Below are 131,041 nucleotides of genomic sequence, written 5' to 3'. Positions count from 1 at the left end.
GGCTGCAGGAAGTCCCTGCCAGTGCCCCTGGGCACGGCCTCCCGAACCAGCATCTCCTGGAGCTGCGTGGGGTGGGGGTGCTGTGAGTCACCCTGTTTGCTAGAAGGAATTTGCTTCTGTTTCACCCCTGGGAACTTACTAATTTAATAAATTAAATCTCAATAAATTCTGCTTTCCTTCCTCATTCTGGCTCGGCTCAGCCCCGACGGAATAGGTTGGGGATTTCCAGAGGGGTAATCCCATGGATGTTGAAACTTGCCACATGCACTCAGCGCTGCCCAGTGCCTGGATTTCCTGCAGGCTCTGAGACCTCACAGGTGACCTGAGTGGGAGGGCTCCAGCGCTTTCTGCAAGCTGCCTGCAGCCACGATAGCTCCTTTCATTTTCATTTTTTTCAGTGCTGCGAACTGTGCAGCTCCACCCGTGGCTCCAGCAGCCTGTACGGTGCAGGGCTCCAGGTCTCTGCAGCATCCACCTCCACAAAGAGCCACGGCTGCCCAGGCTGGAGCACAAGAGCCCATTAACCACAGGCACCACCCGTTCTCGTGGCTGGCAACCGCTCCGGCGAGTGCGGTAAGAGGAGCGACAGCCCCCGTGGCTGTCGGAGGGGTGGCGTAGGGCTGGCATTGATTGGGGAGCGAGGTGGCCAGCCAGGCTGTGTCTTGCCAAGCCCATCTGGACACCTGGGGGATGTCCCAAGGTGGCCTGGGCAGCACACGGGGGAGCCCCTCCAGAACCGGCTGCGTCTCAGCAGCGTGCGGAGGAACAGACGGGTCCGTCGCGTTCGTCAGGGTGCTCAGTGGGTGCTGGGTGCTGGGTGTGCGTGTGTGTCGCCCTTCTCCACTCCCCACAGCGCCACTGTAGGTGCTGAGGACAACAGTTGCTGCTGACCCTGCCCTCTCTGCTGCAGATGCCTCAGGAATCGGGGCAGCGGAGCCACCCCGCCACCGTGCTCATCCCCGAGCCCCGGGGAGGGCGAGCGCAGCGCGCCACGTACCTGCTCCTGGCTCTGTGCGCCGCAGCGCTGTACCTCGCCGGGGAGCCCCTCGTGCCCACCGCCCGCAGCCTCACCTCCCACTTTGTGGCCCTGCAGATCGGGGTGCTGCTCAAGGGCATCTGCTACCTGGCCGAGGAGATCTTCCACCTCCAGTCCAGGTGAGCCAGCGCAGAGGAAGCTGTCTCCAGGGGCCACCCTGGGGACAAGGGCACAGCAGCCTCCGCGTGTCGCGGGGGGATCTGCTCCTTGTCTCTACCCCAACACGTGCCCTCTGTGGCAATGCTCTGCTGTGCCCCTGGCGGTGCACACTGGTCTCCATCAGCCTCCTGTCTCTCTCAGCTCTTCCTCCTCCTCCTCCTCTCTCCCTCTCCTGCCTGCCCAGCTCCCCCATATGTCTACAGACCTCCCTCTCTCCTCTCTGTGGTAGCTCCTTAGCGTGCTCTTTCCCTGGGGAACAGATCTCAGCCTCCAGCCTTTCCCCACCACCCAGTGCCGGAGGGCACAGGGCTGTTGGAGGTAGTCTCCCCTTGCTGTGCAGGGCAACATTGCATCTGCTCCCCTCCGACACCCACAGGTGCTGCAAGAGACCCAAGCCCTCTCCTGGCTGGAGGCACCCGGGGTGCGCTGAGCAGGGTCCCACAAGGCTCCCTGGCTCCATACTGCTCTAGAAGGTCCAGTGGCACTGGCAGGGAGGTGGGAGCATCCCCTGGGCAGTGGCCCGTGGGCTGCCGATGGCAGGCGGGTGGCCACCAGACTGGCTCCTGTCTCCCTCTCTCACCCAGGCACCACGGCAGCTTCTGGAGGGCCCTGAGTGCCTGCTTACCCCTGCGCTGGCACGGGCTCATGCTGCTCATCTCTGGCTCAGCCTACGTGGCTCTTCTCGATGGAGATCGGCAGCTGCTCAGCCTCCACCTCGGCCTGGCCAGCTTGTGCCAGCTCCTCACCTTCGCTCTGGGACTCCACGTAAGGCACCAACACCTCCAGCCTGGCCAGGCTTCCCAGGAAGCACTTCAGCCCTGAGCAGTCGTGGGGGGCACGTGGCCCCTGCGTGTACAGCCCACCCGCGTGCAGCCCCGCGGCAGGAGAAACGCTCTCGTTAGCTCAGATCACAAAGAGCTGATCTCCTCGGCCCCATACTGCCACGCATGCTGGCAGGAGGGCCAGGCTGCCTTTTAATGAGCCCAGCCACCACGGGCACTGGTAGCAGCCCTGCTGCAGCCAGAGCCCAGCTGACACAAAAAACAGGGGTATTTTTAAATCTGTCAGTCAAGCTGCTGCTTGAAGGGAAAGAGTAGCCCATGTGGTCTGCAAAGGTTTCGTTATCAGGCATGCTCTGGGTGGCAGAGCCAAGCCCCCGGTACCTCTGCAGCATTGGGAGGGCTCTGCTTTACCCCAGCAGAGCTGGAAGGGGAACAGGGTCACGCAGACTTCAGAAAGGTGCTTTGGGGAGGGCAGCATCAGGGGCCTGTGGGGTTTCAACACCCATTTCCACCTAAATGAACACACAGAGCTAGCAGAGGCCACTGGTGGCCCTGGAAATCCCACCATCAGGTGCTGGGATGCCTCCTCCCACATGCTGGAAGCACTGGGCAAATGCACAAGTTGCACTGGGACACGCAATCCCAACGGAAGGCGCAGCCAGAAAGGTGTCCGGCTCGCCCCAGCATCAGCTTCCTCACCTGCAGGGGCTGTGCAAGCCATTGCGGGCTCTTGGCCCCGCTGCGCAGGGTGGCTGTGGAAGGGGGCAGCAGGGCTTCTCACTCTCCAGATCTCTTTGGAGAGGGCGGCCGCTCACCGATCCCCGTTGAGAGATGCCTGTTGCAGAAGAGCCCAGGAAGCTGCTTTCCTCACTGCTGCTCTGTCTTCCCTTCCCTCTGCAGAAGCCCTCAGCAGTGGAAATGTCCGAGATGTCTGAGAGGTCCAAGCAGAACGTCGCACATGGGCTTGCCTGGTCTTATTATGTTGGGTACCTAAAAATAGTCCTGCCGCGTACGTAGCTGTTTCCTTGCATTCTCATGCCTACAGATAGAAATAGCTCCTAATAGCAACCCTCCTGCTTTCACAGTGCTAGCAGGGAAATGGGGAGAAAGCTGGAAAGCAGCTGTTCTCACACCCGGCACCTCTGCCCGATGCTCTCTTACACCAGGGGTGAAAAAGTCAATGGAGGAATTCAGCAGAGCCAACCCCAACACGATGGCATGCAAGGAGACCTGGAAGCTCCACATCTTGATCCCTCTGAGCTGTGACATCTGTGATGACCTGGAGAAAGCTGACAGCAATATCCAGTACCTGATGGACCTCACTGAAACCACCCTGACCCGAGCTGGCATCAAAAAAAGAGTCTACAAACACAGCCTCTACACGATCAGGGATGAAGACAAGGTATACTGAGTGCAGCGTCGGGACAGCAGTCGGTATGCACCAACCCAGAGGTCTTCCTGGCCTCAGATCCCAGCCCAGAAGTGGCCATAACAGCAGGACAGTGTCCCCTCTCCTGTTAGATACTCCCAGCTCTCAGAAGGCTTTTGTGAGATGGAGAGGTCCTGTCCGTGCTCGACATCTGCACCCCTTCCTCATGGCTGCCTCCTCCCAGGCTCAGCCCCTGCAGGGATGCTGGGCTCACTTAACCCCTCCTGGAGTGGATTTAAGTCCAGAAAACAGCAGTAAACTGAGCAGAAAAAAGCAGACATGGGGTTCAGAGCATCACTTCCCATGGGATGAACAAATATTTCCTCTTGTTGTGAAGAGGTGCTTGAAAACGTCTGTGTGAGTCATGACATAATTCGACTCTCTCCCTTTCCCCCAGTCACCTCTTTTCCGGGCTGACGAGCCCTAAATCCCCCCATCTCACATCGCATTCATCTCCTTCCACATCTCCGGGCAGATGGGCCTCTGCCCCTGCACCCTCGGAGGAGGGAACGCACTGGTCCTGCTGCCATGGCCATGGATGGAGGCGTCGGCAAAGCGATGCTTCTCACCTGGGTCTCCCTGATTTCCCCTTTGATGCTGGCTGAGCACTGAGCTGATACTTCCAAAACCCTGCCTGCAGGGAATCCAGAGCCTCTTTCCTGGCTCTGCTCCTGGGGAAGCACAGTCAGCGTCGGGTTTTTCCTGCTACGATGCACGCGCCGATGCTGCGTTTCATCTGCCAGTCTCCTGCTGAGTCACTGGGCACCAAGTGAGCTCCAGCAGCTCTGCAGCCAGGACCTGTCCTGCCCTGCTGTGTGTTGTCGGTAAAACCTGTCCCCCAGCTTGCTGCCCAGTCACTGGTGAATGTGTGCGTGGCAGCGATGCCAGCTCCCATCCTTGGCACCTGCTCCAGGTCACCGTGGTGACTGCCCTCCAAGGCTGGGCTACTCTGCGTTTACCCAGGGATCCCATCCCTCTTCCTTCTAATACACTTTATTAAACTTTCCAGTTAACCCAGTATAAAACTTACTGGTAACCCTGCGCCTCCTTGGAATTTTTATGGCCTTAACAGTTTTCTCCTCATTTGTTTGATCAGCCTCCTTCTCGCTGTGCATGCACCTTGCCAGCATTTATCCTCTTCTCCGTCCTCCTGCTCTCCATTAGGATGCTCAGATTTCCTCTTCTTGAGCAGAAGGGCCACCAAGAAAGTGGGATCAGACATGGGCAAGGGGCCTCTCCACGGAGGACCAAGATCCACGGGGAAAGTCACTCCCCAGGCTGCAGCTTGGGAGTGCTGCCAAAGCCAGTGGCTGCACCCTGATGCCCTGTGGGTGGGAGGCATCTCCCTGAGCCTGCACAGCCGTACCTGCCTCCCTGCCAGGCCAGTTGCTCTTTCCCTGCTCCACACATGGCAAGGAGGACACTGGGGCCAGAACCAGTGTCCCTACCCCTATCCCACAGCACCAGTGCAGGGCAGGCCACGTAGGCACCAAGGGGTCTCAAGGGCTCTGCCCAGCACCAGGGTCCCCTGCCAGGCGCTTGGTCCTCCTATCCCCGTGTCTTTTTCTTCCGTCCCTGCAGCTCTGGCACTGCGCAGTGGAGTACGCCGCCCCGCTGCAGACCCTCTACGCCATGTCCCAGGATGAGTGTGCTGCCTTCAGCCGGGAGGAGCGCCTGGAGCAGGCCAAGCTTTTCTACAGGACATTGGAAGAGATCCTGAAAGGCTCCAAGGAGTGCGCGGGTACCTACCGGCTCATCGCGTACGAGGGTGAGTGAGGAGGGGAAGAGGGCAGGGGTGCCCAGCACGGTGGCTGTGCTCCCCCAGCCCCTGGAGTGACCTCGGATCAGGGCAAACAAGTAGGCAGGACCCATGTAGCGCTTTGCTGAGACCCCCCCTCACATGGGCGGGGGTCCCTGCCGCAGTGGGAGGAAGGTGCTGCTTCCCGACACAGACGGACTTCTCGCTGGGGGTCTCAGAGGAGTGGGGCGGACGCTGGCAGAGCTGGTCCTTGTCGCAGCCCCCAGAGGCACCTGAGACAATGAAATAGCACAGCGGGCTTCCGGGGGAAGGAGCAGCTCCCTACACTGCTCGTGTTCCTGGGAGAAACGGCTGGGGCTGCCGAGCCCTCGCCGGCACCGGGGTGGGTGTTGGTGTCCTCCTGACGGGATGAGAAAGAGCCAGGCCATCCCTTCTGCCTTTTAATTCCCCTTCTCCTCGCCTCTGCTGGAGCAGCAGGGCTTGAAACAGCTTGCTGCTTCTTGCTGAAAAGAATCTCTTTGTTTTTCAGAGGAAATTCCGCGCTCTCCCTGACGGGGAGAACCGTTTCTGCCTGGAGAGGTAGTTCCCATCACAACAAGCACTACTGGGAAACCAGCACGTGGTGCCTGCATTTTACTCTCTCTCCTGCATTTTGTGTTTTAATTTTCTTTCTTCTGGCACGCTGAAAGGAGGAAGTAAGAACCGTATTTTGATTTCTCAGGAAGCTCGGCATATTTTGGGGAATCTCCCAGGGACTCTGCTCTGCTCGCTGCCCAGATCCCTGCCCAGGGCCGGACGAGCAAAGGTGGGTTTTGTCTTTCTTCTGTTCCAGAGCCAGGCGAAGCAGAGACCCACTTCTTGTCCAGAGAGCTCCTCTGGCACCTCCGGCAGCAGCGTCACGAGGAGTACGCCGTGTGCGAGGGGAACCAGTTGCACAACCCATCCACGACCCTCAGCTCGACGGAGCTCAACCTCCAGATAAGCGAGCCCGACCTGCCGCAGCCGCTGCGGAGCGACGGCTTCTAAAGCACCGGGGCCGCCCAGCCCCGCGCGGTGGCATCGGGGCTCCGGTCCCCCTTCCCCCAAGCCCCTTCCCCTTGCAGCAAGTGCCACCCACGGCGGCGATCCCCAACCTCCTGCAGGAACTGCTCACCAAAAACCTCCTGGGCGTTCATGTTTACTGGAAGCAGCTGACTCGAACCACAGTCCTGTGACACGCTTCCCATTTTTTGTGTTATGTGTATCTCATACATCAATCCGTGGGTGGTTTGGGATTTTTATCTGCTTTGATTAGTACCATATAAAACATTTCCCTCCGGAGTAAGTCGCGTTATCCTGAATCTTGGGCACGAGGTGCAGTCTGCCCTTGGACATCCTGTGGTGTTGGATGGGGCTTTGGAAATGCCAGGCAGCGTGGCCTGGCTAATCTGATGGCTTCTGCAGGCACAAGGAGTACGCGCCGGACTTCCAGGGTGCCCTCCAGCCTGACGGACCCACTGTGCAGTCACACACAGTCTCGCTTCCCACCCGCTCGGGATGTGGAGGTCCAAGAGGCGGTCAGGCCTGGGGAACTCAGTAGTCCCACAGTGCAAGAAACCTCCCTGCCTTTGCTCCACCCAGTAATTTCACACACAGAGCCATCTGCGGTGCCTGCTGATGCCCTTCGTGCCCACGTTCCTCCCAAGCGCTCTGCAGAAGTGTTTCTCCAGCCCCCAAGGACATGCCAGACCTCCTGGAGCTCCAGGAAAGGGGCAGGGTACAGTCCTGGGACATCTTGCGTGGGGTTTTTGGTGCAAGACTTCCCATGTTGGGCTGCTCATCCCTCTGTGCCTGGGGGTGGGGTAGCCTCAAGAAGCCCAGCAAGCCAGGCCCTCCCTGCCCGCTCAGGCTCCACGTGATCAGGTAGAAGCCGGGCAGAGGATGTGCAGCGGCTCTGCTCAGCACGACTCTGAGACAGGCGATTTCTTGGCTCTGCCCATCTACGTGCTCCACCAGGATCTGCCTGGAGAGGACGCCTAGGCTGAAAAAGGGGCTGTACCCGTGCCAGCCCCAATGCCTGGGCACCCCGCATGAGGCCACACTTGCTGGAGAAACCCAGCTTGCAAGAGATGGAGCCTGCTCCTGAGGGACTGCAAGGACCAAGCAAGCCGATGAGAAATACAGTCCCCATGGTGGGCTACTGCCAGGAGCCTTCCCAGCCAGGACAACAGCAAAATCCAAAGGAGCCCTGCATGACCTGGGCCAGACATTGGGCAGAGGAGCCAGCCACTCCCTCAGGAAACCAAGCCGGAGTGATGTGGCATGGCCAGACCTGTGTGCCATGGGGCAGCATGGTGGCTCCAGGGCTTGTTGCTTACCGGATTGCCAGAGACCATGGCAAAGCTTTGGCAAGGCCACGGAGCAGGAGCCAATGCTGTGCACTCATTGCTCCATTCCTCAGTTTCCCCTTTTGCCAAGAGCGGAAGGAGGATCTAGCCTGCCTTGAGAGGGAAGAGGGGCAGGAGGCAGCTCGGTTGGCTTGTTACCCTCTGATGTCACAGCATCCCTACGTGGATGTGATCCCTTTGGTCCCTCCCAGCTCCCAAGACTTTGGCAAAAGGATGAAGTCCCTTGAGAGCTCCCATCCACACTCAACCTGAACTTCCAGCACCAGGGCCCAGACACGGCTGTGACCGTCCTCTGGGTCAGCCATGGAGACCCCGAGGGGACTGTGGAGCCCAGGGGTCCAGAGGAGGTCACCTGGCCACATGGCTGAGGATGACAACAAAAGTACTGTGCCGGATTCCCTCCTGGCTCTACTCACGGCTTCCTGGGTGGCTTTGCCTGGAGCAAGACACACAAAACCATCCTAGAGGATGGTACTGCCTCTCTTTGTGGGTACTGGTGAGCCTCCGGCTAAGCCAGCTTCCCTGCCACTATTTTTCCAATGTGGGTGGGGTCCCTCAAGCCTTGTCTGGACCTGTGGGCCAACGGTCTAGTGCCAGGTATGCGATCTCTCTAGGAGCAGGTTCAGGCTCCTTGCCGGAGCTGTGGCTGCCCAGATGAGCCATGTCCTTGCCATATGGGTCCTGCCAGCAGCAACCAGCAAGCTGCTCCTTCCAGGAGCCCAGCTTCCACTGGTTTGAGCGTGCACAGCCCGCACAAGGGCTGTGATGCACCCCAAGGACAACAAAACCAGCCAAGAGGACAGAGCCAACTACAGTTGCGGGGACCACGGCAGGGTGCTGGGTTTCTCTGTCAGTCCCAGGTGGTGGCCAAGGTGAAAGAAGGGTGGGAAGACAAGCCCCCCAGCCAGACCCCCAGCCTGGGAGGCAGAGGTGCTTGGGGAGCAATCCTGAGACAGCATAAACAGATGGACCATGGTCCATCTGTTATGTCACCATTTCTTCATGTACCTTGTACAACCACTTTGGTGCTGGCGTGGGGATTCAACAAGGCCCCGGGACCTGCTCAGGCTCCCAGGCAACAGGCAGCCCAAGGCCAGCGAGTGCCCGGACGTCCTTCGCCTCATGCCGTGCCGGCGTGGCAAGGCTCCAGGGATGCCTGTGAGCCCTGTAGGATGGCATTTGCCGACCCTTGCAGGCTGGTACCACTCTCCTGGCTTGTGCTGAAACCTTCAGCCCCCAGTGTGACCCTAAGTAAAGCGGGATCAGCTACAGCTTATTCCTGGCATGTAAAGCCACCCATGAAACAGCTCCAGTTCCTTCCCCAGCTTTCCTTCCGAGAATAAACCTGCTCCTACCCGGCAGCTGCCTCTCAGCAAAGCAGCCCAGGTGAGCATCAGGGCTCCATCGTTCACACACATGGCAGAACACAGCAGGAGACGACTCTTCCCAGCTCCAACCCAGCAAGCTCACAGAGAAGATTTGGCTGCACATTGGTCCCGCTCAGACTGGGAACTGGAACCCATTTCAGGATTCAGCAAAGCCTTAATCTGCAGCCTAATCTCCACGTCGTGCATCTGTGCAAAAGACAAAAACGACAGACGAAAGGGCTGCAAGGGAGGGTGTGTGACAGCAAAGGCCACTGCGGAGAGCCAGCTCCTATTGGCCTGCTGGTGTGCAGAGGCGTCCTGGATCTTTGCCGAGGTCTCCAGGATGCGCCAAGCGCCGGGTGCTGCACTGGCCGGAGTGGGAGAGGGGAGAGCTGTGTCGCTGCTGGGCAGGGGACCTCCTGCTTGTGGTAGGAGACTCGTACCCCTGGGTGCAGGGAGCAGAGTGCTGCACCTGAGAGGTCTGGCCCCGGGGCGTGGGCAGGTGGGCATGTCCTGATCACCCACCTCCTGCCTTGGAGCAGCGTTCCCGAGGGCGCGGAGCAAGCACTGTGGGCACCCGCTGAGATTGAAGGTAAATCCATGACATCAGGGCTGAGCTCAGCAACACGGGAATGGCCAGAAGCAGCTGCATGAGCAGCAAAACCAGTGCCACCCCAGTCCCCGAGGGTTCGCACCTTTAAATCCGCTGGGGACCCTCGTGGGGCACGAACACCATCTCCTTCCTGATGCCCCGCTCCCTTCCCATACGGGCACTTCTTATCCTGCCCATCACCACCTTCAGTCAGGTTGGGCTGAGGATGGCTGATAAGCTCAGCCCACGTTATCAAGGGACGGGTAGAAAGACAGGCACAAGCCCAGAGGAAACCTGACAGTGCACCCTTGTTCCAGCAGAAACCGTGCTGCCAGCCAAAGGCTCCGCTCCCGCCACAGCTCCAGGGCAAAGCCAGGGCCAAGCGGACAGCAAGGGGAGAGCTTTCGCTAGCAGAATGAACGGCAGGCAGAGGCAGGCAAACCTCAGAAGAAGTGGAAGCTTGCTGCCCAGGCTGGCAAACAGAGGATAACCAGTTTCCCCTTGAGCTCCCTGACAGCACAAATCAGCTCGGTTTTTGCACCAACTGCAGCATTCCACACCAGACCTGACTCAGGAATCCCCGGCTTCTGGGTGGCTGAAGGTGCTGCAGGGCATCAGCAGCACAGACGCAGCCTGGCCCACTGCTGGCACCCACCAGCGGGGCAGTGATGCCCCCATCGCAGCCACATGCCCTCATCACCACCGCGCCCGCCACCATGATGTCCCTGGTCATCACACAGTGCTCGGGCACAGCCTTGCTTTGGCAATGCCCCACGCTCCAGTGCCATGGCTGACAGCGGGAGGCAGAGGTGCACGAGGGGCACCAGCACTACCCTGATCTGGAGTCAAATGTGCAGGGACTGCCAGGGCCCCCAGGGGTGATGAGTGGGTTTAGGGGGCATCTTCAAGCTGAGGCCCCCAAGCACAAGCTGTGGGGGACAGGAGCATGGCCCCAAGCCTAACCATCATGGAGAGGTGCTGGACACAGGGCTACGAGCCCCAGCGATTGCTTATCCCTGGAGCAAGCACGGAGCCACGGAGGTGACTCAGGGATGGGCTCGGTGCAGCAGTGAGAGGTGGCTGGCACTGCTCTTGCCCTACGTTTTCTTCTCACCACTGTTTCTCCCCTTGGTGAGGATGTGCGGGACGAGGAGCTGAGTGTTCCATCCAGCTCTGCAGTGGGGCTGCTGGGTCCCAGGCATCCAGGCCTCGAAGAACTGTGCAGACCAAGCCAGTCACAGCCCACCAGCAGCAGGGTGCTCTTGCCAAACATTTTGGCCCAACACCCAGACTGCTCCATAGCCTGAGCAGCTCCTTCTTTCGATCTTCGCTGGATCAAAAACTGGCTGGACGGCCGGGCCCAGAGAGTGGTTGTGAATGGAGTTAAATCCAGCTGGCGGCCGGTCACCAGTGGTGTTCCACGGGGCTCAGTGCTGGGGCCTGTTCTCTTTAACATCTTTATCAATGATCTGGATGAGGGGATCGAGTGCACCCTCAGCAGGTTTGCAGATGACACTAAATTGGGAGGTAGTGTTGATCTGCCTGAGGGTCGGGAGGCTCTACAGAGGGACCTGGACAGACTGGATCGATGGGCCGAGGCCAACTGTATGAAATTCAACCAGACCAAGTGCCGGGTCTTGCACTTGGGCCACAACAACCCCCTGCAGCGTTCCAGGCTTGGGGAAGTGTGGCTGGAAAGCTGCACAGCAGAGAAGGACCTGGGGGTGCTGGTCGACAGCCGATGGAACATGAGCCAGCAGTGTGCCCAAGCAGCCAAGAAAGCCAACGGAATCCTGGCATGGATCAGAGACAGTGTGGCCAGCAGGAGCAGGGAAGTGATTGTCCCCCAGTACTCAGCACTGGTGAGGCCACACCTGGACTACTGTGTCCAGTTTGGGGCCCCTCACTTCAAGAAGGACATTGAGGTGCTGGAGCGGGTTCAGAGAAGAGCAACAAAACTAGTGAAGGGTTTGGAGAACTTGTCCTGTGAGGAGTGGCTGAGGGAGCTGGAACTGGTCAGTCTGGAGAAGAGGAGGCTCAGGGGGGACCTTATCGCTCTCTACAATCACCTGAAAGGAAGTTGTAGGGAGATGGGGGTCGGTCTCTTCTCTCACATTATGAATGACAGGACAAGAGGGAATGGCCTCAAGTTGCGCCACGGGAAATTTAGGTTGGATATCAGGAAAAATTTCTTTACAGAGAGGGTTGTGAAGTATTGGAACAGGCTGCCCAGGGAGGTGGTGGAGTCCCCATCCCTGGAGGTGTTTAAAAACTGTGTGGATTTGGTGTTGAGGAACATGGTTTAGGGACCCTGACAGTGCAGGGTGAACGGTTGGACTCGATGATCTTGAAGGTCTCTTCCAACCTGAAGATTCTGTGATTCTGTGATTCTCTGGCCTCAGGATGAAGGAGAGGCATTAGGGAGCAGCAGACCACAAGCTCAGGCGTAGCCATAGGGAGCAGCAATGCCACCACACCTCAGCAAGGTGAGCCGAGCAGGCCCAAGGTCCACCATCATCCGGTAACAACAAGGCAGGTCCGAGGTCAAGCAGGGAGGGTCCAGGTGAGCAATGCCCAGAGCCAGGCAAAGCAGGGCTGCACCCTCCCTCCAGCCAGGGCTGGGGCCAGGGCTGAGCTTGGGTGCAGTAAGGACGGGGCTTCTCACAGCTCCTCCTCACATCTTGGCTGTTTTCCCATCAGGTTTTCCGAGTGCCATTTGGATAAGCCCAGCTCCTGCTCATTTACAACCATGAAGTTGGCCACGTCAGCATCCTTTCTGAGGCACACTTTGGTCTTTTTTCCTTGTGGGTGACCAGAAATCGCTATTAACTGCCTGTAGTGACCCATCCATATCCGTCCTGCTCCACACAGCACAGAGGAGATTTATTTTTCAACCTCAGGGAGGCTGATCCGTGAGGTGCCTCAAAGACCCATTGCAGAATTGGTACCATCATCTTCAGTTTTCCTGCAAGAGACGCACGTGCCCATTACAAGAGCGTCTTTACTCCCGCTCTTGTACTGGGATGAAAAGCCATCGGTGCAGACTGGCCTGCCACTTGCATGAATGCAGCAACTGGGACAGAGGGATGGGGAGGATGTTGGCAGTGCATTCCCAAATTCCTGCCTTTTGGTATGGAAATGGTGAATTTAGGATTTGGTTTTATGGAGGTTGCATTCCCCTTACTGCCTAAAATCTCTCTGGACTCTGAATAGTTTATTCTCTGGAGGGATGTGTGTATTAAAGATCCCTGAACTGGAAGTCCAAGGAATTTTAAGGATGACTCCAGCTACATGGACCGATACTTAAAGAAGGGGCTGGAGTTGAAAGCTGCCTTGCTCTCACTAGGTTCAGGATGAGAACTGGTTTTGGCTCAGGAGTCAGTTCCAACCAACATGGCCATGGTGGAGGGCAGAAGCCAGCAGGAGCTCTGGGCAGTCATCAGCAGCCTGGCTTCAGGCACATGAGCATCCTTTGGGAGGGCAGGCACATTGCCCAGGAGGCTGCAGTCTGCTGAAAGCAGGGCAGCACCTCTAAGGAGCTGCCTTTCCCAGATGTCTTTTCAGATATTTTTTTAACTCTTACCTCTTTTACACATAAATCCCAGCTGATGCTGACATAGAATCATAGAACGGTTTGGGTTGGAAGGGACTTCAAAGATGATCTCGTTCCAACCCCCCTGCCATGGGCAGGGACACCCTCCACTACACCAGGTTGCCCAAAGCCTCATCCAACCTGGCCTTGAACACTTCCAGGGATGGGGCAGCCACAGCTTCTCTGGGAAACCTGTGCCAGTGCCTCACCACCCTCAGAGAGAAGAATTTCTTCCTTAGATCCAATCTAAATCTCCCCTCTTTCAGTTTAAAGCCATTGCCCCTTGTCCTATCACTACACGCCCTTGTACAAAGTCCCTCTCCAGCTTTCCTGTAGCCCCTTTAGGTACTGGAAGGCTGCAATAAGATCACCCCGGAGCCTTCTCTTCTCCAGGCTGAACAATCTCAACTCTCTCAGCCTGTCTCCATAGCAGAGGTGCTCCAGCCCTCGGATCATCTTCGTGGCCTCCTCTGGACTTGCTCCAGCAGCTCCATGTCCTTCTTGTGTTGGGGACTCCAGAGCTGAACACAGCATTCCAGGTGGGGTCTCCCAAGAGCAGAGCAGAGGGGCAGAATCTCCTCCCTCGACCTGCTGGCCACGCTGCTTTGGATGCAGCCCAGGACACGGTTGGCTTTCTGGGCTGCCAGCGCACGGTGCCAGCTCATGGTGAGCTTCTCATCCACCAGCACTCCCAAGTCCTTCTCCGGGCTGCTCTCAATCCATTTTCCACCCAGCCTGTACTTGTGCTTGGGATTGCCCCGACCCATGTGCAGGACCTTGCACTTGGCCTTGTTGAACTTCGTGAGGTTCTCACAGGCCCACCTCTCCAGCCTGTCCAGGTCCCTCTGGATGACATCCCTTCCCTCCAGTGTGTCCACAACACCACACAGTTGGTGTTGTCAGCAAACTTGCTGAGGGTGCACTCGATCCCACTGTCCATGCGGCCAACATGTTAAATAACACTGGCCCAGTTTAAGGCTAGAAAGGAGAGTTCCTCTGCTTCTGTTTTACTGCTGGGTTTTGGGGTTGAGAGGTCAGTGTCTGTACAACCCTCAGGAGCCCATCTCTGTAAATGACAGTAGCAGCAGGCACCATCATTCAGCCCAGTGCTAAATAATTTCAAGAACAACTATGGGCAATTAAAAGTTGCCCGGTGTCACCCAGCTTCCTGGCTCTCTGCTTCTTTAAATGGCACAAAAACGTGCCGGAGCATCAGCAGAGAAATTTCCCTGCTGTTTTTTCTCCACTGCTTTGGAGAATCAGGAATGGTCTCACCTTTCTGTTGGCAAATGTCTGCTTGGTGCAGGAGAATGCGGCTCCCCGCCACCACTGTGAGCCACTGATCTCCAGGAAGAGGCACCAGTCTGTCATTGCTGCTTGGTCTCACCATCCTGGCCACCCATCTGGGCTCTGGTTTGTATAAAAAAGAGTGAACTGTTGTTTTTATTGCGGTTATCCATCGGTTTAAACCGTCCAGTTTCCACCCTGAACGTGTCATCACTGAACATACCAATAAACGGGAGTCGTCTGCCTCCTTTCACCAGTCCCCTCAAACAGGAGGTGGTGCAGAACTGCAGGTCCACCTACACTACGCAGGACCTGCATTTAGAGGAAGAAACCGTTGTTCATGTGGCAGAAGCTCATGGGAAACAGTATGAGAGATTGGATATAAGAAAAGATAGATTGGATATAAGAAAGAAATTCTTCCCTCTGAGGATGATGAGGCACTGGCACAGGTTGCCCAGAGAAGTTGTGGCTGCCCCATCCCTGGAAGTGTTCAAGGCCAGGATGGATGAGGCTTTGAGCAACCTGGTGTAGTGGAGGGTGTCCCTGCCCATGGCAAGGGGTTGGAACTGGATGATCTTTGAGGTCCCTTCCAACCCAAACTATTCTATGATTCTATGAGAGCACTGTCACACATGGCTACAAGAGCAATGGCATCAAATCCGCTGTGCCTCCATGATCCCCAGCTCTGGGAAGCTCTCAGTGAGAGACACAATGGTTTGGGAGCAGGAAACATCAGCTCTTCAAGGAAATCTCAATCATTTTCTTGCTGGTTTATGATGGATGTTGGCATCTCAGGCTTCTGCTTCTGCTCCGGTGCTGAACGGCAAGAAAACTTTAAAAAGATACCTTGTGGTGCTCATCAACAACAAAATGTGGCCCTTACTGCAAAGTGGTTCCTTCAGTCTGACGACTCTTCCTGGCTGGCTTCAGCAGTGGCTTTTTTTAAGTCCTCTTGAACATTCGAGACCATCTAAGGAACTGGAAGGTGCACAAGTCCATGGGACGTGATGAGGTGCATCCATGAGTTCTGAAGGAACTGGCGGATGAAGTTTCTAAGCCACTATCCATCATATTTGAGAAGTCGTGGCAGTTGGGTGAAGTTCCCAATGACTGGAAAAGGGGAAACACAGCCCCCATCTTTAAAAAGGGAAAAAAGGAAGACCCGGGGAGCTACAGGCCAGTCAGTCTCACCTCTGCGCCCAGCAGGTTCATGGAGCAGATCCTCCTGGAAACTATGCTGGGCACATGGAAGAAAAGGAGGTGATTGGTGACAGCCAGCATGGCTTCACTATGGGCAAATCCTGCCTGACACATTTGGTGGCCTTCTATGATGGGGTTACAGCATTGGTGGATAAGGGAAGAGCAACCGACATCATGTACCTGACTTGTCCAAAGCATTTGATGCTGCCCCACACAACATCCTTGTCTCTAAACTGGAAAGACATGGTTTTGATGGATGGACCACTCGGTGGGTAAGGAATTGGCTAGATGGTCACAGGTCACACTCAAAAAGTTGCAATCAATGGCTCGATGTCGAGACCAGTGACAAGTGGTGTTCCTCAGGGGTCAGTACTGGGGCCGGTGCTATTTAACATCTTTGTTGGCGACATGGACAGTGGGATCAAGTGCACCCTCAGCACATTTGCAGATGACACCAAGTTGTGTGGTGTTGTGGACACACCGGAGGAAGGGATGCCATCTAGAGGGACCTTGAAAGGCTGGAGAGATGGGCCTGTGAGAACCTCATGAACTTCAACAAGGCCAAGTGCAAGGTCCTGCACATGGGTCGGCGCAATCCCAAGCACAAGTACAGGCTGGGTGAAGAATGGATTGAGAGCAGCCCAGAGGAAAAGGACTTGGGAGTGCTGGTTGATGAGAAGCTCACCATGAGCCGGCACTTTGCACTGGCAGCCCAGAAAGCCAACCATGTCCTGGGCTGCACCCAGAGCAGCGTGGGCAGCAGGCCGAGGGAGGGGACTCTGCCCCTCTGCTCTGCTCTCCTGAGACCCCACCTGGAATACTGTGTTCAGCTCTGGAGCCCCCAACACAAGAAGGACATGGAGCTGCTGGAGCAAGTCCAGAGGAGGCCACCAAGATGACCCGAGGGCTGGAGCACCTCTGCTCTGGAGACAGGCTGAGAGAGTTGGGGCTGTTCAGCCTGGAAAGAGAAGGCTCCAGGGAGACCTTCCAGCATCTTCCAGTACCTAAAGGGGCTACAGGAAAGCTGGAGAGGAACTTTTTACAAGGGCGTGTAGTGATAGGACATGGGGCAATGGCTTTAAACTGAAAGAGGGGAGATTTAGATTAGGTCTAAGGAAGAAATTCTTCCCTCCGAGGGTGGTGAGGCTCTAGAACAGGTTGCCCAGAGAAGTTATTCATGCCTCATCCCTGAAAGGACCTTTCATGAGGAAACAGCTGCAGGAGGTGAGCCCCAGTGACCGTTCGATAGTGCTATGCTGCCCTCAAGTGTTGCTTTTTAGCAACCTCCAAATTTCCAAAGCCAGCCTGCACCAAGTTGCACTTTTCCAGCTTTGCGGTTGTGCTCCAAGAAAGGCTCTGGCAATCGCACTGATATTTTTTTCACCTTTCATGCAGCAAAAATACTGCTTGACACGTGGGCTCGTCTGAAGCTGCTGCGGAAGGCGGCAGGTTCAGCGAGTTCAGCCCTGTCCGTGGTCACCGTTGGCAGCCTGCAAGGCAAAGCCAGGGAAACAGCAGCTCCGCGCTGCGGCTGTCGGCTGCGGCGGGACTCTCGCATCTCTCGGACTTAAAATCATCGAGTCACAGAACGGTTTGGGTTGGAAGGGACCTCAAAGATCATCCAGTTCCAACCCCGCTGCCATGGGCAGGGACACCCTCCACTACACCAGGTTGCCCAAAGCCTCATCCAACCTGGCCTTGAACACTGCCAGGGATGGGGCAGCCACAGCTTCTCTGGGCAACCTATGCCAGTGCCTCATCATCCTCAGAGGGAAGAATTTCTTCCTTAGATCCAACTAAATCTCCCCTCTTTCAGTTTAAAGCCATTGCCCCGTGTCCTGTCACTACACGCCCTTGTCAAAAGCCCCTCTCCAGCTTTCCTGTAGCCCCTTTAGGTACTGGAAGGCTGCGATAAGATCACCCCGGAGCCTTCTCTTCTCCAGGCTGAACAGCCCCAACTCTCTCAGCCTGTCTCCATAGCAGAGGTGCTCCAGCCCTCACATCATCTCTGTGGCCTCCTCTGGACTTGCTCCAGCAGCTCCATGTCCGTCTTGTGTTGGGACGACTATTAATTAACCACCTCTGCTTCACGCTGCACCTGCTACTGATTCCACAATCTCTTTCATTCCCTCTTCCCAGTGGCTCAGTGGGAGCAGTACAACGTATATGGGGGATGCACATCAATTGAGAGCCAGGAGCCTTCGCAGGGCTGTCTCCGTGCTCCTGCACCCTGCCTGTTTTAGCACCCAGCTCTGCCTCCAAATTCACAGCTTTAAACCCTTGAGCCTTTAAACCTTGGTGTAGCATCCGTGGGGGGTAACACATACGTAAAACCAAACATCCCGATTTTTAATCAAATTGTTAGCCAAGGATCTGAAACGGGCAATTCTCACAATTTCTCCATCTTCCCTGTAGTTGTGCAGTGCCCGTTTCCCAAGCCAAAAGTGCTGCAGCCTGTGTTTTGCTGGCACCTTCGGTCCCCAGCGCAACTACGAGACACTGAGGCTTCACAGAAAGGTGAACAAAGAAACAGAAAAAAAATTAAAGCCCCAAGTAGGGAAAAAAGGGTTATTTCTGGGTGCCAGTTTAGGGTCACGAGTGGCTCAAGGTCCTTTCTTGTGCCCAGCTCTTTACCAAGCCAAGCCTCTTACTAGCAAAGAAAGCAATGCCAGCCCTAGCCTTTGATGGCCACTTCAAGGTGTGTTTCAGGGAGCCATTTTCCTCTTTCCTCATCAATTTTGTTCTGGCCTCTGGTGCTGAGGTCTGCAGTAAGAGCAGGAGCCAGCCAGCGCAGTCGGCCTCCTGCTCCCGTCACAGCTGGCCACCTCCCTGGACCTGGCTGGTGTGGCACGAAGCCCTTCAGGGCAGGAGTGACCTGGGTAACCACAGCAGATAGGGATGTGGAGAGGATGCGCGGAGTCACCGTCTATCCCCAGCAAAACAGCACTGGCATCTGAGCTGCTTCGACCATGGAGTGAAGAGCCCGCAGTGTTGTCTGCACAAGCACATCCTGCTCATGAACGGGAGACAACGAGGCATGAATTACACTGGGACAGGTTTTGTCTCTTTTTCCTGCTCCTGGTGCTGCCCTGGGCTGGACACAGCCTCCTGAGGCCAGACACCGTTCTCTCTGCCCTGAAATCAGCAGCAGGAGAGAGCCAAGGGGACTGCCTCCACCCCTCACTATCAGGAAAAGGATGGCTGTCTTGGTACTATGGCCTAGGGCCAGGAAGGGGACAGGAGGGATCTTGAGCCACAGGATGAGGGACCATGCTTGGGATCAAACACATCCTGCCACTCGGGCCTGACGCCAGCCAGAGGGCCAGTCACTGGAGCCTCCAGTGCAGCTGTGCCAGGCCCACACCAGAGCCCCAGGGCGAGGACTTGCGACGAGAGCAGGAGTAGAGATGGGACAGGACACAGACTCAAGCCCTCAACAGTTTGGTGCCGATCCCAGCACTGGAAGCTGCTTGCTACCTTTCTGTGCTCTCCACCTCTCCAGGCTGGAGCTGCACTAGCACACATCCACCCCCATACACAACTTTTCACTAACACACTGCAGACAGCGATCCCCACATGCCAGGGCTCAGCTCCCCTCCACGTGCCAGGGACAGCACACCCTCAGCCGAGGGCTGCCCTGTCTCCTGCGTGGGCTGCGGGGACAGCATGCGCCTCCTGGACTGCCCCATCGGTGAACCTCCTCCTCACCTGCTCTGGTGGTACATAGGTTGCACACACACCAACACCTCTGGGCTACCTTTGAGGGGTTACCTTTAGTGGCCCTTGGCTTTCCTCTGCTGGCCTGGAGTGCCTGGTGGCACCGCAGCACACACAGACGGAGGGGTCCCCAGCTCTGCAGCCTCCCACTGCTCTTCCTCTGAGAGGGACACGGAAGGGATGCTCAAGTGGTGTAAATTCCCTTTTACCCGTGAGGCGATCAAGTCAGAGTTGGTATTTATTAGAAGACCTTTAAGAAGGTCCATTAGAAGACCATTAAGCATTTGCTATTACGATACTCAAGCTGGTACTAACCACAGACAACCAATCCCACAATACAGTCACTGACCCACCACGGTCACTCAAACCCGCTCGGACAGCAACAGCTGGAAGCTGACTCTCTGCTCCCCGGAGTGGAGCGTTGCACGGATACACCGGAGGCCACCAGGAAGGTGCTCATCATGTCCCTCAGAGGGGCACTTCTTTCGTCAGATGCTTGTGTAAAATCCTGTTGCGTGCAACAGCCCCATCCCAAATTACACAACCCCCAGCTGATGCTTCCCTGTGCCAGAAGCCTTATGGTGTCCTACACTCATCAGTTCCTGTGGATGCAAAACCTGCAGCCTCTCAGCTGTTCTCCCTTCAGCCACAGCTCTGTAAAACTTGTCACCTCAGCCAACTTCTGAGCTACGCTGAGAAGCCATGGCATGACAGTCGGAGGCATGAAGCACAAGCCCAGAGGAGGACTGGGGTTTCTATCATCAGGGACCCCACTTAGCTGCCTCTTCAGTTCAGGCAGTGGGAGCAAAAAGAAAGGCAGTGACCTAAAGGCTGGGCCCCACCTGCTCCTGCCCCTCTGTCACTTTCTGTGCAGCAGATGTGATGTTCCCCCAGTGACCTCCACCTGCCAGAACCATCCCTGCAGGCTGGCTGGAGAATGCTGCTTCCGCACCATGCTGCAGCTTGCCCTTCGCCAGCAGGCCAGAAACCCAAGGCAGCAACATCCTGTCATCGCCTCCCTCTTCCTTGCACCCCTACCAGGCCCTCCTGCTCATCTGCTGCTCCCTCCCCAGGCCTGAACGCACACTGTCAGGATGTATCCAGCTTGCCAGGCTGTGACTGGGACCCCAGGGCAGAGGTGTGCCAGGGTGGGGAAAGAGGGCAGACAGGGGAAACAGAGGGGCAGCCATAGACAGGGCCACTCAACATTGAAGCCAACCCAGCACCGCAGCAGCACCTTCTGAGACAGCGAACGGGGGGGCTCATGAGCACCAAGCTGCACCGAACGCTCTGCCACGGCCTGGCAAGCCACTGGGGCTTCTCTCTGCCAGCTTGCCAGGCCAGGCCAAGGAATGCTCCCTGTGCTGCCCAGGGCAGGTGCTGGTCAGACCTTCAGATCTTCGCGCCAGGAACAGCCACGCGAAGGGATCCCTCTGACAGCATGGACACACGGGTCCACAGCCCATTCTGAAGGCCGCCACGCCCCAGCTGCCCCAGGACGGCCATCACACACACCAGCATCATCCCCGAAGGTCAGGTGCGAAAGTGACCCTGACTTTTTCAACTTCTGCGTGAGCCATAGACCTGGAACGAGAATCGGTGCATCATTTTATCCTGTTTGCTAATTACCCACCAAGGAGACTAAAGCCATGTGCCTACAGTAAGGGCAGCACTGTAACCCGATGTAAGACTTTGCTTCCCCTTAGATTGCTAATCCACATGGAGAAAAATCTACGCATCTCACTGGATTATCCATGTCACGGCAGCTGAGGGCAGAGCAGGGCCGCAGCCCCCAGCCCCGCTCGGGGCCCTCCCCTCCCGCAAGCACAGCTCCCCTCAGGGCCCCCTTCCCCCGCACCGGCCCCCGCTCCCCGGTGCCCAGGGACCCGCGGGCGGCACGCAGCGCTCCGCTCCCCCGGCCCTCAGGCGGAACGGCCGCCCCCGCCGCCACGGCACCGCCTCCGGCCCCGTCACAAGATGGCGCCGGGCGGGCCGGCGGCGGGGAGGCGCGTCCGCTGTCACGTGGCTCCCCGCCGCCCAATCAGCGGCGGGCTGCGCCGGCGCGGCGCTAAGATGGCGGACGGGAAGGTGAGTGCGGCGGGTGGGAGTGCGGGGCTGGTGCTCTGCGTCCCCCCGGCGCTGCCGGGCGTCAGCCTGCGTGTTTCCCGCAGGACCCGCCGCCCAAGCTGAAGGACCTCGCCTTCCTGAAAGAGCAGCTGGAGAGCCTGCAGCGCAGGGTGGAGGGCGAGGTGCGCGCCGGCGGCGGGCAGGTGAGGCCACCCGGGTGAAATTCCTGAGGTGGGATTCCTGAAAACCCCCCCGAGGCACAGCGCGCCGAGCCCGGTAGCCTCACTCTTGGCTCTTCTCCCCAGGACGGCTCCCTGCTGGCCTCTCCCTTCCTCAAGGGCTTCCTGGCGGGCTACCTGGTAGCCAAACTGCGCTTCTCGGCCGTCCTGGGATTCGTGGCTGGGACCTGCACCGGGATATACGCTGCTCAGAACTACGCCGTCCCCGACGTGGAAAAGACAGTGCGGGACTATTTCGATTCGGTGAAAAAAGGGCGGGAGTAGCAAGGAGCCCATGGGCAGCGGGGGCTGCGGGAGCGCCGCTTCGTAGTCAGCAGGTGCGCAGGATTCCCAGGGCTTTCAGAGGCACATCCCGCACGCCCTGCTTTCCCGCTGGAACAGGTTCTTTCCCGCCGGAACAGGCACCGCATCATTGCGAGACGTCAGCGGGTCCGGTTATGGGGTATTTATTAGGGCATCGTGGCAGCAGCGCTCGCTCCGCTGACCCACAGTACTCGGAAGCACCGGTGGCTGGCGGTGTGCCGGCTGCCCGCTCCCCTCACCTCTCTCTCCACACCCCTGCGGACCGACAGGTTGGCTGGGACGTGCCATCGCACTCGCCACCCGTGTGTCCTTCCACGCTTTGCCCTAGGAACACGCTTTGCCTGGCTTCCTGGGCATGCTTGTAGTTCTCTTCCTAACGAAAGACACGGTTCTCTTCCGCTGCGTCAGAAATGTAGCAGGTAACGTTATGTCAGGCTCATTAAATTCGTGGCATTTGGTCTCTCCTTCACTGCTCTAGGGCGTGAGTCTGTCCGGCCTCTCTGCGCTGGTAGCAGCTCGCCCTTGCTGGCTACTGCCTGAAAACGGTGATGTTTGGTAACGCTGCTGGCTCTGCAAACCGGGCGCTCCGGAGGGGGCTGTGGGGACTGATGTTGGTCGTGTCTGTAGCCATTTATGGCTCCCATGCTCCCCTCCTGACCCTGTGCAAGGTGGATGGGACGATCCCCTTCAGCTCCGCGTCCGTCGTCGTTCTTGTCGAGCTGACAAAACTGATATTCTCCCTCCTGGTCCTGCTGACCTGGGACTGGGATCTGCTGGGAGTCACCGTGTCGTGGCGCCACGTTGCCCCGTTCGCCCTCTCCGCCTTGCTCTACGCTGCCAACAACAACCTGGTGGTTCACATGCAGCTCTTCATGGACCCCAGCACCTACCAGGTCTTGAGTAACTTAAAGATTGTCAGCACCGCGCTCCTCTACAGCCTCTTCCTTCGCCAAAGGCTCGGCACGCGCAGATGGCTGGCGCTCTTCCTGCTGGTGGCTGCCGGGGTGAGCTATAGCTGTGGTGGCCTGCAGGACCCTGGCAGCGCCTCCGAGATGCAGCTGCACATCACGCCGGTGGGCTTGTTGCTGATCTCAGTGTACTGCCTGATATCAGGCTTGTCTGCTGTCTACACGGAAGCCATCCTGAAAACGCAGGCACTGCCTCTCAGCCTTCAGAACTTCTTCCTTTACTTCTTCGGGGTCCTGCTCAACTCGATCGGCTACTTCTGGAGCAGCGCAGAGGGCAGCTTCTTGGAGGGCTTTTCCTCCTGGGTTCTGGTGATAGTGGTCAGCCAGGCCTTGAACGGCTTGATCATGTCCGTGGTCATGAAGCACAGCAGTAACATCACCAGGCTCTTCGTGATCTCCTGCTCTATCCTGGTCAACGCCCTCCTGTCTGTCACCCTCTTCAACTTGCAGCTCACCCTCCTCTTCTTCATTGCCGCCTCGTGCATCGGCCTCGCTGTTCACTTGTACTATGGGGTCACGTAGCTGCTGCCTTCCTGCTCCGCATGCGCCGGCGCAGTTTCCAGTTGTTCCTCAGAGGTGTTGAGTGCTTGTGCTGCTGTTAGAAATGCAGCGGTGCTCTGGCCATCTGGTGTTTGTGGGAAGTCCTTCCTGGGGGATACTTGCAAGACTAGCAAGGGGCCCCCAGAGGAGGAGGGAGTGCTTTGTCCCTGCTTCCAGGGGGAAACAGGACCCTGCTCCAACCCAGCTGGGCTCTGTGCCACAGGGTCCCTGCGCCATCAGGTGGGCTCAGCCTCGAGAGCGGGTCCTGAACATCTCGTTCACGTGGCGTATCGCATTCTCAAGCTGCTTCCCCCATCTTCCCCGCACCAAGAAGTTCACGTTTCTTGTGTCCGTAAGCGCTCCCGCAGTGGTTGGCTCCGCTGTGCCGCGGGCTCTGGGCGCAGGCGGCCCTGCTGCGTGATGGCTGCCAGGCCAGCGTTGGCCTGACGCTATATCAGTTCCCGTGGGTGGTGCTTCCCTGTGGCAGAGGGGCCACGTCCATCTGAGGTGCCCAGCTGATCCCCAGCCCTTGGCTTCGGGGGAGTCTTGGTGTGGTGGGAGGTGACCCCTGCTGGCCTGTGCCTCCTCTGAGCCCCTAGTGAGGTGGCAAGAGGGTTTCTCCCTCTGGATCTGTAGAGGTACCAGCCATCTACACAGGGCTGGGTGCTGCTGCCTGGAGAGCCTCATGCCATGGCCGGGGTGTTTCTCCCACCTCTCTGTGTTTTTTTCCAGCCCCTGGCTGTCGGGCTGCTCTCCTTGGGCCCTATTTCCCCACCTCAGTCACGGTGTCACTGCTCTGTGCAGAGCAGACGAGGAACAGAGGACGGGGGCACTGCTTTGCCCACTCCCCAAAAGGGAGACCGCGAATTTGTACCAGTGCTGTGGCTAGTGAGCTCCTGGCAGGCAGAAGTCACCGGTAGCTCTGGCCAGGGTTATTAAAATTGCGGTTCAACAGCACGTGTGTGTTTGTCCTCCCTGCAGGAAGGCATCTGTTTCACTTCCCCAGGATTTGGGGAACAGGGGGATATCTGAGCTTGACCACACTCATCGGAGAAGGGGCACCAGCTTTATTCCACGTGGCAGCAGCCCAGGGGCCACCAGCTCTCCCGCTGTGCCTTCCCTGCCCCTGTTGCAGGGCTGTGCCTGAGGCCCGTGCTCCCGCAGGCAGGTGCCCAGTGGCAGAGCAGGGTTTTCCCCGTGGGGGCAGAGGGGTGAAGCACTCCCCTCCTGCCAGCAAGCACCTTCCCTGGGGCCAGGTTACTGCAAGGAGCAGCTCTCAGCAGCCAGAGCGGGCAGGATGGGAGGCCTCTCCCCGCGTGGCTGTTTTACCCCTGGCATCAGGGCTGGTGGCTCATTCCAGAGAGGAGGGCTTGAGGTGGCAGGGGCTTGCAGGGACCCCACCACCGTGGCACGCAGGTTCAGGTGTCTGTGTGGCGGCATCGGCCGAGCTCGACCGTCCGACCCCCCGCAGCTGCCGGTTGTGCACGGCGAGCTCCGCGTAATCCCGGAGCACCTCCTGGTGCCGGTGGTCCGGGGCCTCCCTCTGCTCCTCTGCTGGGTGCTGCTGGTCCCGAAGCACCTGTGGGGACACCTGGGGCTGCCTGGCATGGCCCTGGCAGCCTGGAGGTGTGTCCCCAGCCCTCCCTGCCTCCCTGCAGCGGGTGCTGCCCGCGGACCTGCCTCTCCTGCCGCTGGCTCTGCAGCAAGGCGTCCGGGTCCCCGTCGGCTGCCTGCCATTCCCTCCGCGCTGCCGCCAGGCTCCGGCCCGGCACAGCCACTTCCCCTTGCCAGTGCATTGCATCCCACTGCGGGGCACAAGGACAGGGCAGCTCTGGGGTGTCTCTGCTCCCTGGGGCTGCCCTGCGAGAGCATTGCCAGGGAAGGAGATGAGCCTGGAGCCCACGGTGATGGGCTCTCTTCCTGTGCCCACCTCCCTGCTCGCTTCCTGGCTTGGCACTTCCTTGTCCCCAAGCTCTCGCTGGAGGAGCAGGCAGTGCTGAGCCCGCAGCCGCTGCCTCTGCGCCTTGGCCAGGGTGTGCTGGACCTCCAGTGACAGGCATGGCTGGCACCGGCTCCCTGCCTGGCAGAGAGCAGAGCAGGCTCAGCACCGGGGGGGCCCAGGGCTGCTGGTGTGAAGGGCTGCAGGCCCTGGGTGCTGCCCCTGCCCCGGAGCAACCAGCAGGGACCCAGTGGGGTCACACTCACTGTGTCACCCCCAGTCAATGGCCACGGCTGTGGTGCTTCACTCGGCGAGGGCTCCTCCAGTGAGCCCTGCCCTGTGCCCTCCAGGGCTTGGCTGCCCCTTCCCTGGCAGCTCTCGCTGGCACCTGGTCCTGGGTGGGGAGAGGGAAGGAGAGTGGGCATGACGTGGAGGGGCTGAAGAAGGTGGTTTAAATGAAGGACTGGGACCTCTTCCAGCCCCTGAGCAAAGCTGTTTCCCACCATGTAAAGCGATGCTCCGTGCCCACATACCAGTACCCCCGGCCTGGGGCGTGTGCCTGTCCTCATTCTCCGGACCTGGCAGCTCCAGGCTGGCCCTAGTCGGGGGCGTTTGGGACCCAGGCTGCTGGCCTGGTGCTGTATTCCCTGTGGAAACCCCGTCCTGGGGGAGCAGGAGGAGATGTTATGGGTATCCAGCTGGGATACAGGGCTTCTCCTGAGTCTGGGTTGTCCCTGGATGAGGCGGCCATGGCCTGATTTGTGCCCACCTTGGCGTTGGGCTGATGCATCTGGCTTGTCCTGAGCACCTCAGCTGCTGCCTGCTTCTTCTCCTACCTTTGGCTCTTCAGCACCTGGAAAAAGGGGCTGAGGGTCCTTGCTGGGGTGCTGGAGACCTCAAGACATGGTATAGCTCCAGGGATGCATCCCACCCCCACTGTCTCACCCCCCAGGCAGGCATCTCCAAGCCCCTGCCCTGTGCCAGACAAGGGTCTTGACACCAGGACGGAGCCCAGACCTCCTCTGACCAGGGGAATCGGTGCCATCCTGGTCCCGACTGGTGGCGAGGGTTGTTTCCCCACCTGCAGCTCCCTCAGGGCTCTCCGCAGCCGGACCACGGCTGTCTTCTGCTCGGGGAGGCTGGCTGCAGCCAGTAGCTCCGTCCGCAGCCCTCGGATCTCCTTCCGACGCGCCGTGACCTCTTGTGCAGGGTTCCAGACGGTGGCTGAGATCATCTTGGCCAGCCCCTTCACCCGCTCAGCCAGCGCCAGGGCCCTTGGGATCTCTTCTCCGGAGGTGTCTGGGAGAGCAACGAGCCCTGGGCAGAGGCCACGGGAGTCCACCAGCACAGGGACATCCCAGTGACTGGCACAGTATCCAGGGATGAGTGGAGCTGGTGTCCAGCTTCCAGTGACTGGCAGGTGTCCCTGGGCAGCAGCCAGGGACTGAGCGCCAGGCACGGGCAGGGTAGGGGGAACCTCAGGGAAGGGGCACTCCAAAGTGGTGTCCCAGTCCCGGGGGCTACCTGGCAGCGTCACACACAGCAGCAGGAACGTCAGGCTGTTCCCCTCCAGCAGCCGCTCGACAATCCAGGGCTGGCAGCTGGCATCAGCTGTGGGGTGGCCGGTGGCTCGTGCCCTGCGTGTGGGGCAATAGACACCCTGGGAGAGGGATGGGGCTGGAAGCCACATGCCCAGGTGGGCTGAGCCCCGACCCACAGGAGCCCGGGGATGGGTTAGCCATGCTGGGAGCAAGCCCACGTCCCTGAGGGGTGGTGGCTCCCAGACACAGGCTCCTGCTGGGGTGTCCAGGTCCCTCTTGCATCACCTCCAGGTACGGAATCCCGCCCCGACCCCACAGCAGGCACCACGGGGGTGCCAGAGCGGGGACCTGGCTCAGCCCCAGCACAGAGCCACAGCTCTGGTACGTACGGCTCGGGGCAGGAGCTGGTGGCCCCAGGGGATACCAGGATCCTGAGGGCTGAGTGCCAGCACCTGCCACCCTCCAGTTCCCGCTCCACGGTGAGAATGAAGAGGCTGCTGGCACTAGGGAGAGGCCGGCAGGTGAGCGGGCTGCAGCGGTGCCCGGAGCCAGCCCCAGCACCCCGCGGCCCAATCCTTGCCAGCCCTGCAGGATGCTGGCCGAATCCCTCACCCCTGCGTGGCCGTGCGCCCATCTGCCGGGGGCTGCAGCGTTGGGACGGCACCCAGCCCCGAGGCGTAGGCACTGATGGCAGCTTGGGCATCGGGCACAGCAATTTCCGTTGCCGCCTCCACCATCCTGGAAGCAGAGGGAGACAAGAGAGAGCAAGGATGGTCACATCCATCTACCTCCTGCATGCCTGGGCTCTCTGAGGGATACGCCTGGCCATCCTCTGCCTGGGTACCATGCTCTTTGCCCAGCCCCTCACTCGATGTTGGGGTACCAGCCCCCCAGGAGTACCTGTCCGACCATGGGGCATCAGGTACCTACAGGCCCAGGGGTGCAACATCCATCATTTGCAGGGCTCGGCCGTCAGGACGGAGCAGGTCCCAGGCTTTGTCGTGGGCACCGACCTGGGGAATGGGGCTGCGTTAGGCAGGGGGCAGAAAGAGGGGGCTGCTGGCATCCTGCACTCACTGGGACCCCAGGTTGCTTGTGGCCATGCACAGGTACGGGCTGAGAAGGGGCAGCTCTCAGGGTCACTTCCAGCTTTGCCAGCCCTGGGGCCGGGGAGAGGCAGAGCCCTGCTAACGTCTGAGCCCTGTGCGGAGCTTGGCAGATCGTTGGCAGCATCCTGGAGCCAAAGGGCAGGGCCCAGCCTGGCAGCAGGAGCTGCCATCACCCTGGTGCCAGTGCTGGCCAGTGGCAGAGGAGGAACAGGAGCCCCACCCCAGGGCATCCTGGCAGCCCTCCTGCCCTACCTGGACCAGGCTGACAGCGTGCAGGCTCTGTGCATCGCCTCCCAAGGCCTCCAGTTCTTGGAAGACGGTGTTGATCATCTGGGGACAAGCTGGTCAAGCTGGGAGCCGTTGGTTATTGGCACCCATGGCTGGATCTCATACCCGTACCAGCAGGACTGGAGTCAGCTGGACAGCCCAGGAGCCCAGTACCACGCAGTTGCGCTGTCACCTCTCCGTGTCCGTAACCTGTGCCCTCACCTGCCAGATGATGCTCTGGAAGGGTAGCTGGGTCCCAGGGCCATGGGGGTCCCACAGCAGCAGGGACATGCTGTAGCCAAGGGGAACCAGGGCCAGCTGGGGTCTTGCCAACTCCAGGACCTTCTCCTGGTAGGAGACATGTAGCCAGCAGAGCAGGGATGGCATGGCACAGCCAGCGTGGCACGGCACAGACAGCAGGGTGCAGATGTCCGGCACAGAGGGCATTGGCATGGATCAGACAGCACATCATGGATGGTACGGTGTAGCACAGCACAGGTAGCCCATGGATGGTATGGTGTAGATGCACAGCATGCATGGCATGGCATGGCATGGCACAGAGGTGCACAGCGTGCCAGAGACAGCACAGCACGGACAGTGAGGCACAAACAGCACGGCACAGCACCCAAGAGAAAACCGGGAAGGGGTGAGAAACACCAGCAGAGCCATACGCAGGACCAAGCCCCGGGTCCCCTGCCCTGCCTGTGACATCTGAGGAGCTGACAGCGGTGCCCAGTGCCCCGGGACCACAGCTGGGTGCCCCAGCCCATGGCTTGGGCCAACATGTCCCTGGCTACCATCTGGCTGGGGACAGGGGTGCAGAAGAAGGACTTGGGGCCCACAATACCTGTCCTGCATCCAAGCAGAAGATGCCATCCACAGTCAAGCAGCTGTCCTGGCACGAGGGAGGGAGGGTGATCATGTTCAGCTTTCCCCCATCCCAGTATGACCAGTGCAGAGAAAAGGAGGGACTGGGCACACTGGGATGGAGATGGCAGGGGTGGCATGGAGGGTCTGGCACAGGCAGGGGTGGGGGGAGACCCCCTCCCTTCCCCTGCTGTCTGGTAACCTCCAGGAGCCCCCCACAAGAGAGGGGCCCTGAGGGGTGTAGGGCAGGATCAGCCCCAGACCTCAGCACCCATCAGGGTCCCAAGCGTGGCAGGTGACTGGGAGGGGGCCCCCTGCTCCCAGCTGGTTCCCCAGGAGCCCTTGTCCCCCTGATGCCCACATCCCCACCAGTCTCACCTGGCCCTCCTTCCCAGCGAAGAGAAGCTGCAGGGGGTCTTCGCTGCTGGCCGCCCAGCTTTCCCCTGAAAACACTGAGCGTGGGGTGGGGGGGGCATCCCCACCCGCCCCAGCTTGTCCCCCTGCCCCGCAGCCTGGCATCACATCCCAGGGCTTCACAGCATCCCGGAGCCCTCCCGCTGTGACCACGGTGCTCAGAGCCACCAGGGTGGGGAGGACACCCCCTCCCATCCCCACCGCCTAGGCCAGCCCCACCAGTGTGGCCAGCGGTCCCAGTGCCACCACGGCTGCGGCTGCCACCCTAGCCTGGCTCCCTGGCATGGCGGTTCAGGCCGAAGGCAGGTGTCCCCAGCCCCAGCTCTACCTGCTGCGTGGTGGAGTCCCACGGCCACCCGCACGCACACGTCCTGCTCAGCCTGCCGGGACACAGGGTGGAGGAGGAATGAGCCAGGTGCTGCCCCACACACCTGGCACCTGGCCATGCCACGCCAAAGGCAGGGTACAGACCCCTCCGAACCACCCTGTGATGTCGCCCACGATGGCACTCACCACCGCAGCATCCATGGCGAGCGCAGTACCGGCAGCCCCTGAGCTCCTGTTTCGGACGGGCAGGGGATGGGGTTACACGGAGGGATCGTGTTCCTTTGCATTATGAATGGATGTCGGGCACAGTCGGGTGGGCAGAGCCGGGCAGGGATCAAGGCCAGCCTGGAGACATCATGTTCTGGAGGCTGAGTCCCACTGGCCAAGAAGTCAGCGGGGCCATGGGAGGCAGGTGGGTGCTGGGACCCACTCACACTATGGTGCGCTCCTGGCTCCAAGAGGGACATCTTTGCGAGGCGGGGACAGGAGATGAGGGACCTCAGAAGGTTTTTCTAGACACCAGAAGCAGCCACAAACCACAGAACGACATTTATTGGAGATCAGTCATACTGAGAAATCACAAAAGGAAACGCTGAAGCTGAGGATCTATGAGGACCGTGGAAATGCAGACCATGGGAGAGAAGGAAAGTCCCAGGACAGCCCTTGCCCCTTGCATTTGGACAGGACCAAGCACAACGAGGAGACACACAGGTGTCCCTCTGTCTGCTGCCATTCCCCCTAGAGAATGAGATTACATCGCTGGCCCTGCCCCCCTGAGCCCCTGCCTGCCCAAACGTCTTCAGGCACGAGGGTGATGCCAGGCTGGACATAAGCCATCACTGCATGAGGGTGATGCCAGGCTGGACATAAGCCATCACTGCAAACGGAGCAAATGGCACCTGGGGCTCCATCAGGAGCAGAGCAAGGGGTGGGGTTGTGCCTTACATGGGCACTACTAAGGGAAAGCAAACCCTAGGATTCCGAGACACAGGGATTTCTCCGTCCTCATCCACCTGGCTCCCTGTTCCCAGGTCCAGCCAGTAGCAAGGCTGAGCACCAACCCCGAAGATGCAAATCACAGAATCACAGAATGGTTTGGATTGGAAGGGACCTTCAGGATCATCTAGTTCCAGCCCCCCTGCCATGGGAAGGGACACCTTTCCCTAGATCAGGTCTCTCAAAGCCTCATCCAACCTGGCCTTGAACATTTCCAAGGATGGGGCAGCCACAGCTTCTCTGGGCAACCTGTGCCAGTGCCTCGCCACCCTCAGAGGGAAAAATTTCTTCCTTATATCCAATCTAAATCTCCCCTCTTTCAGTTTAAAGCCATTGCCCCTGGTTTCATTACTACAAGCCCCTGTCAAAAGCCCTTCTCCAGCTTTCTTGTAGCCCCTTTAGGTACTGGAAGGTGCTGGAAAGTCTCCCCGGAGCCTTCTCTTCTCCAGGCTGAACAGCCCCAACTCTCTCAGCCTGTCTCCAGAGCAGAGGTGCTCCAGCCCTTGGATCATCTTGATTGCCTCATATGGACCCGCTCCAACAGCTCCATGTCCTTCTTGTGTTGGGGACCCCAGAGCTGAGCGCAGCACTGCAGGGGGGTCTCCCGAGAGCAGAGCAGAGGGGCAGAATCCCCTCCCTCGACCTGCTGCCCACGCTGCTCTGGATGCAGCCCAGGACACAGTTGGCTTTCTGGGCTGCCAGCGCACGGTGCTGGCTCATGGTGAGCTTCTCATCCACCAGTACTCCCAAATCCTTCTCCTCAACCTATTCTCTGGCCACCCTGTACTTGTGCTTGGGATTACCCCAACCCGTGTGCAGGACCTTGCACTTGGCCTTGTTGAACTTCATGATATTCACACTGGCCCACCTCCCCAGCCTGCCCAGGTCCCTCTGGATGGCATCCCTTCCCTCCAGCGTGTCCACCGCAACACCCAGCTTGCTGTGGTCAGCAAACTTGCTGAGGGCGCACTCGATCCCACACCCTAATTGCAGACACCTGGTGTACACAGTCCCACATGGGTTTCCACAAGCAGAGCAGTGCCTTTGCCAGCACCCATCTACCCACCAACGGCGCTCCCATGAACGCGAGCGCGCGGGCGGCCCGACCCCATCCCTCCCCTCCAGCTGCTCAGGGCTGACGTGGGCTGGTGGCACAGTCCCACACCCCCACCCTCGACCCCCCGGCAGGTGCACAGCGTGTGTCCTTGAGCACACAGCGGACCCCAAGCTCATCCTGGATCCACGGCTGGACCCTGGCCCCTGTTCAGCCACTCTCCAGCTCCAGCTTTGGGTCTTTCCACATGGTAGTTTCCCACCCACTGGCTAGTCCAGCCTGGGTGTGCTAGCAGGTCACACACGTGCACAAACAGACGAGAACAAGGTGACACAGAAAAACCCAGGAATAGATTTTAATGAGAAGGCAGGACAGACCTTGGGACGAAGCGCAGGGCTTGGCCAGGCGAGCGCTGCTCACCTAGGACCTGTCCCCATCTTCCCATGCTTGTCCCTTCCGCACCACCCACCCATCCTCCCTTTGATCCTTCCCCTAAGTGTTCCCCCGATCTGTCTCACCATCCCATCATCAACTTGCTCTTTCCTATGAAACGTTTGCTGAATAACCCAGAATCAACCCGTTTTCTTCTTATCATTTAAAAAGTTTCTGGTTGAACCTCTTCGAGGTCACACTTGAGGGGTTTGTCCACCAGTGCCTTGAGAGCTCAGGTCTTGGGTGCTGTCTCCCGTTAGTTGTTTGTGTGCAGGGGCATTTAACTTAGAATTTTTCCTGTCTTTTGTGGTTTTTTTCTCTTCTGTTGAATAGCAGTTAAGCAGACATCCTCCGAGCCGTGGCCCAGCCAGGTGAGGAGAGGTGGAGGATCAGCCAAGGGGCTGCGGAGGCTGCAAGGACAGCTGGGCTGGGGGCACAGGGCTACAATGGGAGGGGGGGGCTCTGGGCAGGGATCACCACACACCGATGAGGCTTGGGGCAGCTGAACCTCTCTTGTTCAGGGCAGGTGGTATCATGGGGCAATGGGTGCATGTTGGGGCTTGGGAAGTTAGAGTTGGCCATGAGGGAAACCCCCCGGGACAATGCAGCCCTGGGACAGAGCAGGGCAGGGGGCTTCACTTGGATGTTCCTCTAAAACTTGGATAGGCAAAGCCACAGCCACTGTGGGATGATGCTGGGACAGTCCTGCTCCTCAGAAGAGGCTGGACTGGACACACCAAGAGAGCCCCCCACCAGCACTTGGGGATCCTCTGAGTCTTCCCATGGAGCCCCTGGCCTTGCAGCCTGTGCCAGGTTTGTGCAGTGGGGTTTTGGCAGCAGGGGAGGGGCTGCAGAGATGGACCCTGTAAGGAGATGCGAGCAGCTTCCCCGGCTCCAAAACCAGTCGGACCAGTCTCCGGCCAGGTTGGATCCCCGTCCCTTCTGGTCAGGGCTGACCCAATCAGCACCTCTGTGAATGCCCTATTTCAGAGGAGAACAAAGAAATTCACACCCAGCAGGACCTGCGGTGAAGAGAGGGAGGAGGGGGGGGATTGCCTGCCCCTACCCCTCCCAGCCTCCTGGGCTGGCAGCTGCCTGCACAGGGCCACCACCACCCAACTGGAGATGGCCACAGCGGTGCGGCTTGGAGAGCTCCGAAGTACCCCATTCCTGGGGGTGCCCGCTGGGCAGAGTTCATCCTGCTGGGACTGCAGAGGCTCGTTGGGCCAGTCGGACCTGGCACAGCTGCAGAGGAGAGAGGACTGAGACCTGAGAGAAGCGGCTACACAGACACCAAGGTCAGTGAAGATGGGGCGGGAGGAGGTGTGTCGGAGCTGAGATTCCCCTGCAGCCTGTGGTGAGACGGCAGCGGCCCCCCTGCTGCCCGTGAGATTAACGGTGGGGCAGAGACCCACCCACAGCCCTTGGAGAGCCCCACGCTGGAGCAGAGATGCCTGTGCCTGAAGGAGTTTGTAGAGGGTTGTCTCAGTGAGAAGGACCCCACTGTGGACAGTGGAGCAGAGATGCACGTGCAGTCCATGTGAAGGGACTCCACGCCAGAGCAGGTGACTGCACGCATGGAAGCCCTGACTCCAAGGGAAAAGCCCATGCTAGAGCAAGCTGATGGGTAAGGATTGCATCCTGTGGGAAGGACTCACATCAGAGAAGTTCATGAAGAACTCCATCCTGTGGGAAGAGACCCCATGTTGGAGCAGGGGAAGAGTGTGAGGAGTCCTCCCCCTTTAAGGAAGGGGCAACAGAAACAGCGTGTGAGGAACTGACCTGTAAATCCCCATTCCCTGTATCCCCGCGACACTGGGGCAAAGAAGTTGAGATGGGAAGAAGGGAGGGATGTTTTTAAGATCAGGATTTGTTTCTCGTTACCCTCTCTGAAGTAACTGATAAGGAATTAAATCGATTTGTCCCCAAACCGAGTCTGTTTTGCCCGGGACCGTGGTCGGTGGGTGATCCCTCCCTGTTCTTATCTCAACCCTCAGGGCTTTTTTACATTTTTCTCCTCTCCACCCCATCGAGGAGGGGGAGGAGGGGAAGGAGGTGAGCGAGCGGCTGCACGGCAGCTTAGCTGCCGGCTGGGCTAAACCACCACACAGCCCCTGTGGCTGAGCCCCTGTGGGAAGCACTGGTGGGAATGGTCACACGTCTCCGTCACGCTCTGCAGCAGGGCCGGATGAGCCCGGGCCTGGATCTGACCAGGCAGACAGCCCCGGCCACTCCGAGGAGGATGAAGGCGACGCAGACAGGGGCAATCACCGCAGCAGCGTCACACTGCAGCACCGAGACCGGCACGTCCTTCACCAGCCTGCCCTGGTAGCGAGGCGGGGAGTGACACGTGTAGCCCTGGGGCCAGCCCTGCCCAAGGTGTCCCCTGCCCGCCAGTGCCTGGAGCTCCCCGGCCCCGGAGCACGAGCAGTGGTAGGGGTTGCCAGCCGCAGCCAAGTCCCGCAGGTGCCCCAAGAGCTTCACCTCATCCCATGGTAGCTCCGTAATCGAGTTGTTGTCTAGGTGGAGGGTGTCCAACATGGGGTAATTCCTGATGGAGGGGAGAGCCTGCAGCATGTTTTGGCTCAGGAAGAGCTTCTTCAGGGAGCTGAGGGAGATGTCTACAGCATGGAGGTGGTTGCAGCTCATGTCCAGCACTTCTAGACTGGGAGGCAGAGGCGTGAGGACTTCATCCAAGCCCGTGTTGGACAAGTTAAAAATTCGGAGGGACACTGGCCACTGGCAGGAGGAGGACTGGTCTGCCATGAACTTGTTCTGGCTGAGATCTAGATGCTGGAGCTCAGGCAGCAGCTGCACGCTTTTGCACACGCGGTGGCAGGACGTCAGGTTGTTGCGTTGCAGGCTCAGCACCTGGAGCTGAGGGAAAGCCCCCTTGCAGAAGGCGAGCATCACGCTCTCATCCCCAAGGCTGTTCTGTGCCAGGTCCAGGGAGCGCAGAGCCGTGAACACCCTCCCGATGCCACAGGGTAGGCTGGTGAGGTGGGAGCCCGTGACAGCCAGCTCCTGCAGGGTCTCCAGCCAGCTGCTCAGACTAGAGAAGTCCTGCTCGCGGCCCGTCAGCGGGGCAGATGTCACGTTGTGGAAGTGCAGGGACACTACGGGCAAGTTCTGACCAGCCATTTCCTCCCAGTTGCCTCTTCCCTCGAAAATGCAGCTCTTGAACACCAGCTCCTGCACCTGGGTGTAGGAGAAGAACCTCAGGACTCGGGCAAGGAGTATCTCAGGCACCAGGAGATCACCAAAAATTATCTTTCTGATGACAAGGGAGCCCAGCATGTCAATGGCAGAGGCGTCCAGGTCACTGATGGGGAAAGCTATGTATCTCTCCAGCTCTCCCCCCCAAAACTCCACGACAGAGGCTGGGAGGCACTGGATGATGCTGGTTATGCTTTCCTGGGACAGGTTGTAGCACACACAGTGCTCCTCAGTGCGATTGAAGAAACACCTGCCTTCTGCCTCCAACAGCCCCAGCCCCAGGAGGAGGAGAACAGCCACAACCATGGTGACCAACCTAGAAATGAGGAGAGCGATGGTGAAAGGCAGCACTCCCGTGGCAGCTGAGGGGACCGTTCGGATCCAGCCAACGGGGTGGCTGGCTTGGGCAGGTTCAGCCCCGGAGAGCCACCCCTCAGGGACACAGCGCTGCCCTCATCGCTCCTGCCCGACTGCCCTTCACACGGGTCCAGCGTGCCCCACCAGCACCCGCCTGGCTACTCAGCCGTGACTCAGGGCAAAGCTCAAATCACCAGCGGAACAGCCAAGCGCTACACCTGTGCCACCCGCTCCTTGGCAGGCAGCCGGTGGCACTGGTCTCACCCCACCCCAAAAGCAGGGCTCCAGCAAGGCAGGGTGGCTCCTCCCGAGGCAGCAGGCACCAGGCTCTGCGCTCTCCCGCCTGGGCTGCCCCGCTGCAGAGGCTCCCGTTCCCAAGCAACCAGGAAATCCTACGGATCCGGAGAAACTCGAAATGCAGTTACGAAGCCAAACATATCGGTGTGACCGCAGGATGGGAGAGCCACAGCTCTGCTTCTCTGCGTGGCGCGCTCTGCAATCCGGGGCAGGAAATTGCAACAGAGCGCTTCATATTTTCCTTTTTCTCACTCAGAAATTGGATTCACTACCAGCCTCCAAGGGGACGGCAGAAGATAATTTCCGAGGGTCCGTGCGCACCTCTGTCAGCACCAGCTACTGCTTTGCCGTCCAGCTGGCGGGAGGGTCTTACCAACAGCTGGCAAAAAAGCAGCAAGCAAAGATTAAAAGTTCCTAAGAATGTGCTGACTCAGCTCTGTCCGAGCACCCAGACAGGGCGGTGGTGGTGAGGAGTCTTTGGGGGTCTCCAGTCCAACCTCCTGCTTCCAGCAGCTCTGTTGCTGGCACTAGCCCTGACCAGCCACAGCTTTTTCTGGCCAAATCTCAAAAACCTCCAAGGACAGAGCTCTCCCTGGCACTCTGTGCCATCCCGGGGCTGCACCACCCTCCCGGGGAGAAGCTCTCCTCCAGCACCTGCTCGAAGTCCCCCTCGCTGGGGGGGTGCAGCACGAAGAGGGGGTGGGTTTGTCCAGTGACTCACCAGTCAGCTCGCACTGGAATGTTTCCTTGCCCCACAGCTGCTTCCTCTAGCTGCTGCCAAATCCAGGGCTTAGGTGCAAGCGCTCCGCCAGTGCTCGGCTCTCTCCTGTGCCTGATCCTCCCCTGCCTCCAGCTTGAAGAGATCCCAGTGCCTGCAGGTGTCTGCCAGCTGCCGTTGGTGCTTCCGCAGCCCGTCCTGCCGGCGTCTAGATGCACGCAGTTGAGGCTGGTGGGCACGTGTAGGCAGGCTCCAGGGCGCTGCCCTTGCTCCCGCTGCGTGACTTCCTGGGCAGGATGGGGCCGGCTGTGCCACGAGGAAGCAAGACGCCACGCAGCAACCACCCAAGTCACTTCTGCTTCGCTTCCCTGCGGCAAGGGGCTCTTGCAGCTGCGGTCTGGGAAGGGTTTTGCTCCAAGTGTCAATGCTGCTCACTTTCCTAGGAAGGATCAGAGAAGAGAGCGTGGTAAAGGTGCCCTAAATGCACTCTGGGGACCAGCCCAAACACACCTTTGCTTCCAGCTGCTCTGGGCTTGCTGTGTCTTGGAGCCCGCCGGGTGCTGGGGACCCCGCAGGAGGCAATGCAGAAGGGTACAGGACTGTCATATCTGGTATCCAGACCATGCTGAGATGCCTGTGTCCCATGTAGGATGGGGATGGGACAAATTCCCATCCACTGTGTGCGCAGCGCAAGGCTGTGAAGGGCACTTCTTCACCCAAGGTCAGCTTCCTCGGCCAGATGGCTACTTGGCTTGGCTGAGGAACTCACATCGCTTGCCCCGTGCTCCTTCGGCAGCTGGTGGCCGTGCCCACACCAAGATGTTAACGCTCCCCATCAGCGAGCAGAGACTACCAGTTGGAGAGATCCGTCAGGGATTTTTGATTCCCCAGGGATTTCTCTGCCTGTGGTGGATTTCAGAGAGGGTTTCAGAAAGGCAACGAAATTGCACGGCTAGAAGACGCAAGCCCCGGTGGGTTGTTGTTAACACAGCATCGCAGAGAGACACAGCTGGGGCAGCCTGTCGCACCCGCTGCGGCACTCTGCTGCCGGGGTGGCTGAAGGGAAGGTCTCCTTCTGGTCATCACACCTACCACAGCTCGTTTTCTTGTCCTTGGAATCTCAGGCAGAGCCCTGCGCTGCTTTTGCTGCCTTTCCTTGAGCAATTCCTTGCACAGAGGGATCCAGCCATTCCATGATTCCTGTTCTTCATCCTCGGGTTACACAAAACCACTGCCGTGCGCATCACGGAAAAATCACCACAGCCCTTCGGAGTTCTCACTGCTCCTTTCGGTGAGGCTGGCAGCTCTGTCTGGGCCTGGTACTTTTGAATTGCTGGTTTCCGGGCACCAGCTGCAAACTCCCCCAAACGCCTTTCTGAGGAAAAACAAGCTCTTCTCTCTCCTCAGTGGCCAGCCACATCTGGCTTCAAAGACGTGTGGTTTCGGAGCCATCTTTGGGGTGATGACTTTCTTGTTCTCATCACCACTGGGGAAGATCCCAGGGCACCGAGACCTGTTGTCTTTCCATTTCTGGTGTCTCTGGGCTTTTTTGGCTTCACCAAACATGTAATCGAGCCTTACAGGGACAGAAACCTTATCCAAGCCTGGCAGCCAGCTGGTTCCAGCCCTGCGAGGCCAGAAGAGGAGCTCACCCTCTGGCTGGTTTCTCCCCACGGTGTGATTCAAAGGAGTTGACTCACAGGCAGCCTGCAAGCCAAAGCACCTTTATTGTCGCTAGCGGGGAGAGCACAGGGTCCGCACCCGGCAAAACGCGCCTGCGCTGAGATGGCAGCCAGCTTAGACAGGAATCTCATCAAACACCCTACACGTTCCGCGGTTCATCTTCGATAAGCAAACACGTTACACGACTTTCAGTGCTCTGTTTTGCCTGTTGTAGCTGATTTTATGGTTTTATAGTGGGGTATTTGTGCCTAAAACCAGCGGTCTGGGCGCATCCCGTACCCCTGTTTGCAGTCAGCCAAGTTACAGCATCTTTTGTGAAAAGCAGGAATTCCTGCTTTGCCCACTCATCCTTGTGCTAACGGCAGCCTGGTCACGTCAAGCAAGCACACTAAACTCCTCAATTCACGGGCACACTCGTGCCTGTGTCCCCGCACCCCACCCCCGGTGCCAGCGCCGCGGCCGCCGACGGCAGCGGAGCTGCAGCGGTGGGATGGCGGCGGTGCCCCGGGATGGGCTCATCCTCATCCTCATCCTCCCGGGCTGGGAGCCGGGGAGGCAGACGGGGCTCCTCGGGCTGCGGACGGACCGGCCGAGCCCTCGGGGGGGCACGGAGGGGCCCCAGAGCCCCTTCCCGGGGCTGCCCGCGGACCAGACGGCGCCGCCGGCGCCTCCGCGCTGCGGCCCGCCCCGGGCGCGGGCTCCTCCCCGCGGGCAGGCGCGGCCTTTCTCTCCGCCCCGGCGCTTCCTCCTCCTCCTCCTCCTCCTCCTCCTCCTTTTCGGCGCGATGTGGGAGCGGCGGCGACGCGGGGCCGGGCCCAGCGGCCGCGGCGCGGAGGAGCTGCGGGCCCGGCGGCGGGAGCGAGAGGCGGGTCCGCGCCGGGGCCGGGGTCTGCCCGGGCGGGGCCGGGGCAGCGCGGCGGGACGGGACGGGGCCGGGCGGGTTTGTGGGCTGCCCCGCGGGTGGGGGGCACTGGTGGGACCCCCCTGGCCGCCAGCTCTGCCCCACGGCGGGACCCGAACAGAGCCCCGGCCCCGTCCGGCCGCACATCCCGGGGTGGATGGCATGGTTGGCATCTGTGCCCTCTCGGGGAAACGTTTTACAGCCTTTTTTTTTTTTTTTTCCAATCCGCGTGGGTTTTCTGCCCTGGATGCCCCATTTCCTCCGCCACCTCGCTGCAGTTTGGGTTTTCCAAGGTCTCGCCCATGTAAAACCAGCCCTGGGTCCCTCCCAGCACGGCCGCTCTGGTCCTCACACCTCTGTCAAGATGCAGTCACTGCCTCCTGCGTCCCTCCCTGGCTCATGCGGGGAGGAACTGGCAGTCTCTCCCCGTTAAAAGGAATAAGGCTCTTTGGTGGGATGGAAAAGCATCGTGACCTAGGCAGGTGGTGACGGGGACCAATTCGATCCCAGCTCTCAGGAAGGCCCGGCGGCAGGAGCAGCTGGTCAGCAAACGGCTTCTGCGGGAGGACACCGCAGCAGAAGAGGGTGGACAGGATGGAGCAGAGATCGTGCCAGAACCTCTCTCAGACGATGAGGTGAAGAACGTGATGTTCTCTGTGGTGGTGGGCATCCCTGGGGCCTTCCCCAGCCTCTAGGCATGTAGAGGAGCCTGAGTGGAGGTGGGTTTGGGAGTGTTTTCTGAGTCACTGCCAGACACAGTGAGAAACAGTAAGGTTCTTTGTGACCATCTGAACTTGTGCCCTGGGTTTCTTTTGCCTCCGGGATGAACGGGATGAAATCTTAACCCTGGAACTGCTTGAAATTCACCCGTCTCTTGATTTTCGGATAGGTTCTTGAGCTGCTCAGAGGCGTGCAGAGGGGTTCAGAGGACAGGAGAAGATCGCTGAGCTGCCTCCGCTTGGCTCTGCAGAACAAGGAGACTCAGCAGAAGTTTGTCAGGTCAGCCCAGGTCTGGCACTGCATGGCTGTTATCAAGGCCATGTCCAGAGTGGCCCTTTGTTCCACTCGTTGCTTGGGTAAGCAGGTGTGTGGCCAAGGGTGGGAAGGCAGGAGGTGACAGCACCCTTTGGGTTCCACCAGGCTGGATGGCAGCATTCGGACACTCATCGGGCTCTTCACCAGCAGCCTGGCTGACATGCAGATGGAGGCAGCCCGCTGTCTCCACGAGCTCTCCCACTCCAGTGACCCCGCTGTGGCCGAGGCGTGTCTGCCAGTGACCTCCTATCTCCTCACCTACCTCTCAGGACACAGTGTTGAGTTCACGGTAAGATCCGTGCATGTGTTTGCCAGGGCTCTGGTGCCCGATAATCCTTTGGTAGCAGTTGGGTATTGACCTCTTTTGGCCAGCGTTAGCCTAACATGGCTCACATAGGAGTGCTGGTGGGAAGGGGCCCTCTGGAAGTCTCGAGTCCAGCCTTCCCTTTGGAGTAGGACTGTCCCCGGTGCTAGCCCAGGGCAGCGTGGCTTTATCTGACTAAGTCTTGGAAACATGGAGACCCCTTTCACCGTGCCCTGTCCCAACACCAAGGTGCATCGTGTTTGCACCTCCTTCCAGGTAGCTGCAGGCTGCTCTTAAATGCTCCCAAGCCTCATCCGGGCCAGGTGGACCCTCCTGCCGCCGCCCAGGACGCAGTGGTTTGCCCCATTTGCAATGGGTTCCTCCTCTTCAGCTCCACGCTCCGTTTGGGGAAGCAGGGGCTGCAGGCTGTGGCACTGGGACTCCATCATCAGACGTGTGGCCCGGCCTCTTGACACAGGCTGGAGGTTCCTTGCTGTCTGTGTGGTGGGTGAGGCAGAAATACCAGATGCAGCTCAGTTTAGTTTTTTAAAACATCTTGGAAAAGTGAAAGGAATGAGCGGCTGCAGGCTGGGAAGCAGGGATAGCTACTTTGGCAGCTCACCTTCACACAACAAGCGGGCAGGCTTTCGTCCGGGTCGGGAGGAAAAGCAGAGCTCCTGTGGCTCCGGGTGATCCGGGCAAAAGAGTGACCAGTTGGAGTAGCTCTGGGATGCCCGTGTGTTTTGCCAGGCACCGAGCAGTGCCCCTTGTGCAGCCCTCCTTTGAGAAGCAGAAAGGATGGGAGCGAAGGGACAGGATGAGGAGCCACCCCAAAGGGATGGTCGGGTTTTAAAGCAGCACACGGGCAGTCTCCAGGAGAACACTGTGGAATTAGAGGGGTCTCAGGGAAATGTCATAGCAATAATTAGAAGCCTGAAGAACCTCCAAAGTAGAAGTGATCAGATCCCAACCTAAGCCAGACAGAAAAAGGAAAAATTGAAGCTGATCCAGCTGGGAACGGGGTAGCTGGAGAGTCCAGCAGTATCCATCTATGTTTACCCCTCTGAAGACAGCTTCTGCCCCGCTCAGGGGAAGTGCGTGCCCTAGTCCTGGGGTGCAGGAACCTAGAGGCCTTGCTGGCTGGCCAGGGTGCCGCTGGGGAGTGCGGAAGAGGTGACCTGCTCTCTCGGGTGTGTTTCAGGAGCTGTGTTTGTACACGCTGGGGAACCTGGTAGTGGAAAGCCAAGCTGTGAGGAAGCAGCTTCTGCCTCAGGGCATCATTCCAGTGCTGGCATCCTGCATCCAGGTGGGTGAAATAGCTCAGCCACACTCTTCCTCTGCCCTGCCCTAGAAAGACACCTTTTCTTATGCTTTTCAGACACTGGCTGACACTACTGAGTCACCAGCTCTCCTTCCAGCTGTGGCCACTGGCAGAGACCCCTCTGCAGAGGGCTCTTCCTTGCGGGTGAGGGTCTTTTGTGGGCTCTCCTGCACTCTGTTTTTGGGGCTCAGGTGACCACCTTATGCTCTTCTCCAGCTGAATCTCTCACATCCGTAACTGGCTTGCCAGTAAACAGTCTGTAACACGGGGGGAGCTGCAGGCTTCTCCCCTCTGCACGGCTTGGGTCCATACGAGGCCAACCCAGCGAGCGGGGCCGCGTTTGCAGATCCGAACGCTGGAAGCAGCAGTGGGGCTGTGTTTGGGCTCCTGGATCCCTACAGCTGCAGCCCGCCTGAGCGTGGGGAGGGGGCACAGCTCAGCTTTGAGGTTGCTCCATCACTCCTGGTCCCCCGTTGTGCCCCCTCTTCTCCAGGCGTGGAGAGACTGCGCCGCTCAGCTGCTCGCTTTGGTGTTACAAAGGGGTATCGCCCTCTCACCGGCACGGCAGCTGGCACCCTGGGATGCCCCAGCTCTGTCACGCAGGATTAGCTTTGTTCTGTTTGATTGCAGTCCCCGCACGAGGCTGTGCTGGAAGGTCTGGGCTACGTCCTCTCGCAGCTCCTCCAAGCCAAGGAAGCCCCCACAGAGATCATACCGTGAGTCTGAGCCTCTGAACCCTGCATCAGGATGGGCCCTGGGGCCCGGCGTGGTATTTGCGTGCCAGGGACAACGGCGCCTTTCCCAGCCCAGTGATATTAATAGTTCAGAGCAGAATCCTCCCAGAGTTATGGAGGTTTAGTAGCAGATCGGGGCACAGGGCTTGACTCTTTTCCCTCAGCCTCATCTGAGCAGACAGCTCTGGTATTTCGGTGAAGGACAGCGTTGAGCAGGGTAGGCTCGCGGGGGAATTCTGGCTGCGTTCCTCCTGTGGAGGAAAAGATCAGCTTGACAGCCCCCAGTGCCAAAAGTGTGGCCCCAGCCAAGGTGTCCTGAGTGCCCCCAGGCCCTGCCACGGACAGGGAGAGCGTGTGCTGTGCCTTACTGGTATCTGAGGCTACAGCCCTTAGCTAAGAGCCTCTTCCAGGTGTGTTTTTGGAGCATGTGGCCACCAGTAAGGGGGAGAGCAGCTCCCTGCTCGGTGGCCACGGCTAGCGTCTCCCTGTCCGTTTTCTGTCCTGCTTGTGCTCTGGCCTCTGTTAACTCTGCTGTTCTGACCCCAGCTTGGTTCTGGACTCTGTTCTCCCCCAGCACATGCTTCGACTGGTGTGCTCCGGCCTCAAGGCTGGGATAGGAGCAGCTGTGGAGTTTGCGTGGTGTCTCCACTACATCATTTGTAGGTAAATGTGCTTTTCTCTTCATTTTGAGTTCCCTGGGGGCAGCCAAACAGGCATGAAGGCCCAGGGTCCTGTGAGGGGACCTGGGTTGCCTCCCCTTGCCCCTTTCCCATGGGAAAGCAATTTCCCTGCCGTCCTGGGCGTTCCTGCTCTCGTATCTGAGCACGCACTTTGCAGGATGTCCGAGTTCCTTTACAGGGTGGTAACAGGTGATAAACCTGAGGTGGCCGTTCCTCTGAAACCCCCCTCCCAGTTGCCTCCCCATGCCTGGAGTTGTCCCCCGCCCCGCACTCCCCACGACAAGCTCCCTGTATCCTCGTGTTTCTGGGGTTGGCCCGGTGTCACCTGCCAACAATCTCAGCCTGCCTTGGCATGGCTGCTCTGGTGCCATCTCTTTCAGCAGCCCCAGCAGAAAGGAACATGTGGGTACTCGAAGGATGGAGGCTGTTGTTTCCAGACTCACACAGATAATTCCAGTGGATCTGTTTTCCACAGCCTTTTAAACTCTCTCTCAATGAGCTCAGAAACGAGCTGCTGTTCCAACAGGGAACATGCCCTGTGGTGGTTCAGGAGAGCGCTCGGAATTCCCAGGCCCCGTTGTTTGGTGAGGGCTGCGGCAGTTTTCCCTCTCTGAGCACCAAGAGCAGCCACGGTGTCCCTCCTCTTTGCAGCCACACGGCCAGCGGGGCACTGCTGTCGCTGGGGGCCGTGCCTGCCCTCGCCTCGCTTCTGCTCGACCTGGCTTCTGAGATCCCCCAGGACGCTCCCGAGGGCCTGGAGCTGGTAAGACGCGGGCAGGATGCTGGCTGTTCGGGGCGTTGCTGCGGGCACGCGGTTGGGCTGAACGACTCTGCGTGTGCCACCTTCACAGCTCGTGTGCCCAGTGCTGCGGTGCCTCGGCAACCTGCTGGCGGAGGAGACGGGCTGCCAAGCGCGGATGCAGGACGAGCGCCTGCTCATCGCCCTCTTCCTCATCCTGCAGCGCTTCCTCCAGCAGCACCCGTTCATCGTACCAGAGTGTCTCTGGCTGCTGAACAACCTCACGGGTGAGCGTCCCGTGGGGCTGTTGGCAGAGCCAGAGCTGCTGCGGGACCTGCCTTCGTTGCTGGCAGACTCGTGGCGCCTTGGCCACAGAGACCTCACTTGGAAACGGTCATTCTTGTGACACGTTCCTTCTCTGCCCACACTAGCGGACGAGCCCTTCTTCTGCTCCGCTTTGCTCTCCCTGGACTTGCTCCCAGCCCTGCTGCAGCTCCTGCCCTGTTCCCAGATGGCCAGTGTGTTGGTAAGACCATGCCCTGTGCCCCAGGTCTGGGGGTAGCGCTGGACTTTCAGGAACGCAAACCCGAGGCGTACGGCGTTCAAGTTAGAGGTTGGCTTGGGGCAGTACCAACAGCTTGGTGGAAGGTCCCGTGTTGTGGCAGAGTCACCATCTACCTCCCCTGATGTCACTACATCTGTATTTACCCTTGACAGAGTCTTGTCCTGGCAGAAGAGGGGTCACAAGGCAGATGTTAACTTGGTGCCAGGCCTGCCAGCACCTGGAGCGGGCTCGGGGAGGCTGCTGCTACCTTCTTTTGGAAGACCCTAAAGCTGTAGAGGGTCCTGGGGGGATGCTCTGCCAAGGGGCGGGTGGTACGGCTGCGTCTGCTTGGCAGTGGGATGAACAGTGCCTCAGGGTGGGGATGGAGGAGGCTTTTACAGAGCATTAACAATCCAGCTGGTTGGTGGGCACATGGCTTCGGGGAAGCACTTGGCAGGAGCTCCAGGGAGGACATGGGGAGGATTTTTAGACCCCTCCTAAGTCTGTCAGGAGTCTGCCCACTCACAGAGTGTTCATTGTTCACTCCCTCACATGGCTTCTCCGTCCAGGTCCTGACAGTTCTGTGCAACATAGCGGAGAAGGGGCCAGCCTACTGCCAGCAGCTGCACTGGGAGCCTGCCCTGCCCCTGCTGCTGCCCACCCTGGCGCTGCCCGACCCCGAAGCGGTGGGACAGTGCCTCGAGCTGCTGCACCTCCTCTTCCTGCACTGCCCAGAGGTAAGAGCGGGGGCTGCCCGCCCCAGAATCAAGCACGAGATCATAAAGCCAGGGATGGGGATCATTATTATTTAAATAAGTGCCTTCTGTCATTGCCACACTAGCCCCCCACTCCTCAGCACCCAGGCACGTGCCTCAAGGGGGGCTTCTGGCGTGGTGCAGAAGGTGGAAGCCCTTTTTGTGTCTCTGGGGCATTCCTTTTCACTGACTGGGGTTTGGGCAGGTGGTTTGTACCCTTTGGGGTTATTATGGGGGGAATTCTTTTGATCCAGTTGTGCTTACGTAAAGCTCTGTGCATTCCCAGCCAGCGACCAGCACAGCTGGATTTACCTGCTTGGGACTTTAGTGTGTGGTAGGGCTTTGGGGAATTCCTTCTGCCCCGCTCCCTGGGCTGTACCGTGGTGGCTCTGGGCAGGCAGGATCAGCTGTAGCAGCTACTCGGGCGGCAGCCAGCCAGCTCTCACCCCTCTCCTCTCACACAGGCTGCTGCTGACTTCGTCAGGCAAGGCGGGCACCGGGCCCTTGAGCAGCACCAGAGCACGCCAGAACTCCAGGAGCGGGCACGAGCACTCCTGGACATGGTTGGGCAGCCCCTGGGAGCCTCCGCCTTCACTGCCTGCCATACCACGTTACCTGCCTTCTCCTAGGCCGTATCATCTCCCTTCCCTCCCCCTGTGCTCTGAGGAGGAGTAAACCATTTGTTTCCCCCGTGCCCTGCTTTCCCAAGGGCTAATCAGAATCTAACCACCAGCTCTGAGCACCAGTGCCAGCTGCACAGGGACACTGGTCCTTGGCAAGATACAGCTGTTTCCGTCCCTGTCGCCACCTCGCAGCTACCAGCAGCCTGCCCCGTGCCTCCCCAGGGTGGTGCAGGGGCAGAGCTGAGCTGCAGCCCAGGCAGACAAGCCCCTGGTGCCACGGAGGTGGTAGAGGTGGTGTATAAACCCTCCTGCATCAGCCGTTCCCTCCAGCGTCTCCTTTCGGCTTTAAACCCAACATGTGAAGCTCCGGGTGAGCACGTTGTGTTTATGCAGTTGATAAGTTAAAGATACACTTTTTACATTAAAGATCAATCAGTCAAGTCTTCAGCACGCACACGTTTACTGTCTGTCTTCACACCTTGCTTTTCACAATGTTCTCCAAGGCCTTTGCCACTTCATCCACACTGAGGTTGTCCAGCGGCACGCTTCTCTCCTTGCCAAACTCTGCAGGAAAAACAGAGTGCGAGAGGGGGTAGGTGCCTTTGTCCTTTTTTGGTGCAAGGGCAACCCAAAGCCCTGCTTAAAGTTTCCTACAGGCCACTAGTGCCAAAGCCCAGGCTCCCACCACCACCCTTTTGCACCCACCACTCCCCACAGTGTGTCTCCCTGTGCCCAAGTTATCATTTCCACCATCTCTTTATTCTCAGCCTTTCCCTTGGAGAGAAGCCAATGCAGCCTAACACGTTTCCTTGCCTCTTTTTTGTTAAATTCAGCTGTGCAGAGGCCACCACCACATCCCAAAGCGACCTGGTGGCTTTCAGCCTGTTCATATCAAGGTCCTCACCAACACTTCAGCAAAATAGTGCCGAAAAACTTGCTGTTCCTACAGCAGCCCCTACCCGGGGTGTGTTTCACTGCAGGTCACACACAGACAGATGTGTACCAGCAGGCTCTGCTGGCCTGTGTGCTCACAGTGGGGAAACTGGTGGTTAAAGAGTCACTGCATCTCTTTGAAACAAAGTTTCCAAATGATTTTTTTACCTAGCCCAGATGGCTTGAAGAAGAAAACCAAGCTTTTACAGAGCAGTTTTTCTGCCCTCTCCTTGGTATTTCACTGAGAATGCAGTGAAAGCAAAGAAAAACCAGAAAACATTTTTTCTGTACAGGAAACCTACAGGGGTGGGAGACCACAGCCACAAGCTGACAAACCACCTTTTGAGCCGCACGTCCCTGTTTTGCCTCCTGCCAGGTCAGGCAGCAGGAACACACTTAGAGAATCATGGAATGGTTTGGGTTGGAAGGGACCTCAAAGGTTATCCAGCTCCAACCCCCCTGCCATGGGCAGGGACATCCTCCCCTACACCAGGTTGCTCAAAGCCTCATCCAACCTGGCCTTGAACACTGCCAGGGATGGGGCAGCCACAGCTTCTCTGGGCAACCTGTGCCAGTGCCTCACCACCCTCAGAGGGAAGAATTTCTTCCTTAGATCCCATCGGAATCTCCTCTCTTCCAGTTTAAAGCCATTCTGAAGCCAAGTCCCCCCTTGCCTTGTGGCACCTGCCGTCTCCCCAGTCCCTCCCCGTAACCGCCGACCCCCCGCCCTGCTGCGCCCGCGGGGCCCCGCCGCTCGCTCCCGGTGCCCTCCGGCCGTGCCCCCAGCGGGCACCCCCTCACTCACCGTAGCGAGCCCAGAGCCTGGGCTGCACGCCGGAGCACTCGCGGATCAGGATGGGGAAATCCGGGTTCGCCTTTTTCAGCGTCACGTAGTGCTGCTCGATGAAGTCCCTGGGGGGGGGAAGGGGGAACCCGCGGCTGAGCCCGCCCGGCCCGAGCGGGGGCCGCTGAGGGCAGCCCGCTGCCCGCCCGCTGCCAGGCCCCGCGGCTCCCGGCTCACCTGACGCCGCGGCTGCCCGCGGAGCGCTGGCACAGGTGGACGCGGAGCTCCCGCAGGCCGCGGCCCAGCCCGCCCCCGATGCCCCTCACGGTGGCGGCCGCCGCCATCTTCTCGCCGACCCTGACACCAACACGGAGGCGTGGCTCCGGCGCCTGCCAATCGCGGCTCTCGCCAATCGCAGCGCCCGCCGGCCCGCTGCCAGCCAATGAGAGCGGGGGGGCGGGCAGAGCGCCCTCCCGGCCGCGGGGTGTGCTGGGAAGGGGAGCGGCGGGGCGAGGGGCTGCCGAGCCGGACGGAGCGCAGCGATGCCGGAGCGCGACAGTGAGTGGGGCGGGGGGGGACGCGGGACTGCGCGGGGCTCCGGGCCGCGGCAGCCGGCTCTGGGGCGGGGGGTGCCGCGGCACTCGAGAGAGCGGCCCGGGGGAGGGGGTGGCGGCGTAGGCCCGCACTGGGATCGGGGCACCGGGCGGCGGTGCGGAGCGGGGCGAGCCCCCGGGGGTCACGGACACCCCCCGGGTGATGAGGGGAGCAGCCCCTGCTGGGGGAAGGCGGCAGCATTAGGAGTTGGGGGGGCCTCTTGGGATGGGGCCTCTTGGGATGGGGCCCCGCGGCAGCCCAGGGGGCGAGGAGGTGCTCGGGGGGCCGTGGGACAAAGCCGGGAGGGCGGAGGGGGGACAGACCCCGGTGGGGGGGAGTTGCGGTGGGGTCCGCTCTGGGGCCGGGGCCGTTCTGAGGGTGGGGGGGAACGCACGAGTAGTCTGGGGAGGTGGGGGAGGACGCTGGGTGTAGGGGCACCCCCGGGGGGGCACTAGAGCACTCATCAGGAGGGTGCAGAGTCGCTCGGGGGGTGGGCAGCAAGGTGTCATGGTGGGCAGTGACACCGAGACCCCTTTGTGCCCTGGGGAGCCTGCCCCAGGGTGCTGGTGGCCTGGGCTTGGCGGAGGAGCAGGGTGGTGGATGGACGCTGCTCTCTTCCCTGCTCCTGAGCGGGGACCGGGATGGGAGGATCGGGATCGTGGTGGTGGGAGTGGGGCTGAAGCCATGCAGGCTGACTCGGAGCACTCTCTTTCCTCCTGTCCCCCCAGATGAACCATTCTCCAACCCTCTGGCCCCCGATGGCCATGATGTGGACGACTCGCATTCCTTCCACCAGTGAGTACTGCACTGGGGCACTGGGGTGGGACTGGACTAGGATTATGGGACCCAAGGCCAGCTCTCCCATCTAGAGACTGGGAATGACTACTGCAGCGCAGCCTTTGGGCTCCCTCCACGGGGACCCCGTGTCCTGCTCCATCACGCAGGACATGCTGGCAAACCCTCTGCCTCCTCAGAAGCTGTCAGGCTGCCGAAGATCGTTGGGGATGACGGTTTCTGTTTCCCTTCTTCCTTGAAGGTCCAAGCTGACCAATGAAGACTTCAGAAAGCTTCTCATGACCCCGCGGGCTGCGCCGACATCTGCGCCACCATCCAAATCTCGCCACCATGAGTAAGTAGGACTCTGTTTCGCAGGACTGTGGGGTAAAGCACGGCCACCTTCCCTCTGGGGCTCTGTTCCTGCCTGACTCTCTGCCCCTGCAGCGGGGTATCTACAGAGGCTTCTGCTCATGAGTGTGCAGACAGGGCCTGAGGAGCAGACCTCAGCCTTGCTTTGTGCTTGGATCCGTGCAAGCAGTATGTACGTGTGTTACGTGGAGAAACAGATGGATCAGGACTACCGTGAATAACAGAGCAAGTCTTGCATGGCGGTTCAGACGCTTTGTGCAGGAGGCACATTTAACTTTTGTTCTGTGAAAATCAGTGCTTTCCCCCTCCTTTCTATGCTGACAGAGTGGAATTAGGGAGAAATGGGCTTGTACCATTCCCATCCTTGAGCATCTCGGTGCCCTGCTCTGTCTGAGGGACTGTTCTGTCTAACCACCTGCGTTTGTGTGGCTCTGCAGACTGTACCTGTCATTTCTCACCCTTTTCCAGGATGCCCCGGGAGTACAATGAAGATGAAGATCCAGCTGCTCGCAGAAGGAAGAAGAAAAGGTAAATGGGAAAAGCAATGCATCGGGACTTGTCTTTGTACATCACGTGCCTCCCATGGAAACAGCTTCTGAGCTCTTGGGCAACCAAAGAGGACCCTGAGTGGCCTGGATTATTTTGAGCTTTAGACCCAAGCAGATTGAGAAGAGCTTGGCCTGAGTCACTGTCACTGCTTGTGCAAACAGATGTGGGACAGCAGCAGCAGGATGAGGGTGAAGCTTCACCTCTGGAAGAAATGGGAGCAGCTCTGCAGGTGTCTGGCAGAGCAGGGCAGTGGTGGAACTGTCTTTTGGGGCACATCTGGGCTGCAGGACCGCACTCGACCTTTTCCCTTTGGAAGGGAAGACTGAGCTCTTTAGTGAGCCTCAGTAGAGCAGTTTGATCTTTTTCGGTGTCCTCCAGGCATGTTGTGTCCCATGGTGCTGTAGTACGTTTTTGGAGAAGGGGTTGGGAGCACAACGGATGTGTGGGGGGCCTTGGGGGCTGTCACCTGACCAGTGCATCGAAGGGTGAACGTGTCACTCTAACCCTGAGCTGTTTCTCCAACCCCAGCTATTACGCAAAGCTGCGCCAGCAGGAGATAGAGCGTGAGAGGGAGCTGGCTGAGAAGTACAGGGATCGAGCCAAGGAGAGGAGAGATGGTGTGAACAAGGACTACGAGGAAACGGAGCTGATCAGCACAACTGCCAACTACAGAGCTGTGGGGCCGACGGCAGAGGCGTACGTGAGCCTGCAGCATGGCCTTGTCTTGCCGGTCCGCTCCAGAGGGGCTGTCCTGTAACAGGCTCCGTTGTTGTTGCACAGGGATAAATCTGCTGCGGAGAAGAGGAGACAGTTGATCCAGGAGTCCAAGTTCTTGGGTGGTGACATGGAGCACACTCACTTGGTGAAGGGTCTGGACTTTGCGCTGTTGCAGAAGGTGAGCACAGGTATCACCGTGCTGCTCGTCTGCCCTGTCCACTCCCGCTGGCAGGGACGGTGGGCAGAGGGTAGTAGTTGCCACTTAGGGGTGCTTCAGTCTTGTCAGTGTGGATTCCTCTTTCTGGGGGAGATTTATGAAGGGTTGAGGGGCTGGTTTATGTGGGCTTACTGGTTCTGATGGGCAGCAGTGGCATGGATTGGTCTGCAATGCATGGATTTACTCTGTGGCCAGGTACGGGCTGAGATTGCCAGCAAGGAGAAAGAAGAGGAGGAAATGATGGAGAAGCCCCAGAAGGAAACTAAGTGAGTGGTTGAGGATTTGGCACTCCTGAGTGCAGCTGCCTCCTGGAGAGGAGGGTACAGAGGAGGCATACACTTAGCATAATACTTGTTTGTTTTCCATTTCTCTTCAGGAAAGATGAAGATCCTGAGAACAAAATCGAATTCAAGACTCGGCTGGGTAAGGCTGTGTGAGTGTGGCTGTTCCCCACCTTGTGTCGTGCCGTGAATGTGGGAGAAATCCTGGGTGAACGGAGGAATGAAAACCTTTAGTCGTTGAGGGAGGAGAGTCTGAGGTGTAGGCATCCTGAATTTGAGTGCTGGAGGAAGCATGTCTCTTAGGAGGTGATTCTGATGTTTCTGATAAACTAAATGTACTTTGCTATGGGCTTGTCCGTTGCCCCCAGAAGAGCAGCTCTCCCATGCGTTTCCTGCTCCTCCAGGTCGCAACATCTACCGCATTCTGTTCAAGAACAAAGCCTACGAGCGGAACGAGCTGTTCCTGCCGGGGAGGATGGCCTACGTGGTCGATCTGGACGATGAATATGCCGACACAGATATCCCAACCACGCTGATCCGGAGCAAGGCTGACTGTCCCACCATGGAGGTACCCGGCTTGTGTCCAGCTTGCCTGACCGCGTTGGTCTGAATTGGCCACAGCAGGTCTTGCCAAGAGGGGTTCCCTGTCGAGGGAGTCGGATGCTTCCTCGGGGATTTCTCTTTCAGGCGCAGACCACGCTGACCACCAACGACATTGTCATCAGCAAACTGACGCAGATCCTCTCCTATCTCAGGCAGGGGACCCGCAACAAGAAGCTGAAGAAGAAAGACAAAGGTAGGAGCTGAAGGGAGCCAAGCAGGAGGACTTAGTGCTGGAAGCACATCCCAAGAGAAGGAGATGTGTGTTGCTTTGCTGCGTTCCCCTGCGTGAAGAGGACTTAGAGGACAGCGATTCCTTACAGTTCCCCAAGCGCTGCATCCTGCAGGCAGGATGCTCCGTGGTGGGAGCGCAGGGCACTGGCTGCTGAGAAGTTAGAGCTGCGAGGGTGGCTCGTGCTGCGCCCTGGTTACGGCCCAGTTGCTTGGGGAGGTGTGTGCTGCTGGAGAGGGATATAGTGGCTTCCTGAAAGGGCTAGATACCATGTTTGTAACTGAAGAGAAAGGTAGGAGGACATCCTCCAGGCCTCCCACTCGTGGGGCCTGGAAACCAAGCTGGCGACAAGGAAGCAGTGCAGGTGGCAGAGTGGATGATGTGCCTCTTATTGCTCTTGTGTCCTTGCAGGGAAGCTGGATGAGAAGAAGCCCCCTGAAGCTGATATGAAGTAAGTGCCTCTCTTCCCACAGGCTGTGGGGTCACAGCTCTCTGCCCTAAGGAATGTCTTTTTGGCCCACCAGGTTTGGAGAGGGCTGGGTTTAGCACATCTGGAGCGAGCTGCCTCTTTGGACCTGTGGTTTTTAGGACGAGGCTGGAGGCAAGCTCTTCTTTTGTATTTCAGGCTTGAGGCAAGGAAGGGCTCTTTGTTGTCCTGGACCACAAGAAGCAGGTCCAGGCAGCAAAAGAGAGCAGAAATGCAGTGATACCTCTGAGAGATGTAGAAGCCAGTTCTAGTGGGTGTCCTTTGCTCTGGGTGTCGGTGCTGCGTGCTCCTTTATTAGGTTCCAGTCAAAGGGAGGTGGTTGTGGCTTCTTCTCTTGCAGCACCCATAACTGCAGGCTCTTTTCCACTTCTAGCATCTTTGAAGACATCGGGGATTATGTGCCCTCCACGGCAAAGATGCCACGGGATAAGGAGCGGGAGAGGTACCGTGAGAGAGAGCGTGACAGGGACCGGGAACGTGACAGGGACCGAGAGCGTGACCGGGAGCGCGAGAGGGACAGGGAGCGTGACCGGGAGCGCGAGGAGGAAAAGAAGAGGCACAGCTACTTCGAGAAGCCCAAGGCTGATGATGAGGTGAGCCTCTGCTTGAGGAGCCTGGACTGTCCCACCTGATCTCTGTCCTTTGGGCAGTGCAGCTGTGGGGTTGGTGGGGTATCATGGGTTAGGCTGCTCTGGCAACCAAACCCTACACAGTCGCTCGCTCACCTTCCCCCACCCCCAGGGATGAGGGAGAGAACCAAAGGAGAAACAGGAGACCTGTGGGTTGAGATAAGAACAATTTAATACAGATAAGTAATACACAGTGTAGATGCTCACCACCCCCTCTTATCTGCAGCCCGTCTCGTCCCGAAGCTGCAATCCCGGATGAATGCGAGGCCCGAAATAGGGAGGGGAGGGGGGGGGGGGTGGGGAGAGAGTACTCCGAGAGTGGGAGTACTGGGAGAGAGAGGGGGGCAAAAAGGCAATAGAGCAAAAGCACAAAAGAGCCAAAGCTCAAAAGCCCTTCTGTCCGGCTGTCCTTCACCTTTACACTGGGCATGACGCTGCATGATATGGAATACTGATTGGCCAGTTTGGCCTCAATCTGAAGTTCCACCACAAATCACAAGGGGAATCGTGGCCCCCTTGTCCCAGCTATGCTCCCCCCTTATCCCGCCATGTTTCTGCACTCCGGCCAGAACATGGCACACTGAAAAGTCCTTGCAGTCTCAGGTCCAACCACAAACATCAACTTGCCATCAACGTTCTCCTCAGAGCGAGCCTCTGAGTAAAACCAAAACACGGAGCTCTTCTAGCTGCTAAAAAGGAGAGCTGACTCTGTCCCAGCTAAAACCAGGACATGGGGCCACTCTGGTGGCTTTGGGTGTCTCTCGTGCTCCCACACGTGTTCAGCTTTTGCTGAGCTCTGTCTCTCCAGCCAGGGGCTGGTGGGTGGCTGGGTGCCTGCCCTGTCCTTCAGCAAGCAGGGCAGGACTAGCACAAGCCAGTAGCTTTTATGGTTCAGCTCTGTGCTTGCCACAGTCTTAAAGTGGAGCTGCAAGGTGTGCAGCGCTGGCACTGGCCTGCCTTCAGCCCTCTTGCCGACACAGTGTCTCTCATTTTCTTTACAGCCCACGGACGTCGACAAAGGTGAGTCAGGTGGTGTGGACATTTGCACGAGGCTGGACGTTTGAGCGAGGCCGTAGGGGGTTGCAGACTGCAGAACTGCTTGGCTCGCTGGCCGGCGGGAGCTCCCTGCGCTCCCAGACTGCTACGTCAGAGGGAATTGCTTGCTGTGAGGGTTTTGGGGTGAAAAGTCTTGTGCCTGCAGGGTGGAACGTGTGTGCAGGTCCATCCCTGGCAGCAGACCAGCTTAAACAACCTCATGCTGGCTGTAAGCTGAGGAGAGTTCAGGGTCTGCTAGGGTCAGCCTGCCCCTGTCTGTGCTTGAGCTGCTTTACTGCTCCTCAGTGTTCTCCTGGCTCCTCCTCTACCTCGTACGCGCCCTGTCCTTCTGCCCGTTGCTCCATCCCAGTGAATGGTGGTGCAGAAGGAGGCTGTGCCCAGCCCAGTGTGTATTGTGGTGAGCTGTTCCTCCCCTAAAACTCAGCCTGCTGCTCTCTCTACTCCAGGACCTGGCTCCGCCAAGGAACTCATCAAATCCATCAACGAGAAGTTTGCTGGAGCTGCTGGCTGGGAAGGAGCAGAGTCATATCCTTTACTGCCTGTGCCAGCCTGGCTGACTGCAGGGCCAGGTTTTCCTTGCAGGGAGGCCTTCCCCAAGTATGTGACTGTCCTTCCTCACGTGGGAAGGGTCTTCCTCCTGTAGCAGAGAAATGCTGCCCAAACCTTGCTGCTCATACACCAAATACAAGCTCTGCAGCCCCTGATGCGGTTGTGCTAGGGTGGGAGACGGCTCTTTGCCTGGCTGTGCACAGCTCTCAGCTGGAAGGCTGCGTGGCGTTGCGTTCCTTGACTGTTGGCACGTTGAAGAAGCCAGAAGACAAGAAGCAGCTGGGGGACTTCTTCGGCATGTCCAACAGCTACGCCGAGTGCTACCCTGCTACGTAAGGAGGCAACAAGAAGCTGCGGGTTGGGAGCAGGGTGTGCCATGGGGCTGCTGTTCTCTGGCAGCGAGAACTTCGAACAGCAGCCCCGCTGCTTGTTGGGAGGAGTGGGCTTGGCTTTGTTTGGGGTTGCAAAATGCTCCCCAAGTCCATGGTTCTGGCAGACCTGGCCTTTTCTTACCTGGTCTCTGCTATAAATGGCTACCTGGAGCCTGCTGCCCCTCATTTGCCAGGGAGAGGCTGAGGTGGGTGGGAGTCTGCTGGGTTCCCTGGTAATTCAGGTGCTCCTTGAGCTCTGGCCACAGAGCAGGTCCCTCAGCAGAAAAGGGAACAGCCTTCAGCCTGCGCAGTCATCTTGGCGTTTGCGGTCTTGGATGCCCTCATGGTACAGCTCACCTGCAGGGCCTGCGGTTGGGGGAACTTCTCTCTGGTCCAGGAACTGAGTGCGTTCAGTCTGAGGCCATGAGAGATGGCTCCGAGGTCCTGATCCGTGTTCCATGGACACACTCCCAGCTGTTTCCTTGCTCTTCTTTCCTTTTGCAGAATGGATGATATGGCTGTGGACAGCGATGAGGAGGTGGACTACAGCAAAATGGATCAGGTATGTTGTCACCAGCTTTTAAGACCTGCCAGTGAACTAGGCAGCAGTGCAGGCTGAGAGGATCCCACGGGAGAGGAGCAGGCTTGTGCCGAGGGGCTGGATGCCCTGGAGCTGGGTGCTGAATGTGTTTTGGGGTTTGCTGATCTGCTGCGTGCCTGGGTCTGGGTGGGATCTGTCGTACCAGGGAGAAAATGTGTGGCACTCTGGTACTTCACCAAGAGGTGTGGGGTCTCAACTACCTCTTCCACAGAATCTTCTGTCTGGAGCTTCTCTGGGAGGGGATCACAGAGCCAAGGCCAGACTGGGTGCGGAAGTCTGTTGAACTGGGGCCAGTGGGAGATGGAGATCTTGCCTGGGTGCGTGGGGCTGCGTGAGGAGCTGTGGCCAGCGTTGCCTAAGGAGCTGCTCCTTGTTCTTTTGCTGCAGGGTAACAAGAAGGGACCTCTGGGGCGCTGGGACTTCGACACCCAGGAGGAGTACAGCGAATACATGAACAACAAAGAGGCTCTGCCCAAGTGAGTGCAGCCCTTGTGAAGGGCTGAGGGAGGATTCTGGGTGAGGGTGGCCGTGCTGGCCATACCCGGGTCCTGGGGGAGCTTGACTTGAGAAGGGGGTTCCCCTGGTGAGGATCCCAGGAGGAGCTGTGGGTCCTGGGCCTGGTGGCTCATCTTTACTTTTAGCGTCACTCTTGAGGACTCCTGCCCAGCTGCTGCTTTCGGGGTCCCAGGTGGGCTCTGGGGCGGATGTGTCCATTCCCCTGGCGGACTGTGGGCGCCCTGCGAGTGCTGAGCTCTGCCTCACCCCTTCCCCAGGGCGGCCTTCCAGTATGGGATCAAGATGTCTGAGGGACGCAAAACCCGGCGCTTCAAGGAGACGAATGACAAGGCAGAGCTGGACCGGCAGTGGAAGAAGATCAGTGCGGTGAGTGCCCGGTGCTGGGGTGTCATCTGTTCAGGCTGTGAGCTGCCAGGAGAGCTCCCACCTAGTCCTGCCCTTGCTGTCTTAGGCACGGCGCTTCAGTCCAGCCCATGTCCTGGCAGCCAGGCACACACTGCCAGTGTGTGTGCGCAGCAGGGCTGGCTCTCTCTAAAAGCTGGATTTGCACCTTGCAAGAGCATCTGGAGCTGCATTTGGAGCTGTTGCACTGGGAGCAGTCCTAATCAGGGGCTCTTTGCTCCAGGCTCTGCAGCAGATGAATGTGTCCAACGCAGGAGCTCAGATCCATGCAAAGGGGCTTGGAGGGGACCAGATGTGTTTAGCAGCTCCCTGTTTTCTAACTGGCAGAACTGGGGGTTGTGCTGGCGGGGTGAGCTGGCCATGAGCACCCCAACAGTATGGGATGGGCTGGGGGAAGGTGAGAACAGAGGGTCCTTGATGGCCAAAATGGAGCAAAGGGGACACAGGCCAAGCTTCTCCAGACCTCAAGCAGCTTGTGGACTGTTTTATCTCACCTCAGCTTGCTCTGGCCTGGCTACAGTTCTCCCTGGGTGCATCTTGCACCCTACAGCCCCTCTGCTGCTGTTGTGGGCAGCCACCTACCCTGAGGGTAACAGGAGTTTGTGCTTTCTCTGCAGATCATCGAGAAGAGGAAGAAGTTGGAGGCTGATGGGTTAGTAAAGTTGTCTCTGGTCTGGGCTTGGCTGCAGGGTGGTGCTGGGACCTGGCTGTCTCCACCTCTCCCAGGGGCTGCAGGGGGCCAATACCTCCCTGCGGGCTCTTGGCAGTGAGGCTGGAAGGAGAGCAGAGAACACTTGGCCCCCCATTTGGCCCCCATCAGGGTGCTCCTGCCCTGCTCAGCTCAGCAGAGCCTACAGGGCACCTCTCCCCTGGGCCGTGGGTGGGTGCTGAGCAGGCCCCAGGGCCATGTTGGGGCTCTTCCTTGACCAGACATTTCTGCCCCATCCGCTGCGTGCCCTGAGGAGCTCTTGGGCCTCCTGTGGTGTTCTGTGGGGTGAAAGTGTGGACCTGGGTGCTGAGCTCTGGATGAGAGGGGGACGGAGCTGTCTGCCTGCATCCTCACCTCCATCCTGCCCCTCTGTCTCTTCTAGGGTTGAGGTGAAACGGCCCAAGTACTGATGCCTCCAGTATCTTCTCCAGCTCCTGGAACCCTGGCCTGCTGGATGCTGCCCTCCCAGCACTTGCTGGTGTCCTCTTCTTGCCCCCCAAGCCGTCCACTTTCTGCTCTGGGCAGGGCAGCACGTGTGCCCCTCCCCAGCTTTCTTCTGTGGGGCTGTGCTGAGACTGTCCCCTCCAGTTTTTGCTTGGATGTGATGTGTAAATGTTGTAGATGTAATAAAACTGTCTTAAACTTTTGTGATTGTCTGTTTGTGTGGGCAGAGAGAAGGTGCCTGGGCTGGGCACCCACCGCCTGGTGCTTCTCCCACCCACCAGCAAATAGCAAATAAACCGATTTGGGGGAAATAATAAGCTGTGCCTCGTGTGGGGAACAGGGTGCCCCATAGTGTGAGGCTGGCAGCGGTGGGGCTGGACATGGCATGGAACAGAGTCATGGCAGAGGGAGCTGCCACCTGCTCCGGTGTGGGTGTTTCCACGGACTTCGATGCACCTCTACTTTGTCCTGAGTCTCATTCTCCACGCCCTCCTTTAGGCTCGGCCATCTCTGCTCCAGTGTGGGCTTCTCCCCGGGCTGCGGTGGGTCTGTGCCCCACCAAGTCTGCCATGGCTGCGGGGGCCGCTGCCCCTCACTGTGGGCTGAGGGCACCCCCTGCTCCAGCACCTCCTCCTGCTCCATCCGCACTGACCCGCCGTCTGTGTGGCCCTTTCTCTCAGATCTCAGCCCCCTCGGGATGAACTTGGCCCAGTGCCACCCTGGCAGTGGGTGCTCCCAGCCGCGCCGCTGCGGGCATCTCCAGCCAGGCGATGCCGGGGGGTGGGGAGGGGGCAGCCCCCGCCTTCCCTCTCTCCCACTGCAGGTCCAAACCATATTTTGGGCTCCTTTGTCCCCGATTTAAATGGGGCGTTGGCAGAGGTGCCGCTGTCGGCCCTGGCATGAGGGGACGGGGGTCCGACCGGGCCAGAGACCGCTCCGACCGCTTTGGAGCCCGGGAAGGGACAGGGGGTGAATCCCTCTCCCGCTACCAGACCCCTCCCACATCAACCCCGCACAGCCGGAGTGGTGCCCTGGGCAGGACGCGGTGCCCTGCCAGCCCTGGAAGGGCGGGCACCCGAGTGACGCCCCCTCCTCCGCACCCCCCGCGCTGCAGCTCCGGGCGCCCGCGGCGGCTCCCGCCGGCGAACGACCGAAAAACAGGAGGAGAAAAAAAAAAAAACAAGGAGACGGGAAAAAAGTCCCGGCAAAATGGGCCAGGGGTGCCCGCGGGTTCGATCCCCTGTCGGGGCGCCATGAAGGCAGGACACAATGCAGCCGAAGTAACCGCTGGGCTATAGCCGGCCCACGGGTGGCGACCGCGCCGCGCGATACTAGAGGAGCGCAGCTGCGGGGAGGGACTATGCAAATGAGAGGGTGGTGATATGCAAATGAGATCACCCCGGTATGTTAATGAGATGATCGCAGTATGCTAACGAGGGGGCGGTGCTATGCAAACAAGCGCGGCGCCTGCGCCCGGCGGCCGCCCAGCATGGCGGAGGCGGAGGAGGAGGAGGTGAGCACGCGTGGAGGGCAGCAGCGCGGCCCCGGCCCCGATCCCGGTCCTACCGGCCCCGGTGCTCCCGGCCCGCTCTCCCCCAGGGCTGCTCGGAGCCGGAGGTGCGGGAGCCGCGGCTGCGGGAGACCCCCGAGGACATCTGCTTCGATGCGACGGCCAACGCCATCGCCCTGCACCCGGCCCGGCCCCTGCTGGCGGCGGGGGACTTGGACGGCGACGTCTACCTGTGAGTGGGGTCGTCCCGCCGGGGGGGGTCCCGCTGTAGGAGCCGCTGGGCACCGGCCCTCGGGGCGCCCCGGCCTCCCGCGGCCCCCGGCGAGCCCGCCCCGGTGCTGGCAGGTACTCGTACTCCTGCACCGAGGGGGAGAACCGGCAGCTCTGGTCTTCGGGGCATCACCTCAAGTCGTGCCGGGACGTGGCCTTCTCCCAGGATGGGCAGAGTGAGTGCAGGGGACGGGGGGTGGCACCGGGGCGCGGCAGGGGACGCCGGGACTGATGTTGCTCCCCAGAGCTCTTCACTGTGTCCAAGGACAAGGCTGTCCACATCCTGACCGTGGAGGAGGGACGGCTGGAAACGCGCTTCCCCAAGGCCCACGGGTAGGTCTGCGCCGGCAGCTTGTCCCAGGCGGCCACCACTGTGCCAGTGTGCCCTTCCCTCCGTGCCAGTGTGCCCTTCCCTCCCTGCCAGGGCTACGCAGCCCTGAGGCCGAGTGTCATCCTCGATGCTCTGGGCGCCGTTTGCCCCCAGCATGAGCCGTGACTGTGCTGGTGTGGGGCTGGGGTCTCTGCAGCTCGGCCCTCAACTGCGTGCTGCCCATCGACAACCAACTCTTTGCCACGGGCGATGACGGTGGGATGCTGAAGGTGTGGGACCTGCGCAAGGGTGATGCCATCTTGGAGGCCCGTCAGCAGGAGGAGTACATCAGCGCGATGGCCGTGGACGGTAATGGGAAGATCCTGCTGACCGCCAGGTACCGAGGGCTCCGTGGTGCCAGGGTCAGGCTCCCCCGTGCCTTTCCTTAGGGCTGGAGGAAGCGCCCTGCGCCACGTCCCATGCGCATGACATGCCCCTTCCATCTCCCGCAGTGGTGATGGCACCCTGGGCGTCTTCAACGTGAAGAGGCGGCGCTTTGAGCTGCTCTCGGAGCCGCAGAACGGGGACCTGACATCTGTCGTGCTGCTGAAGGTTGGCGCTGGGCCCCGCCGCGGAGCAGGATCCTGTGGATCCCTCTCTACACCCTGGGTTTCTTGTTCTGCCTCTGCCTTACTGTCCTCCATCTTGCCTAGAGAGGGAAGAAGGTGGCATGTGGCTCCAGCGAAGGCACCATCTACCTCTTCAACTGGGATGGCTTCGGGGCTGCCAGCGACCGGTTTGCTCTGAGGGCCGAGTCCGTTGACTGCATGGTGCCCATCACGGACAGCATCGTGTGCGTGGGGTCCCTGGACGGAGTCATCAGGTCAGGGGGATGCGGTGGGGCGGGGAGGGCGCGGGACGAGATCCACCTTTCGGAGTGAACGGAGGGCAGCCTGTGCCAGTGCAGGCAGCTGGGCTTGTGGCGGACCAGGGCGCCGCTTCCCAGCAAGGTCCTCACCGGGACCACCCGCCGTCCCCAGGGCGGTGAACATCCTGCCCAACCGAGTGCTGGGCTGCGTGGGGCAGCACCTGGGCGAGCCCATCGAGCAGCTGGCAGTGGCCCCAGGCGGGAACCTCCTGGCCAGCTGCGCCCACGACCAGAAGGTGAAGTTCTGGGATGTCTCTGCCCTGCGGGGGCTGGTGGTGGACGACTACCGGAAGAAGAAGAAGAAGGGGGGCCCGCTGCGGGCGCTCAGCAGCAAGGCGGTGGGCAGCGGGGAGGACTTCTTCGCCGACCTGCGGGACGGGGACGAGCCGGCAGCGGCGGTGGGGAGCGACAGCGACGACAGTGACTGAGGGGCCGCGGCCACGCAGGGCCCGGGCTGGGGAACCGCTGGCGGCGCCCTCGTATGGGGTGGGCAGCGCTTATGGGGTGTCCCAGGATGGGGGGACACTGGGGATGGTGTGGCAGAGGGTCCCAGGGGAGCGTGGGGTGTCTCTGACACAGGACCTGGAAGGGGGGGGGCCCTGGTGTGTGGGGAGGACTTGGCTGGGGGTCCCTGGTGAGAGGGACTGGAGCGAGGGGGTGGGGGGTCATGACTGATGGTCCCTGGCACGTGGTGGGTCCATGGATGGGGGGATGTGGCTGGGGGGTGGCTCTGAGATAGGGGGGGACACACACATGGCTGGGGGTCCCTGGTAGGGATGCAGCTCGGGGTGGAGGGGTGTGATGTGGTGTGGGTGTGGGTAAATCTGGGGTTTGTTGGTGTGTTTGGGAGTCCTGGAATGGGGGTCATGGAGGTAGGGTGTTGCTCCAGGGGGTGACATGGGGTCCTGGGGTGCCTGGCCTGGGCAAACGGGTCCATCCCTTTCCTGAGTGCCTGCGTGGCCCCCGCTGCGCCTGCACCGTGTGTGTCAATTAGCCTTTGTTAATTAACTCAGACATGAGCTTTAGTACAAATAAACCCAGTGCCTTTCAGTTTTCAGCGCCTTGTGCCGATGGTTTGGTTCACCCCAATTCCCTGGCACCCCTGGGCACATCCTGGATCTGGGGACAGGGTGGCGGGGTCGGGGTGGTGTTGGGAGAGCATCCTGTGCCTGGCGTTGGGAGGAAGCCAGTTGGTTTTTTTTTTTCCCACTGCTCTAAGTGGCCAGGGATGCCCGGCTTGGCACAGCAGCATGGCAGCCTTGAGGAGTGCCCTGGGCTGCAGAGCCAGATGTGTGCCCAGTGGTTGGGCATGGCCAGGTAAGCGAGGCTCTGGGTGCAGCAAGGGGATAAGAATGGCCCATGGAGGTCCCACAGGAGGGTGGCACAAAAAAAGACACGTTGAACCCCTGCAGTGTAATGAGGAACGCTCTGAGGGCACCAGAAGTCACTCGGAGGCTCCTGCAGGTGCACAGACAGGGACGGTGAGGGTCCTGGTGCACATCAGAAGGGACAGACAGACCGCCAGGGAGTACAAAAAGGCACCCGAGAGTGCACCAAAAGGCTCTTGGGGATCCCTGAGGATCTCCAAAAGGAATAAGGATGGCACTTGAGTGCTGCCTAAAGGGACTTGGTGAGTCCCGATGTGTGTCAGAAGGTGCTGGTAGAGCTCTGGGAAGCAGATAGGTGTGCAGGGCCGTTTCAGGTGCACCAAACAGACTCAAAGCCCCAGGCGTGCCCCGAAATGCTGTTGGAAGCCCTCAGCACTCATCAGAAACCAGTTTTAGACCACTGGGCACACTGCAAGGCACTTGGGACACCCCAGAGAAGAGCATAAAGGTGCTATGCTGTCCCAGAGGTGTACCCAAAGACCGCTGGGGGCTCACCGAAACAGGCAGAAAAACCAGGGTGAGAAGCCGGGGACACAAAGGTGTCGGTGCCAGGGAGTGCTGCTTCCCACGGGGCCCACCGGGCTGTGGCTCTGGAACCTGGAGGTTACAGGATGGATCCAAGTCCCACCCCACCCTGGAGAAGACAGGCTTGGGGGGGGGGGGGGGGGGGGGTGGGGCGCAGGGGGAAGAGCACCCAGACGGCACCAGACAGGCAGGGAGCTGAGGATACAGGAGCCAGACGACGTGTCGCAGCCGGTGCTTTTCCAGCTACTTTAATACCAAATGAACAGCACATGGCCGGACCTTCTGGTCCCAAAAAATCATTCATAGGCAGCCGGGACCCCCACGGCTGCTCCGCCGCAGTGCAAACAGCCCCCACCACCCGGAGCCTGCGGACGCTCCCCTCGTTGAAAAGCAGCTCCAGCAGCCCAGGGAACGTCTCCCGTTCACCAGGGCGGTCCCCGTGCGTGGCCTTGTCCTCACGGGAGGCTGCTCCTCAGGAACCAGTCGTGCCAGTGGAGGAGACGGTCACGGCGTGAGCCCCGGGAGCCCCCAGCGTCCCCTCCGCCTCCCCAGCCCACACTGGCTGCCTCTCCAAGCAGCTGGTGCTTCTCCCAAGACCAGCACCGGGCCCCTCCACCGCAGCAGAACAACACAAACCAACTTAAAAAAATGCCAAACTGGGCAGGTAAACCAAAAAAAACAACCAGAACCATCCCGAAAGGCCGGCTGGGGACAGGGCAGCTGCCACGGACCCGGCCAGCAGCCCCATCCTCCAGAGCTGGCTCTCAGAACAAACCCAACGGAACTCAAAGCAAAGCTGGAACAGGGCCAGGTCCCCAGCGGGGCTCACACGCTGCTCCTGCAGCTGGCGGCACCAAGGGTGGCACGGGTTCAACTCACGGTTCGGGCACAGCGGCTGCCTATGTCGGCTGGCATCCTGCAGCGGAGAGGAAAGCATCAGGCTCGGTGCGGGGAGCAGCACCCCAAAACCCCCTCCCCTTGCATCCTCTGCTTCCAACCAGGAATCCCACCCGGAGCTCAGAGCCACCGGGGTCACATCTGATGGGGAGGTGACAGCGTCCCAGCCCTGCCTGCCAGGCTGGGTGCCCCCCACGCACCAGAAGCGTGACAGCTCCACGCTCCCAGGGAACACTCCAAGGCTTTGGGAAAGGCAGGGGTTGGCACTGATGCCGTGTGAGGACTCACCCAGCATCCGCAGAACCTGCAGCGCCGCTGCGACCTTCGCCTCCTCGTGCCCGCTCCTGCCTGGCCCGTCCTGCCGGACCCACGTGAAGCCACTGAAAGGCACGGGGCACCCCGGGATCACCACTTGGCACCAGAACCGCAGCCACCCGTTGGGGTTCGCCTGGACGCACTTGGTGAGGAACAGGGGGGTCCCCAGGTACTGCCTCCGGCACAGAGCGGTGAGGCGGTCCAGCGCGTTGCGCAGCACCGGAGACAGGGGTGCCTGCCTGGGGACCCCCAGGCACTTGTCCCCCTGCACCCGGCTGGACGATGGCTTCTCCTCACACGACGACGGATTCTCCTGCAGTTTCTGCTTCAGATCGGGGTTCACCCAGTCCACCTTCATCTCCACCCCACCGAGCCTCATGTTTCCTAAGAGAGACCGGCAGCAGCTGGCAGGAGATGCTCACGCACCAGCCCTCCAGTATGACCCCATCCCACCCCCCAGCATCAGGGGCAGTGACCCCACGGGTGGTTTGGCACTGACGACCCGCACAGGATCCCTTCTCCTGCCTCCGCCACCCCTCACGCAGCCGCAGGGCAGTTGCTTCTCCATCTCCTTTTGAAACCAGGGTGGGCTGGGGGTTGGGAAGCTCAGGGGACTTCAGGGGCAGCCTGCATTTAGGGACAGGTGCCAAGACGTCAAAGCCAAATGCTTCTCAGCTGGGGCAGCAACGGGTACAGATCAGGGCTTTGGAGGTTCCAGTTGGATGTCTGGGAAACATGTCCCATGGGAGGGCAGCGGAATCAGGGGTGGGGCACTGAGGGGTAGGGCATCTCCGTCAGGAAGGTTTAATAACTTGGTCCCAGCTCTGGATGCCCCGGACTGGTACTGGCGATGCTCCTGCTCTGCGCAGGCAGCTGCCTGAAGCCCTCCAGCAGCCCCTTTACCCCCCCACCGCCAGCTCTGCACAAGGACGGCCGGGCATCGGCCCTACTGAGGACAGCTGGCCTCCCACGGGACACAGGGAGAGAACAAGGGATGTCTCAAGGCTGAAGTCACCTCCCAGCTGAGCCTGGAGGTGGGATCCTTCCTTAGAAACTCCAGGAAGACCAGCCCAAGCAGCATCCCACAGCACCCTGGCCTCCCACTTACCTTCCATCAGGGTTTTCTTGGCCATGGCAGCAGCCCGGTGCGAGCTGTATTTCAGCACAGCGAGCTGGGCCCGTTTCTGGCAGGGGCTGGCATGCAGGGTGACGCTGAGGACCCCCTCCGTGACCCGCCGCAGCACGGCCTCCAGCTCCCGCCGGCTCACCGAGGTGGCCAGGCCGTCGACGCTCAGCTCGCACTTCTCCGTGCTCTTGCACACCACGATGGCGCAGCCCTCCCGCACCTTGAAGTTGTTGAAGGCGGCGATGGCCTCCTTGGCGCCGCGCCGGTTGCTGTACTTGGCGTAGGCAAAGCCGCGGTTGAGCCCGCTGAAGGTCATCATGAGGCGAAACTCGTAGAGCTTCCCCACGCTCTGGAAGAGCGGGATCAGCACGTTCTCGTACACGTCCTGCGGCAGCTTCCCGATGAAGACCTCGGTGCCGGCCGGCGGAGGGTCGCCCACCCAGCCTGCAGGTGCACAGTGACATGGCGTACGTGGGTGAGACCCACCTCGCCTCCATGCCCACCAGGCACCCCACGTGCCATGCTCCCAGAGCACCACGGCGCTGAGATGCTCTTCTCCCATACCTGGCGGGGGGCCACCGTATCGCCTCTGCCCGTTGATCTGCACCAGGTTGATGCCGGTCTCTCTTGCCCAGGCAAGCAGAGCCATCTTATTGGCCTGGTTGATACTGTTGGTCCACGTCTGAAGAGGGAGATGACATCAGCACTTGTCTGGCTAAAGAATTTCCAACCTCCCAACTGGGGCCTCAGGAAACCTGAGGAGCCTCTCAACCCTGCACATCCAAGGGACTACCCTGCCCATTGTCAAAGCCTGCTCCACATGACTAAGTCCAGCAAGTTTGGTGGAGCACAAGGACACCAACCCAGTTCCCCTATGGATGTCTGCAAGGGCTTTGAAAGCCAAGACAGAAGCAGCAGCTGGTCGGCGCTGCAGGAGCGGGCTGGAGCACAGAGCCAAGGTGACCCATCACATCATGAGATCCCAGGCAGGCTGGGACCCCAGGAGAGCCAACTCTCTTCTCTCCAGCATCTCCTCAGACTTCTGAGGACATCAAGGAGGGCCTGAAGACACCATCCATGTGTTTTAGCTCATTAAACACTGCAAAGTCTCATCAGGGCCCGTACGCTGAGTGGGATTAACCCCAGCTCTGGCTAAAATGCAGATTGGCTGCACCTTCACCTCGTGCATCTCCAGGTGCATCACCAGGTGGTGGCACCTTTGTATCTCCAAGGGGTTTCATCCTTCCTGAAGACCAGAGAACACCTTCGGATGAAGGTGAGGACCCATACAGGAGAAACCGCTGCTGAAAGGGTGCAGCAGGACCAGCCGCGCACCCCACAGTGCCTCCTGCCGCGGCTCTGCAGCGCCCAGGGCTGGGTCCCAGCACGGGGCACCTCCGTGCCCTCCGGCACAGGTGCCAGGGCTCTCAGGAGAGGCAGGACCTGGCTCTTCCCCAGCGCAGCCCCGCCGATGAGGTGCCCACGGGGCACCGGGACCCCCGGCCCCAGCTCACCGCGGGGGAAAGGGCTGGGACGGGACCGGGACCGGAACCGGCGCCGCCCGCCGGTGCGCTCCGCCACGGGGCAACGCACCGAGACGGGTCTCGGGGGCTCCGCTCCCCGGGGGCGCCCCAGGAACCCCCTCCCCGCTTGTTCCCCACCCCGGGAAGGGTCGCCGTGCCCCGCACCGAGGCTCCCGCCCGCCCGCCCCCCCGGGCCGCCCACCTCCGCCTCCATCGCCGCCAGCGCGTCTCCCTCTTCTCCGCGCTGCCCCGGCCGGGCTCTGGAAGGTTCCAGCGCCGCCGCTCCGCCCATCGCTCCCCGGCCGCTCCGCTCCGCCCCGGGCGGGGCAGGGGGGGACCCGCCGGCAGCGCCCGCCCCGGCGCCGGGGAGCTGCGACCCCCCCCGGCCCTTCCCCGCGAGGAGGCGGCGTGGGATGGGGCACTGCCTGGGAGGGGGCACGAAGCTGGGGACCATCGGGCACCCCAGGGGACCGGGGGACCCGTTTCACGGGGAACCCACGCGGGGCTGCTCCGGGAGCTCCGGGCTGGCTGGTGGGGAGCTTTGCTCAGCACATGGCACAGGGGTTGGCAGCAGTGGCACAGCTAGAGGGAGCCACACAGCTGGAGAAATGTCCACCATCCACGGTGACATTCCAAAACGCAGCTGAGCAAATCCCTGCCCCGAGCGGAACGCAGGGACGGGAGGCACGGAGTGGGAGGGACAGATTTATTGTGTTTCTGGGAGCAGCACCTTTCCCTTTCGCTCGGGATACGGTCACCTGGCTGCGGCCAGAGCAGGATGTTCATTCCAAGCGACGGGAACAACGAGCCGGAGCCCGGAGCTGGGGTCTGCTGGCAGCACAGGGCTCCACGTGTCACCGCCGCGGTGGCCGATGGCCAGGGCACGTGGGAGCGGTGGGTGCAGGCTCTCTGCTCCCGCCGGGAAAAGGTGGGCACGAGGCAAGAATAAATACAGCTTTCAAAGGCCCCCCCAACCCCGCGCCCGCTGCTGCGTGGCAGGGTGAAGGCATTTACAGGAGGAAATCTGTCAGCCAGAATCCAGCACAGGAGCAGACGTGGCCAGAAGGGGTTCAGGGCCGGCTCGTTCGCATCCTGATCTCCTCAACCAGGCTCTCCCTGCGAACGTTCACCTACGCGGGGGGAGAAGCACAAAGTTGATCAATACCACACGATGCTTGATGCATCGTGACCTCCTCTGGTCCCAGGGGAATGGCCCACACTGTGCTTGTGGCCCTGTGTCTGGGGAGATGGCACCACGGTGCTGGCACCAGTCCCTCCAGGGGGATGGAGGGGGCTGCAGAACACACGGAGCTGAACCTGTGAGAGCAAGCACGTGCCTGCAACCCTGCCAAGCCCTCTCCTGCCCAACAATCGTAACAGCCATGCTCTTCCTGCTGTTTCCTACTGGTTCCAAAGCCAAACCAGTGCATAGATCAGCACTGGTCCCACTCACTCCAAGAGGGCACCTCCAGGACCCTCAGCGATGGTCCCGTGCCTGGGACAGAAAGCGTGAGCAGCCATTCATCTCACTGAATTGCCCCTCCCTGTTTCCAGGCTCCTGAACTGAGGAATAGCTGGGAGTTCAAGGAAGCCACATGATGGAGAACTCTCCAGAGCTGGAGACAACAGTGCTCCACAGCTCCAGGAAGATGCATGGGGTGAGGAACTGGAATGTGAGGTGTTACAGAAGTCCCTGGAGAGACCACTGCTTGAAGAGATCAATGTGTAAAATCCTGAGAACCCGTTACAGGGGCCTTGGTGGCAAACTGACACCGGGGCATGCGCTCCACAGCAAGCCAAGAGGGGCTGAGGAAACTCACCTCACCCAGTTCTCCAAAAACGCACCCGCAAGGCCACCACCATCAGTCCATAGGTCTCACCTCGGGGCTGGCAGCCCTGGCTCGCACCTCTCTGCCTACTGCACGTGGAGACCCTTCCCCTCACCGCACCTTCTGCGTAAGCAGCTTTGTTAAGCCTTGGAGGCTCTTCCCATCAGGTGGAAGTGCCTTACTCTGCTGATGTCCCCTCTGGGCACTGCACTCAAAACATGAGCTGGCAAAGCCACCTTGCTGTGTACAACCTGATGGCACTGCTGCAGAGCAGGGCACAGATGGCACTGTTCTAGGCACTGGAACAGGTTGCCCAGAGAAGCTGTGGCTGCCCCATCCCTGGCAGTGTTCAAGGCCAGGTTGGATGAGGCTTTGGGCAACCTGGTGTAGTGGAGGGTGTCCCTGCCCATGGCAGGGGGGTTGGAACTAGATGATCTTTGAGGTCCCTTCCAACTCAAACCATTCCATGATTCTATTCTATGATTTATGATGGGTCTGGAGGGGTGGTCTGAGCTGGATGAAGGGTGCAGAAGCCAATCCTGCCTCACGCCAAGCTACCACGAGCCTCACCTCCTCCCTGGTTGCCACGACCCGCAGCTTGACGACTCCATCCTTGAGCTCCTGCTCACCCACAATGGCAACGAGAGGGATGCCCGTGTCCTCGCAGTACTGCAGCTGATTCAGCAGCTTGGGGTTCTTCTTGTATAGCACTTCTGCCTGGAAGAGAAGCAGAGCACACCACCATGATCAGCACTGGCCTGTTTTTCTGCACTCCCTCAACCAGGCATTGCTGGGCCAGTCTGCTAATTGCCATCTGGTGAGCATGGAGGGGTGTTGGCGGGGAAAAGATGGGCTAATGGAGAAGGCTGGACATTACAGCTAACGAGGAATGCAACACAGCTCAAAGGTACTCACAAGACACTGCTTATCCTGGGAAAGCACCAGCTCTAGTCTGGGTGCACCAGACCAGGGCTGGCACCTGTGGTGTCCCTACGGGGTCAGGAGCCCAGCAGAGCACCCAGGCATCCTCCTCTGCTCAGCCATCCAGGGAGTCTACCCGCAGCAGGCAGGGAGCAGGGCCCTGCCACCCAGCTTGCCTTTGGAAAACAGCCCAGGCCTCTCCCTGGCCCCACTCTCCCCAAATTGCAAGGCTCCAGGGATTTTTTGCTTTTTGTGGAAGTGGCATGGTATCCCAGCTGCCATGCAGCAGGGGCTGGAGCGTTGCCTGCTTTGGGAATCTGTCCTGAGAGAACGGACAGAGAGCAGCCCCTGCAGTGTTACAGGGCTGACCGAGGCACGCTGCCCAGCCCTTCCTGGAGAACACCCGATTTGAGACACTGAGAAGAGGCAGGCTCCATTCAGGAAGGCAATCTGCTGCCCACCTTCTCCCTGACTCCTTCCTCCCAAAGCAAAGCCAGATCTGGTTCATTCCTAGCATAGAGAGTGGACCAGGCATCTCCTGACTTTGCCATCATCTGGTCATACCTTGATTCCAGCATCCCACAGCTCAGAGATGAGCTTCAGTCGCTCCTCAAGGAGCTTCTTTTGGGCAGAGGCCACCAGCACCTGTGTTTCTGTTGTCCTGATCTTTTCCTCTGAGGCCTAGAGAAGGGACAAGACTCAAACGATGCCATGGACATACAGAGATATCTGAGACCCTATGAGTAGGATGGGTGACCAGTCCAGGTCCATCAATTTAGCAGTGAAGAGGATCAGGCTCAGTGGGACGAACACCATAAACTCAGGAGCGTCACAGAGCCCCCACAGCCACCATCCTGGAGCAGAATCTCATCTCCTGTGGTTGTTCCATGATGGGGGCTTAACACAGCCTCCCTCCTGCGCTGCAGGTGCACCCAGACTGGAGGATGTGCTGAGAATGAGCAACTTCCCTGCCAGCTGCTGCCTACGGGCTGTTCCTCCACACCCAAAGGTCTCCCAGAGATCTGCTCCAAGCAGCTCAGGAGCAGCAAGTCCAGCAGAAGCAGAACAGAGGCAGCTGCTTGCTCTACAGCTGAGCTGCTAACCAGGGGTTAGATTAACAGCAGCAAGCCAAGATGCTCCAGCGCTGTCAGGAGTCAACTGCTCCCATGGCAGATGCTGGATACTCAAAGAGGCATTTTCCTGCCGCTGCTTTTGCCGAAGGGAGAAGCCTTTAAAAGGTCACCTGCAGAGGAACAAACCTGGCCAGGACTGGAAGCGGTGGGGGAAAAATTCAGTTTTCACTTAGAAATCCCAATTGTCTGGCCACCAAGACACAACTCCCCACAACAGGCCTCTGGGGGAGGGAAATACGCGGCAGCATTTTGGGAGCCGACAAGGACCTACTGAACACCCATTGATCGGGACAGAGACCAACACATTGATGCAGCAACTCCGGTGAGGGGGAACAGAAAAAAGGTTTCTGGGAAACCCCCAGAGGCACTGCGCTCCCTGCCCTGGGACACCCACTCCCTGCCTGGTCTCCGTAGTGCCCTGGGCAGGACGAGCAGTCGGGCGAGGCTGCTGTCTCCCCACCAGCCTTGCAGAGCCGTGCCGCCTTGCCAAGGAGGACAAGAGGTCACACGGATGCCTAACAGTGGGGAACCCGAAGGCACCTGACCTGGGTACCTGGTACTGCTCAGGATTAAAGTGCCCCCTCCAGCTGCAGCTGAACAAGGCATGTCTGAGGGCTGCTGGAAGAGGGGTCTCATCTCCAGTGGGAGCCTCGAAGCTCTCTCCCAAGCCAGAGAAAACTGGATTACGTCCTGGTTCTGATATCTGCTGCAGAGCACAGTAAAGGCCTGGCTGGCTTCTCCATCAAAGACTGCAGCAAGGAAGACTCATTTCTGCATCTGCTGGACTCAGGGTACATGGGGAAGACATAAATCTTTGCTCTTTTTCTGTGCTTAGATGAGCACCAAAGGCACCTACCTCCACTCTCTGCTCCAGGATGGAGAAGATCCGCTCGATCCCAATGCTGACCCCCACGCAGGGCACCTTCCGCCCCTTGGGATCAAACATCCCCACCAGCCCGTCGTAGCGACCGCCTCCGGCCACGCTCCCAACGCTGGCTGCCTCCTCCACATGGTCGTTCTCCTGCTGCAGCAGGACAGCCTCGAAGATCACCCCCGTGTAATAGTCCAGGCCCCGCGCCAGGCTCAGGTCGAAGGAGATCTGCAGGGCACAGGGAAGCCCCGTCACTGGGCGCACCTGGGAGGCCTGGGCTGCCCGGCCACGAGGGCAGCACCTCCACCAGCCTCTGCACCTCCTCACCTTCCCGGTGATGCCAAACAGGGTCAGGTACTCAAACAGCAGCTTCATGTCACCCAGCCCCTCCTTGGCCAGCTTGTTCTGGGACAGCTTTGGGTCCTGGAGAAGCCGCTCGATCAGGTCCAGGCCACCTGCAGGAGCGAGCCATGCCTCAGGTGTGCCTGCACCCCTCTGTCGCTGGCCCTGCCTGGCCTGGGAGAACAAGGCCAAGGGCTCGACCCCACAGTGCTCACCGTGCAGCTGGACGTACTCCCCGATGTGATCCGCAGCCTCGGGAGAGAGCCCCTTCTCTCCCACCATCTCGCTCCTCACTTCTTCCCACGGCATCTGCGAGAGGAGAGAAGAACATCAGCCACTGCTCCAGGGACGTGGTGTCTCCTGGGGAAGGTCTCTGGTGGTCCTGTCCAACACAGATGAACAGACGTACCTGCCCTGAACAGATCTTTACACGGCAGAACCCCAGCAGTGTCAGCGTGGTTAAGAGGTGCGTGAGAGAAGCAGCAGATCAAATGCTCTCAAGAGCACGGTCGTTAACTCCATCTCTTCTACTTCTGCACAGTCTGTTCATACCCCAACCCTGCAGGCAGCAAAGCTGCCCAAAAACTTGAAGCCCCAGGACAAACACTTTGGTTTTGATTTCTGGCCAGAATCGAACACCAGTATTGTAAAAGCACCAAGTTTGGGAGATGTCTTGGTGCTGTGGTTTCCCTGGTTAGTGACTCACTCATAAACACCACCCAAGAAAAGTGTTGCTTGTCATGCCCACCACCTGGAAAGGTGCGAGGAGATGGCTGGGTGACACAAAAACCCAACGTAAGCAGAACACGCTGCAGTTTTCTGACTGACCAAGGGGTGAAAGAGAACCAGTCTGGCTCACATCCAGCTGCACTGAGATAAAGCACAGCGTTTCAGTACGAAAACAAGGAGATTATCCCATTCTAAAAAAGCCCAATCCTCCCTTCCTATTGTTTTTCCACACGTACTGAGCCCCAAAACCTACACTTTGGTCATGCCTTTGCAATGGATGTCACTGCTAACAGCACTTTAAGTGAGTCTTCCTCTAGCTGACTTCATTCGGATGAGGCCTCCAAAGGAAAACACAGTCCATCCTTGAACAAAGTGACAAGGGGACGCTTCTCCCCCCTTGAATGGGATGAGACACGAGGCTGCTTTGTTTAATAGGGTTTCACAGGAAGGTTCAGAGTGCTTCTTTAAGCAGTCAGCCCACAGCATCCCCCACATGACTCTGAACACATAGAGAAATTCGCCTCCCAATTCTACTTTGGATCCCGAGCCAAGAAAACTGAGTTTCTAGAAGGTACTTCATTTTAAGGTTCCTCTTCCTTAGCTATTAGTAGAGGATGGTATACATATTTACAGGCTGATCTTCACTATTTTTGTATCTGACTAGGAGCTGCAGCCAAGACAATTAGCCACAAATAAAAAGTTGGACCTACACTGGCACCTTTCCCTCCTCCCAAAGGGCCACACAAGGGCCTGAATCCCTTAGAGACCTCCGCAACAGCCAGTGCTCTTGAAGCAGCTTGCTGAGCACAAACCTGTGGTGCCTCCTGCCGTGGGTCTTACAGGAGCAGCTGCACAGAGAGGGCTGTTCTGTGTCACACCAGACCTGAGGAAGCCACACACTGATGTCTACACGCAGCACGTTTTATAAAACGTAGCTGTGCTACATGCCCAAACCAGCAGAGGTGTGAATGAAGTGACCAGGTGACGTGGGATGGGCTACCACCATCTCACAGCACCAGGAAGAGAGATCAAGGCACTGAGCAGCATGTTGTCCCCGTGGCTTTTTCTGCCCTGCCGGAATGCTGCCCAGTCCAGGCCAGCTCCAAGGAGCCCTGTTCCTAGCGAAACGTGCTGGCACTGATGGCAGACACGGACGAGCGTGAAGACGTGCTGCAGGGGCACACGGTGCAGGGCAACGCCAAACAGAGCAGCCTTCCCCTGCCCAGGAGGCAGGAACGTGCTGCTAAAGTTATTTTTCAGGTCTGTGTTTCTGATCTCTTACTCCTCCTCACTCCAAATCCTTTTCTCTACTTCCAGGTAAAATAGAGAAACCTTGTCCATACATGTCCACCTCACTTCTCTTCGCTGTCTCCCTCCTGAGGGTCCCACAAGGCACACGCTGTCCTGTAGTGCCCAGATCATGCTGAAACAGCCTGGCCAGCCACACGCACGTGCTGCAGACTCCACGTCCTTGGCAGCGACGCCAGACACCACGTCACCAATCAAGGACAGCACCAGCTTGCAGGAGAGCGTTTATGAACAAGGTCCTGGACAACACAAACAACTCCGGCAGCCTACTCACCTGTGGACTTCCATGTGACTCAGCCCTGTCTCCTGCAAGTCACGGCCTTACAGACTGTGATCACAGACTCTCACCGATGACGACACTGCTCTACTCCTGCGTTACTACAGAGATTTACCGTTTGCGTCACGCTCGCCTTGCAACCCAGGTCTGAAATTTTAGCAAAGGTTGGACCAGATGATCTTTCGAGATCCCTTCCAGTCTGGGCTGTTCTACTGTTCCAGGACACAACTGGGATTCCTCACACCACCTGACTGAACCCGAGGCATCTGAAAAGGCTGTTCAATGCCCTGGCTCAGTCTGGGGGCGGGTTTTCAAGATCCTGGTTTATAAGCAACAGCACCTTAAGAAGGCCACGGTTTGGGATGCTGAACCGCCCATGTGAAGAGCATTTTTCCCCTCTCTCCTTTCCATTTGTCAGGACCTCATGAGATACTGGAGAAGAAAGCATGGCATCCAGTTTTCCCACGTGACTGCTGTGCCCTGTGTGCCTCCCCTCCAGAGGAATGGGGGAACAAGGACAACTCAATGTTTATCAGCATTTTCCAGCCAGTTCTCATGGACCGTGGTAAGCGCAGCCCAGAGGGACAGAGACTCACTGAAACTCCAGCAGCAGCAGTTGCAGCCCAGGGCTCCAGCCCGTACCTTATCCAGTTTGTCAACGCTGGAGCAGATCGTTCGGAACTTGCTGTCTGGGACACCACAAACTGCAAACATCCCATCGAGGATGCGCCGATCGTTGACCTGAGGGACAGGGAGCAAGTCATTAACTATGAACTCAAAACAGATGCTGCAGCTGCGTCCAGTTTCTCTCCTCTCTAGTTTTAAACATGGAAGAGAAATTAGCAGACGTCTGCCAAGATTTTTTGCTGTTTCCAATTTTTGTTGCTTTCCTGTTCCTGGGGAGCTAAGCTGCCTCTGTGCCCACAGCAGGTCAACTGGCACAACTGGCTTCTACCAAGCCTGGGTAGATCTATCACATTCTTCTTCTAGAGCCACAGACATCTCCACTCAACAGAGAAGAAAAACTAATGGGGCCTACGAGTCCTCTCATGTGGACACACCAGAACAGCTCAGGAACAGATCACGGATTAAGAAGGGACATCTGATTGTGTCAAAATCTCACTAAGGGATTTTTTTTTTTTTTTGGACAGTCTAGTGAATTCTGTAGTTTAATTATGCTCTGTAATAGTAGGTAATTGAGGCCAAAGGCTCAGCTGGATTCAACGTTTCCATGAGCAGGTGAGAACTTCTACAATTAAATTAGACAGGAGCAAAGACTGCTCAGGAGTCTGTAATCCTGCAGCACCAACACGAACCAGACAGGGGCTCATGGAAGACAAGAATAACTGCAGGCAAGTCACGCTGCTGTTCCCCATTGCAGGGGTGCCTCCTCATCCTCAAAGGCATCTGCTTTCACCACTGCCCAAACACCCAGCAGCTGGACAGGCAGTTCCTGTGCAAGGGCAGGCCCCCCTACCCAGTGGGGGCTGCACACAGGAGCACAACACCCAGCCCATGGTGCTCACCTCCCCTGCAGAGCCCAGCAACAACCCAGCTCTGGGTCTCTCTGAGACCCACCACCCTCCTGCACATCAGGCACTCCTACCCATTGCTCTCCTACTGCTCCACACCTTCCCCCACCCTGCCTGACTCAGGCACCCAGCACCATTTGCTGCTACACCAAGATAACAGAGGTGTTGTGAAGGAAATAGCAAGCTCAAACTACAGTAGGGAATGACTCTTCTTCTGGAAGAGACCTCAGCCCCAGAAAGGACATAGTGGGAACGCAGGAGTCTGCACACACTGAGGACATGTCCCTGCTGAGGGGGAAATTGGGAGCTGGGACAAGGGCAGGGATCCTGGACCAAAGCCTGTGTTTTACTGCAGGCAGTGAATACGACAGTCACCTGGTCAGTTGGCTGCTGGACATTTTGCAGGGGGCTGTGGTTAGAGCTAGAGAGAATTCTGCTAACTGCAGCCTCAGGAAACCTCCTTGCATTCCCAGCTAAAGGCAAGTCTGAGCCAATGTCCAGCCTTTTAGCATATACACCATGAGGAGGCGGATGAACTTCTGGATCAAGCCTTAGCAGGTGTTAGAGTCGATGACAATGACCATGGCTTCCCACTGCAGCACAGGGAAAACCGCCCAGTCTCACCTTAATGAGAAAGTCCCCGAGCTGCAGGTCGCTCAGGATCTCGTGCACGATCTTCAGGCACTCAGCATCGGGAATCATCGGGTCGAACTGGCCGGCGATGTCAAAATCCTGGGGCACAGGAAAAGGCAGTGACCAACACAGCACCGCTGCCGTGGCTGCAGCAGTACGGCTTCGACCCTGCTGTCAGCAGCAGTTTGTTTACAAAAAGCAACAGAAATGGGATGTAAGGGAGCACTAGCCCTTGCCAATAGGACTCAGAAGGGACAGGCTGTGGGTTATGACCCCCTCCTCAAAGGCAGCAGTGCTCTCGTGCCCACTGCACTGCAAAGAGTTTGCGCACTGCGTCGTGGCCAGTGCAGATGTTTGCGAGAAGCCATTCTGCTCTCCCTGCTTTCTGCTTCTGGAGGTGTGTGACCTGCTTCCTGCCTCTGACACAGCAGTTTACTGTGTGATACACTTGGAAACAGAGATCCTTGAAAAACAACAAAAAGGGGACAGCAGAGCAATCATCAGCAGTAAATAAATAGAACAAAGGAACCAGGAAGGGAAGGAGAAAACTAATTATTTGGTATGACCTAAAAGTCAAATGCTTCGCCTTGATTCTTAGGATATTCTTTTTTTAAAACACATGCAATCAAGTTAATGATCAGGGAAGACGAGAGAAGCGACCTCAACAGGGGCAAGCCCAAAGTTTCAACTGAGAAGGCAGAAAACGGAATCAGAAAGCCCGAGTGGTCTCCAGCAGAGATTACCAGATGAACCAGCACGTAGAAGTAAAGCCCAACAGCAAGGTGTCTGAATGGGCTGGTACCCCATGGCTGCAAAACAGCAAAGACAACATCAATGTTCACAGAGAAACAAAACGCAGAAGCAACAAGAGACCTCTTATCCAACTCCCATTTATGAATCCCCAGATGCAAAGTCTTCAAGGAGATTTTTAGAGTACAAGCATAATTTTACTTAAGTGGGTAAATTTCAGCATGGCTTCACCAAGCTTCTCAAATAAATTGGGGCCACGGAGGAGGAAAGAGATGAGATGAGTTAATCCCTGCTGGGCTGAGTGTGAGAAAGGCTGATGCAATCCCCCATGGAAGTTGGGCAAGGTCTGGTACAGTCAGGAATGTGCCGCTGCATGTGGCACAGGTGAAATCTCACTGATAAAAAAATGACCAAAGGCTGGTGAAAAAGATGCAGAAAAAGCGACCAGGCTGAGCAAAGCATCTCCAGGGAGATAAGGTAACAGAGCTTGATTTATGAGGCCTAAGGAGGGGAAGATTTCTCTAAACATTTTCTCAAATGTTTAATGTTTATCTGGGAAAGGGGAAGAATCCGTATCAAGGGATGACACTACCATTTAAAGAGCCGCAGTGGCACAAAGAGAAGTAAACTATCAGACCCAAAGTTTAGCCTAGATATTAGAAGACTGTTCCTAGCTATCCTAGGAGCGAGATCTTGGAACAGTCTGTCAGATGAGACAGCAAGCAAAGACCTCAATTTGCCTGGAAATGGGAATTCCCCAAGCTGGAGGTATCGATATGAGGCTCTGAGGACTGTGTCAGTACAGCAGAGCAAAGCCATTCCTTGGGGCTACCACACTCGTCTGAGAAAGCCACGAAGGAAGTTGCTTTCTCACCTGTTCTGTAATTTGGCCTCTGGTTTTTTCTCTGCCTTTGAAGTAAAGACTGACTAAGCATGGGACAGAAGGAGCACGTGCTACGGCTGAGTCGCTCGCTCACCTGGTTCATGTGTCCTGCTAACACACCCAGGAGTTCAGCTGTTGTCAGATTTGGGATCAGAAGGAAATTCTTCCTCTCCACCAGGCTGGCAAGCACTGTGGGATAGACCAAGGAGCTGCCCTCCTCCACAGTGCGAAGCAGGCTAGATACCGGGGGCTGTATTACAAAGTTCCCTGGATACACCATCTCCCTGTGTCACAACCATCGTCCTCACTCTCCAGCTGTTTTGCACATCCCTAAGGGCACGCTAAGATCAGTGGATGCTCCTGAGCTTTCCACAGCCACAGGGAAGGCCACTGCAGGGTATCACAGCCTTGGTCCTATGTTTTCACGGTGCTCCTTCCCCACGAGTGCTGCCCAGCCTACAGCCTCGCTCAGCCGTGTCACTGTCAGTGGCCAAACTCACACACTGGTAGAACTCCCGGTAGCGGCCCCTGGTCATGGCCGGGTTGTCCCGCCTGTACACCTTGGCGATGTGGTAGCGCTTAATGTTGGTGATCTTGTTCATCGCCAAGTAGCGAGCGAAGGGCACCTGGGACAGCAGGGTTAAGGATGGGAAGGGAGAGGGATCACCCCGCCCACTTATCAGGCACAGGCAGTGCTGGGTCCTCACTATCTCCCCAACGCCCAGCACAATGTGGTGCACACCCGTGGGGCAAAGCAAGTGCTAGGAGACAGCTGGACTTGCCACAGCTCCCATCAGCGTCCCTACAGGCATCTTCCAGCTCCACCTGAGGCCGGATCTCAGTCTCATGTGGGCTGTGTACCACAGCAGCCTGGTCCGGGTACCCAGCTGTAGGAGAAACCCCTCTCAGTACAGACCTTCCTTACTTCCACATCGAAGCGTTACTTTGCCAAACAGAGGCAACGTACAGTAAACAGCTGAGCAAAGGTTCTGCACCCACTGAACCACACTGCCTGCTCACGCTCTCCCTGTAGGTACAAGGTCAGAGCCAAGAGATTGTCCTCCCTCCTCCTCCGCTGCCCTCTGGGCAGCACTGCCCCAAGAGGAGGGCAGCAAAGGTGACAAGACCCCCTCAGCACTGGCTGTGGCAGGATACTGTCAGGTCGTAGCGCAGGGACAGCAGCTCTCCTCCTTGATCTTTCAGATCATAGATGAGCTTCGAGTCTTCACCATATTTCCCTGTCAGTGTCTCCTACAAAAAAAAAAAAAAAGGACACACAGACAAACAGCATCTTTAGTGACAGAGGATCAGCCCTAGAGCTCGCAGAAAACAAGGAGAGAAAAGGAGGACCCCCTAGGAGATGGAAGAAGAAAACTCAGCCCTCAACACAGCGCAAGATTCCACCTGCAGGATCCTCAGCAGCTCGGGCAACTTGCCGTGTCCTCACTCACCTTCAGCTCAAACACCGGCGTATCAATGACCTCCGCTCCGTGGCGCTTGAAGCAGGTGATGATTGCACTGAAGACCCTCTCACGAATGGCCATTTGCTTGGGGTTGTAGTCCCGTGTGCCCTGGAGTGAGACACGGAAAAGAGCAGCAAAGGACACGTTAGGTGAGAGGAAGAAGCTGTCATACTGCTAACAAAGCCAGGGAGATCAGGTCCAGACACCAGATCTCGGGAGAGGTGGTAAAAAGCAGCACCAAAACCACTAGAACACACCAGGACGCAGCTCAGACATGACCTGCAGAGCTAAATCTAAGTCAGGAGTTTCACGACGCAGGAAACAAAGGAGCTAGCAGAGATCCAACAGTCGGAGTTCAGCGCTTTCACGCACAACAGCGCAGCTGGGATCTCTCCACAGCTCTCCCTCAGAAGGATTAGCCAGACCCCTGCGCGACGAGCCACCCCGAGGGGTGGGATCAGAGGACAGGCACACTTTGAAGCTGTGGAACAACCAGCACCTCAACAATTTCCAAACACACACAGAGCAAAATAATCTTTTCAGAGCGCAATACCTGTGAAGTGCCTGCCCACTGCTCAATGGGACGTGCTGCCTTTGCATTTCTTCGCTGTTAAGAGCCAACGAATTATTTTGATGACATTTTTAGGTTCTCAGCGACACATAAACCACTTCATTAACCAGACCTCCCACTTTCGTTTTCTGGAGACTGGCAGTTAGGCAGGAGGAAGCAGAGAGAGGCACTTCCTAACATCCCACCTGCAGGTCACACAGCGAAGATCAGCAGACTGAGGTGTCTGAGACAGGCTGGAAGCCCAAGCTGGGTTTCCCTGGCACTCAACGAGCTGCAAAATCCCTTATCCACATCTCTGAAAAGTGAAATATCCTTCCACTTCCCAGGTCTCACATCACAATTACATTTACCAAAACATACGATCAAGGACATGGACAAGGGAGACAATTTGAGACATTTCCTAAGTCAGTAGCATTAATGGAACTTCTTTTGTTTGTTACCAACGTTCATAACCACCTCCACACCACAGCATGGAAGTGCAGCTGGTCTCTGGTCAGCTGCCAGTAACAAAACACTAAAGTTACAAAAATATTTCAGCATTATGGACACTATTCTCAGGGGCCTGGAGACTGAAAAGCTACCTCTGAAGGAAAGGTCCTTCTGCAAGAGGACGTAGAAATGTCAGCAGCTGGCCAGACCGCCCAGTAAATGGGAATACCCATTCCCCCAGACTAAGGCAAGATCAAAACCCAGGAGATCTTCCTTGCTCCCTACATTTCAACATGTCCTGAGCATTCCTGGCAAACACTGCCAGGCACCTGGGTTTCCTTGGCTGGCTTCTGCTTCGCAGTTCCCCCACAAGGAGCCTTGCACCAGCAGAGCCACACCGGGCAGCACACCGTGCTCACCCAGCCTACCAGCAGCACCACCCACTCTGCCCAGGTTAACAGGGAAAAGGACCAGCTTGAGGATCCGTGATCCACCAGAGCCAGTGTCTGCAGGTACTAGCGGGGTCAGTGCTACAAGAGCTGAAGAGTCTTAACCCTAAACTTACCAGGGCAATGCAAGTCATGACCTTCCTTCGAATAGTGCCACCCAAGCAGGCAGGAGACCTCTCATGCTAGGCCGCTACAATAACGCTTGACCAAAGGGGAATTTAATTTCCTGACCACACCTAGTGGTTGGCTTGTCACAGAAGTACCAGAACATCTCTAAGTTAGTAGGGTATCTGGGTCAGATGCTGTCAGGGATGTTTTCACCCCTCTCTTCCCTGCTGCTAAAAGGGAAACAGAAACGAGAACAAAGACAGGCAAGTCTGCGCTGAGACTCTGCACAGGCGGGCGCGTGAGGGGTGCTGTATGTGCGCACGGGAGGAGGCGCTGCATACGGAAAGGGACATGAGCACGTGCTGGGAGAAGTTACCTTCGGGGTCTTGAGCACAAACTTGTGTTTCCCTTCATCTCCCCCCAGCTGCGCCTTCATCTCCAGCAGTTTCGCCACCTCCTTTGCGATCTGGGCAGGGAACAAGGAGGGCGCTGGGGGTAAGCCTATCTGCCAGGCCCAGCCCGCGGACCGCCTCCAGCACCTTCAGCCTCAGCACTCCCCGTACACCCAGACTTCCCAACCTCAATGCATCCACTATTCCCAGTCTCCCACAGCAACCAGAGGAGCACTCCCTGCTCCAGTACTCCGCTCCAGTTCTGCTACAAGCACCCCAATCTCAGCGCCTCCAACATTCTCTGACTCCCACGACCTCCATGACCCTTCACATCCGCCCCCCAAGTCCCCACACCTCCTGCCCTACCAGCATTCGCACCCCCCAAGGCCCAGCATCACCAGCTCCTGCTACGTACATCCCAGCATCCGCAGTCTCCAGCATCCTCCTCCCAATCCTCCCATCCCCAAACATCCTCCTCTCCAATCTAACGCCAGTATCACCAGTTCCCAGCCTCCCCTGCAGCCTCTCCCCAGGTACCCCAACCCCTCTACTCTCCAGCTGAGACCAGTACCCCCATCCTCCCCGACATCTCTTCCCAAGGCCACCGCTCCTAGCCCAGCAACAGCTACACCAGTGCTCCCAGCTCCCCGCATCACCTTCCCACTAAGCCCAGCAGCCCCACCCACGCCCCGATCACCTCATCAGCCCTCTCTCCAGTCCAGCACCAGTACCCCCAGTTCCCCCAAGACCCTCTTCCCTGTCCCAACACCCCCAGTGCCCCAGTCTCCTCTCCCCAAGCCAGCCCCCCTCCTCCCAGTCACACCAGTCTCCCACCGCCCCGCTCCTCCTCCAGCACCCCATTCCCAGCCATCCCCGAGCCCTCCCTCCCCCTGCCCCGTACCCGAAGCCCCGCCCGGGCGGGCGCTGAGACCGGCCTCACCTCGTCGGGATCGGCCTTATCCTGCTTGAGCCGCCGCACCGCCTCCGCCTGCGCCCGCACCGCCGCCGCCGCCGCCTCCTCCGCCATGGCGGGCCCGCGCCTGCGCGCTGCCGCGGCACGAGGGCTGCGCCTGCGCCCTGCGCATGCGCGCTGCCGCCCCGCGCGTTACCTCAGCGGCGGCCCCGCGCCCCGCCCCGCCTCAGCCCTCCCGCCTCAGCGGGCAGCGGCGCCCCGAAGCTCCAATAAATACCCGAAGGTGGGTTTTTTTTTTTGCGTTTTGTTTTGTTGTTTTGTTTTTTTTTTTTAATATATCAAACCACAGAGTTGTCTGCACGCGGTCCCCACGCAGCCGCGCCGGGCCCGTTCCGCGGCTCCCTGAGGGGCGGCCGGGCTCCCGCAGCAGCCCCGAAGGCGCCGGGCCCAGCCGCAGGCCAGGGCTGCCCCGTGCGGCCGCAGAGGGGTGATGGCGGCCGCCCACTGCCACTCTCTCCCCAAGTCCTGAGCCCGCAGACACGCCACAGATTTGCCCCTCTACTCCAGAGCTCGGCCTGATCCTGCCTGAGCTGCAGCACGTCCATGTGTGCCCGTGGTGCCGCCACACGACCGCCTGCCATGGATGGAAACGGCCGTACAGTTACAGGTACTGCGACACCAAGAACTCACAAGCTTGACGTGTCTCTCAGAGATGTTAACCAAAAGGCTAACTTGATGACTGCGCTGTCCAGAGCTTTGAAAACCCACTTGCTCCTTTCCAAGCAGATAGCCCGTGTTGACACTGCCTTAGCCTGGGCAGATGGCCCTCAGGCTAGTAGATGGTGATCAGACTTGGGTGGGAAGTGAATAGCTAAGGGCACTAGAGGGCTCCAGTTGAACAGCAGTTCAGTCAAGCAGCTCTGGCCAGAAAAGTCCTAGGGCTCCAGCCTTCTTCTGATCTCATCAACAAGCTTTTCTCTTGGGATATCAACCTACAAAGCAAACAGAGAGGAGGAGGTAGCAACACTGGAACCCTGAGCAGAGAATGGTTCGATCTGGCCCTAAGGACTTGCTGTGGATACCAGTGCCGTTTGTGACTGGTTTTCTGGAGCAGTCACCCGATGGATTTGTCCTATAGCTCCCCAAAGGAACACCACCACTGAGGGAAAACCCAGAACCTTTCAGGAATCTCTAGATTTCGAAAGCACTTTTGAAACTTGGTGTAAAAAGGCATTCTCACCTCCTCTCTTGTTGCGACATCTCGCAGCTTGATGACTCCATCTGTCAGCTCTTGCTCTCCCACAATGGCAGCAAGGGGGATCCCTGTGTCCTCGCAGTACTGCAGCTGCTTCAGCAGTTTAGGATCCTTCTTGTACAGCATCTCTGCCTAGCAGGGAGTGGAAAAGGTGAATCGTTACCACAAAATTTGCTCTGATGGATCTTGGAGCAAACCAGCCAGCACCAAAACCCCACAGAAAATTCTGTCTCATTATTCCTGCAGCAGGTGGTTGCCTTTAGTGCTCTCAGCTGTTCTTCTCTGCCTGCCGGATCTCAGACTGATTCCCAGATCTCAGAGAGACACACAACTAATAGAGCTGGACTTGCTGTGCTACAGCTCCCTTCAGGCTCTCCCTCCCTCACCTGCACCAGCACCAAGCCCAAGTCTTTACCTTGATCCCTGCATCCCACAGCTCGGAGATGAGCTTCAGCCTTGCAGCGAGTAAGTGTTTCTGAGGTGTTGCCACCAGCACTTGTGTCTCAGTCGTTCGAACTTTCTGCCCTGAAGCCTGCAGGGACAGACACACTGGTGGGGCTGACCAGCTCCAAGGGAATCTGCAGCTCACAACAGAAGCTCATCCCACGGTATCTTCTGACGTTAGCTCCCCAAAACAAGCGTGCTCAAGAGCTAACCGTCGCCATTCAGTGAACATTACTGGGCAAGGCTTCCAGAGGCAAAAAGAGTGCACAGATAAGACAACCTGAGCACATTTAATGAGTTCCCAGAGAATCTGCATTGTGACACACTACTTAATCGTGTGCTGCTGTTTCTGTGGGATCTTGGCCTTCCTCCCTCCCTCCTGGATGTGACCTGGACAGCTTTCCAATGTCTCCTTTGATCCTTCAGGTACAAACCCGCTGCCTCAGCCTCGCTTGCTATGAATCACAAGCTCAGAGCTAAACGCAGAGCAACGAATTTCCTCACGGGCTTTCCGAGGGTGCTCACCACAGAGCAGGTGCCAGAGCTGTTACCAAATTCATCACTTCACAGTCCCCAGGACAGAAAAGTTCCCAGGCAAGAGACAAAAGCAAAATGACCACCAGTGCACAAAGTTCAGAGCCAGGAGCAGAGCTCAGGGCCCGTCTCCGACGCTTCCTTGGCGTCTGCTGTTAACCGCTGCCCTCAGCTGCCCACGCCGGCATCCCGACGGGCTGCAGAAAAGGGCTCTGTCTTCTGTGCATGGACATTCAGGCAGAAGAGGAACCGCCCTTGCCTCCAGAGTTCTTTCCCCTCCAACACTGTGGAGCTGTAGAGCTCCATAATGAACAGTAGCTGGCTTCCTAGAGCCCTCCCCATGCACTGCCTGCAGCACCTACCTTCACTCTCTGCTCCAGGATGGAGAAGATCCGCTCGATCCCAATGCTGACCCCCACGCAGGGCACCTTCCGCCCCTTGGGATCAAACATCCCCACCAGCCCGTCGTAGCGACCGCCTCCGGCCACGCTCCCAACGCTGGCTGCCTCCTCCACATGGTCGTTCTCCTGCTGCAGCAGGACAGCCTCGAAGATCACCCCCGTGTAATAGTCCAGGCCCCGTGCCAGGCTCAGGTCGAAGGAGATCTGCAGGGCACAGGGAAGCCCCGTCACTGGGCGCACCCGGGAGGCCCGGGCTGCCCGGCCACGAGGGCAGCACCTCCACCAGCCTCTGCACCTCCTCACCTTCCCGGTGATGCCAAACAGGGTCAGGTACTCAAACAGCAGCTTCATGTCGCCCAGCCCCTCCTTGGCCAGCTTGTTCTGGGACAGCTTTGGGTCCTGGAGAAGCCGCTCGATCAGGTCCAGGCCACCTGCAGGAGCGAGCCATGCCTCAGGTGTGCCTGTACCCCTCTGTCGCTGGCCCTGCCTGGCCTGGGAGAACAAGGCCAAGGGCTCGACCCCACAGTGCTCACCGTGCAGCTGGACGTACTCCCCGATGCGATCCGCAGCCTCGGGAGAGAGCCCCTTCTCTCCCACCATCTCCTTCTTCACGTCCTCCCATGGCAGCTGGGAGGAGAAACACAAACCTCTGCTGCTGCGAGACACGCTCGTCACCCACTGCCTCCGCAGCGCGTGCAGGGTCAGCAGTCTCACCGCCGATCCGCACCTCTCTCATGGGAATTGTTACAGGAACCACTGGAAACCCCGGGCTTTATTCCTAACCATGCCCAGGAGCTCCCCAAACCCTTTCCAACACCAACGGCTTAGCTGCTGTGAACCTCTTCGTGACGGGAACAGCCACAGAACTGTCCAGCCCACGACACCCACCCTCCGATACTGGGAACAACCTCCCCACAACGCTCACCTTGTCCAGCTTGTCCACAGCCGAGCATGCCATTAGGAACTGGCTTTCTGGGATGCCACAGGCAGCAAACACGCCGCTCAGGATCCGCCGGTCGTTGACCTGTGGGTGGGAGAAGCACGCTCGGCTTGGGACATCCTGCCACCACCGTTTCTTCCTGCCCCAGCAGCGCGGGCAGCCGCAGCCGTTGGCCTTTCCTCGTGCCTTTTCTCCAGCGCCTCGATCCCACGGGAAAGGCGGTACGGAAAGCACTCGGCTCTCATCTCACCTTAATGAGGAAGTCCCCGAGCTGCAGGTCGCTCAGGATCTCATGCACGATCTTCAGGCACTCGGCATCGGGAATCATCGGGTCGAACTGCCCGGCGATGTCAAAATCCTGGAGGAAGAAGAAGTGGGAGAAGCTCCTGGCACAGCCGAGGTGCCCTGGCTCCGCCAGGCGCACCACACAGCCCCGCAACGGCAGGAGCTCGTGGCACAGCTGAGGTGCCCTGGCACAGCCGAGGTGCCCTGGCTCTGCCAGGCACACCACGCAGCCCCGCAGCGGCAGAAGGCAATCCAGCCAGGAAAACCCACCCCAGCCCCTGGCAGCGCCAGCCACCGCAACACTCACGCACTGGTAGAACTCCCGGTAGCGGCCCCGGGTGGTGGCCGGGCTGTCCCGCCTGTACACCTTGCCCACGTGGTAGCGCTTCATGGCGGTGATCTTGTTCAGCGCCAGGTAGCGAGCGAAGGGCACCTGGGCGGCCGAGGAGTTAAGGATGGGACCGTGGAGATGCCCGGGCTCAAGGAGGCGGCACCTCCAAGCGCCCATCACCCCTGTGTCACTCCTGATCGCTAAGGGGGTCACCGCCCCGGGCTGACGGGTACAATGAGCCACACTGAGCTCCTCCAACACCGGGATAACTCCATCTTGTTCCAAAAGCACTGGGAGGGTGGGGTGGGCAGGATGGGAGCGCACAGAGGTGGGGACTGTAACTGGGAGGAGGTAAAACCAGTACGGTGGAACATACTAGTGCACGCCCAGGGAAGAAAGGGCCACGTTGCTGCGGATATTGGACTGGCTGCGGGGCGGTTTGAGGTGGGGTTGTGCCAACCACAGCACGACCAGCTGTGGTGCCCGCCGCTCGGCAGGAAGGGGGTCTCCATCACTGCGACCGGCCCTCCGCTCCGCAGGGCAGCCGTGCCCGGGCAGGATACGGTCAGGTCGTAGCGCAGCGCCAGCAGCTCCCCACCCTGGTCCTGCAGCTCGTAGATGAGCCTCGTGGCCTCCCCGTACTTCCCAGTCAGCGTCTCCTGCGGAGAGGCGGGGGATGCTGGGACCTCGGGGCACCGGGGCTGCCGGGGGTGGGGGGGCACACAGACCCCAGCCTGCCCCAGGTCGTGCAGAGTGGGGAGGGGGGTGACCCACGCCCGCCCCCCAGCGCAGAAGAGGGGGTCCGAGGCCCCATCCCCCCCCAGCGGGGAGCCAAGCGGGGCTGGCACGGCTGCCCCCCGCCCCGGGGGGACCCCCCAGCCCTGCCCCGGGGCACGGGGATGCTCTCCGGTCCCACGGGAGGAGGGGGCACCCACGGGGGGAGCGGGGAGGGTCCCACGGCCCCCCCGGGGGTCACGCACCACCCCCCCCCCGCAAGGCGCGGGCAGCCCCGCCGCCCCCCCGAGCCCCCCCGGCGCCGCCTCACCCGCAGCTCCAGCACGGGGGTGTCGATGGCGGCCGCCCCGTGCCGCTTGAAGCAGCCCACCACGGCGGCGAGGAGCCGGTCGCGGAGCGCCACGGCGGCGGGGGGGTGGTCGCGGGTGCCCTGGCCCGGGACGGAGAGCGGCCGTCAGCGGCGGGGACGGGCAGGGCAGCGCCCGGTAAGCGAGCCGGCGCGGCCCCGCTCCCCACCGCTACCTTGGGCGTCTTCAGAGCCGAGCCGCGCCCGCCGCCGGCCCGGCCCGCCGCTGCCCGCCACTGCCGGGACACGAGGCCGCGGCTTTCGGCCGGCCAGCACCGCGAGAGGCCGGCCCAGCCCCGAGCGGGGCACGGCGGCCCGCGGCGGGGGCCCGCGGGCACCACGAGCCGCCCCAGCCGCAGCATGGCCGGTACGGCGGCACCCGGAAGCGGCCGCGCTCCACGTGACCGCCCGGCCGCGCCGCCTCGGGGCGCTCTAGGCCGGAGCGGCCGGCACTCGTTGGTGCTCGGGCGGACCGCCTCGCTTTACGGCTCCGGCGCTGCCGCGCGACAGTTGCCGTTCCCTCATCGCTCGCACCGTCGACATGGCGTCGGGCAGCGGGGTAGGTGCTGGCGGCGCCGCGCCCGTCCCCGTCCCCTTCCCCTTCACCCGGCAGGCCCGGGGCTGTGCCGGGGGCGGGGCTGCGCGGCCGGGCCCGCTCGGGACGGGCGGGCGGCGGGGAGCGCCGCCGCGCCGCGGCCGGGCTGCGCTCCGGGCCCGCTGCTGGGCCGCGGGGTGCGGAGCCCCTCGGGAGGAAACGCGGCCAGGCCGGGGGTGCCGGGCGGGCAGGGCCCGCGGGGATGCCCCGTCCCCGCGCTTCCCGCGCCGCTGCGCGCTCTGGCTGCGGGCGGCGGGAGGTTTGGGGCGCCCTGAGAGGCCGCCATGCCTCCGGGGTTGGAAGGGGCATGCCGGAAGGGGCATGGCTGGAAGCGGTCTTCCCTTCGTCTTCCCTTCGTCGTCCCTTCGTCGTCCCTTCGTCGTCCCTTCGTCGTCCCTTCGTCTTCCCTTCTCCCCCGCAGAGCTCCTGTTTCAGCCAAGCTGCGGGAGGAGATCCGAGCCTGCCCCAGCCCCGGGGTGGGGGTGCCCGCCGGTCTTCACCCCTTCCAGGGAGGAGCTCAGGGGCCTCCTGGCGCTGGGCCGTGGCAGGGGCAGGCAGCTCCCTCCTGCCCTGCTGCGTTGCCTCTCGGCTGCTCTGGGAAGGGCTTGCCCGTTTCCCAGCTGGCTCTCACGCTGTCCTGCTGAACTTCCTGCCATCTGCCCTGCGTGGATGTCATGGTTTAGGCCGCTCGCTGAAACCAGGACAGTGGAGAAACTGCCCTTTCCGTGACTGTGATCGAAGACTCTGAGTGACTTGATTATTTTATCGGCGTTCCTCAGTTTGTGTAGTGTGGCAGTGAGGTCTTTCTGCCCCTATGGATCCCATAGGATTTGGTGTTGGGAATGCTGAGATCGGACACGTGCGGTGAAAGCCATTGGTGTCACCTGACTGCAGAGCCAGTTTAAACTGGTTTAAACACCTCCAGTAATGCCCCAGACAGCTGTCAGCACCTCTGGGGCTGTGCTTTTCTGCTCTGTTGGCCAGTCTTTCCATCACTGGAAGCCGCTTGCTGGGAAGTAAGCAGTGCTCAGAGAGGTTGGGGAGCAGGATGGCTGCCCGGGAGCGAGATGGGCTCTGTGTTTTATTCCCAGCTGCCGGCAGTTGCGTTCATGTCAGACCGAGCCCGTCTCGAGACACTTGTATTGCTTTATAAGCTTCGATGCTGATACTGGGCAGATCATTCGGTGTCTGTCTCCACAGGGAACAGGCTATGGGACCCTTCTGGGTTTTAATTGTTAGTGCTTACTGGGGACATACTCTCTGTTAACCAAAGCACTTCTTAGAGAAAAGATTTCAGGGCTTGCAGCCGCCCCTGCCTCCAGCAGACCAGTTAAGAAAAGCTCGTGGCTAACCAAGATCTTGGTAGGCATTTGGTTTTAATTTCTTTGATCTTGGTAGGCATTTGGTTTTAATTTCTTTCCCTGTGCCTGGGTGAGGGAGATGGGTACAAGATCTGGGAGAGACTCTTTCCCTTTTATTGCAACGGAAGAGTGGAGCAGCGAGTACGTCGCCTCCTCCCTGAGCTCCCACCAGCTATGATTTGTGACGACGTGCTGCCATGCAGGAACGTCTAGATTCTGGAAAATACCCCCAGACGTTCATTTACACTCCGTGGTATTTTCGTCTCCGTTGCTCAGGGTGGTTAATAAAACCTGTTATGACTTGCTGAAAGTGCTTAGGAAGCTCTGGGAATAAATGAGAATTTTTCTGTGCCTCCCTAAGGCATTTTCCTTCCTATCAGTAGTTGTTCATTCCATTGGAAGGATCGCCGGAGGAGAAAACGTTAAATGACTGTGCTGCTGCTGTAGCTTCAAATGGGATTTATTTCCTTTGGATTGTGATTGGATTCTTGATCTGGCTGAGTGGAGAAGGCGGAGGGGGTGGGGTGGGGGGGTCCTTCTTTCCCAGAGGTGTTTTAAAACACATCTGTCCTTCTCTTAATATGAAACTGAGAGCCTCTCGCTGCCATGCCGAGCGAAACGCAGCTTCTTAACCAAAGGAGAGGTGTCTTCTCCAGAAGGCGAAGAAGCATCTGAGCTGTAACTGTTGCCAGGTGCAGGGGCCTTCGCTGCAGGTGGGGCAGCACTGGGAAGAGGCTGTGCTGCTTTGGTGAGAGCAGAGTGAATGGAAATGGGATTCTTCTCCAGACACTTCTGCCCTCAGTGTTGGTGACTAAGGAAAAAGTAAAAAATCCCCCCTGAAAAGGAGAGTCTTTATTTTCTTCAGTGCCAGCTTTACTTGAATTGACCTGAGAATCACAGAATCACAGAATGGTTTGGGTTGGAAGGGACCTCAAAGATCATCCAGTTCCAACCCCCCTGCCATGGCTAGGGACACCCTCCACTACACCAGGTTGCCCAAAGCCTCATCCAGCCTGGCCTTGAACACTGCCAGGGATGGGGCAGCCACAACTTCTCTGGGCAACCTGTGCCAGTGCCTCACCAGCCTCAGAGGGAAGAATTTCTTCCTTAGATCCAATCTAAATCTCCCCTTTTTCAGTGTAAAGCCATTGCCCCGTGTCCTGTCACTACACGCCCTTGTCCAAAGCCCCTCTCCAGCTTTCCTGTAGCCCCCTTCAGGTACTGGAAGGCTGCAATAAGATCACCCCGGAGCCTTCTCTTCTCCAGCCTGAACAGCCCCAACTCTCTCAGCCTGTCTTCAAAGGAGAGGTGTTCCAGCCCTCTGATCATCTTTGTGGCCCTCCTCTGGACCGCTCCAGCAGCTCCATGTCCTTCTTGTGTTGGGGATTCCAGAGCTGAAGATCTGTTCACGCAACTTATCCTGCCCTGCTGCCAGGGCAGAGTGCTCCGGGGAGAGGCCGAGGGGCCAGTCTGCCTCCAAGGTGTTTCCCCCCTTCCCTGTGTGTCTGCAGCAGGAAGCTGCAGGACAGCTTACCATGCAGGTGCTTTCCTGCTGCCACCACTCCCTGCCTTGACAGGTGGAGTTTTGTTCATACACGTGTGTCACTTGGAAGAACTCCTACTGGTTCCTGCGATTCCCTGGCAAACTCAGCGCGTAGGCTTTCGGAGAGCAGGCACGCGCAGCCCGCCGTGCTCCTGCGTTCGGATCACACTCTTCGCCAGGTCCTGGTGTGTTTCACGGCTTCCTCATCTGGTATTTGCACCTTGGGTTTAACTGGCTTTTGGAAGTTCGTGTCACCTGCTGATGACCATGCTGCGTTTGCCAGGTGGCATTTCTGAGTTCGATGGGTCTGACTCCCCTCTGTGCCTGTTTCTCGAAGCAAAAGCCTGGGTGATCGTCTCAGATCACCAGGAGCCGTTAAGATAAACTCATTACCTTTCCCAGTGCTTTGAAACCCTTCTTGAAGAAGTAGGTAGAGGCGTGCTCAGCCTTGTTCTCTTCAGCTGCATCCTTAATTCCCGGATACGAGAACAGCGGGCGTGGGGATCACAGAATCCCAGAATGTCAGGGATTGGAAGGGACCTTAAAGGATCATCTAGTCCAATCGCTCTGCTGGAGCAGGACCACCTAGATCAGATCACACACGAACGCATCCAGGCGGGTTTGGAACATCCCCAGAGAAGGAGACTCCACAACCTCTCTGGGCAGCCTGTTCCAGTGTTCTGTTCCCCTTACTGGGAAGAAGTTCTTCCTCATGTTTAAGCAGAACCTCCTATGTTCCAGCTTAGATCCATTTCCCCTTGTCCTATCGTTGGATGGCACTGAGAAGAGCCTGGCTCTATCCTCAGGACAGTCACCCTTTACATATTTATAAATATTAATGAGGTCTCCCCCAGTCTCCTCCAAGCTAAAGAGACCCAGCTCCCTCAGCCTTTCCTCAGAAGGGAGATGCTCCACTCCCTTCATCATCGTCGTGGCCCTGCGCTGGACTCACAACATGACACAACATGACACGATGCCCCTGATTTACTGGTGCAGCTGCACAAGCCAAGCAATTCCACCTCTTTCCCCATCCTCCCCTCAGAGCTGGTCCAACTTTACAATAAACGTTCACACACTTTTCTTCCTTCCCAGACTAAGAACTTGGACTTCCGCCGAAAGTGGGACAAAGACGAATACGAGAAACTTGCGGAGAAGCGGCTCACAGAAGAGAGAGAGAAGAAAGATGGTGGGTAGTGTTCTGACTCCAGGCAAGCTTTGCTCATCTGGCAGTGAGTCAGCCAAACCCTTGGAGTTGGAGAGGGAGACAGTGGCTAGAAGTGAAACCCCAGAGGGAAACAGCAGCAATTCAAGGCTGCCGTGCTCCCATCCTTTCTCCTGTGCTTGCCACTGAATGTATTTTTTGGGCAAAAGTGATTACTGAGAACCTTCGCCTCTGCCTGTTCTTTGGGGAGGCAGAGGAACAGTCAGCCCCTGGAAACAAGGAGATCTCAGAGTATGACCAAATCACAGCTGGAGATACCTCACAGATCTACGTGGTTCTAATAGGAACCAGTAAATAGTGAGGAGGAAATTATATTCTTCACTGATTTAAAAAAAGAAGCAGAATTTCTGCATGACTCAAGTAGTTCCCAGCAGGCCCCTTTTCTTCATCAAGGGCAATGTGAAATCCAGCATGTTAAGCTTGACCTTTTCTGATAACCAGTTTGGTTTTTTGCGTATGCTTTAGGCAAACCAGCTCAGCCCGTCAAAAGGGAACTCCTGCGGCACCGAGACTACAAGGTGGACCTGGAATCGAAGCTGGGGAAGACCATCGTCATCACCAAAACTACCCCTCAGTCGGAGATGGGAGGGTAGGTGTGGCCTTCTTGGTGGTGTCTCGGAGTTGTGCTGCTGAGAGAAGGGGGCTGTGATGCAGCAGTGAGCCCTTACGGTGCACTAGGAGGTGGTTTCTCCTCCTGTGTTTGGAGCCTGGTGCCGCGGTGCTGAGCTGTGGTACGCCTGAACTGGGTCTCCTGGGGTAATGTGTGGAAAAGATAGAATCATAGAATCATGGAATGGTTTGGGTTGGAAGGGACCTCAAAGATCATCTAGTTCCAACCCCCCTGCCATGGGCAGGGACACCCTCCACTACACCAGGTTGCCCAAAGCCTCATCCAACCTGGCCTTGAACACTGCCAGGGATGGGGCAGCCACAGCTTCTCTGGGCAACCTGTGCCAGTGCCTCAGCACCCTCTGAGTGAAAAATTTCTTCCTTATATCCAATCTAAATCTCCCCTCTTTCAGTTTAAATCCATTGCCCTTGTCCAAAGCCCCTCTCCAGCTTTCCTGTAGGCCACCTTTAGGTACTGGAAGGCTGTGATAAGACCACCCCGGAGCCTTCTCTTCTCCAGGCTCAACAGCCCCAACTCTCTCAGCCTGTCTCCATAGCAGATGATCCTCGGATCATCTTTGTGGCCTCCTCTGGACCCGCTCCAGCAGCTCCATGTCCTTCTTGTGCTGGAGACCCCAGAGCTGAACGCAGTATTCCAGGTGGGGTCTCACGAGAGCAGAGCAGAGGGGGGCAGAAACCCCTCCCTTGACCTGCTGCCCACGCTAGACGGCAGATGCAGCAGGAAAATCCCTTGGGATGTGATTACTTGGTATCGGTGTTGCTCTGCTCTCCTGTAGCAACAACTGGGGCAGGTCTCTGCTGCTGGCGTGGGTTTTGTTAGTGCGGAGGCCTGCTTGCCGTGAGACCCCCTCTGCTGCTGATTTGAGCTTCTGATTCGGATATCCGTGCACTGGGAACGGAGACATCCAGATACCTGCTCTCTACTTAGGGATATGGTTTATTGGGGGATTAGGGACGGTTGGACTGGATGATCTCTAAGGTCTTTTCCAACCTAGAAATCTATGAATCTATGAATCTCAGGAGTGGTGTTTGGCCACTGTTTGTGTGGGTCATGTTTGGGCAAAGTCTGGAAGGTTTCTTAGCTCACCCTAATCCATCCAGAGGTTGAGAAGAATAAATTTGTGCCCTTAAGAGTAAGCCTGTCAGTGTCTCACTGCCGTAGCCGAATAGCCAGCAGTGCCAGGGAGATGCACAGCCCGGCACAGCAGCCAGGGATGGAAGCGCCAGCCCTGGCTGGGTTCTTGCAACAGCTCTCAAGACGAGCAGAAAGCACCGATGTATAAAGCAGGGAGTTGCTGCTGGGAGCACTTCCCTGGCAGCCAGGTGGGAGCCTTCGGCAGGCTGGAAACCTGGGCCGCGTGGCCAGCCCGGCCTTGGAGGAGGGCAGCCAAGCCCTGCGGGGTCGCAGAGTCCATCCCACCCTGTTGGTTGTGACTGGAAGGGGAAGGTGCTGCAGCTGGCATGTTACTGATCAGCTCATAACGTGGTTTCTGTCATCCGTCAGAGAGGCACCAGCATAGGGGTTGGTACCTCCGGTGTTCCCCCAGGCACTTCTGTCAGTCTGGAGCGCACCCTTGCACGTTTCTTTTCCCTGAGGCTCTCTGTGATGGAAGTAGCTTCCCTCTTGCCTGAAGAAAGGAGCTGTATCCCAAGTGGCGTGCAGGTTTCACGTTTTAGATTCTCTCAAATAGTTGTCGCGGGAGATGGGGTTTGTCTCATGCTTTGGCGGTAACGTTTTTTGTCTCTCCTGCCAGGTATTACTGCAACGTGTGTGACTGCGTGGTGAAGGACTCCATTAACTTCCTGGATCACATCAATGGCAAAAAACGTAAGGATGGGTTTTCTGCTGTGTTGCAGGGTCAGTTGAGTTGGAGGGCTGTTCCCATCACACATCACTGGTGTATGATAGGCATACTTGGATCAAAGTGTGCTTTGGAGATCAGGATGTGGTCAGTGTTTGCTCCTGAGAGCTGCTGCCTTGATCTGCTGGCACCTTCTCTGGGCTGCTGGACCATTCCTGTGGAATAAGCCAGGAAGAAATAGTGGTCGGGTTGCTCTGGTTAGGGGGAAGTGCCTGCACTGCAAGAAGCTCAGGGTCAGCAAATCCTGATGTCTCCTCTGAAAATCTGGAGATGGGCTTTTTTAGAGAATCGAAACTCTGGAGAAAGTCTTAGATAAGTAAAAGGTATGGGACTAGCCTGTTTTTGGATTGGAAGCTTCTCTTTGTAGAAGTTGAGGATGAAGCTCAAAACTAGCTGGTCCCTGAGCTCCAGATTACGGATCGGAGTTTACGAGGATGGAGGCCGTGGTCTGCTGAGGAGCAGAGACAGGAGTGGGGCAGGACGCCGCCGGAGTTGGGTCCGGCAGCGTGGTGGTGTTACTGTGGTGTACCCATCTCTGGTTCTTCCTCTCCGTTGCTGTAGTGATGCAGTTCACTTCACCTGAGATCACGGCAAGAGGAAAGAGTTCTCCGTTTGTCAGTCTGTTCCCTTCCCGTGTTTGACTGTACCCTCCTTGCACTGACTCATTTCCCGGCTGTGGGCATCGCTTCTTGGTGTGTTCAGAGGGTGGGGAAAGTGGGAAAAGTAAAGGAGCAGCAGGACGCACTGACACACCCTTGGCACGTCGTTCCACTCCTGAAGATGATTTTGGCTCCCTGTGGAAGTCAACCAGTTGCCCCTTCTCAGGAGGGCAGGGATGTGTCTGATGCAGACCTGCACCCTTGGCTGATTGAACCTTGGAGAAATGGGGGGTTCAGCAGAGGACATGAGGGCACGTTTTCTGTAGCTGGGGAAACAGAACCCAGCGTGTTAAAGCCCTCTGCTTTTAGGGGAGCGGGAGGAGGACGCCGAAGCGCTTTGTTTGACATCTTGGGAGATTAGCAATAAGTCCCTAGGAGAGAATCTGGAACCAAAAATCCTGGCATGACTTTGTGCATGGGCCCGAGGCGAAGGCTTGAGCCGGGCTTGGCGAGTGGCCGATGCAGAGTAGTTCTGTACCGAATTTACAGCGTGAGTTGGGAGCTTTTGATCCAGCCCGTAAATCCGGCCGAAGCCTGCTGCGTAGTTTGAGCTTCCAAGTGCTGCTGCATCCTGAGACGAACCTGTGCGCAGCTGCTGGAGGTAACGGGCTGTTTGGATCCACCAGCCAGTGCAGGTTGGAGACATCTCCAGGGACAGCCCTTTCACCCTAGGCTTACTCATGAGCCGAAACCTGGGAATCTGCTCCAAACTGCCGCTGAATCAGAGACCCAGCTTAACATTTCCTGTCTCTGCTTTAGCTAGAAATGTCCTGGGTGGTCAGGATCTCTTACTGAGAGGCACTGATGTCTTGTTTAGCTTCTCCCACTGCTGAGAGATGCCATCCTACCAGTTTTATTCTAGCCCCTTTTTCAACACTCCAGCCCCTTTTTTTCCCCACTGGTCCAAGATTAAATTTCCAGAACACCGACGTGATGGGGAGCATCCTAATAGGGAACCTAAAAAGAATAGGCCGCATCCTCCTTCCTGTTGCAAGTAACGTACAGATCATACTGGTGTAGGTTATGGTGTCCCTCAAAAGCCCATCCCCTCTGATACACGAAGTCCCAGTTTGCGTAGGAATATGGGACCGGATGAGCACAGAACGCACGTGTCTCCCTGTGGGAGGAGGCACTGCTGTGTCGCACTCCCCAAGCGGGGTCTGGGTTACCCGAATGCCCGTGGTGAGACGTGGTGTGGGGAGGAGTCCCTGGAGGCTGGGACGTGCCAGGCTTTGCTGCTCGGGCACGTGGGGGATGATGCTGGTCCCTGCACTTCGAGTGGTGGGTGGGTTGGGAGTTCGGTCAGGTTGGAGCTCAGCCTGGAGAGCGTGCAGCCTTGTGCATGAGTGTAGTCTGGCCCTGGAAGCTGCTTTGAGGGTTGCGTGACAGGTAGGAAGAGGTATTGCCCTTGGGACTGGGGACAGGTCTTCAAAGGCTGGGAGTGTTGCTGAACACAGCTGATGCCACTCCTGTTTTCTAGACCAGAGAAATCTGGGCATGTCCATGCGAGTGGAGCGCTCGACGCTGGACCAGGTAAAGAAACGCTTTGAGGTGAACAAGAAGAAGATGGAGGAGAAGCAGAAGGACTATGACTTTGAGGAGAGAATGAAGGAACTCCGCGAGGAGGTGAGTCTGGGCAATGGCTGACGGAGCAAAGCCCCTCAGAAACATGTTTTGTGAGGAAATCAGCCCTGGTTCCTAATCTTGTTCTCCAGAGGTCTTGTTCTCGGTAGCGTGGGCTGCTTGCCTGCTGCTATGAGTGGGATTTGTTTCTTTGTTGTTTCTTTTTAAAAAGTTCTCTGCTGCTGTCCCTGTAAACCCGTTTCCCCTCTTTCTGGGTGAGGGTAACTTTAGATACTTCAGGTTTCCACTTAGACCAGCACAGCCCTGGCAATGCACCTGGTTTTTGTCTCCCATTAATGGTGTTTGAACGTGTGTGGTCTGATAAGCAGATGTGTGTCTTTGTCCCTCATCTTCCATGGTTCTTAGGATTGCTGGGGTCGTTCTCCACGTGGCATGTTGCTTCTGCGTGGCCTTCCCTGGCTGCGGAATGCTTTTGTGAGTGGTGTGCTGTGGTGTGAGATGCGTGTGGAGGCAGTGAAAGGCAGCAGATTCCTCTCAAACCCGGGCTTAGGTGTCAGCTCCCTGACACGAATGTCATAGAATCACAGAATGGTTTGGGTGGGAAGGGACCTCAAAGATCATCCAGTTCCATCCCCCCCTGCCATGGGCACGGACATCTTCTGCTACACCAGGTTGCTCAAAGCCTCATCCAACCTGGCCTTGAACACTTCCAGGGATGGGGCAGCCACAACTTCTCTGGGCAACCTGTGCCAGTGCCTCACCACCCTCTGAGTGAAAAATTTCTTTCTTATATCCAATCGAAATCTCCCCTCTTTCAGTTTAAATCCATTGCCCCGTGTCCTGTCACTACACGCCCTTGTAAAAAGTCCCTCCCCAGCCTTCCTGTCCACCCCCTTTAGGTACTGGAAGGCTGCAAGTTTGTTTGAAAATCTGACAAAGTCCTGACAGTCGAGGAGCTTCTGTGGATGCTTCTCCTGCATCAGCAGTCACAAAACAACCACATGTTCAAAATTGCTGCCTGTTTGGGTCTCCCTGCCCAAGCCCTGAGCGTTGCTTCGCTGCAGGGACACTTTTGGGGCACTCTGCTCCCGACCAGCATTTGGAGCTGCTCAGCCTCATCTGCCCAGGGGAGGCAGGAGACAGGTGCCCTGGCAGTGCAGGGAGTGCTGGGCGTTGAAAAGCTACTGCCAGTCAGTGGGTGGCAACAAAGCCGTCAGCAGCAACTTTTGGTGGAGCTTTCTGCAGGGCACGGGTGTCTCCAGTAGCCGCGGCACAGCGGCCGGTGCTGGGAACGGCAGGAGCAGTTGCTAAGCTGGGAGCTGGAGCCACGCTTCTGTGGCGCCCGGTACAAGCCTGGCACCGTTGCAGGGCGTGTGATCCTTGCGGAGCGAAACCCTTGGGTGAGAGCAGTGCAAATTCTTTGATGCCAACCCCCCCCCCCACCCCAGAGCTGCTCAGAACTCCAGCTTCTGTTCCAGTGAGCAGCTGTCGCTCCGCCAAGCTGGAAGTCAACAGGCAGCAACGTTCAGCATCACAGTCACCAGAACAGGGGAACTGGTCCCAGTGTGAGGGAAACGCCTCCTGCTTTAAAACCAGCTCCTTCTTGCCTCAGCATCGATTCCAGACAAAACTTGGGACGTTTATTCCAAAGAGTTTCATAACACTTCTTTTTGGGTGTGTCCTCAGGGTGACTCTGCTCTTGGAGGGGTGGGTGAGGTGGTCTGGAGACAGCAGGAAACCTCCTCCTGGGAAGCTGCAGCCCAGGGTTTCCTATTGCTGCTTTATTTCCTCAGGCACAACCTGCTGTTGGCAGGACATGGGTTAACCGTGCGGTGCCCGGTGTCTCAGGACCTCACGTGGCTCAGGAGGGTCAAACCATTCTGCTGTTGTGTCCCTTGCTGCAGGAGGAGAAGGCCAAAGCCTACAAGAAGGAGAAGCAGAGAGAGAAGAAGAGGCGGGCGGAGGAAGAGTTGGCGTTCGAAGAGGACGACGAAATGGCGGCTGTGATGGGTTTCTCCGGTTTCGGCTCAACCAAGAAGAATCACTGAGCAGCTCTGGACTCTCCTCTTCCTTCAACCAGGTTGTTTTTACCCCGGGGACTCTGGATAACAGACTTGATTGAGGACTTGTGTGTAAATCTCCCCGTAAAAGTCGGCTGGAGGAGCCGAAAAGCGATTCCGTGCTCTACCTGTGCTGCAGAACGAGCTCCGCCTGTCCTTATCTTCCCACCTCCTTCTGTGTCCTGGATCCGGCTGCTCCCCGCCGCTCCGTGGCCTGGCGCGCGCGGGGCAGCGTTCCGCTGGGTGCGTGTCGGTGTCAATAAAGCGCAGCACTTCTGTACGGGTGGCCTGGTGCAGAATTCATCTAATTGTCAACCAGGCGGCGGCGTTACGGGCCCTACTGGTCAACCGGGCCGTGTGCGAGACCCAGGGAGCGATTCCGTTGCTTTATGGATCGCGGAACGGCGGGAAACGTGCCGCAGCGGGCGGTGTTGGGCGCCACAACCTGCGTCTTTGTGGTTTGGGCTGGGCAGAGCTGGTGGCTGCACGGAGTCTGGGTCGCTGAAACTTCCCTGTGCGTTTTATCCGCAAGGGATATTTCCCCGCTTTTCTCCGTGCTTCATCCCGTAACTTTGGGATCTTTAAGGCAGGGGAGAAATTCCTCCCCGACGACTGATGTAGGATAGAGCGAATGAAAGGAAGGTGCACGCGATTCGCCAGAAATAAATGGATTGTTTTCATGGGTCCTGGGGTGGGAGCTGGATTCCTTCCTTGTTTTGAGAGCCCCTGCTTCCCACCGAGAAGAGCTGCTGGTACCTCCCGAGGTGGGCAGAGCCAGCAGTGGCCTGGGGACCTTGAGGGAGGTGAGGGCAAGTCCTGTGCCCCCCTCTTGGCTCAGCTGCCAGCTCCCCTCTGCAGGCAGTCGCTGTCATTCCGTGCTTTTTCACAGAATCCCAGAATGTCAGGGATTGGAAGGGACCTTAAAGGATCATCTAGTCCAATCGCCCTGCTGGAGCAGGACCACCTAGGTCGGATCACACAAGAACGCGTCCAGGTGGGTTTGGAACATCTCCAGAGAAGGAGACTCCACAACCTCTCTGGGCAGCCTGTTCCAGTGCTCTGTTCCCCTTACTGGGAAGAAGTTCTTCCTCATGTTTAAGCGGAACCTCCTATGTTCCAGCTTAGATCCATTTCCCCTTGTCCTATCGTTGGATGCCACTGAGAAGAGCCTGGCTCCATCCTCGTGGCAGTCACCCTTTTTAAGGTAATTCTGGAGATGGGCTTAAGAACCTGGGAGGAGGGAGGGGAAGAGGGAGAGAGAGGGAAAGGGAGGAGGAGACTGGCAATCCCAGAGCAGGCTGGGCTGCATTCCGGAATTTTGGTGTATTAAGGGCCATTTTTTTCCTGCCTGCTGGCCATCGGTGTCTTTTCACCTCTGCCCTCCTGGAATCCGCTTCCTTTCTGCTTTCCTTTACCTCCCTCAAACCTGGTGTGACTCATTCCCACCTACGGGCAGGATTTCTGTTCCGCTGGCCGGGTTTGCACAGCTCCGTCTCGCTCTCCTCTCTCTCTTTTTCTGTGTGGGGATGAAAATCCTTGTTTTTGCCCTTCTCTCTGCTATTCGGACGAATTTTCCGACCCGAGGAAGGCTGCGGCGTGTTTAGCCTCCTCTTCCTAATACATCCTAGAACAAATCCTGTGACGCTTTGCTGCTGGTTTAATTCCTTAATCTTCGACTGCTGACAGCTTCATTGCCTCGGGTCTTTCCGCTTCAATTCAGATTATAATCCCCGTTGAAGATGGTATGGAAATGATATAGAGCCAGCCAGATCCAACTGTCCTTGGAGCTTTGACCCTTTTAACTTGGCAATCCTTCGACTTCGGCGAGCGCTCTCCGAGCGCGCCGGCTGGAAGGGCGACTTTCATTCCAGCCACGTACCTCGGCGCGGCTCAGGCTGCGGCACGTGGCTCCGGCTGAGTGGGAGAGAGGAGACGCTGGCGCCTCCGTGCCCTCCGGGGTGCGGAAGGGATGCTGCCGCCGCTCCGTACGCATTAAAAGTTAGGACGTTTCGGAAAAGATGTAGCAGCAGCCATTTTCTCCCAGCCGCCAGCTCCACAGACAACCAGACCCTCCCTGCAGCCTGAATTCCGTTTGGGCGTCCGGGCAAGGGCCAGAGGCTGCCCCGCACCCTCCTACTCCACCAGGTTGTGACCTTGGATCCGGCAGCTGCTGCCTCAGTTTCCCCACAGAGCATCCCGCCGTTCTTGTCCAGCCCAGCCCACCCAAGGGGCGAGGTGTGAAATGGGCAGCGTGGCAGCCCCCCCAAAATCCTTCCTGGGAAGGTGGCTGGGGTTGGCAGAGCCTGATCAGCATCCCCAAGTGCCTCCACCTGCTCCTCTCCATCCTGGGAGACGGGGAAGAAATCCCTGCGCGGTACAGCGGGGTGGGAAAAGGACTCGTCATTAACGAGATTCCTCTTTGGTAACGAGCCTGGATACCCAGACTCCATCCCGAGGCTGTCCACGTCCCCTGGGCTGGAGCCCCAGCATCGCTCCGCTGCCGCCCGATCCCAGCGCTGGGAGCTCCGCTCTTTGTCTCGGCCGCTCGCTGGGAGCAGTGGTGTGTGCTGGGAGCAGATACAAGCTCTCGCTGCATTCCCAGCAGCGGGAGCTGCCTCTAGCCAAGGATGAAAAGCTGGTTTCATGGGAGGAAATAATATTTAGAGAAGAGAGAGATAACGTTCCCTTCACCCGCTGCTGCATTAACCCTTTGCTCCCACCGCTGCTTAGTGCTGCGGTGGGGTGTTAACCCTTTGCTCACTGTCCCCAGTGCCGGAGCAGTGGTTCTCCGTGACTCTTGGTTAGCGCTCTCCGTCTCCGTGCTGAATTGTAAGGCTGCTGGTGCTGGATGTGCCCGCGTGGGTCAGGGCTTGGGGTTTTACCTGGAGAGAGGGAGGCCCCAGCTCTGCGCCTCCCCTTCCTTCTTCCTCTTTTGGGGATGGGGTGCTCTGTGCCTGGCTGCTTCCTGCTTCGCTCTGTCCGGAGCTGCAGCCCCTTTCGGTGCAGCTCTTCCATGAGTTCAGACTGGGAGCTGGTGGGTTAAGGAGGGACGTTTCTCAGGTTGCCACATCCAGGCTGGGGTACCCCGCCTGGTCTCAATGTGAAAGTTCTGAGGTGCCTGGAACCACCTTGGTGCTTGTTCTCAGCGCCTGGACAGACAGTGCAAGGCTCTGCCCTGGCCACAGAGCAGTTCCTCGCATCGTGTGGCTCAGAGGACCCGGGAGGAGGATCTCCCAGTTCAGCAGACCTGTCTGCACCACCCCTGTCCCAGCCAGGCTGGGGACCGTGCTCGGCTTGAGCTGGACTGCTATGGCTGCACCCCATTAAACATTGATGGCTCTGTTGGAGGAGCACTGGGGCGTCACAGCAAACCCCACAGAAAACCCAAATCTATCTTGCTGCCACCACTTCTCTCCCAGCCATCTTCTTCCCTGGCCCCATCCAGGGATGGAGGACTGGAGCCTCGTGGAGGGCTGAGCATCAACACCCACAGTGCGAAGCTGCTTTTCCCTCTTCCTTCCTTCAGAGGGAACTGGGAGGCTGTTGTGCACCCCCTCAACCCTGCCCTCTCCTGCTGTCCCACCTTCCCGTCACTCTCTTGGGGTCCTCCTTGGGACTAGAGCAGCAGCAGCCGAGTCCAGCCCAGGATTCCCACCATCCCAGTAAAACGACTGGGATCAGGAACCTGGAGCCATCCTGGAAAAGAAGGGAGCCCAGTCTGGCCCCATGCATTGCTCTGCCTTGGCCAGCTGAAATCGTTATCTGCTTCGTGACCTCGTTAGCAAACAGACCCAGCTTTTTAGTGGTTTACACCAGTTTTACATCCCACCCTCCAAAAGAGAGGTTTAAGAGCTTGGCAGAGCTCCAGTCCTCCCACTGCTCAGGCCATAAGCTACTGCTGCCCCAGTTAAGCTGCCGTTCTTGCCGTTTGCCATCACGGAGCTAAACAAGATCCATGGGTGGTATCTCCGGCAAGTCCCCCTCCTGCTTCTCCTTGACCCGGTTCGGTGGTGCCAGGAGTAATGCACCACCAAACCCGGCTCTGCTGGGGCCGGGCTGCGAGGCTCCTGGGTCTCCTACTCCCCGTCAGCCGATCTTCTGCTGCGGCACACCGTCCCACACAACCCTGGCACCAGTATTTCTGCCACCACCAACTCTATGGACACCCTGTTTTGCCACCTCGATCAGTCAGCCCTTGCCCAGCTTGTCCCCTGTCCTGCTTCCTCAGCTGGTGGGACAAGGTGTCCTCAGGAGAGAGCCCGAACTCCAGCCCCTGGTTGGAGCTTGCTGTTTCCCGCAGAAGGGAGTGGGAAGGGATGGGAGGCTGGAGTAGGGGAAGGTAGAAACTTTGGGGAGTGGAAGGCTGGGCTGGGAGGTGTTTGCTTCTCATCTGGAGCTTGATGGGAAGCTTGGACACCTGTCTTCGAAAAAGGGCCACGCAGGGAGCAGAGGACACCTACAGCGAAGTGGTTCTTGGCCTGGACACCTCGGCAAGCTGGGCCACTCTCTACACGCTCCATACTCAGGGCCAAGCCACAAATGGGGCCAAGAGGGGAGTAAAGGTGCCCCTGAGTGCTCCAAAGTGGGAGGAAGGAGACAGCCCCAGTGGCTCCCCCCCATCCCTGTCGGATCTGCTGCTGCAGCCAGGCTGGGCTGGAGGGCTACTGGAGGGCTGGATGATTTCTGCTGGGCTCGGTGGTGGGGGCTCCTCGGCAAAGGGGAGACATTTCTCTGTTGTGAGCAAAGTAAAAAAAACATCATCAGGCAGAGAACAAACAGCTCCGGGCTGGAGAAGGATCGGGGAGAGGGGGAGATCGGGGGGGAAGCGTGGGGGACAGGGCATCCGCAGGAGGTTTTTCGGGGCCTCGTGATCTCGGAGCACATTTCTGCCGTCGGCTGCGCACCAGCGGCACCGTTCCACCAGCTCCCGCGTGCGTCCCCCGCCGCCAGCGCCCGGGGAGGGTCAGGGCCGCTCCGCGGAGGGAATATGGTCCCTGCTTGGAGAGCTTGTGATTTGCCAGGCAGCCGGGGAGCCCCGTGGGCACTGCCATGCCTTTGTTCCTCCTTCTCTTTCTTTTCCACCTTCAGATTTATTTTTTTTTTCTTCCCTCTGCTTCCAGCCTGCTGTGTATGCAGCACTCCCCCTCCTTTCCACCCACAGTTCCTGTCTTGATTTTCCTTCCCCTCTACAAATACGTGCTCCTTAGGCTCCTTCTCCTCCCTGCCCAGCTTCCCCCATCAGCGTTACCCTCCCCAAACTTGCTGGTTTGGGGGTTTTTTCCCTCTCCCTGGTTTCCCATAGGCCCTTCTGGTCCCTTCCCCTGCCTGCTCCTCTCCCCTCCCCTCCAGCCGCTTCCCGCTCGCTCGTTCTCCGTCTCCCCTTCTCTGACAGTTTGGGGGGAATCTGTCTGTGTCAACGCACAAATTCCATTATTTATTGGCTGAGCGGAGCGAGGTCCTACACTCGTCTGTAATTGTCTGGAGATCAAAGCGCCTGCTGATGGCAGCTTTGCCTTCTCCCAGCAGAACAGCCCCCCCCACCCCCAGCTTCACGCTCCCCATCCTCCCGGGGGAGTCGGGTGCGTGCGTGTCGACACCCTCCATGACTGAGCTCCCAGACGGAGAGGAAAGAAGTAGGGCTGGTGGGGGAGAAAGGAGAGACCTGGGAGATCTGCAGAGCTCCCAGGAGCAGATGGGGATGTTGGGGGGTGTCTCAGGGGGTCACACAGCCCCTGGCAGAGGCTAGGGGAGGGTGGGATGGTGGAGAAGGTCCCTAGTCTGGGAATGGGGACTGAGAAATGAAGTGAAAGGGGGACAGGGAAGCAGGAAACATCCCCATATCTGCCCAGGACTGGAAATTGGAGTTTCTTCTCCAGAGATGCATCCTCTGAGATCCAGAGAAGCAGATGGCTAAAAACCAGAAATGGGGACAAAGGAGAACGTGCCGTTTTCTGTCTTCCCCTCCTGCAACCACGGACCTAGCCCCGAGATACGGGGCTTCAAAGTGAAACGCAGGCACCCATTTGGTGTTTGGGTGCTGATGCAAGAAGATGCGTGCGGGGAGAGGACAAGGAAACACCCACCCCAACTCCCACAGCGAGGAGAGGGAGAGGAGGGATTTCAGGATCTAAGCACAGGATCATGGAGGGAAAGCTGTTCGGGTTATGTCAGGGTTATAGCCCCTGCCCTGGAGCCCTTTGGGAGCTGGCAAGATACTTCCTTGTGGCTACGGGACCTTCCTCTTGCAGGAAAGAGCAGGTCAAATTACATGTAGGGTCACCCACTTGGAGGGGAGAGCTGCAGTGGTTTCTCTGCTGGAGGAGACAAGGTCAATCTGAAGCTTTTCCTCAGGGCCAGTCTCCCCATTTCATCAAGATTCCTGGGGCACTTGGGCCTGATGAACCCACATCCACATGGACCTACAGACACCATCAACCGTTCCAACAGCTCCATCTCCTCTCGCTGCCCGGTGCACGAAGTGTCTGGCTCAAGCCATGGGTCTGCAAGTATTAACCGTCCTGTCATCCCCAGCAGTTCCTCCTTGTGACACCTCCCTGGCCCTCCCACCAAACCTCCTCCTGGCCTTGTTTTGCACAAAGAGTTCAGGCAGTTTCACTTACGCTTCTCCCCGTAAGGTATTTTTCCAAGCCTTAAATCAGTTTTTAATCTTCTTTTGAAACTTCAGGCGCAGGCGCTGTGTGCAGCGTTCCAAGATCAGTCACACCGGTGCCTGACAGAGGAGAGGTGTCACCTCCTCTCTCCCAAAGCCTCTGCTCTTCCTCCAGCAAACATCACAACCATTGCCCACCCTTACTTTCCTGCTCTCTGACCTCCCTTCCTTCTCAGTCCTTCCCAAAGGAGAGGAGACATTTCCGCAGGACATTTTAGAGAAGAGCCTCTAAGAGGATGCCCAGGGCAGTATGAGTCCCAGCTCTCAGGATAATGGGGACACAGCCCTTCTCCTGATTTGGGTCTGAGGTCTCTTACCTCAAGAGGAACAAGACACCAGCCATGGAAGCAGGTCCCTTTGCAGGCTTGGGCTTCCAAGAAAATTGCCCCATTTGAAGCAGGAGTGGAGACATTGGCTTCCTGAGTTGCCAGTGAAGTCTGTGTCCTGCAAGGAACCAGACCTGGCTCACCCAGAAGCTGAGCAGGACTGGCTCCCCATGTCCCTGAAAATCCTCAAAAGCAGATGATGGCTACGGAGGGTCCTCCTCGGAGCTGAGCCTGTGTCTCAGCCTCCATCTGTCCAAGGCAGAGGAGCTGGAGGATTTGTTCCTATGTGTCATTGGCCAGGAGAACAGAGTTTGCTCTACCAGTAGTGGCCCTTGAGTTGGTCACCTCGGTTGGATCTTCTCATCTACAAACTAAATGCAACTTCAGGAAAACTTTACTGACACATCCTGGCTCCAAACCTGCCTGGTGCAAAAGGTCTACCTGCACCGCTGCCAGGGAATATGAGGGTGCTGAGCAGCTCAGGAACCTGCAGGACAAAGCCCATGGGCCAGGACTTCCAGTGGGAATGGAGCCCCAGCACCTTTCAGTGCTCTGTACCCCACCTCTGGGCGAGGTGTCTGAGAAAAGAAATGGCCCCTTGACAAACACAGGACCTGCACTCCCTTGAAATCAAGGCTCTCTGGGCAGTGGTCTCCCTCGCCTTGGTGGCAACTTCGCCTCTGCTCAGGGTGGGTTGCTGCAGATTGGGGCTTTGGAATTTCATGGTAGTTTTGATCAGTCGGGACCTCTGAAGGTGCCTGGCGCATCCCTGCTCAGAGCAGGGCCGATAGATCAGGTTGCTCAGGAGGATCTCCAGGATGGCAATTCCTGCCCCAGTCTGGTCCCTGTGCCAGTGTTTTACCACCCTCATGGTGAAGACTTTTCCCTAATACCTAACAAGAATTTCTCTTCTCCAGCTCATGCCCGTAGCTTCTCACCCCATCCCTCTGCACCTCTGAAAGGAGATGGGGAACATTTCATCTTTTGCATCCCAGCACCCAAGGGCAGGCAGAGTGCCCCGCCAGCCCTGATAAACACACGGAGATGGCCACCATCCCCTTCGGGGCACTGGTTTTTCCTCCAGAGGGAGGAAAGGTGGGAAGGAGCACTGATCAGGGCATCCTGCTGCATCTTTGTGGCTTCCAAGACCCAGCACCTGAACACCTGCACAAGTGACCCGGGCGCCACTGACGAGCCGCGGGGCCAGGGCTGCCCTCGTTGTCGGTCAGGAGACCCCCCGCTCCCACCGTGGTTGCCCTCTGGGGCACTGCAAACCGTAACTGCTCTGGCTTCGAGCAAGAAGGGAGCAGTAAATCCGCATGCACGGCTGGGCAGACGGGTGCCGTGGGGAGCTGGGAGAAGGGATGCGTGTTCTGGCAGGGACAGCTTTTTTTTGCAGCCCCTTCTGCTGCCCAAGAAGGCAGCGAGCAGGAAAAACGGAGTGACGGGTGGTGGCTGGGCAAGGTTTGGTGCCCGCAGGCAGCTGAGTGGCAGCCTCCCCCCCGCCACCCCAACCTTTTGCTCTCTGCGTGGCTTTTCCAAAGCGGCTCAACCTGCGGCATCTCCTGCGACATCCCACCCTGATCTCTCCGGCTGAGCTGCCAGGCACATCAGTGCTGACCTGCCGGCAAACCGGCCACCCGCCTGCCTGTGCCAAGACATCTCAGAGCGAGCCACCCCCCGCCCAGTTCTTCTAGCCTCCAGTGTCTTCCAAAACAGGCTGCTAGCTGCGTCCCGATTCCTTACCCTGAGAGGAGAGAGGTGGCAGCTGAATGCTCCCCTGGGTCGCAACAGGGGACTTAAAATCTCCAGAGCATTCGGTAGCTGGGGTGCAGGACTGTCCCCATGCCATCTCCCCCATCCTGCTGTCCACTCTCTCCAAAAGGCTCTTTTCGGGATCCCCCATACCCTCTGCAGCACTCCAGCCACCCCCAGCCTGTGCCATTTCTTTTCAGGAAAGGGATCCAGGATCAAGCCTGGGCCCCCTCTCAAGCCCCTCACTTTGTACTTTGGTCCCCTGGAATCTTGGGAGCTGGGGGGGGAGGGAGGGGCAAGAAGGGACCCCAAGGTTTGGAAAGGCGAGGAAAAGGAATAGGATGGACTATCCCGTGACCTCCCTTAGGGGAGGGGAAGGCAGTGGGGGGTGGATCCCCCCTCCCCAAGGAGAGCTGCGGGGGGAATCGCATAGCATAGCTGGAAAAGGGCAGGCAGGACCGGGCGGGGGGGGGACTGGGGGAGCACGGATCCTGCCGGGAGCGGGGTCGCACCCGGGAGAGGGAGGATGAATATTTTAATCTGAATCAGACAAAAGGGCGAGAGCCGCTCCGAGGATTTTCCCGGAACGCGCTTGGTGGGAGACGGGGAAGGACTGGAGGCGGGGGGGGGGGAACGAGACCCTCGAAAATCTCTGTATCAGTGGTCCCCACCCCCAAAATCTCCCTGTGGTCCGAGCAGCCCTCGGGGGGCTCCGGGAGCAGCCCTGCCCCAGCCAGCGCAGGCCCCGGGGTCCCGGCACCGGGCAGGGCTGGGCGGTGCTGCGGGCGGGGAGGGGGGGGCACATCGGGGGTTGGGGGGCGCGGGGTGGGGGGGTAAGGGTTGTGGGGTGAGAAAGAGACAGATCGGGGCGGGGATGGGGTGACAACGCCGCCGCCCGGGGGGGACCCTGGCGCGGGAGCCGGTGCGGGGACGGGCCGGCCGTGATGCAGCCCGGGCTTCGCTTACCGGGAGCCGTCCCGATCCCACCCGTGAGCTGCCCGAGCCCACGCGTGACCCCGCCGCGCCTCTCCCTGCCCCGCGGCCCCACCTGCGCGGCACGTCCCGCGTGGGTCGCGCTGCCCTCCCGGGGACCAAACCCCCTCTCCCCATCCCGACGAACCCCTCCAGCCCCGCCGCCTCCGCCTTCCTCCATCTCCCAGTCGCCCCCGGATCCTGCCTCCCACGCAGGTCCCCGTTGGGGAGCGGAGGGGGGGGGGGGGGCGGTTGGGGCCGGCGGTTCCGTTCCCACCGGGGACCGGGAGGCAGAGACAAAGGCGGTGAAATATCACTGCACGGCTAAAGCCGCTCCGAGCCCCGCCGAGCCCTTAACTAGATCGTTAGGGGATTATCCGCGCCCTAAGCAGCCGCGGGGCGGGGGGCGGAGGGGGGGGGCGGCCGCCCCGTCCCGTTACCGAGCGCCCCCGGGGACGGCGCCGGTGGGAGGCGAGGCGCGGAGCTGCCCGGGCGTAGCGGCGGCTGGGAGACGGTCTGCGGGGAGAACGGAGCTGCCAGCGGAGGAGCCGTGATCGGTACCGGGGGCGGGGAGAGGAGGGAGGGGGTCGCAGGGCTCCGTCTGTCGCCCTCCGGGGCCGGTGAGGGACCCGAGCCCGGTCGGCGCCCGCCTCCCTCTCGCCTTCTGCGGGGGGCGGAAAGTTGTGCCCGCGGGGGAGCCGCCGGGGGCTGGGGGTCGCAGGTCCTCAGGTCTCCGGCGGGATCGTGCCCCGAGAGCCCGAGGGGCTGGCACTGGGGTGCCCGGTGGGCGACCGGGATTAGGGGCGCGGGGTTGTGGGCAGGAGGCGGGTCGGGGTGGGAGCAGGCAGGGAAGGAGGTGGTGGGAGGGGGGGGTCTCTCTGTGCCTCCGCGCGGATGGGCTCAGCTTTAATCCGGGCTGTAATCCCCCCTGCTCCGGTAATTAAAACTCCGCATTACAAGGAAAACGGTGTGCAGGGAAATGTAATCAAGTCTGGAGGGGCTTAACCATCTGGTAAGGTTAGGACCGGCACGGCGGGGGACACGGCGGGGGGATTTGGCAGCCGCCGCGATCCGGGCTCCTCTTAATCTACCGCGGGGACGAGCGCAGCATCTGCGGGTTAATACGGGTGCCCCGGGCAGCGATCGGTCTCGCTGGAGCTCCCAGCGCCGTTAACGAGACCTCCCCGGGGCTAGCCCCCCCTCCCCAGGTGCGCTCGGCTCCGGGAGACCCATTCCCGTGTGGCACCGGGGCCCGGATTGAATCCTGTGCCCGGGGCCAGCAGGGAAAGGGTTAAGCGGCCGCCGGTAGCTGCGGCTGCGGGCAGGGCCCTCCCCCGCCGCCCCCGGGAGGCCCGAAACTCTTTGGAAGTGCAAGGGGCGAGTAAAGGCGAGGGAGGACGCGGCGGCGCGGGTGGGACCCCGCGTCTCCGGGAGGGCCGCGGGGCCATGGGGGCCGGGGCAGGCTCGGGGCGGGGGCAGCTCTTCCTCCGCTCCCCTCCTCTTCCTCCTCCTGCCGGACCCCCGGCGGGCGGGCAGCTGCGCTATGGCCGTGCCGGAGGAGCTGGAGCACGGAGCCTTCGTGGCCAACCTGGGCGAGGACCTGGGGCTGGACGTGTCCACCCTGTCGGCGCGGCGGTTCCGCATCGTGTCGCGGGCCGGGGCCAGGCAGCACCTGGAGGTGAACCTGGAGAACGGGATCCTCTTCGTGAACGAGCGGATTGACCGGGAAGAGGTGTGCGAGGCCGGGGGGACCTGCCTGCTCCACCTGCAGCTCCTCGTCGAGAGCCCGCTGGAGCTCTACCGCGTCGAGGTGGAGGTGCTGGACATCAACGACCACGCGCCCACCTTCCCCTGGCAAGAGTACGTGCTGGAGGTGGCCGAGTCCGCCGTGCTCGGTGCCCGCTTCCCACTGGAGAGCGCCCAGGATCCCGACGTGGGAACCAACTCGGTGCACACCTACCGCTCAGCCCCAACGGTTTCTTTTCACTCGAGGTGCAGACGCGCAGCGACGCCACCAAGTTCGCAGAGCTGGTGCTGGAGCGCGCCCTCGACCGCGAGCAGCAACGCGCACACCGGGTGCTGCTCACCGCTCTCGACGGTGGTGTCCCCGAGCGCTCAGGCACAGCTCACATCCTCGTCACGGTGCTGGACGCGAACGACAACGTACCTGCCTTTGACCAGCCCTCGTACGGCGTGAGCCTCCCCGAGGATGCCCCCGCTGGCACCCTGGTCATCCAGCTCAATGCCACCGACCTGGATGAGGGCCCCAACGGGGAGATCGAGTACTCCTTCAGTGGGCACGCACCACCGCGTGTCCGGGAGCTCTTCCACGTGGAGCCCCGCACTGGGCAGGTGCTGCTGAAGGGACCCCTGGACTATGAGCGGGCGAGCCTCCATGAGCTGTACGTGCAAGCCAAGGACCGTGGACCCTCGGCTGTGGCCGTGCACTGCCGGGTGCTTGTGCACCTCCTCGATGTGAATGACAACGCGCCAGAGGTGACCCTCACCTCTGTGTCCACACCTGTACTGGAAGATGCCCCACCGGGCACCGTCATCGCTGTCATCAGTGTCTGGACCGGGACTCTGGGGACAATGGGCGCGTGAGCTGCGAGGTTGGCCCTGAATGTGCCCTTTGAGCTCCGTTCCTCCTTCCGCAACTACTACACGCTGGTCACCACACAGGCGCTGGACCGGGAGGTTGTGCCCGAGTACAACGTAAGCATCACGGCACGGGACATGGGCTCACCTGCCCTGCTGACCCGCAGCACCCTCACGGTCCAGTGTCCGATGTGAACGACAACGCCCCGCGCTTCCTCCAGCCCTCCTACAGCGTCTATGTGATGGAGAACAACGCCCCGGTGCCTCCATCTGCTCTGTCAGCGCGTTGGACCCCGACTGCCAACAAAACGCCTACCTGTCCTACTCCATTGCGGATGGGCACATCCACGGCATGCCTGTGGGCACCTACGTGTCTATCAACTCAGACAGCGGGCACATGTATGCCCTGCGCTCCCTCGACTATGAGCAGATCCGCAGCTTCCAGATCCAAGTGCAAGCACAGGATGCAGGTTTCCCCCCACTCAGTGCCAACGTCACCGTCCACATCTTTGTGCTGGACCAGAACGACAACGCTCCGGTCATCGTTCCCCCATGCCGCGCAATGGTTCCGTGGCCACTGAGCTGGTACCAGACGATCTGCCAGGCCTGGTTACCTCGTCGGCACGGTGTCGGCGGTGGATGCGGACGCGGGGCTGAACTCTCGCCTCTCCTACCAGCTCCTCCAGGCCACTGACTTCACCCTCTTCAGCGTGGCACCAGACACAGGCGAGCTGCGCACCCTCCGCTCCTTTCTGGAGCAGGATGCAACCCGGCAGCAGCTGGTGGTGCAGGTGCGTGACGGTGGGCAGCCGGCCCTCTCAGCCACCGTGTCCCTCCTGCTTTCAGTGGTGGAGACCATGCCCCAGACTCTCTCCGACTTCAGCGAGTTCAGCCTCACCCCGGAGGCCTCCTCATCCTCCCCACTCACCCTCTACCCTCCTTGTCTCCCTGGGCTCCATCTCCTTCACCTTCCTCCTCGCCATCCTCATCCTCACAGCCATTCGTGCCGTGGAGAGCACCGCTCCCGCCAAGGTGATGGCTGCTCACCATCCCGCTGCCACTGCTGCCCCAGGTCCAGACCCTCCCCAGATGGCCTGAAGACATCCAACCTGACGGTGCCAGCCCCCCATGGGGAACCACGACCACCACCTGCCTTGACGTGCCCGGGAGCGGGCCCCCAGGCTACTGCTACAAAGGTTTGCCTTGGTCCTGAGTCTGCCCAGAGTGACTTCATGTTCCTCAACCCTGCAGCCCACCCCGGAACAACGAGAAGGACACCGGGAAGCGGTCCTGGCCGGGCCAGCATCTCCAGGTCTCCAAGCAGGTAACAGCTGTGCCTGGCTGTGCTTACCAGGACTCCACGGGTCCCCCCCAGCCCCTCCCCTCAGCCTCTGCCGTGAGAGAAACCAGGCACGGCTTTTCCCAGAGAATAACCGGCGCCTTTGATCAGTGTGGGAATTAGGAGCCGTCAGGCAACGGGAAACTCTCCACCGAGCTTCCCGCGGGTCTAATTACTGGGGACAGCAGGCTCGGCTGAGGCGAGAGGAGATCCCTTCCTGCCGCCTTTTGCACCCTTTAAAGGCATCGGAGATACTCCGGTGCCCCGGGGGACGTGGGATGGTGGGAGTGGCATCTCCTTCGTGTGGGTGAGCCATTCACACTGGGACAGCCTGAGCGTCGCTGCGGCTCCGCTTCCCCCGTGCCGGCGGGGGTCCGCAGTGCTGCATCCGGGGCTGGTCCTGGCCTCATCGACACCGCTTGTCTTCCAAGTTCTGGCACCCAGAGCCGGCTGCTGTGCCACGCTGGGCTATGCCAGTGGGGAGGGAGTGGGGTCTTCGGGGCAGGATTTCGATGTCAACATTGGTTAGGTATTGAAATGAGGAACGTCTAATTTTCCCGACGAAAGACTCTTTCCGAAACGCGATTACAAGGATGGAGAGTGATGAGGCGTCTAATCCACTTATGTTTGACTTTTAATAAACAGCCCTTCCAAGGACAGCCCGAGACTCCCTGCCAAGAGGCTCTCCCCACACGTCTCCTTGCACCGCTGGACTCGCTTCTCTAATGGATTTTCCCCTAGTTGTTTGCAGCCCCCCTGGGACATTGGGTACACGGCCAATTTCCGCACCTCTCACTCTTCGGTGCCTGAGACTTGGGCTGTTACCTGCCAAAAAGGCTTGTTAAAGTTAACAGAAATAAGAAGAGCCCCTCTCTCTCGCTGGAGGGACAAACCTTGACAATTGAACTCCCAGAGACAGACAGCAAGCCCCAGACAGCCCCAATATCTCAGGAGGGTGGAGGAGATCCAGAAGGGAACAGTGCCTCAGTGCCTTCAACACTGCCTCAGTTTCCCTAAAATGGGAATGTGCTGCATGCTTCTCCACAAAGAGGAGATGTAGTCCTGCATCCCTGGCTACTGAAGCCTGGTGCTGGCAGAGCTGGGCTGGTTAACAGAGGGTCCCAATAACCAGCCTCGTTCTTCCCTGTGTTTTCCAGATCAAGCAGCCCAACACGGACTGGCTGCCTCCAAGCACACAGCGACCTGTCCTGAAGAGGTACCAAATCCGGCACTGCGGGAACAGGAGCGGTGGAAGGGGGTTGTGGAGATGGGGAGGTTATCTCCGAACACAGCTTTGAACCAGTTTCTTCTCTTTAGCTCCCAGAGCCTGGAGGACGTGGGAGAAATCCGCAGAGCCTTCCAGAAGGAGCACGAGAGGCTGTGCACGCTGGTGACCCCTGTCTCTGGTTAGTAGTATTGGGGCGCTGGGGCTGGGGAGACCAGACTTCCTTCTTGCTTGGTGGAGATGCAGTGGGGGGGGACCCATCCCTGCAGTGTTAGATAGAGTTTTGTGGGGTGGAAGGGGTGTTCGGGCTCCAGAAGAGAAGTTGGTGTCACATGGCCATGGGCTTGCACCCTGGGACATGGACGTGACTGTCCCACTGAGCTATGGATGTGACCTCCCCTGAGCAGTCTCCCACTCGTCTTTCCTCCAGAGTTTTCAGAAGGCTTCGACAGGCACCAACAGCATCTGGACACCCCAGTACAGCCCCTTGTACCCGGGGCACGTCCCAGCCCTGGATTATCAGCACAACGTCTACATCCCCGGCACCCCCACTCTGCTTTCCAGCAAAGATGGGTCCCTCTTCGTGGGCCGGGAGAACAAGAACAGCTTCTCCACCTTTGGCAAGAGGAAGAAGATGACGACTTACTGTGACATGCACGACAGCGTGGTTATCAACAACGACCTGAAATAGTGAGCAGTGCTGGGCCTGGACGGCTCTGCCCGAGGCCCTGGGAGGCACTGGCGTGATTTCAGCTGCTGGGTCCACCCGCAGCACACAGCTCCGTGTATGGACCACTCAGGACTTTGTGGGACTGCTGAGATAGTGGCTCACTGGGGGCGCGGGGAAAGGATTTAAGGAGCAAGAGACTGAGAAGTGATAGGGATGGGTGGGAGGTGGGGTGGGGGGCGTTTCTCCTATCTGATCCTGCAGAGCTGTGTTGGGCAGCAGGTGCTGTTGGGGGGTCCATATGAGCAGATTTGAGCAAATCCACTCATTCCCATGTCCCCTTAGGGATGGTCCATCTCTGTAAACATTGTCACTTCTTTGTCCTTGTCTGACTGTGTGAATGTACTGAGCTGCATGCTTGTATTCTGTCCCAGTAGGCATGGAAAATGTACGCAGACCAAGCCTGGTGCAGTCAAGCCTGACCCTACGTGCTGGGGCAGCTGCCATTGCTCTGTCCCTGAGATCCCGTGGGATGTGTCGCATGTCCAGAGCAGCTGCTGGTGTCTGGCTTCTCCAGGAAGTGAGTGTGAAACTCAGCCATTGTGAGTGCTTCCCTTCAAACCCTGACCTGACACTTGCAGGGCTGGACACCCAAAGTCTAGGACACAGCCAGGGACCGGGACACGGCCAGGACCAGGACACAGCCAGGCTTTGCTCAGGAGAGCAGCACGGGCTGGAGCACACACAAATCGGTTGGCCAGAAGAGCTGTTAGTTGAAGCAGCTGAGAGATGCACAAGGTGAGACCCTGCTGGGTAACTCTCTAGCCCAAGGCAACATCATCTGAAAGAAAGATTTTCCAGCCATCAGAGAGGCCCCAGCACAAGTGACAGTCCTCTTCCCTCCTCCCCCTACCCTCACCCGGATCCCTGTTTTTCCCCAAGTCCTGAATGCCTGGAGGAACCCTTGCACTGGGAGCTCCACCTGCATAGGACAGACATCTCCCCCTGCGCCTGCTTCTTTTGAGGACTTTTAGCTGCCCTCATGGCAGGCCTCCAGCCCCAGAACAGTCTCTCCCCCTGCCCTGCTCACCCTACACCTGTCACCCGGTCTGTCTGCCAGCACTGCCAATCGCTTCTGTCACGGACAGTTCATTTCTGATCCATCTGTACGGAACGTGACAGCTCTTTCTAAACCCAGTTTGTTTCACAATGTCTGATTTGTACCAATAATTGTATTTTAATAGCTCACTCTGGCTCCTGGCTGTCCCTGAGCTGCACACGACAGCCCCGGAGCAGGGCTCTCAGCTCTAGCGGACATTCCCTCCTTTCCCAGTCTCAGGAGCACTTTGGGGTCACAGCCAGGAGAGCCATGTGCTGGAGACGTCACACAGCTCCCGGCTCCAGCTTGGCCAGAGACTCTGCAGGGATTTGCACCAAGGCATGGGAGTAAAGGGCTTTGAACTGCTGGGAAGAGGGGCTGGGGCTGGCAGTGATGGCTTATTGTTGGTATCGAGCATTGCTTTCCTCTCTGGGGTTCATGTAAGCTTTCCCCTGGATGCTCACCACCCACCAGCTTGCCTCGGGAGTTGCCAAGATAACCTGGATGTGTGCCAGGCGTAGGGACCAGGTACCCAGGAGTCGGCAGTGTTCACTTTTGGATGAAAGTCCTGAGATGGCCATGCCATGGCTGTCCTCCTCCACCCACTGCTTGCTCTGGGAGCGGCTTGGGGAGACTGCAATGCGCTTTTGGGATTAACCCAGTAAAGTCCTTGTCTACAAGTGGGTAACATGCTCTTTAGTGAAAGCAGAGGACAGGGAACACTCAAAAGGGCCCTGTGGGAGGTGTGTGGGAGTCAGGGACTCAGGAGGACAGTGCTTTGGACATGAAAGGGACCTGGTTGTTTTCTGGTGACTTCAGTCCCAGCTCACGTCTGCCTGGCTGTCAGTAGATGAAATATTCCTGTCCCAATTAGACAGAAGGACGAAGGATTTATGCTGCCGAGTGCATTCTTCAATGGTCTCTGCAGACTGTTAAAGGGTAAAAAAAGAACCTCCAACAGCCACTTCCCGAGACCCCTGTACAGCATTAGCCTGATTCACCGCTTCCAAAGAACAAGTGGATGATGTAAAGTGATACAATCAAATTAATAACAGCCTCAAGAAGTAATAAAAGCATCAAGTGGACTTGACTCCCTGCGGGGCCAGTGAACATTGCCCTCTCCCAGATCAGCTCTGGCAATATCTTCCCTGCCATTTTCAGGCAGTGCTGGTCAGGCATCGGGAGAGGACTGCAGCCCCTCTCCAGCGAGCCCACCGCGAGCCCCTCTGCAGCAGGACCAAGCCATCAGCTGTGTTTTATCTCACATAGCAGAAGCACCCAGCACGTGTGTTTCATGTATCCGGGATCTAAACGAACACGTGGAGCTGGTGCTTCATATGAGATTCCCAGGGGTGACTTCCCAAAGGAAGGCCTCAAAACTGAGCCCCAAAACACACAGATATTCTAAATGGATACTTTACACCTGTGTCTTTGGAAATTCATGGGATTGAGCAACCAAGTAGCCAGCTTTTGCCACCATCCCTATGAGTGTGTCACTCTCCAATGTGTTTTCTTGGCATTTTTTAACCTCTACTACTAAGGCTCAACTGACCTTCAGTAAAATGCCTCCCTCTCCTCTCCGTTACTCCTGGCCGTCCTCAGCCCAGGAGATGAGATAGATACACATGCCCTCTGCACTTCTTGCTGATCCCTAGGTTTACGCCATCATACAGGTCAGGCCTCTTCCAAAAGGAATTTGAGGGACAGCATAGTGCCCACCCCAGGCCCCAACACCCCACATTCCCTGAGGATCTCCTTTTGCTTGGTTGAAGGATATCCCGTGCCGGCAAGAGCTCAATTCCAATCTCTCTTCTCAATCAACATATTGATAAAAAGGACAATAAAAAGGGGATTGCTTTAGGGGAGAGAGCACTTGCTTAAATCTAATTCAGCCACACTACTACCCCTTCTTCAAAGGCCGTGCCTGGTCAGAATCGTCCATGTGATAGATGAGATCTCCTTTGAAGATCTCCCGCAGGGACAGGGCATCATTAAAAATGCAAGGTCTTTGCCCTATAACCAGTTATTTTTGCAACTCTTCCCGTGCTTACACTCCCGCACAGTTCATGAGCATTAGCTGCCTTCTGTATTCTGGTAATGCGCTGGGCACGAGAGCCGCTTTGGAGACACACTCAACAGAACGCTCTCTCTATATGCCCCTCCCATACATCCCAGCTCTCTCAGAGATCCAGAGGCAAATCTGGCTTTCAGGGACCCGCCAGCCAGCTTGAGATTTGCTTCTACAACAGCGGAAAAGCTGCCATGCGGTGCAGTTGGCTGCAAAACGCTGCAGGCCATTCTAGGCAGGCACGTAGTGCTTCTGGGCACCAGTACAAATGGGGGGGGGTTGTGCTCTTGCTCTTGCTGAATAGGCTCTTTGGATGGAAACATTACTTATAACTCTGTAATGACTTGAAAGCATATACCAGAGGGGCAAAATGAATCCAGAGGTAGAGAGAAAATAAAGGACCCAGAGGGGCTAGTACTCAGCTCTACTCCAAGTAGCAGCCAGTGAAGCCCCCAGGAAACCTTAGCAGGGACACAACGCTCTGCATGCAGTCAGCTAAGCAAAGCCACGAACACAGGTGGTCTCAGCTCCCCAGAGGGACTGGTATCGGCAGGACAGAGCTAAAACCCATGGGGACTAGTGGGAGTCTGCACATTGACCTTGGAGGGTTCTGGATCCAGCCTGAAGTCTGTTGCACTCAGTGGTTAATTAACAGTGAAGTCTATGGCACTCAGTGGTTAATTACAGTCTCCAAAATGCTAGGACTTGACTCCTCTCCTCTCCTCTCCTCTCCTCTCCTCTCCTCTCCTCCTCCTCTCTCTCCTCTCCTCTCCTCTCCTCTCCTCTCCTCTCCTCTCCTCTCCTCTCCTCTCCTCTCCTCTCCTCTCCTCTCCTCTCCTCTCCTCTCCTCGTCCTCTCCTCTCCTCTCCTCTCCCTCCTCTCCTCTCCTCTCCTCTCTCTTGCATATGATGCTGGAATGAACACACCTTAATTTAACCAGGGCTGAGTCAAAGTCCATCCTGATTTCTTTTAAAATTCCCTCGGTGTCGTAATATCTCCCTGGACTCATCCCACAGAGCAGCCTGCTGTTCTTGGCTGGATTCTCTCCTTTTGCTTGCTTTTTGACCTGAGTAGATGTTTTGTAGAAATAAATATCCTTTAGCTTTGTCATGATAATTTAGCCTCTGTCACGCTGAGGAATGGTCTGCATGACTGTCACATGCTGATTTTCTCTGCTCCTTTGCACCTTTCATTTTCTTACTGCTCTGAAAACATCGGTTGCCAACTCCTCCGCAGAGATCAGACGAAGAACCGGGCCTGGGCTAAGTGAGGCTTTTGCCTCCCTGGTTTGCCTGTAATGTGTTTTCAATCTAAGTGGTGGAAATGTCACTGACTCCCGTTTGCAGCGTTCACTCGAGTGGAATTAATGCTTCTTGTTAGTGATAATATGACTTAATCAGCTTAATTATTGTGAGACATAAGTAGACACCTTTGTGTATTGAATACTTATGACATACTGGACCAAAAAGCACGAATGAAGGCTTTGAAAATAAATTAAGTATGACCTCTAATGCAGTCTGCACTTTGACTAATGATTCATCTCCCATGAAATTCAATGATTTACAAATCTCACATTTGAATAAATGATACATTTTTGCATGTTTTAAACAATAGGAGCAATTTTATTTCAGTGTTTGGAATTCAAAGTGTTTCTCCAATGTCAGGAAGCAGGGCAAACAAGTTCATGTTAAACGGATTGAAAAATAAAGCATTTGTGCAGTCAGCCATCAGAAATACATCCAGAGGATCTGCAGGCATTTGAGATGAGATATTTATTTTAATTCATTGCTGGAAATATCTGCAACAACAGGTGAAAAAATGCATCAAAAGAATGAAGAGAGAGTGAAGATTCCCAGAAGGGTTACTAAGGTCTTCACATCCAATTCATTCATTTCAATAATGTCTACAACAGAAAATATCATTAAATAGCTCCAGAAATGTCTTATCATACATTTTGCCTGCACAGAAAATAAATCATAGATATACGAAGGAAAGAGAAGAAGGAAAAGCAACCGTCAATCAAGAAAATCATTATGAGCAGTAGTAGGATTTCTGACAGGCCAAGATGCAGAGACCCTGTGATAGCAGGCTGCATGTGCAATAGGAAAATTGGGGTTAAATTGCTGTGTGAACCCAGAGAAAAGATGAGCTGTCTGGATTTATTCTGTTCTATTGCAATGAGTCACTGAATTTCTGTATCCAAATCTCCCCCTAAAAAGCACTGGAGTTCACAGTGGTGCAAACAATAACGCAGATCTCTACGCAGGGATTTTTTTCAGCCCAAGTCTATCTGAAATTCAGAGGTCAGTTTAGACTCTCGCATCACAGGGAAGCCTGGCTGGTTTGATGAGTCTCCTCTTAAGTTCCTGTCCATATTTCTTGGTGTTTTAACTCAGAGAAAGTTTTTTTCATACTGCCAAGGGTGAAGGCTGACGGCTCTAGGCTTAATTTTTACGTCAAAGAGCTGCTGCTCTTTTGTACCCAGTTTATCACAGCTCTTGCTCTGCAGTTTTCAGTCGGTACTGACTAAATCTCCAAAGCTCCTCTGAGTACAGATGGAACGTATCCACCCAGATGTCTAAATGTAAGGAGTTTGACCTGGGGCTGAATCCCACCTGCAGGATCTTTCTTGTCCTCAGTCTTCTCCTTGATCTTCCTTAAATGTAATTCACCGGAAGTGGAGATAAATCCCTACATGCCCAGCACCCATCTGTCAGTGGCATTTTATCAGAGATCAGAGGAATAGATTTGCTATTTGCTTTGAGTCTCTCCTAGAAGACCAAAGTTCAGGAACATAACACTGAAATCAGTTCCTAAAACTAACGCTGAAGTTTTCTGTTGCCAGGAAATGCAACGTTACGTTCAGTTTGCTTATCTAAACCATCTCTTCTTCCTCTTAGTTTCCCCATGCAAAATAGTCTGGTAGTTGCCTCAGTACGTAAGGAGATCTACAGCTGGCATTGAATCCTTTTCCCATGTTCCCCAAGAGTCCTCTTGGCTGCTTGTTCCACATAGATATGAGACATTTGACTCTCTCAATGCCCATCAGACAACGGTCACCATGATGATGCTATTCTTCCTTTGATGTCTGTACAGACTTCAGCATGCTCCTCCTGTCACTACAGAGTCCACCCTCATGCTCTCTTTTTTGGCTCAATTTTATATCTTCTATAGCTTCCTAGAGAGGTTGGATCAAATCTGACCCTGCTTTGAGCTGAAGGCTGACGCAATCACTCCCAGACATTCTTTCAGTCTTGGTCATCATGTGAATCCATGAAGATCCCATGCTGCAAACTGTCAAATTCCTAGCAAAATTGTGTCCCCTCCGTGTTACCCACGTGATGCACAACGTCACCAGTACACAAGTGGGACAAAACTGTTTTAACTTCGGTGCTCACGCCCACGGAGCCATCTCGTGTGCAGTGTTGTGGTGACTGAAAACCAGGGTGGATCAAGGCAGAGTCTCATGGCTGACCAGTACAACACTTCCAATCTTGCAAGGGAGGAGTTAGAAGCAGTTCATTTCTGCTCCTCTTATCTTGGAGACTAGCAGGGGCAAGTTACAGACTTTGTTCTGATGTTATATCTTCTTTAAAAAGATTAAAAAAAACACCAAAAAACCAAACTTGGATCTGAGCTGCAGGGACAAACCACAGCACAGAGCTTGGGAACACAATGAGGACCCTCGTGTCTTCCCCCAAGGCTTTCTGCCTAGTAAAGCACTGTCTGTCTGCTGAAGGAACGAGGAAGGAAGACCACACTGGGAGCCACTTGTGAAAAGCTTGATTCTGTTGGCACGGAGAATTTCCTTCACAAAGGACCTCTATACGCAAAAGGCAAATGGAGATGGAGTGGGAAATGAGCCCAGAAAAAAAAAATCACAGAGTTTTTTGCTGCCTGCAGGTGGAATTCAAGTGAAAAAGAGCAGGGGAGGAGAAGAAACAAGAATGAAACAGCCTCCTCTCTGCATAGATTGCATTGCTGGAGAAGCTCTGAATCTTATGAGGCATAACAGTTGTGTGCTCAGAGGTTCCTTCCCCAGGGATTTTGCCTAGGATAGTTTCATCCATTTACCCCTGTCTCCTGGCATCTGCATAACACACGCACAGAGAGAGTTATTAGTTTAATTTTCTTGTGAATTACAACAGGGGCAGAGAGAATTAGGAAAGACTTTTTTTTTTTTTTTATTATCATTACTTTTTGTTTTCCAGTTGAGAGATTGTAAATGAGGCTATTCATCCTGCTAACATCAGTAGGGACCCAAACTCAAGCCTTTCTGGGGTATTGGTTTCTGATGAGCAATCACTTGTAAAACCAATAGCAAAGGCAAGAAGTGGAATATAAATTCTCGCTTTACATGCCGAGCTTTTCATTAGGATTGTGTGCCTGATTTCTTTCTGGGATTCAGTGGGAAAGCCAAGAAGTGGTAAACAAGGCAGTGGACTAAGCCTGACAGGGAGTTTGTATTAGCAGAAAATTGGGGAACAGCATTGCCCGATGTCCTTGGGAACAGATCAAGCAGCTGCAGAATCCCTCAAGCTCCATCTTTCTCGGGAATCCTTTGGCCAAACTAAGGCCTTGGGCAGGAGCCAGAGACAGCAGATCTTCTCATAGGTGTGTGCTTTCACGTGGGGCAGGCCTGAGTGCACCTCTGCACAAAAGAGACCAAAAGGCTGAGGAAAGAGAAAAAAAAAAAGGAGACCAGGGACAGGTGTCCATGCTGCAAGTCTAACTAGGGTGGCTGAGGGAAATTCACAGTCCTGATATCCTGCGGTTTGCAAAATATAGTGGACTTTGTTATCTGGATTTGTGACGAGGGCTGACACTGTGAGTCAGGATTCAGTTATCTTTTTTTTGTTGTTTTTCTTTCCCCACCACAGTTCCAAATGAGGAGGCTGCTAATCTGCACTGGCTTTTGTTTCCCTGATGAATGTCACGGTGCTTAAGGCTTTATTTTTTTATTTATTTTGGTGGCAAATTAAGTATCAATCTAAATGCAGCTTTCAGGGTTTTCTAGGTTGGGGTTGAGGGGCTGTCATTCATTGGCTTAACTGGATTGCTTGCTGCTTTATGGTTTTTGTTCAGTGAAATCTTTTGGCACGCATACAGCTGGTTGTTGCCTTAAAGATGAGTAGAGAACAGCAGGCTCGACAAAGACAGAGAATGTTTTTAAGCTCATGTGCACACAAAGACCTCCAAAACAAGAATGATGCAGGCGTAACTCTAACAAAACAAATCGGGCAAAACTCTTCAAACAAATCCACTTTTTCAGCTTCCAAATGCTTTGAGCAGAGGGGAGTGGAATGATGTTGTCCGGAGATCTCTTCCAAACACAACTATTCTGTAATTCTGTAATTACAGTTTTTTCCCTTCCTTAACCTAATAGAGACTGACATGCTGTGACCACGGCAAGAAAGGAGATGATTCAGACATTTTCATATTTGCGTCACATTTGCTTACAACATACAGTCCGATGTGATATTCTGCGTAGCTATCATGGAGTCATACAATCACAGAATGGTTTGGGTTGGAAGATATCTAGTTCCAATCCCCCTGCCATGGACAGGGACACCTTCTACTACACCAGGTTGCCCAAAGCCTTATCCAACCTGGCCTTGAACACTTCCAGGGATGGGGCAGCCACAACTTCTCTGGGCAACCTGTGCCAGTGCCTTACCACCTGCAGAGGGAAGAATTTTTCCCATAGATCCAATCAAAATCTCCCCTCTTTCAGTTTAAAGCCATTGCCCCTTGTCTTATCTCTACACGCCCTTCTAAAAAGTCCCTGTGCAGCTTTCTTGTAGGTCCCCTTCAGGTACTGGAAAGCTGCTATAAGATCACCCCGGAGCCTTCTCTTCTGCAGGCTGAACAGCCCCAACTCTCTCAGCCTGTCTTCAAAGGAGAGGTGCTCCTGCCCTTGAATCATCTTCGTGGCCTCCTCTGGACCCGCTCCAGCAGCTCCATGCCATTCTGGTGTTAGGGACTCCAGATCTGAAGGCAGCAATGCAGGGGGGGGTCTCACAAGAGCAGAGCAGAGGGGCAGAATCATCTCCCTCGACCTGCTGCCCACGCTGCTTTGGATGCAGCCTGGGACACGGTTGGCTTTCTGGGCTGCCAGTGCACAGTGATGGCTCATGGTGAGCTTCTCATCCACCAGCACTCCCAAGTCCTTTTCCTCAGGGCTGCTCTCAATCCATTCTCCACCCAGCCTGTACTTGTGCTTGGGATTGCCTCAACCAGTGTGCAGGACCTTGCACTTGGCCTTGTTGAACCTCATGGGGCTTGCACACACCCACCTCTCAAGCCTGTCAAGGTCCCTCTGGATGGCATCTCAAGCAAACCAGTTTCTGTTTCTCTCATTTGGAGTCAGGATTTCCAGGAGCCTCGCAGAGCCTGGGTGTACCCTGTACTATGCCTTGCTGTTCGTTGCACATCGGTCAGGCCCCACTCACTGAATTTTTTGGCCTCCCACCTCAAACATCAGGCAACCTTCAATTTTGGTATTGCTTGAGCAGACAATGCCCAGGATGATTCACCTAAGCTTAAAGATTGCAAGATTGGGGAATATAAGGCATTGAGAAGAGAAGAGGTTTTAGCTACGACTGTGGTGTGACCTGGGAGAGGTGGAAGAAGACCAGCTGGTCCCAGCAGTTTTCCAAACTGCCCTAGCCCCTGGAATCACTGATGACAATTCAATCCTTTCTGCCTGCAATGCAGGCAGAGGTTTGTACCAGATTTGTACCTTAGAGAAAACTTGTGCAATGGGAGGCTCGTGCCTTCCCATCAACCTGTACAAGGACAATCCCCGGGGCCTGACCCTGCACCCTCATCGCTACCAGTATCTGCTTAGAAATCTGTACAGGCAGAAGTAAAGTCTGCAGGTAAGGGACATTTTTTTCCTACTTTTTTCTCCATGAGCCCTGGTTCCCCATCTTGTTCTCTCTTCCCTGAACGTTTCCACATGCTCTTGCCCTGGGAAGAGCTAAGTTCCCAACTGAGTTCTCTTCTGCATGTATATGCTCGTTGATCTTTCAGAGCACGTTTCCATTTTGTTTTTACGGGTGTGTCTGTCCTCCAAGTGATGAACAGTATGGCTGAGCCTTTCACTGTCCAAGCAATTGTAGTGGAAAAAAGGGAAAAAATACAGGAAGTGAATCCTTCTGACGTTTGCTTGTTTGTTCTATTACAAGGTTCTACTTTGCAACTTTGTTATTTTGGACATGCCTTGTATTTCCCTTTTTTCGACTTTATTAATGAGGAGGTCAGGAGTGAAAATTAGCAAAACAGCAACAGATCGCATCATTACACATTCCTTTATCACATGCGTGTTATTTAAAAAGATTTACTCACTGTGGTGTCAATTTGTCAGATGCACAAAGTGTGAGTGATTGAAGAACATTTATTATTTATCGCTCTTGCAGGTTTTGCTCATTCTCTGCTTTATTCTGTGACCTGGCCTAGGAAACTCACTGAGGACATACGTATTTGTGAGGTCCATGAAAATAAAAAAGAAGATGGCATTCAGGACCTGCAAACAGCTGGTGTGCAGCAAAGGAGGTTAAAGAAAAAAAATCGTGGTGGGAGATTTGTGTAATTTAACAGAATTTCTGCCACGGGATAATATTTGTAGTTGTTACACAAAGAAGGAAAAAAGATGGGCAGGGCACTGGAAACTGAATAACATAGTCACAATCTGACCAGGAACCCTGTGCCAGCGTTGGAATTTCAGGGAATCTGTGGCATGGGGGGAACCTATGGATAGGAAAGAAAATTGCTATGGAAGCAGGGTGCAATTGCAATGTATTACATGGTTTCTGCCTGAAATTGCAAAGAGCTCAGTCTCTGATAGCCCACAACCCCCCTTTAACGTCGTGCTCACTGGCCATCTTAATACAACAGCCCCAGCTTTTACATCCCAATTCTCCTTTCTGCGGAAGCCTGGCTGGCATCATTTCATGAAGTTCTTTCCTATTGCTGAAGAAATGAATTCTTTTCCCTGCAACTGCATAATTCTCTCACTTTATTTACAGAGGCTGAAATGAAGAAAACTCACCCCTGCACTAAATCTGTTGGGCATGGGGAGCACGGTGAAGGCAAGGAAGTGGAATTATATTGCAAATGTCAGGAGCTATGAAAAATGTAACAGACTTTAATATTCTTCTGCTGTTATTGCTGAGAGTGTCTCTCACCTGCATTGACAGAAAGTGAAGTGCTTTTTACCCAGCCCAGCTACCACTGAGCAGAGAGGATTGCCATTCTTCCTATTTTTATTTTAAAACTACTCTATGGTGTGCATCCTAACAGTAAACGAGCTTTCCCTCCAAACTCCCACTTTAACAATTAACCTTCAGCTTCAAGACTCCATGTAAGCTGTCAGCCTTTAAGGTTAACTCCTACATCATGCTCCGCTAAATTTCAGCCTCAAATATCCTGTTACTTATACCTTACAAGTGACTCCTGCATTCCAAATTATAACCACAGCCCCTGCCTTCCGTGATACCTAATTGGTGCTGAGCTCTTGGATGCTGCTCTGAGGATATAAAACATTAACCATGCATCTCTCCATTGCTCACTTTCCCGCGGGGTTGTGTTTCAAGGTAAGTGGTTTGCATAAGATCCCTGGGAGACCTGCATTTAGTTTATTCAGTAGTATAAACAACCTGCTGCTTTTGTGCTTCTCGCTACAGAGCAAAGCAAAGCCCATTTTAGGCATTAAAATTGAACGTAGTGTTGCTGAAAGGTCTGTGATGGCTTTTTCCAGAGCTCAGAGCACCTTATCTAGTTCCAGGAAGGGTCTCACAGGGCATAAGGAGTTTCTCCCCGTGCATCCCCCTGCTCTCGAGACCCTGTGTCCAGGAGGGAGATGGGGTCACCAGCCCTCAGCATTGCCTGTCTCGCTGCCGGTACTGCCCAAGGCTGGGGGAGTTCGTGTCAAGGGCACTATCATTTTTCTTCATTGGGTTGTTTACATTTCACCTGCATACAGCGATCCCCCACGGTTTGGAAAGCAGCTCCGGGTAGGGGGAACCTCCACCCAACTACCATAACCCTGGGAAGCAACGGGCTTAAGTCCCGACTCCTGGTGTTTACCAGGAGCCACGACATGTCGCTCCCTGCCAGACACCGGCCAGGCGGGTTGCAAAAGGGGCACCTGGGCTTCCAGCCCTGCCGCGGAGAGCAGCACCGGAGGGCCCCGACGGCTCGTCCGTGCTGTGCCCGCGGGGAGCGGGGCGGCCCTGGCAGCACGCAGCGGTGGTTCTCGCCGGGACATGGGGGCTGAGAGCGCCAACCCAAGGCTGGCATCAGACCTAGTTCAGTCCCCAGACTCTTATACGCAGGATCGGGGTGGGAGGGACACGGATTTCACTCTTTTCTTCCTTACCAGGTCGGTGCTGGCAAGGCACAAAGAGGAGCAGCGGAAGATAAATGAGCAGCTCCCCCACGCCGGGATTTGAGCAATCAGGAAATATAATCTGAGCTGGAAAGTGCCCGAGCATCTGTTGGGTTATTAATAAATTGTATGCAATCTGTCCGGGATGAACCTCGGGACGGAGGGGAACCATCTGCTCGTGAGCTGTAGCTCTAATGGTGTCTGGGGAATGAACTTAGCAAATGAAAAGGCAACGGGATCGGCCAGCGGGGCTCCCGGGGTGCCTGGTCTCCGCACAGTTTTTCCAGGGTGGGATAACACGGGGGCTTCCCCCGCCCCCCCGGGACAGGATCGCGCACGGATGCGCAGAGAACTGGGATTCAGGCCGAGCGTGGGCATCATCTGCCCAGCCTCGACCAGCTCTCGGGGAACTCACCCTCTCTTTCGAGATCCTTTCCAGAAATCAAAGGGTCCCTGCCTTATGTGTCGTCCCCCCTCCACCACCCCCGGGCGAGGAACCCGATCTCACCCGGCTTTCCTCTAGGTCAGTGCTAATTGCCGCCCGTAAATATTATTCTCCACGTTTTATCCTCTACCTCTAACGGTGCCTGTTGTGTTTTCTCCGAGCAGCTGGCGAGGATTTCCAGCTCAGCCCCTCCCAGCGCTGGGCACCCGAAGGGGCGGGCTGGCTGCGCGGCTCCGCTGCGGGCAGGGAAGCTGACCGAGCCCACCGACGGCTCTCGGTGCCTGTTGTCCCTCGGGAAAACAGGGACGTGTGATGCGCTGCGAACTCCCAGATGTCAGTTATGTTAATTGGGGAAGGCTGGGGGCGTGGAGGGGTTATCACACGAGCTCTCGGCGAGGGATGCATAGCCAAAATGTTTACTGCGGAAGGGTACCTCCTCCTGACCGCGATCGGGGGGGTCTGCGTTAGCAGACACGCTCTCCCTTAAAGGAATAACCCAGGACTGCGCACCGTGTCCCTAAAACACTTAACACGTGGGAGAACCCGTGCTCCCGTAAACCCCACTCGGAGGCGATTCAGCCTAAATAAAGCCCAGCCCAGCACGACACAGCAACGGGCGAGAGGCACAAGGGCAACAAGCGCAGCTACTGGCCCGGTTGAGTTTGCAAAGCCCGACCCCGAGGGCGGCTGAGAACCCAACAACCTCGCCGCCTCAAGGGGGATCAGCGAGAGCCCGGACGCGCTCGGGGGGGGGACACCACCCGCTGCCGCCTCCCGCCGGGAGCCTGGCCCCGGGGATGCCGCCGAGGCGGGGGTGGCCGCTGAACGCTCCCCGGGCCGCGGCCGGCCGCAGAACTCCGATCCCGGCGCGGAAGGAGCAAAGGCTGCCGGGTGCTTCCGGCGGACGGGAGGAAGCGGCGGGCGGGCTCCGCCGAGCGCCCCGCAAAGGCCGCCGCACCCCGCCGGGGTCGGGAAGCAGCTCCGGACCCTCGCGGGGAGGGACGCGTTGGCTTGGGAGCTCTTCGGAAGTGGCTGATTTTTTTTTTAATTTTTTTTTTCTTAATTATTATTTTTTTAACGCGCTTTCCGACCGGCACCGCTATTCGCTTGCCGCGGATGGCGGCTGCGGAGCCGGGCCGAGCCGGGAGCTGGGCCGCTCCCCGGGCGAGCAGCGCCGGGGTCGCAGGAAGGCGCTGGGCTTGTCGGGGAGGGCTGGGCGGCCCGGGGCCGGCTGCGGGGCGGCTTTGACGTGACCCTGCGGCGGGTCCTGTCGCCGTCCGAGCGACGGGCTGAGCGCCAGCGGTGAGCTGCGCAGCAATGGGCACCGCCGGCAGCTTCCCAAGAAAGGCCGGGGGACGGAGGCTCCAGCTCTTCCAGGGTGCTGAAGGCAGAGGTGGAAAGGGAGGCGGTGGTGGTGTCCGTTCGCTGCTCCCGGAGCCTGCCCGCCTTGTATTCGGTGGTTGGTGACGGTGATGTGCAGAAGCGGGGACTGAACGCCGAGCGCTCCAGCCGCTGAGCGAGCGGGTCACCCCCGGCCTCTCCCCCTGCATTGCCCAGGGCGGAATGCCCCGCTGAAGGACCGGCGGTCCCTTTCTCAGTGATTAGGGCACTCCTGAATGGTGGGAGAGGCTGTTTTTAAACACTTCCAGTCTCGAGAAGGCTTTGAAACCCGGTCTCGGCTTTTCTGTGCCGTGCTCTAACCGCTAAACTGCGTTCAAGAGGCGTCAGGGACCCTTTTTGCGGGGAGACAAATCCGACGACGTGAGCTCAAGGCTCGCCTGCCCTTCAGGAGGGGACGGGCTCCTCTTTCCGGATCGCCGTCGGTGGGGACAGTCACCCTGAACCAGCTGATCTGAAGCTGCTGTGCGATCCTTTCCATCTCAGGGGTGGGAAAGCTGGAGGGGTCCTGTGCCACGGCAGCGATTCTGGCGGAGCTGCTGCTTTTTCTCCCTCTTGCTGATTCTCTGTTCCATGTCTCAAAGTGTAACTGAAGTCACGCTTTGAGATCAGCGGAGGTCGAACTAGAGTTTCCAAATATCCCCGGACCAGTCTGTGTGTCTCTCCACTGTCTAAAGAACGAGAGGAGACGAACCTTTCGGATGGTGTTTTGGGCTCTACTTGCTTTTCTAAGAATGCAGCGTTTGCTCCATGAGCTCTGATGGGATGTCGAAACTCGTGGTTATTTTCGCAACAGTTTAAGTAGGCTGTCACCCTTTCCTGTCTGACGGAGGAGACTCGGAGTAACGCCCTGGCGCTTGGTGGGCTGTCGGGGTGTAAAGGTGAGTAGCTTTTACTGATTTTTCTGTACAGGTTTTTACTTGACGTGGATCACCACTCCTCACGTCTTGCTGCTTAGTCAGAGGCACAGGGCATACTCTGAGACTGACCGAAGATGGAGTAGCTAAACTAAGCCTTCCACCAACTCGGGTGCTTTTTGCAGGATCGTCTCAGCTTTTCCTTCTGACCTTCGTGGCTTCTCTTTATAGATACAGGTGGTACAAAAGGCTACTTAGTTGTACATCTGTGGTAGCAGTGCAATGCTTACGGATTTGCTAATGCTATCCGCTGTCCTACTACTACTCAGGTAGTAGCTGGATTTCATCAGAATGTGAGAATTTCACATGGACTGGATTTGAGTAAGCAAGAAACAACTCTTCCAACGTGTAGGTTGTCCTGGATTCTTTAGCTGTTTCTTTACGTACAGAAACACTTGTATGTGTAACACTTTTATGAGCTAAGCTCACATCTCCGGCATTGTACAGTCATTTATTCAAACTGCTGCCTAGTGGATATAGAAATGATGCAGGCAAGTGTTCAGACCACAGGAAGAGGGATGCCATATCCTATATCCTTGACGTCAGTGCTTGTCATCTCATTAACAGCTGTTTTACTGAGTTAAAACGTGCCACTGCATTGTACACTAAGCTTAACTTAGACCCTATCACGGCTCTAAGATAATAAAATGCTGCTCTTATTGGTGAGATGACTTCGACATTATATTTTCGTCCCTATGAATATGGCACGAAATATTCCTGCAAAGAAGATCTACTTATTCCAGGTAAGTGAATGAACTAAGGAAACTGCTAAGTAGGGGGAAAAAAAAAAAAAAACAAAAACAAACACAACAAATAAAACAAAACAAACACAAACTCCACAAGAAACCAAACCAACCAACCAACCAAAAACCAAAACCAAACCAACAAAACCCAAACCTATCCTGCTTAAACATCTCTCGTCCTGGACTCACATGGAGCGACCATGATGAATTTGTTGATAGAAG

At 57.7% G+C, this 131,041-nt stretch overlaps 13 protein-coding genes across 14 annotated transcripts; 8 read left to right on the top strand and 5 right to left on the bottom strand.

Annotated features, from left to right (window-relative positions):
• The first annotated feature begins 910 nt into the window (after positions 1–910).
• Positions 911–6,191, top strand: STING1 (stimulator of interferon response cGAMP interactor 1). 2 transcript variants are annotated; one of them, XM_009978419.2, is made up of 6 exons: positions 911–1,155; positions 1,780–1,960; positions 2,878–2,986; positions 3,144–3,379; positions 4,988–5,174; positions 5,998–6,191. In XM_009978419.2, the coding sequence occupies exons 1-6, from the start codon at positions 911–913 to the stop codon at positions 6,189–6,191; spliced, it is 1,152 nt and encodes a 383-aa protein (XP_009976721.2). The 2 variants fall into 2 exon arrangements, with proteins under 2 accessions (XP_009976721.2, XP_086477816.1); XM_086621690.1 differs by having other exon boundaries at positions 5,887–6,191.
• Positions 6,192–21,380: 15,189 nt separating this feature from the next.
• LOC147527696 (SLC35A4 upstream open reading frame protein) lies at positions 21,381–22,072 on the top strand. The gene is made up of 3 exons (XM_086621597.1): positions 21,381–21,395; positions 21,479–21,577; positions 21,680–22,072. Exons 1-3 carry the CDS (start codon positions 21,381–21,383, stop codon positions 21,875–21,877), a joined length of 312 nt encoding a protein of 103 aa, XP_086477723.1. The 3' UTR covers positions 21,878–22,072.
• On the top strand, positions 22,064–23,483 carry SLC35A4 (solute carrier family 35 member A4). The gene has a single exon (XM_009982153.2). It carries the CDS (start codon positions 22,465–22,467, stop codon positions 23,404–23,406), a length of 942 nt encoding a protein of 313 aa, XP_009980455.2. The 5' UTR covers positions 22,064–22,464; the 3' UTR covers positions 23,407–23,483.
• Positions 23,484–34,536: 11,053 nt separating this feature from the next.
• On the bottom strand, positions 34,537–35,897 carry CD14 (CD14 molecule). Its single transcript, XM_009983059.2, has one exon. The coding sequence runs from the start codon at positions 35,890–35,892 to the stop codon at positions 34,537–34,539; it is 1,356 nt and encodes a 451-aa protein (XP_009981361.2). The 5' UTR covers positions 35,893–35,897.
• Positions 35,898–39,425: 3,528 nt separating this feature from the next.
• TMCO6 (transmembrane and coiled-coil domains 6) lies at positions 39,426–46,283 on the top strand. Its single transcript, XM_086621437.1, has 12 exons — positions 39,426–39,510; positions 40,053–40,177; positions 40,432–40,541; positions 40,683–40,866; positions 42,083–42,187; positions 42,833–42,918; positions 43,483–43,599; positions 44,268–44,379; positions 44,468–44,642; positions 44,787–44,881; positions 45,469–45,636; positions 46,119–46,283. The coding sequence occupies exons 1-12, from the start codon at positions 39,426–39,428 to the stop codon at positions 46,281–46,283; spliced, it is 1,527 nt and encodes a 508-aa protein (XP_086477563.1).
• A 353-nt stretch (positions 46,284–46,636) lies between these two features.
• NDUFA2 (NADH:ubiquinone oxidoreductase subunit A2) lies at positions 46,637–48,338 on the bottom strand. The gene is made up of 3 exons (XM_086621649.1): positions 48,232–48,338; positions 48,016–48,122; positions 46,637–46,841 (listed from the first exon to the last, which is right to left on the bottom strand). Exons 1-3 carry the CDS (start codon positions 48,336–48,338, stop codon positions 46,750–46,752), a joined length of 306 nt encoding a protein of 101 aa, XP_086477775.1. The 3' UTR covers positions 46,637–46,749.
• A 154-nt stretch (positions 48,339–48,492) lies between these two features.
• On the top strand, positions 48,493–58,296 carry IK (IK cytokine). Its single transcript, XM_086621527.1, has 20 exons — positions 48,493–48,552; positions 49,317–49,383; positions 49,625–49,717; positions 50,203–50,262; positions 50,812–50,979; positions 51,064–51,178; positions 51,413–51,483; positions 51,594–51,640; positions 51,903–52,066; positions 52,186–52,294; positions 52,742–52,781; positions 53,191–53,410; positions 54,448–54,466; positions 54,949–55,027; positions 55,303–55,383; positions 55,927–55,984; positions 56,411–56,499; positions 56,797–56,905; positions 57,559–57,593; positions 58,033–58,296. Exons 1-20 carry the CDS (start codon positions 48,537–48,539, stop codon positions 58,058–58,060), a joined length of 1,668 nt encoding a protein of 555 aa, XP_086477653.1. The 5' UTR covers positions 48,493–48,536; the 3' UTR covers positions 58,061–58,296.
• Positions 58,297–59,583: 1,287 nt separating this feature from the next.
• On the top strand, positions 59,584–61,540 carry WDR55 (WD repeat domain 55). Its single transcript, XM_086621590.1, has 8 exons — positions 59,584–59,607; positions 59,712–59,836; positions 59,950–60,050; positions 60,120–60,207; positions 60,402–60,581; positions 60,697–60,796; positions 60,898–61,067; positions 61,225–61,540. Exons 1-8 carry the CDS (start codon positions 59,584–59,586, stop codon positions 61,538–61,540), a joined length of 1,104 nt encoding a protein of 367 aa, XP_086477716.1.
• A 2,055-nt stretch (positions 61,541–63,595) lies between these two features.
• DND1 (DND microRNA-mediated repression inhibitor 1) lies at positions 63,596–67,178 on the bottom strand. The gene is made up of 5 exons (XM_086621868.1): positions 67,089–67,178; positions 65,928–66,054; positions 65,346–65,807; positions 64,211–64,621; positions 63,596–63,941 (listed from the first exon to the last, which is right to left on the bottom strand). The coding sequence occupies exons 1-5, from the start codon at positions 67,176–67,178 to the stop codon at positions 63,925–63,927; spliced, it is 1,107 nt and encodes a 368-aa protein (XP_086477994.1). The 3' UTR covers positions 63,596–63,924.
• A 403-nt stretch (positions 67,179–67,581) lies between these two features.
• Positions 67,582–82,533, bottom strand: HARS1 (histidyl-tRNA synthetase 1). Its single transcript, XM_086621905.1, has 13 exons — positions 82,447–82,533; positions 81,491–81,580; positions 79,546–79,665; positions 79,250–79,345; positions 78,595–78,720; positions 76,453–76,560; positions 74,939–75,037; positions 72,198–72,291; positions 71,968–72,095; positions 71,626–71,868; positions 70,201–70,317; positions 69,286–69,432; positions 67,582–68,016 (listed from the first exon to the last, which is right to left on the bottom strand). Exons 1-13 carry the CDS (start codon positions 82,531–82,533, stop codon positions 67,957–67,959), a joined length of 1,515 nt encoding a protein of 504 aa, XP_086478031.1. The 3' UTR covers positions 67,582–67,956.
• A 428-nt stretch (positions 82,534–82,961) lies between these two features.
• LOC104383144 (histidine--tRNA ligase, cytoplasmic-like) lies at positions 82,962–88,052 on the bottom strand. The gene is made up of 12 exons (XM_086621906.1): positions 87,867–88,052; positions 87,655–87,774; positions 86,846–86,950; positions 86,586–86,726; positions 86,244–86,351; positions 85,979–86,077; positions 85,587–85,680; positions 85,357–85,484; positions 85,015–85,257; positions 84,090–84,206; positions 83,660–83,806; positions 82,962–83,411 (listed from the first exon to the last, which is right to left on the bottom strand). Exons 1-12 carry the CDS (start codon positions 88,050–88,052, stop codon positions 83,355–83,357), a joined length of 1,545 nt encoding a protein of 514 aa, XP_086478032.1. The 3' UTR covers positions 82,962–83,354.
• Positions 88,053–88,190: 138 nt separating this feature from the next.
• ZMAT2 (zinc finger matrin-type 2) lies at positions 88,191–99,470 on the top strand. The gene is made up of 6 exons (XM_086621454.1): positions 88,191–88,249; positions 92,282–92,375; positions 92,877–93,000; positions 94,796–94,869; positions 97,043–97,188; positions 99,051–99,470. Exons 1-6 carry the CDS (start codon positions 88,232–88,234, stop codon positions 99,192–99,194), a joined length of 600 nt encoding a protein of 199 aa, XP_086477580.1. The 5' UTR covers positions 88,191–88,231; the 3' UTR covers positions 99,195–99,470.
• A 10,905-nt stretch (positions 99,471–110,375) lies between these two features.
• LOC104379063 (protocadherin gamma-A11-like) lies at positions 110,376–114,782 on the top strand. Its single transcript, XM_086621867.1, is given in 17 exon segments — positions 110,376–110,474; positions 110,476–110,887; positions 110,890–111,495; positions 111,498–111,550; positions 111,552–111,702; positions 111,705–111,779; positions 111,782–112,069; positions 112,072–112,118; positions 112,121–112,462; positions 112,464–112,527; positions 112,530–112,642; positions 112,645–112,719; positions 112,721–112,766; positions 112,769–112,851; positions 114,024–114,082; positions 114,184–114,276; positions 114,524–114,782. Coding segments are annotated over 17 exon segments (2,865 nt in total).
• The last annotated feature ends 16,259 nt before the right edge of the window (positions 114,783–131,041 follow it).

The sequence above is a fragment of the Tauraco erythrolophus genome, chromosome 16 (assembly GCF_009769465.1).
Source record: "Tauraco erythrolophus isolate bTauEry1 chromosome 16, bTauEry1.pri, whole genome shotgun sequence".
NCBI lineage: Eukaryota > Metazoa > Chordata > Aves > Musophagiformes > Musophagidae > Tauraco > Tauraco erythrolophus.
The sequence above is the reverse complement of the archived record's forward strand: the minus strand, read 5'-3'. Positions and strand labels throughout refer to the sequence as shown.

Coding starts and splice junctions, on each gene's coding strand:
- STING1 (XM_086621690.1), top strand. CDS start 911: ATGCCTCAGGAATCGGGGCAGCGGAGCCACCCCGCCACCGTGCTCATC. Junction 2,987..3,143: donor CCTAAAAATAGTCCTGCCGC/GTACGTAGCTGT, acceptor CTCTTACACCAG/GGGTGAAAAAGTCAATGGAG. Junction 3,380..4,987: donor CGATCAGGGATGAAGACAAG/GTATACTGAGTG, acceptor CCGTCCCTGCAG/CTCTGGCACTGCGCAGTGGA.
- LOC147527696 (XM_086621597.1), top strand. Junction 21,578..21,679: donor TGCGCGCCGGCGGCGGGCAG/GTGAGGCCACCC, acceptor TCTTCTCCCCAG/GACGGCTCCCTGCTGGCCTC.
- SLC35A4 (XM_009982153.2), top strand. CDS start 22,465: ATGTTTGGTAACGCTGCTGGCTCTGCAAACCGGGCGCTCCGGAGGGGG.
- CD14 (XM_009983059.2), bottom strand. CDS start 35,892: ATGGTTGTGGCTGTTCTCCTCCTCCTGGGGCTGGGGCTGTTGGAGGCA.
- TMCO6 (XM_086621437.1), top strand. CDS start 39,426: ATGTGGGAGCGGCGGCGACGCGGGGCCGGGCCCAGCGGCCGCGGCGCG. Junction 40,178..40,431: donor AACCTCTCTCAGACGATGAG/GTGAAGAACGTG, acceptor ATTTTCGGATAG/GTTCTTGAGCTGCTCAGAGG. Junction 44,882..45,468: donor CCCAGATGGCCAGTGTGTTG/GTAAGACCATGC, acceptor TTCTCCGTCCAG/GTCCTGACAGTTCTGTGCAA.
- NDUFA2 (XM_086621649.1), bottom strand. CDS start 48,338: ATGGCGGCGGCCGCCACCGTGAGGGGCATCGGGGGCGGGCTGGGCCGC. Junction 48,123..48,231: donor GCGGGCAGCCGCGGCGTCAG/GTGAGCCGGGAG, acceptor TCCCCCCCCCAG/GGACTTCATCGAGCAGCACT. Junction 46,842..48,015: donor CAGGCTCTGGGCTCGCTACG/GTGAGTGAGGGG, acceptor TTTTTCCTGCAG/AGTTTGGCAAGGAGAGAAGC.
- IK (XM_086621527.1), top strand. Junction 50,980..51,063: donor GTGGGGCCGACGGCAGAGGC/GTACGTGAGCCT, acceptor GTTGTTGCACAG/GGATAAATCTGCTGCGGAGA. Junction 52,067..52,185: donor CTGACTGTCCCACCATGGAG/GTACCCGGCTTG, acceptor TTTCTCTTTCAG/GCGCAGACCACGCTGACCAC.
- WDR55 (XM_086621590.1), top strand. CDS start 59,584: ATGGCGGAGGCGGAGGAGGAGGAG. Junction 60,208..60,401: donor CGCTTCCCCAAGGCCCACGG/GTAGGTCTGCGC, acceptor GGGTCTCTGCAG/CTCGGCCCTCAACTGCGTGC. Junction 60,797..60,897: donor CATCTGTCGTGCTGCTGAAG/GTTGGCGCTGGG, acceptor CATCTTGCCTAG/AGAGGGAAGAAGGTGGCATG.
- DND1 (XM_086621868.1), bottom strand. CDS start 67,178: ATGGGCGGAGCGGCGGCGCTGGAACCTTCCAGAGCCCGGCCGGGGCAG. Junction 66,055..67,088: donor TGGCGGCGATGGAGGCGGAG/GTGGGCGGCCCG, acceptor TGATGTCATCTC/CCTCTTCAGACGTGGACCAA. Junction 64,622..65,345: donor CAAGAAAACCCTGATGGAAG/GTAAGTGGGAGG, acceptor GGTCTCTCTTAG/GAAACATGAGGCTCGGTGGG.
- HARS1 (XM_086621905.1), bottom strand. CDS start 82,533: ATGGCGGAGGAGGCGGCGGCGGCGGCGGTGCGGGCGCAGGCGGAGGCG. Junction 76,561..78,594: donor ACCGGGAGTTCTACCAGTGT/GTGAGTTTGGCC, acceptor CCTGTGCCCCAG/GATTTTGACATCGCCGGCCA. Junction 70,318..71,625: donor TCCTGGAGCAGAGAGTGGAG/GTAGGTGCCTTT, acceptor TCCCTTCTCTAG/GCCTCAGAGGAAAAGATCAG.
- LOC104383144 (XM_086621906.1), bottom strand. CDS start 88,052: ATGCTGCGGCTGGGGCGGCTCGTGGTGCCCGCGGGCCCCCGCCGCGGG. Junction 86,951..87,654: donor CCCCCGTGCTGGAGCTGCGG/GTGAGGCGGCGC, acceptor ACCTCCTCCCAG/TTACAGTCCCCACCTCTGTG. Junction 85,681..85,978: donor CTGTGGACAAGCTGGACAAG/GTGAGCGTTGTG, acceptor TTCTCCTCCCAG/CTGCCATGGGAGGACGTGAA.
- ZMAT2 (XM_086621454.1), top strand. Junction 92,376..92,876: donor AGAGAGAGAGAAGAAAGATG/GTGGGTAGTGTT, acceptor CGTATGCTTTAG/GCAAACCAGCTCAGCCCGTC. Junction 97,189..99,050: donor TGAAGGAACTCCGCGAGGAG/GTGAGTCTGGGC, acceptor CCCTTGCTGCAG/GAGGAGAAGGCCAAAGCCTA.